Source organism: Syngnathoides biaculeatus, chromosome 15, assembly GCF_019802595.1.
Source record: "Syngnathoides biaculeatus isolate LvHL_M chromosome 15, ASM1980259v1, whole genome shotgun sequence".
NCBI lineage: Eukaryota > Metazoa > Chordata > Actinopteri > Syngnathiformes > Syngnathidae > Syngnathoides > Syngnathoides biaculeatus.
Window position 1 is genome coordinate 4864750 of NC_084654.1, and position 122435 is coordinate 4987184.

General features: G+C 42.4%; 2 protein-coding genes across 8 annotated transcripts; one reads left to right on the forward strand and one right to left on the reverse strand.

The window, feature by feature from the left end:
* Positions 1-41279: 41279 nt before the first annotated feature.
* On the reverse strand, positions 41280-121385 carry lingo2b (leucine rich repeat and Ig domain containing 2b). 6 transcript variants are annotated; one of them, XM_061844762.1, is made up of 3 exons: positions 69856-69914; positions 66949-67073; positions 41280-44653 (listed from the first exon to the last, which is right to left on the reverse strand). In XM_061844762.1, the coding sequence occupies exon 3, from the start codon at positions 44608-44610 to the stop codon at positions 42745-42747; it is 1866 nt and encodes a 621-aa protein (XP_061700746.1). In that variant the 5' UTR covers positions 44611-44653; positions 66949-67073; positions 69856-69914; the 3' UTR covers positions 41280-42744. The 6 variants fall into 6 exon arrangements, with proteins under 6 accessions (XP_061700746.1, XP_061700744.1, XP_061700745.1 ...); XM_061844760.1 differs by lacking the exon at positions 66949-67073 and adding an exon at positions 69188-69292 and having other exon boundaries at positions 69856-69890; XM_061844761.1 differs by lacking the exons at positions 66949-67073; positions 69856-69914 and adding exons at positions 69188-69292; positions 69592-69839.
* On the forward strand, positions 89459-95500 carry LOC133513324 (titin-like). Of its 2 annotated transcripts, none has more exons than XM_061843990.1 (2): positions 89459-89896; positions 92912-95500. In XM_061843990.1, exon 2 carries the CDS (start codon positions 92921-92923, stop codon positions 93863-93865), a length of 945 nt encoding a protein of 314 aa, XP_061699974.1. In that variant the 5' UTR covers positions 89459-89896; positions 92912-92920; the 3' UTR covers positions 93866-95500. The 2 variants fall into 2 exon arrangements, with proteins under 2 accessions (XP_061699974.1, XP_061699975.1); XM_061843991.1 differs by lacking the exon at positions 89459-89896 and having other exon boundaries at positions 92364-93043; positions 93164-95500.
* Positions 121386-122435: the final 1050 nt, after the last annotated feature.

Consider the following 122435-nt stretch of genomic DNA (forward strand, 5'->3'; position numbering starts at 1 on the left):
GAAGAGTGTGGCAAAATCCCTCCTGCAGTGTGTGCAAACCTGGTCAACAGCTATAGAAATCGTTTGACCTCTGTAATTTCAAACAAAGGCTACTGTACCAAATATTAACATTGGTTTTCCCAGGTGTTCAAGTACATATTAGCAGCTGTATCACACAAATAAATCATTAAAAAAATCATACATTGTGATTTTTTATTTTTATTTTTAGATTATCTCTCTCACAGTGGACTTGCACCTACAATGAAAATTTCAGACCCCTCCATGGGATGGTGGGAGAACTTGCAATATAGCAGGGTGTTCAAATATTCATTTTCTTCACTGTATATTTCACAAACTACAAAGAAATTTTCTGACAATTTTTGCACAAGGCAGCCATTATCCTTTTCTTCATAACTTATGACTTTCTTTCACTTTTATTTTATCGTAATAAAATACAAAAACCAAAATCTAGTATTTTTTTCAGTGGTATATGGTATCTGAAAGTGAACATAAAATGTTCACAATAAACAGTACAGTCACTTGTAACAAACAATTCAGAATACTATTATTTAACAATGTAAAATTTCCAGCATGAAGTACCTCGATGATTTCATACATATGATGGACATACAAAATATACAAAACATTACTATACATTTACAACCACAACCACATTTAATGTAAACATGCAATATTACATCATATAAATAACCAGTTGCAACAAAATTATGATTATAATCAGACAGCTTCTTCTGCTCTGCCAGCTTATGTAAGACCTTTTCAATGGAGACCTTGGCACGCTTCTCCTGACGCTTTGTATTGTGGAGATCAGTCTGCATCTCTAGCGTCTGCAGAGTATCGTGGTACTTCTGCTTGAGGGTATCAGGCTGGCAGGCGTAACTGTGCTCTGAAGTTACAACCTCCACACAAGTACCAACGTCTCCTGGGGCTGGTTGCTCTTTCATGGATTCCAAGGACGAAGTACATATTCAATGACTAGATGGACTGGTTCTTCAGAGTACAAAAACACACTATAAAATACCAATTGATACTCATATGAATCTCACTGATGGTGTGGTGGTACACACGCCTGCCTTTGGTGCGGGCAGCGTGAGATCAATTCCCGCTTAGGGTTAGGGTTTGCGACTGACTGCCGACCAGTTCAGGGTGTAGTCCGCCTTTCGCCCGAAGCTAGCTGGGATAGGCTCCCATTGCGTCTTCGTCACTGCATCAATGCACCCATAATTGCCTACGATGCTTATCTGATGGTATTCTGGAGTAAAATCGTAAGATATCATTTCTGGAGCTTTCTGGAGCAATGTTGCATACATCAATCTACAGTGAAGAAAATAAGTATTTGAACACCCTGCTATATTGCAAGTTCTCCCACTTAGAAATCATGGAGGGGTCTGAAATTTTTATCGTAGGTGCATGTCCACTGTGAGAGAGATAATCTAAAAAGAACAATTCAGAAATCACAATGTATGATTTTTTAACAATTTATTTTTGTGATATAGCTGCAAATAAGTATTTCAACCCCTGAGAAAACCAATGTTAATATTTGGTACAGTAGCCTTTGTTTGCCATTATAGAGGTTAAACGTTTCCTGTAGTTGTTCACCAGGTTTGCACACACTGCAGAAGGGATTTTGGCCCACTCCTCCACACAGATCTTCACTTGATCAGACAGGTTTCTGAGCTGTCACTGAGAAACATGGAGTTTCACCTCCCTCCAAAGATTTTCTATTAGGTTTAGGTCTGGAGACTGGCTAGGCCATGCCAGAACCTTGATATGCTTTTTACGGAGGCACTCCTTGGTTTCTCTGTGCTTCGAGTCATTGTCATGTTGAAAGACCAAGCCACGACCCATCTTCAATCCTCTGACTGAGGGAAAGAGGTTGTTCCCCAAAATCTCACAATACATGGCTAAGGTTATCCTCTCCTTAATACAGTGCTGTCGCCCTGTCCCATGTGTAGAAAAACAAACCCCAAAACATGATGCTACCACCCCGATGCTTCACAGTGGGCATGGTGTTCTCGGCATGGAACTCATCATTTGTCTTCTTCCAAACATTGTTAGTGGAAATATGACCTTGCAATTTGCTATTATGACCAGTTCAATTTTGGTCTCATCTGTCCACAAAACCTTTTCTCATGACTCCTCTTTATCATCCAAACGGTCATTAGCAAACTTAAGATGGGCCTTGAGATGTGCTGGTTCAAGCAGCGGAACCTTCCATGCCATGCATGATTTCAAACCATGACGTCTTAGTGTATTAACAACACTCACCTTGTAAATGGTGGTCCCGTCTCTTTTCAAGTCATTGACCAAGTTCTGTCGGGTAGTCCTGGGGTGATTCCTCACCTTTCTAAGGATCACTGATACCCCACGAGGTGATATCTTGCATGGGGTTCCACTCTGATTGAGATTGACTTGGAATGGAAGATTAGCTTCTTCCATTTTGTAATGATTGCTCCAACAGTGGACCTTTTTTCACCAACCTGCTTGGCAATTTCTCCGTACCCCTTTCCAGCCATGTGGAGTTGTACAATTTTGTCTCTGGTGTCTTTGGACAGCTCTTAGGTCTTGGCCATGTTACAAGTTACTTACTGATTATAATAGGGTGGACAGGTGTCTTTATGCAGCGAACAACCTCACACAGGTGTATCTGATTCAAGATAAAACATGGAGAGGTGGTGGACTTTTAAAGGCGAACGAACAGGTCTTTGATGGTCAGAATTCTAGCTGATAGGTGTTCAAATACTTATTTGCAGCTGTATCACACAAATATATCGTTACAAAAATCATACATTGTAATTTCAGGATTTTTTTTTTTAAATTATCTGTCTCAGAGTGGACATGCACCTACGATGAAAAATTCAGACCCCTCTATTATTTCTAAGTGGGAGAATTTGTATAATAGCAGGGTGTTCAAATACTCATTTTCTTACCCTTATTAGCCCTATCCACGAACTGTTACTCTTTACATTGTGGGTTATAATAAAGCTGGGGCTAATTATAAAAAGTTGTCACTCATAAATTTCAGGATAAGTAATATTACTTAAGCTTCAAGTTCAAGCCTCAAGAAGGTGAAACTGAAAAATACTTACCGGTGAAAAGTTCCTTCTTTGCGACTGCCTACACGGTTTTGACACCCAACAGCGCAACAAGAATTAACCAAATTGACACCAAAAAAGCTAAACCTAATGTATTGCAACTAAATTTGATGTTATTATGTTTCACAATGTACAATTGTAAGGATGTCACAGGATGTCAACTCTCAAGTGAAATAGTACCCAAAGCAATGCCCGGAAGTTGAAGCTGAATTCCCACGTGAAAGGGGCCTGTGCGCAGTCTAGTTTTTATTGTATATCATTGGTGTCATTCAATTGCATTTCTACAACAAGGTGAGCTTCAACAAAATTTAAACATACAGTGGTGTCAGTCAACAGTGCAGCATACTGGACTTTTTTAGGCCCTTCAGCTTCCTGTCTGGACTTCACATGAATGTTCTCTTGGACACGCCATTGCACTTGAGAAATCAAGTTTCGTACCAAGTTCCCAAGCATTCGGGTGAGACTTTTATCTTTTCTAGTTTTCTGCTCAGCTTCACTCAGAAGTTGGACGATGTTATCATTGAAGCATCAATGTTTCAAGGTCAACGTGTCTGCATAGCCCTAAGGTCCCTAGTTAAATTACTGACGAGCACTTCTAGTGTGACCAGGTTGTCATTTTGGCTGTGACTTTCTCACAGTTGTGCCATAACTGTGTGTGCAATAGCTTGTCCAATCTACTCATCTAAAATCGTTTGTAATGGAGGCTCATCAGAACAATGTGTCTAGGTTGGACTAAAGGCATGATATAATCGGTGTACTCTTGTATCAAAACACATAAGATTGCGTTCTTAAATTATGGCATGAGGGTTTATCATGTATCATCCATGGACACTGGTGGCGTAGCACGGGTGTCGACAGCGTCTAGCTGTTGGCACAAACTGTGTTTAAATTGTTGTGTGAGAGTTGACAATTTATTTGTGGATTTAAAATCGTTGTAAGGGGTACTTATCTCAAGTAGACTTCACTATTTTAATGGTCTTCTGACTGGACTCCTCAAAAAGAGCACTAGACAGCTACAGCTGATTCAGAATCCTGCAGGTCGGGTTCTGACCAGAACGAAGTAGGCAAAGCATATAACACCAAATCTAAAGTCTTTAGACTGGTTTTCAGTCATCTTTAAAATAGATTTTAAAGTTCTGCTATTGGTCTATGAATCATAAAATACGTATATGAAAGAAATGCTTATGGAATACAAACACAGGAGCCTTTGAGATTGACAGACTTACTGCAGGTCAAATAAAGGAGTGCAGAGTCCAAGGCAAACATGGTGAAGCAGCATTTAGTTGTAATGGTATAGACAAATGAAATAATTTGCCAAGAAAGGTAATGTCAGCCCCAAGTGTGAATGTTTGAAATCCAGGTTAAAATTTCCAATTTAGAGTTGTCAGGTTCACCAATCAGACATTCATTAAAGAGGACAAAAAAGGAAGCAAAGACACCAGTTCAAGTCTCGCGAGGAGAGAGGAGAGGAACTGTCTCGTACAATTCACCACTGCACTCTCTCTGATTATCCTCTCCTCGGCACCTCTATTTATTTAGTTTTGAGATGCCCCTTATTTACATGGATGTTACAAAAAGGAGACGACAAGCAAAACAGTTTGAAACAAGGTGTAAATGTTTGTTCATGTGCGTGTGCATGTGTGGAAGATTGCTGAATACATGTGTGGTCATCATTTCTTTAACAGGCAGCAGTTTTAACAGTTCTGATGATTAGATGTTTTTGTTCTTCCTATCTCCTGCTAGGAGGCTGCCACGTTACCTAGGGCAGAGCAAAGCATTTCTTTATTGGAAGCAAATGTATGATAATTATGATCACAATTATTCCTACATTTCCCCCCTGTTTATCCTACATTTGCGACCACGTTTTCTAGAGCAGAGCAAAGCATTCTTCATTGCAGGCAGAGACAGTAACTGAATTGGAGCAGAGCAAAGCATTTCTTCATTGCAGGCAGAAACAGTAACTGAATTAGAGCAGAGCAAAGCATTTCTTCATTGCAGGCAGAAACAGTAACTGAATTGGAGCAGAGCAAGGCATTTCTTCATTGCAGGCAGTGCAGTAACTGAATTGGAGCAGAGCAAAGTATTTCTTCATTGCAGTCAGAAGCAGTTACTTAATACTATTTAGAATTATTTCTACATTAACCTCCAGTTTATTCTACATTTGCTCAAATCCTTAAATCATCTAATTGATCACCCTTTCGGCTTACACTCGGAGGAAAATATAGCATTAATTACTTGTAATCTTCTGGATCAGAGAACAGGTCTGGAAGAGAAGTCATAACATCATCATCGTGGTCAACAATATCACTGTCATTACCCTGTTGTGCCAATAGTGGATATATTTCTGCCAATTTTGAATTTGTTGGGGCAATAGCAGTGGTTATAAGTTGGTTAAGTGATGCCTTTATGCAGGGACTACAACAACATCCACACAATGCAAGAATAGATAGAAACTAGGACAGAGAACACCAAATTTTTAGATTAACCAAACTTTTTTTTTTCCCACCACTCAGACCTGGCTGATCTGTTTAAACCAGAGTGCTCCTTCATCTTGTGGTTCAGGGTGCGGAGGCCTTGAATGGCCCTTGTGTGTGACCCATCAGGTGCTGTGATATTTGGAATAAACAACACTGGTCACCGAACATTGAGCAGTCGCCACCCTTCTCGGCCGGGAGCATGTCGACCGCTATGCAGTTCTGGAACGTCATGAGTGAGGTTGCAGCTAGTTGTTCCCTTATGGCAATAAAGCCTGCTTACATATAATTTCCCAGTTTCTGTACATTGTAATGTATGTAGTTGATTCTGTCAACGTTTTTATTCAGAGTTATCCATAACAAGATGGATTCCCATCCTGCAGCAATCTCGTTAACCAACTTATACTCATCTGGTACGCCGTTGGGATGCCATTTGCATCAATGTATGTCGGATCTCCATCTTTCCAAGAGGACCTTCGCCTTCGGGAGAACCAAAGGGGAGGTCCAAAGATGGATGCGGCCAATTGTATATCCTCTGCTTTGGATGGAAACACAGTCACAGATAAGAGCAGTGATACCAGTGTACACGTTCCTGCTGCATTTATCAGTATGTCATACAACTTTTGACCAACACACCACCACAACAAATCGCTGCATGGGAGCAGTGGGGCAGTTTGTAGATGGATATCATGACACCATGTTTTGTTGAGACTTCCCACCTTAAAATCTGTCCCTCTAAAGCTAACACAGGAGAAATTAGCCAATGCAACATTAGTAGAAAATATCAGTTTATCATTTACTGCCTTAGTTGTTGGATAAACACTTTTCCATTTCTGACAAGTGGTGTTAGGAGTTGTTTTAGTCATTACCTCCAGGGTACATTGTGTTGGGATTTCTGTTGGAATGACACGCATTAGTGGCCTAGGGCCCATGCATGTGATTTAACTATAGTTTACCTAGTTAGCTGCATTCTACATTAATAACAACCAGTTTTGTTTCCTATTTGTAAAAAAAAAAAGATCATCATAATCATGAAAAAATGTTCCTCAGGCTTTTTCGGTTAAAATACTCCCTCCATAGTACTCTTTTGTATGGCATTCGGGTTTAAGGTAGCATTAAATTGGCAAATGGTGAGAAGAAAGTGGGGGTTTCATTTAGCATAAGCCCAAAGATGGAATCCCCAGCAATTAGACTCTGCCAAGGAATTGAAAAAGTGCTGAACTGATTCACTGGGAGGCACACATGGAGTCCTCCTCTCATGCCTCATACCTCCCGCATAGTTGTTTACCAAAGTTATTTGAAATGAGGTTGCGCCTCTTTATCTTATGTGTGGTAGGCATAGTTGACTGAGTATAATTATTGGTTCTGTTGTTATGTATGTTTGTCAGCTTTACAGGTGTCCAAAAGTAGCATATGAATAAAAATATCATTACGGCTGTCAATTTTGCAGCCCAACATGCTATCATATTATTTAGCCATTTTAAAGTCATGTCGACCAAGTCACCCCTAAATGCGTCAAGTTTCTTTTAAATCTTCACCAGCCTTCAGGTATTTTCTGATACTATAAATCTGCACCCACCGTATGCTGGTCTTTGCTCACCTTTCCCCTTGAGTGACTCAGCTGAGATGCCCTTTTACAGTGTGTAAGGCATATCCACGTGTTTCTTTCTGCTATTTTGTCCATGTCATTCAGCTCTTGCTCAGTCTATGCCAGTATTCGGATAAAACTGCATGTACAGTAAATGTTAATTCATAAAAAGACATAGGATGAATAAACAAATGGCAGTAAGAAGGTTATTAAAGCACATTAACTTGTTACATTTTTTTTTTTTTTTTTGGATGGTGTAGATGTCAAACTCATTTCTCTTGCGGGCCACGTTGTAGTTTGGGTTTGCCTTAGAGGGACATTTCGAGTGAAGGCAGCGTGGGATCCATTCCCGCTCAGTGATGCTGTCGACATCTGCACTGCGACTGGCTGGTGACCAGTTCGGCGTGTAGTCTGCCGCTGCCCGTAGTTAGCTGGGATTGGCTTCAGCTCTCTCTCTGAATAAATGCAGAAGGGTGGCGTCAGGAAAGGCATTCGGGGTAAAAAAAAAAAATCAAAAAGACAGCTACTGCCGCACCACCATGACAGTGGCACAAAAATGGCTTCACACATCAATGCTGATAAAATTCCCAATTTGTTTCTAGTCCTATCAAATTTATGCATGTGAAATTTCCTAGTGACACGCCATTGGAAAACAATGTTTTTTTAGTTTTTCAAAAGAAGTCAATGGATACACAGAATCTCCCAACTTTTTTTTTTTTTGCATTCGGTATCAATTAATAGCATTGGTATTATCTCTGGATCTGTGCAAACACTACAATCTTTTGGACACATTTTTTTGTATGTAATTATCCAATTTGTTTTGTTTTTATTTTATTTCATTTATTTTTTGGGGGTGGGACCTTGAGTGGTTCCCACAGGTACCACTCGAACAGAAAAATGAAAATAACGGATAGCGTTTTCATCCAACACCCAAAAGAAAAATTTCACTGTTTAGTCACCATTATGGCAGCAGTCTCACTCCCATGTGTAACCGGACTACAGCGAACTTGGCAGTGGGAATAAGAACAGCTATCTTACAAGTGGCCAATAAAAACAAATTAGTTTTGTTTGTGTTAACAATGGTTTCAAAAACAATAACCTTCCTACAATCAACAAATGAATTCAAGTACACCTTTTTGCAATTTTTTAAGATGTTTGGGGTTCTTAATAACTCCTGAAAGGGACCCACTTGTGTGTGTGTTTTTTTTTCCCTTCATCATTCGTCCATCTCTCATTGTGTGGAAATTATTGGTAATTTGTATGGTCTCCCAAACAGTGTTTTGAATGGAATGAGACCCTTACGTGCTTGTAATGTATGTATAGTTAGACTAAATCTATCATTGTGTCCAAATTGCCCCAACGTGTGATTGTGAATGCGGCTGTTTGTCTCCATGTGACCTGCAATTGGCTGGCAACCAGGTCAGGGTGTACCTTGCCTCCTGCCAGTTGACAGCTGGGATAGGCTCCAGCCCTCCCCGTGAACCTTGTGAGGATAAACGGCTAAGAAAATGGATGGAGGAATGAATGGATGTGTAGCTTGAGGAAACTGACCACGTTGCACATTCCCTTGTGGATTATGTCGCACACAGATCAAACAAGCCCTACAAAAAAAGTTTTTTGCATACAAGTTAAATCCATGGATCATGTAATGCCTTTGTACCGGGGCTACCATTCCCCTTGTTGAGACCTGAGACTTCCCATGGCCCAAGATTGCCGCCCACTTAAAAAATGTTTTTGGTAGAATTTTTTTTTTTTTGTATCTGTGCTGACATAATTCCCATTTTGTAATGTAGTGCCTTATTTTTTCCACATTTTTAGTTCTGATGGTAAGCTTTGTTGTTGCATTTTGTTTAACACATCATCTCAAAGTATGTCTTCATTGGTTACATGGTCAGCTAATCCCATAAAGGTTTTGCTGCTTCTTTTGCTGTTTTATCTGTAAATCCATTTTCTAATGATTCTTTGTCTGTATTTGATGTGTGTACTGCACATTTAAATATGGTTATTTCTTTTGGAAATTGAACTGCTATGAGCAAATTTTGTAGTAGCTCTGCATGTCACTGTGTTCCCTGTAGTTGTCGCTATTCCTCTATTTTTCCAGTATTGTCTGTGTAGATTGTGATACCAACATGAATACAGGAGCATCTGGTCTCAGATTGTTTAAGACTGTCCAATAATATATTGTTTGTACAGTTCAGTCGTCCCAATCCAAATCTGGCTCTGTTTCTGTCCAATCAGGAACATTTCGTACTACCAAAACAAATTGTCCCAAACTCTCCCACTCCTGTTGTAATGACGTGTGTGGTGGTGTCCATTCCTTGTGTAGTGCATTTAGTTTGTCAGTCAGTCTTGTTCCTGTCACCACGACTGATATACCATCTGAGTACAGATAATCATGATTTTGTCTGGTGTGGGCTGTTATAAGTTTATCTTATACTACATTGCCACATGCAATGAGTCACTTCCTACGTCATTTTGTGGTTGTTCAATCACGTCTTGAGCTGTTTGCAGCAAGAAATCTCCTGTTCTTGTGGGAGGTTTGGTTGGACTATCTAAGGCAGGGGTGTCCAAACTTTTTGCAAAGAGGGCCAGATTTGGTAAGGTGAAAATGTGTGGGGGCCGACTATTTAGCCTGACATTCTTTGAACCATTAACATTAAATACAAATTAACTTTTTGGGATTTTTTTCAATTTAATTACAAATGGCATACTTTTACTTTTACATTTTTTTTTTACATTTAGGTTTTTACCGAAATCACAAACCACAAAAAATTAAGAAAACTATAAAGGATATCTAAGTTCATGTGAAACATTACATATTATTCACTATTATATGCTCACTGTAGGAAAAGTGCTGAAAACAAAACAATGATCACTGCATATTCAAACTGTGATTTTGACCATCACAAAAAATTAATTAACTGAGATTTAAGAATTTATTCAACTCAGAGGACTTAACAAAGGTCTTGCCTGCACTAATGTGAAGGGTGATACTGGGATCTTGACTGCAGTATGTAGCCCATGTCTGGCTCAAGAGCAGTGGTTTTGATGCACAAGACGTCACGCAGGTGAGAGTCACTCAGTCTCGTCCTCATGCGGCTCTTGTTAATGTTCATAACGGAGAATGTCTTCTCGCACATGTATGTGGAGCCAAACAAGCTCAGCATTTTCTTAGCAAATGTCCGAATTGCTTGGAACCTGCCTTCATCCAGCTGGCGGTAGAAGTTGACAAGAGGGAGCTGTTGGTGCCGACTGCGATGCTCGGCGTCACACTGCAGCTCAATGAGCTCCAGTTGCAGGTGGTCTGGAGCGTCATCAGGGTCCACGGAGAAAGGAGAGGAAAAAAGCGTGATCTCCTTTTCAATAGCTGCAAAGTCCCGAAAGCGCTGCTGAAACTCCTCAACCAGAGATGAGATGTCTGCTGCATACTTTGTCATTTGCGCACTAATATTGATCTGTGGGAAACTGGTCACAATTTCCTGCAGCGACGGGAAATGTGCGGTATTGGGCTGCGCCTGTGACAGGTGTCTTTGGAAAAGTAGCAGCTTGGTCCGAAAGGCTTTGATGTGTGAATACAGTTGGCTTACCACTCACTGCATTTTGCCCTTGAAGGCTTGTGTTCAGCGCATTCAGATGTCGCGTTATGTCAACTAAAAATCCCAAATCAGCCAGCCAAACAGGATCATTTAATTGTGGAATGGGTTGTCCCTTTTTAGTCAAGAATTGTCCAATTTCCTCCCTGAGAGAGAAGAAGCGCTGCAGCGCAGACCCCCGACTGAGCCACCTTACGTCGGTGTGATACAAAACATCTCCGTATTCAGCCTGGATGTCGAGAAGAAACTGTTGAAACTGGCGGTGGCACAGCGCTTTGGAGCGAATATAATTAATAGTCTTTATCACCGGTTTCATATATTTGGCACAGAGAACTTCTTGATGAATAATACAGTGGAGTTTAATAGCGCTGCCTCCTTCTTCGCTGACTTTGTTACAGACAAGGCTTGATAATCCACTCCGCTCGCCAGCCATGGCAGGTGCGCCGTCCGTAATAATCCCGGTGACTTTATTCCACTGTAGTTTCATGTCATCTACGGTGGAACAAACAGAAACAAATAAATCCGTTCCTCTTGTTTGGCCCTTCAGACTCTGGAGGTCCAGAAGCTCTTCACTCACGTTCATGTCATTGTCCACTCCTCTTAAAAAGATCAGTAACTGAGGGGTGTCGGACGCATCCGTGCTTTCATCGCACGCTAACGAGAAAAAGTCAAACTCAGTTCCTTTTGCCTCTAACTGTCTCTTAATATCTAATGAAACGTCTTCAATTCTCCGTACCACAGTATTACGAGCCAGGCAAATATTGGCAAACTCTTGCTTCTTCGCGGGACAAATTTTCTCAACCATTTTCATTACACAGTCTTTAATAAATTCACCCTCAGTGAAAGGTTTGCAGTGCTTTGCAATCAGCGTTGCCACTTCGTAGCTTGTCTTTGTGGCATTTTCATTTGACTCACGGACTCTTGTGAAAAAGCTTTGCTGTGCCGTTAAAACAGCTTCCAGTTGCTTCACTTTTTCACCGCGTTTGTTCCCAGTTAGCTTGTCGTAGCTAGCATGTTTCGTCTGGTAGTGCCCCTTGATGTTGAATTCCTTGAAAACAGCCACAGTCTCTTGGCAAATTAGGCAGACACAGTTGTTTCGTATTTCAGTGAAAAAATACTCAAATTTCCAATTGTCCTGGAAGCGGCGGCCCTCGCGGTCAACTTTCCTTTTTTTGTTTACAGACGCCATGTTAGAAATGGGCTGGGCTGAAACGATCACGCAAGGTCAAGGGTCACGGCGGCCAGAGTGCGGCCACAGGGCTACTGCCATCTTCTGGTGAAATGAAAAATAGCTTTTTGTACACATGTATTTTATACTGTGGTCAACAGTGCTGGCGGGCCGCATATTATTGATTTCATGATAGAGGCCACGGGCCGGAAAAAATTTGTCCACGGGCCGCAATTGGCCCGGGGGCCGGACTTTGGACATGTCTGATCTAAGGTGTAATAATAGAGCGCTTGATTCCTATTTTGTAAGATATTTAACTGTCCTCCCAGTAATTCCTTTTTTTCTTTTTACTTCTATTTTTCCTGTCACAGAGGGAATTAAGCCCAGTCCTAGTTTCAGCAAGCCATCTCTTTCCAACAAACGTACGGGGCAAATTAAAAAGTTGCATTTTGGGAGCATTAGTTGTGACATTTTTGATGGGGAGATGGCTGCTCTCTTCCTCATCTGCGGCCACAATTATTAAATGTTTCGCATAAAGCTCCATAAATTTCTCCTTTCTCTGTCAGAAAGGTGTCAATTTTCTTTTTCTTATTTTGTAGCACTCTTTCTGCGTGTAGTGCTTGGTTAACGTAATGTTACAGGCTGCCAGTCGGTTTGTCAACCCAATGTTTTTCAATCCATTGTTTTGTAGGATTATTTGAATTTGCATGAAGAGCATTTTTTTTTTAATTGCCCTTGATACACACTCCCTGGAGTGTGATCTTCAGGAATGCCTCTGTTTGCTTTAAAACATGCAGTCATTCCAATTATACATTCTTCAAAAGGTTCATTGTTATTTTATTTTGCTCTTCCAATGGCAGAACAATTTGGGTTTTTTTCTAAATCTAGCAGAGGTGCTGCTGCTGTGAGAAAGTACTTTGCTGTCATCCAGATTTATTGTACTTCTACACCATTTAAGTGGTAAGTCTTGCGTTCCCTGGACGAATTATGTTACATCAACTTTATGAGATGTGATACCTTTTATGGCCGTTTTCACATCATATTGAGTCCAGCCTTTTTTTTTTTTTTTTTTTTTTTTTGCGTGTGTCTGTGTGTTTCTCTTATTTTATCCTGCAGGTTAACTATATATATTTTTTGAGTGTATGTTGAGCTGGCCAACAAAGTCATATTGTGTTTTAGTAGGACATTTACTTACTACAAACTTCTAGTCCTTACACATCATTATTATTATTTTTTTTTCAGATGTTGTGTTTCAACTATTTTGCTATTTATCAACTATTTTGCTATTTGTTTTTCCCCTGTTGGAGTCAGTGGTTCACCTTGGGTGACTATACTGACTTCTCCCTGAACAGGGTGACAATTACGTTCCGTTTGAGGTAATTCTCAAGCTTCTACCACAAGTGGCGGAGAATTCTTACCTCTGCATCCTCAAACAGTTGTCACTCAATTTCCTGTTCAAATGAGGTCGCGAACCTCCACTCACACTTTTACACATGCACACGTTTCACGGAGCTCATGTACAGGACACACCTTGCCCTTTTCTCAGTTTTATAGACTAATTAGTCTACTCGATAGTGACTAGTATTCTCGAGGTTTGGTTCTGCCGCAGTCACCCAGGCGCCCATTCACTCATTCCTCATAAGTGTAGGAGTTTCCTACTCACCAGAGATGTCTTCACTTCCTTCGGCTTCTTGTCAACCCTCAGCCTCCAGATGCAAAGTCGAGGCCCAGTCCCAGGAAGGGTCTCAAGTGCCGTGGCCACGGTCTTTGCCTGGACGTCGACTCGGCCCCTGGAAACCTCAGGTATCTTGAGATCCGGCTCGAAGGACCAAGTAAATATCAGGTTCACCAATCAGACATTCATTAAACAGAACAAAAAAGGAAGCAGAGACACCAGTTCAAGTCTCGCAAGGAGAGAGGAGAGGAACTGTCTCGTACAATTCACCACTGCACTCTCTCTGATTATCCTCTCCTCGGCACCTCTATTTATTTAGTTTTGAGACGCCCCTTATTTACATGGATGTTACAAAAAGGAGACGACAAGCAAAACAGTTTGAAACAAGGTGTAAATGTTTGTTCATGTGCGTGTGCATGTGTGGAAGATTGCTGAATACATGTGTGGTCATCATTTCTTTAACAGGCAGCAGTTCTAACAGTTCTGATGATTAGATGTTTTTGTTCTTGCTATCTCCTGTTAGGAGGCTGCCACGTTATCTAGGGCAGAGCAAAGCATTTCTTTATTGGAAGGAAATGTATGATAATTATGATCACAATTATTCCTACAAGAGTATTTCAACTTTTCAATATTTCTTGGAGTGAATGCTTTTTCAATGATACTTTTTCCAGTGTTTTAAAAGTTTTATTTATTGGTACTCTCAATGCTTTTGAGCATATAAATCACATAACTGCCTATCCTCACGTGGGTCGTGGGAGTGCTGGAGCCTATCCCAGCTGTCAACAGGCAGGAGGCAGGGTACACCCTGAACTGGTTGACAGCCAATCGCAGGGCACGTTGAAACAAACAGCCACAACTCACAATCACGCCTAGGGGCAATTTAGAGTGTCCAATTAATGTTGCATGTTTTTGGGTTGTAGGAGGAAACCGAAGTGACCGGAGGAAATCCTTTAAAATTATTAAATTATATAACAATTAAAAATTATTTAAAATTTCAATTCAGGCAAATTTCCCCACTTTGGATAGTGACATCATTGTTATGTTCAGGTTTTCAAGGTACTGGAGGTAAAGAGGCAGCTGATTTATCTTGGCTAGCTAAGCAGAATGCAGCTTTGTTGGTCGCTGAAGCAAGAACTCTGCCATAGGAGGAGTTCGGTGACTCAATGGAGAATGACTTCCAGATGGCTTGAAGGAAATTCTGGTTCACTATCGAGTATCACAGCAGGGGGAAGCAGTGCACAATCAACACTGGGTATCGCGAGTATCGGGTGCTGCTTATCTCAACTCGGGACATTCTGAGTTGCTGGGTAGAATACTTTGAGGACCTCCTAAATTCCCCCGACATGCCTTCCCACGAGGAAGCAGAGTCTTGGTTCTCTGAGGCCGGCTATCCTATCTCTGGGGTTGAGGTCACCAAGGTGGTTAAAAAGCTCCTCAGTGTCAAGGCCCTGGGGGTGTACGAGATTATACCAGAATTCCTCAAGGCTCTGAATGTTGTGGGGCTGTCCTGGTTGACACATCTATGCAACATCGTGTGGACATCAGCGATAGTGCCTCTGGAATGGCAGACTGTTGTGGTGGTGACTGTGTTCCAACTACATGTGGATCACACTCGTCAGCAGCCCTGTTCAGGTCTATTCGGAGGAGCTGGAGAGGAAGGTCTGTCGAGAAGTTGAATCTTAAATTCAGGAGGAGCAATGTGGATTTTGTCTTGCCGGTGAAGCAGTGGACCAGATCTACACCATCGCCAGTGTCCTCAAGTGTGCATGGGAGTTTGCCCAACCAGTCTGGATGTTTTTATGGAGTTGGAAAAGGCATTGGACTGTGTACTTTGGGGAGTCCTGTTGGGGATTCTTGGGAGTTTAGGTGCAAACTCCCTAATATGGATGATTCAGTCCCTGTATGGTCCGCATTGCCGGCAATAATTCAGACTAATTTCCATTGAGAGTTGGACTCCGCCAAGGCCGCCATTTGTCACCAATTTTGTTCATAACGTTTATGGACAGAATTTTTAAATACAACCAGGGTTAAGAGGGTGTCTGGTTTGGTGGCCTCAGCATTGCATCTCTACTGTTTCCATATGATGTGGTTTAGTTAGCCACATCAAGCCGTGATCTTCAGTGCTCACTGGAGCAGTGTGCAGCTGAGGGTGAAGCGGCTGGGATGAGATTCAGCACCTCCAAATCTGAGACCATGGTCTTCAGTCAGAAATTGTGGCATGCTCTCTCTGGGTTGGGGATGAGATCCTGCCCCAAGTGGAGGAGTTCAAGCATCTTGGGGCCTTGTTCACGAGTGAGGGAAGAATGGAGCGGGAGATCGACAGCCACATCATCTGCAGTGATGCGTACTTTGTATCGGTCCGTTGTGGTGAAGAGGGAGCTAAGTCGAAAGGCGAAGCTGTCAATTTATCAGTCGATCTATGTTTCTACCCTCACCTGTAGTCACGAGCTGTGGGTCATGACTGAAAGAACAAGATCCTGGATACAAACAGCCGAAATGGGTTTCTTCTGCAAAGTGTCCTGACTCTCACTTATAGGTAGGGTGAGAAGCTTGGTCATCCAGGAGGGGCTCAGTGTCGAGTCACTGCTCTTCTGCATTGAGAGGAGCCAGATGGGGTGGCTGGGGTATCTGATCTGGAGACCTCCCGGATGCATCCCTGGTGAGGTGTTCTGCACGTCTCAGCGGAGAGAGACCCCGGGGACAACCCAGGACATGCTGGAGAGACCATGTCTCTCGGCTGGCCTGGGAAGGCCTCGGGATCTCTCTGGAAAAGCTGGATGAATTGACTGGGGAAAGTCTGGGTATCCCTGCTAAAGCTACTGCCGCCATGACTCGACCAGGAAAAGCGGTAGAAGATGGATGGAGGGATGGACTGAAAAATGTCATCTGTGTAAAAAGATCTACTAAAATGTAATTACCAGTCATTTTAGGGTTTTTTTTTTCTGATGACATACTTAAATTTTAGCCAGAATTTGGCCTGCCAATTTAGATCAAAACCCACATATACTTTTTGAGATCTGGAATAGAACATGCACAGATTTCCTTTTTAAACTATTTAATATTCTGTGAGGTAATTGTGTGTGTGTTTCGTGAAAGTTGGGATTTTTTTGCAGAAAACAATGAGTGAAAATAATGCGGTTAGGTACAGTATGTTAAAATAAATCACTGAAATGCTTTGTTGCAGTAGGAAGTCAGCGGGATAAGCTAAATACATACAGATTTATTTCTGCCTACAGCGAGCAAACGGGCTCAGCTAATATTTTAAAAGCATTGATCACTTTTGAAATGATGTATTAATTTAGGCATATATATTTGTCAAATTAAACATTTTTTGGTACATTGGTGGCTTCCAGCTTATTGCATATTAAATTTGCAATAAAACATAACTTTGGGGTGCTTGTCTTTTGTGAGTGTGAAATGTATATGGCGGCAATAATTGCTCTGAAGGAATCAGAGAAGATTGATGAACAAAAAAAAAAAAAAATGAATCGTGAGTCGTAGCATTTCCTTTTTTCTGAAAAACCTTGGATTGCTTTCCTTACTTCCATCATCATTTTGACTTTGTGAGCACAGTTGCATGCAGTTTTAGCCAGTTGTACAAGTGTTACAGTTCAACTTGCTCCCATATTAACTGACTCCCTATTCCAGCTGTGGCTGTTGGGGCAATGTTCTTTGTTCTTCCTGCCGGCAGATTTGTCATATTGCTGTGTGGGTTTGAATACTGGTATTTTAATTTTATCTTTTATTTTTCCATTCATCCATTTTCTGAGCTGCTTATCCTCGCAAGGGTCACGGGAGTGCTGGAGCCAATCCCAGCTGTCATCAGAAAGGAGGCGGGGTAAACCCTGAACCGGTTGCCCAACAATCGCAAGGTACATGGAGGCATACATCAGTCGCATTCACAATCACATCTACGAGCAATTTAGAGTCTCCAATTAATGCATCTTTTTGGGATGCGGGAGGAAACTGGAGAAAACCCACTCAGTCACGGGGAGAACATGTAAACTCTACACAGGCAGGGCCTGGATTTGAACCTCATTCCTCAGAACTGTGAGACCAACATTCTAGTCAGTGGCGCCATCGTGTCGCCTTTCATTTTTTTTTGTAATGTACTCAAATTCTCGTAGCTGATTGGAAGTAGAAAGCAATACATTGTGTTTTGTTTATTGAAAATGATAACACTTATACATATTACATCAATGTAGCAATGTGGCTAAAACTGTGCCTTTGCACATGTGCAATAAGATGGATGTAAACAAACCATTGCAATGCCTTTAAGACCAAAATATGTACTTTAATTAGATAATATAGGAGCCAGTTGATTTGTAGGACTGTATCACATGCACCACAGACCTGTAGACTCCATGCAACAGGGCGTCCGATGATTTGCCCTAAGGATCTGGACTGTTGTTCATGGCGAACTGTTCCCACAGCAAAGAACTGATTAACTCAACACGGAGAATTAATGAGACCGCTAACTAGCAGCCAAGCTAACTAGCACGTTTGGTAAAAGCAGAGATTTACACATTTTAGGGTGCTGGGGCAAAACAGACCATGGCCACAATGTGTTGAGGGATAGTTCTGTGCTTTCCTCTTCTGTTTCTGCCGAAAAAACAGCTTTCCCTCTCTTCTTTGTCTTTGACCCACAGGAGCTGAATTTGCACTGTAGCACTACAGGTTGATGGTGCAAGTCGCGGCAAATGTTAATCTGGCGCATGCCTAATCAGGGATGGAATTCTTTGAAGGAACACTCATATTTGTTTGGCAAAGTTTAGAGCCTGATGCCCTTCCTTGCCCACTTATCTGGGCTTGGGACCGACCTACAGTTTGCACTGGTTCGTGCTCCCAATAGGACTGCATTAATGTGAGTCAGAGCTTTAATTATAATATAAGGTATAAAACAAACTTGGACAAAGCAGTGTTTGGAAACCTCAGTGTAGCTGGGGCAGTCCGCACTCACTGACTACACTGCGTTGTGTTCTGGTGCATAGGGGGAGACTGGACACAGAGGGACGCTGAACGCAGAGAATGCTGTCTGACTGGTGTTTTATTTCTGCATCATCTGCATCATATGAAATGAAATCAAAGCAGAGTGTGAGCTTCATGCCATCCAAAAGGCCACCTCTCGTAGTCAGAGTCAAAAAAGACTGACATTATGCTCTGCAACCTCACAATTTCCTGAAAAATAAAACAATAAATGTATGAATAAATTATATATAAATTTAATAACAAATGATAAGCCAGTGCTTAATGCAGGGTATTAAAACAGGCATGTGATTTGACTGAATGAAAAAAAGACTGAAAAATAGCCAAGGGTCGGGGCTACAATTTCTTGTTTTTGTAATTGATTGAAATGCATACATTTGAAAACAATTATTAACGTCATGTCATATTTCCCGAAATAATACAAATTTACAAGTAATTGCTTCTGAACTCTCACCACTAAGCCCGTGAGCGCTCCCCTTTGACCACTGTGAGCAACATCGAACGTATGCGCTGTGATCAGATCAGTGTCATCCATTTAAGCTCCCTGACTCATAAAGATTCAGAGTACAGCATTTACATTCCCATCAGAACATTTTTAAGAACAATTTTGTGTTTTTGCAAACCTACAATGAAATTGTCAACAAACAAAAAATACATTGCTTACCAAACCAAGCCAAGTATAACTATAAATTTGAAAGGTGGCTTCCAACTTTGTTTCATTTTTTCTTTTAACCCACAATGATATGCCTGTATGTTTTTGTTGGTGTAAAACTGAAATGTTGCTTGCAGAATATCTTTAGCAATGCATGTTGAAAGGTGAATGATGCTCCCAAACAGTTTTAAGGTTATTGTTCTGTTGCCTCTTATATTTAAAATACAGAATTAGCTCTTTGTGTACTGTATTGTCTGTGCTTCCATCCTCGATCGTGCTGTGCCAAGGTGGAATTTTAACATTATACACCATCTTATCCTGTACTTTCTACTTTGGCTTCAGACCAGACCTTTTTTACTCAAAAAAGAGAAAATCTCGTCCAGTTTCACCACTTTTTCTTCTATTATTCACATACCGCATTAAACCAACAGCACTTTTTTTTTTACTTTTACCATTATTATAGAGAGTAAACATAAGCAGCATGTCTAGCTTGTCTTTGCTCTACGTTGCCCAGACTGTGTTGCTAACTCAAGTGGTGGTGAGTTGTATTTGTAATTATGAGTGTACCCCTTTAAGAGCCACAGGGGGGCGGAGTCAGGTAAACAAGGAAGTAGAAGTAGGCTGAGCAACAGACCTTGTGCTTCCATGCTTAAAAAAGAAAAAAAATACATAAACAATCACTCACATTTAAAAAAATGTACTGGTGTGGTCAGTCATGCTCACAGATAAAGCTGCGGGTGTGATTCGGGATGGAATCTCAACACCTTAAAATAACTTACTGGATTAATATAACATAACAGTAAATTTAAAAAAATAAACAAATAAATAACTAAAACGGAAAACAAAAAAATTAAAACAGAAATGATCATTTTCAATTTCATTTGAAATTAGTAGAACATGATATAAAACGGCATTTAACATTTTTCATCAATAAAAATTCTTGATCTGACAAACTTTATCTGAAGAAAAGTTAAATGCACTCGCCTGTCAAGGAATAAACATGAACGGTGTATACCCACAATGTTTTGAAGATGCTGAAAGCTTAGTTAACATAATCAACGTAGTGGCAACAAGCTAGCGATACATTATAACAAATATTCCTGTCGGTAATCGTGATGTATTGGGGGGGAGCACGCATCGCAATACTGCCGTAAAAAGGAGGCCGGTTTGCTAGAACACACCCTATGTGCGTGTGCTCGACGTATCGGCCACACCTGAATCAAGCGATGAGGTAGATGATAGTCTAACATCTTTTTCTGGTAGAGATGAAAGTGGATTTTCGTGAAAATTCCTGAAAATACAAATGCGAGCAGTAGGGGGGTTCGGGGGCATGCCCCACCGGGAAATTTTTAAATAAATAGATGACTGTGGTGCATACTGGCGATATCTGTGAACAAAATTCTGACAAAAATTTAAAGTAAAATTTCCAAGTGCTGACCAAAAAAAAAAAAAAAAAAATGGGCAGAAGTTCCCCAAGGGCCAAGCCCAGATTTTTTTGCCCCCCATCCCTCTATCACTGGACAGCACAAAATCACAATTGTCACTCAAATATGCTTAAAATATGCCAGTTCATCTCAAGACAAATGAATTAAGTGAACTATTCAGTAAAAAGACATCTAAAAATTGTTCCTTTCCCCACATTATACACATTATAGTATAGATATAGAATATACACGAAAATATATCCTAGAATTTCTACACCGTACAGCAAAACATGTTACTATCTTAAAAAAAGATCCAGTAATACTAATAGTATAATCAGTTGCCTTTAATATTTTGATATATATATACACACACACACAGTGACTCACATTTGAAAAATGTACGGATGTGGTCAGTCATGCTCGCAGATAAAGTTGTGGGTGTGATCAGGGATGGCCTTAGAATAATTTACTGGATTAATATAACATAACTGTAAATTAAAAACAAAATAAACAAATACATAACTAAAATAGAAAACTAAAATTTCTAACTCAGAAATGATCATTTCCAATTTCAACTGAGATTAGTAGAACATGAGATAAAACTGTATTTCAAATTTTTCATGAATAAAAATTCTTGATCTGACAACTATCTGAAGAAAACTTAAATGCACTGGCCTCAAGGAATAAACACGAACGGTCTATACTCGCAATGTTTTGAAAATGCTGAAAGTTTAGTTCAAATAATCGGCGTTCGTAGCAACAAGTTCGCGATACATCGGAAAAAACATTCCTGTCGGCAATTGTGACGTATTGTTGTGGCGGGTGGGGGCACCACGGGACTGCCATAAATAGAAGGCACGCGCTCGACATATTGGCCATACCTGAATCAATTGACCCCTCTGTGGATATTGCGCAATCCACGTCACTGACCAATCAGAGGCCAGAGATCTGCATAATCTCAGACTAAATCTCAGACAACGCTGGTCCAGTATAGCTTCTGTTGGCGTTTTATCGCGTATTTGGGTTCTTTAACAATAGATATGGTTAAGAGGTGTAGTCACAGATTTTATAATAGTGACGACAGGTATCCTGAAAGGCTAGTTGGTGGAGTTCAATTCATACCCTTTCCAAAACCGAAGACCCAGTACGAAAAATGTCTTCGATGGATCAAACTTTGTGTACCGCATCATCAACTGAATCCATCTAAAATCAACCGGAACAGATGACCGAGTACGAAAAATGTCTTTGATGGATAAAACTTTGAGGAAGACCGCATGATCAACTGAATCCATCAACCGGAACACGAAGGTAAGTCCTATATTTGATTTTCAATACATGTCTCATATAAATGAATTAGCAGTTCTTCGCTTGCTTAATATAGCTACGTGTGAATGATTGACAGACTTGATCTGTGTTGAGCGATATTTTTCGATGATCTGACTGCACAAACGTGTCCCTTTGTCCGCGGCTACACTAAACCAGACTGTGTTAGCACGAAGGTATGCCCTATATTTGATTTTCAATATATGTCTCATATAAATGAATTAGCATTTCTTCGCTTGCATAATATAGCTACGTGTGAATGAGTGATATTTTGCGATGATCTGACTGCACAAACATGTCCCATTGTTCGCGGCTAATTAGCTAAGCTAAACCGGACTCGGAGTCCTAAAAGCCTTCGACGTGCACCGAGACACCAAGACTGAAGGAAGGATGTTTGAAGACACTAAAGTACTGATTGTCGTACTCGGTCGGGACTTACGTAGATTCGGCACTAATTCAAGAATAATTATTGAGGGGAGCGCGTGACGTTACACAAAGAAAACGAGAGAAACAACTCGTAAATCAAGCCTCGCCTTCTTTTCCTTCATACGGTGGTTCACAAACGGCTATACAGATACATATACAGATTCTGCACACAAGTGTGATATGTAACACGAAAATAGGAAACTGTCAATGACGAATTCGTCTTTGGGTTATAATATATTATATTATGTGGCTTCTCGGTCTTCCTCTGACTCTGGAAAGATCTCGCGCTTATATCAATGGTTTCTCCGTCGATATGCATGTAAATACCATTGAAATACCGCTCGCTGAAATACTTGAAGCCCTGCTGTCTGCTTTTCAACGATATTTCCCTGTTAGCTAAGAATGCGAGTGAGAAATCAGCCGGTAAATCGGACAGTTTCGCTCTATTCCTTTCTTGCTGGGCCGATATTTTTGTCAATTGTTTGTCTGACGTCAGCGCACGTGACGTGACGTCATTTCAGGAGGCGTGGTTAAGTGCCCTGTACGGAGGGGTCAATTGACGCATGATAGTCTAATGTTTTTTTTTTTTTTTTTTTTTACACCGTCACACTGTCTCGTGGTCGACGCAATGTGCACCCCTGGTGTAACTGAATTTCCTTTGCTCATGATGGTGATGACTTTCGACGTAAATGAGCTCACATTACGTGAAGCAGTTCTGAACATGCGCTTTCGTACATGCTCCGTAGGTGCTCTGTACGGTTAACTTGCATTTCCTGTTTCCGGGTGAATACCGGGTGTTTTGGAGCAGGCTCGTTTAGTTAACAACGTTGATGAAATAAACACGTAAATTAATGTCAAGACCACACAAAATAAGTGACGTCCTGAGAGAACGCGAGGGGAGGGGCGTTACTGTTACTCGTGTTTGTGCCTCAACATGGCTACGCTCATGAAAGTAAAACAACGAACTCAAACTCATGTTCATTCAATGTTGTCAACTAATATCTGGATTAATTTCAAATAATTTTTCCTCAATTTTCCAGAGCAATTTTTATGAAAATTAAAAAATCTGGAATTCCGGGATAATCCGGAGAATTTTCATCACTGTTTTTTTTTTGGTGCACGCTGTCACACTGCCTCGCGATCGACGCATTAAGCACCCCTGGTGTAACTGAATTTCCTTTTAAAGTATTAATCCAAGGGGGCTGAACAATATTGCATGCCCCACTTTTCAGGTTTTTATTTGTTAAAAAAGTATAAAAAATCCAATAAATTTAATTCCACTTCATGATTCTGTCCCACTTATTGTTGATTCTTGACAAAAACATTTTTATTTTATATCTTTATGTTTGAAGCCTGAAATGTGGCAAAAGGTTGAAAAGTTTAAGAGGGCCGAATACTTTCACAAGGCAATTCCCACTCAGTGAATGTGTTGATATCTGCCATGCGACTAACTGGCGACCAGTTCAGGGTGTAGTCCCCCTGTTCTCAATCAGGAATAAATCCAACGTAGTGATAGACCCACCCAGATGTTTTCAATAAAAATATGCATATTTATAAAAATGACCCCTGGTTTTACAAAAACTCACATTCATTAACTATGATTGGAAAAAAATTTAGAATAAGGAGTCGTCTCCTCCGTACACAGAAGCGTTTTGCTGCCACACGTCTCGTCTCGTCTATTGTGACAACCAACAGCATAATAGGTCTAGGGCATTGTGAAAAATCTGCTCTGGTTTAACGACTCCCGTACAGCCGAACAGTTTTTTCGCCTTGCAATCCATCAATCTTTTTTTGTCTTTTCAGATGGTATTCTATAGAATGATATCTTTGAAGAACTCTCTCGTCTTTTGTGACAGCCAACAGCACAACGGGTTTCGGGAAATTTGAAAAATCTGCTCCAGTTCAACGACTCCGGCACTGCCGAGCAGCTAAATTTGACCGGCAATATGGAGTCGTGCAAACTATAATGGCACGTGGATGAGCTCTATGCTTTTTAAATCACTCAATCGACAAAGATGAGAATTTGGAATCCTACACTTCAAAACTGAGGAGAGTTTCTGTGTTTCTAGTGACCAGAAGTGTGATATAGGTGTGCAGTGCCAAAGAACATTAAAATATTCTCAAAATAGGGATTTTGATTGTGGAGGAATGATATGGTGCTCATTGATGACTGATTGCATGATTTCTAGACTTTTCCATCTATCTGATAAAGGGTTGGCAATAATCAAATTCTTAAAACAATTGTGGCATTTGAGAATTTTGCTGGTGGGTGATGTTTAGTATGATATGTTGTAGTTCCAGCTAAGATTTTTGTTCTACATTTGGATGTAACCATTTCATGATATACTGTATTTGGCTAGTTAAAAATGAGAGTTGGAAGTTGGGTGCATCAAGTCCCCCTTCTCTTTTATCTTTCTTAAGTGTAGCTAATTCTTTTTTTTTTAAGAGTAAAAATTTAAAATGGCAGAGTCTTGCATCTGCAAGCACTTTTATATGGTTTTGAATGAGACGATTGAAAGATATTAATTAATTTGAGGTAACATTTTCATTTTTATTACTTCTATTAATGCCTGGATATTTGATAATTCCTGGTGAGAATTGGAAAGTTTGGATTTTGGTCTTGAGGATTCCATCAGTTAGTTGTTATAGGGAGTATTGTTGATTTTGACCAATTGATAGCGTATTCTGATAATTGCAAAAATGTTTTCATGAGGGTAAAAACTGTTAGAAGTGATGACTCGAGTTTTTGTAAAGAAGTATGTCATCTGTGTCGAGTTTAGGATGCAAAGGAAAGTGTATACCTTTATTATTAGTGTTCTGTAGTATGGTTACTGGCAGTAGCCCAATAAATAGTGTGAATAGCAGAGGTGAGAGTGGACATCCTTGTCAAGTTCCTCTTTGTAAAGTGAAACTTTGTGATGTGACCCCCACTTGGAGTGACAGTCGCTTTGGTTGACTGGTATCATATTGCAATCCCGGGAACATTTGAATCACCCACAGGAAATTTGTGAAGTACTATAAAGATAAAAGACTAGTTGACTTTGTTAAAAGCTTCTTCTCCATCTTGGGAGAAGATAATTGCTTTTAGATTATTTTGCTGGGACATACTTATTAGGTTTATCAGTTGCCTGACGTTGATGGAGCTCCAACATTTAATAAAACCTCTTTGTTCATAATGAATTATCGACAGCAGAATTTTTTTCTCGGCTCTTGGCTGAAGCCTTCGAAATTCTTTTGATGTCCGTATTAATTTGTGACAACGGTCGGTAATTAGATGGCTGAATGGGGTCCTTTATTATTATTATTTTATTGTGGCTATGTTCATTCGGCCTTCTAATTAGGCCTTTATCATTTATCTCTGTCACTGGTCTGAAAAAATAGTAGTTCTAGTATTGGTAAGAACTGTTTGTAAAACTCTCTGCAAAATCCATAATTGCCTGAAACTCCAACTTTTGGGATATTGTTTGTCTTATCCAATACTTTGATGTCTCTGGTACAGGGTGGATGCAAGCACTCCCTCTGAGCTGCATTTACCTCCCCAGAATCCAAATCCTCACCCCTTCTATCCTCTAATCCTGCAACCAGGGAATTTCTGAAGCTATTAACACTTATCAGAGTGAAATTAAATAACCACGACGAGCTAAAGCTAGCGGTGAGCTAATGCTAGGGAGGAGGTAATGCTAGGGAGGAACAATTAGAAAGACGGAGGCATGCACTGGAAAGGAGAGGAATGAAGATTAGCCGAAGTAAAACAGAATATATGTACGTGAATGAGAGGGGTGGAGGGGGAAGAGTGAGGCTACACGGAGAAGAGATAGCAAGGGTGTGCAACTTCAAATAGTTGGGGTCAACAATCCAGAGCAATTGTGAGTGTGGTAAGGAAGTGAAGAAATGGGTCCAAGCAGGTTGGAGCAGCTGGCGGAAGGTGTCTGGTGTGTTATGTGACAGAAGAGTCTCTGCTAGGATGAAGGGAAAAGTTTATAAAACAGTGGTAAGGCCGGCCTTGATGTACGGATGAGAGACAATGGCACTGAATAGATAACAGGAAGCAGAACTGGTGGTGGCAGAAATGAAGATGTTGAGGTTCTCGCTCGGAGTGAGCAGGTTGGATAGGATGAGAAATGAGCTTGGTTGTGGATCTTGTGAGTGAAGACATCAAGACAATGGGTGTTAGAGAGGAAGATGCACGAGATAGGCTTAGATGGAAAAAGATGACACGCTGTGGCGACCCCTAACGGGTTAAGCCGAAAGGAAAAGAAGAAGAAGAAGTTATCTTATCAAATTCTGCAAGGGTTAATGGGGCATCTAATGACTCTTTACTTTTTGAAGTTAATTGAGTGATTTTAAGGTTATTCATAAAAGTTTCAATGTTAATTTGGCTTTTTGTGAAATGTAGCCATAGAATATATCATTAATAACATCTGGTGTAAGAAATGGTGCAGTAAATTTGGCATTTAAATATTGTAAAGTTGTAATTTGTGTTTTGTCTTTGTTAATGTCATGACCAGAACACGGGGTTAGACTCAAATGCACGACTTGGGAGACGTGGAGGCAATTCGGGAAAAGTGTTTATTCCATCCAGTATTGGGGATCAGGCAGGCAGTTAACGGGAGCAGCAGTAACAAGAACATCAGACATAGGAGGCAGGTCAGTGGCAGGCAGGAGTCAGTACACGGGAGATCAGGAACAGGATTATGAGAGTGCGCGAACGAGGCATGAAGCAACAATCTGGCAAAGGCCAGACCGTACGTGTGGTTCTGTATAACTGGGACGAAATTACTAGAGATGAGGAGCAGGTGTGCGCCTCCACTGATTGCGGCAGGTGCGTGCCGCCTTGGGGACCAGTATGGCCAGGACAGGGACTGGCAGGGCCATGACAGTATCTCCCCGCATCCCCCACCCACCCTAAATGGCTGGCCCCAGACAGCTCAGGCAACTCGGGGTGAGAGGAATGAAAGTCTATGATGAGGGAGGGATCAATCGTTCTTCGGGACCATAGCCCTCCCAGTCCATCAGGTACTGGACACCCCTTGCCCGGGATGACAGGAGCCGGCGCACAGTGTAGACCGGACCCCCATCAACCATGTGGGGGGAAGGAGGGGACTTGGAAGGTGGGACCAGCGGAGATGACCGAGCTGACTTGAGCAGAGTGACATGAAAGGTAGGGTGGACCTGCATCGATCTTGGGAGTTTCAATGATACTGCAACTGGGTTGATCACCGTAGTGACAGGGAAAGGCGACGAACCTGGGGGCCAGCTTTCGAGATTCCATCCATAGTGGGAGAACTCTCGCCGACAGCCAGACCCACTGTCCAACTTTATAGGTCGGAGCCCTCAACCTCTTGCGGTCCACTGCTGCCCTGTAGGTGCGCCCCATACATAGGAGCTTTCATCTGGCTCGCTCCCAGGTCTGCTTACAGCGGTTTACCATGGCCAATGCCGAAGGAACCGGCGAGTCATTGTCTAGAGACAGGAAGAGAGAGGGAGGGTAGCCATGCACCACTTGGAAGGACGACATACTTGCCGAAGGTGAGGGAAGGGAGTTGTGGGAGTATTCCACCCAGCCGAGCTGCCGACTCCATGAGGCGGGGTCGCAGGAGGCCAGGCAACGGAGACCGGTTTCCATGTCCTGATTGATCCATTCGATCTGGCCATTGGACTCTGGTTGCTACCCGAGGACAGACTCGCCGTGGCCCCAATCAGCGAACAAAACTCCCTCCAAAATCATGAAACGAACTGGGGTCCCCTGTCCGACACCACATCGGTAGGCAAGCCGTGGTACCGGAACACTTTGTCCAAAAGGAGATTGGCGGTCTGCTTGGCAGAGGAAATTTTCGTCAGCGGGATGATTTGAACCATTTTTGAGAACCGATCCCCAATTGAAAGCACGGCGGTGTGACCTTGTGAAGGTGGAAGACCGGTCACGAAATCTAAGGAAATGTGGGACCCTGGATGTCGAGGAACGGGCAGCGGATGAAGCTCTCCTGCAGGCCGTTGCCTGAAGGGTTTGTTGGCAGCGCATCCTGGGCACGCATTGACATATTCTCATATGTCTTTTTTTATGTTTGGCCACCAAAAACGCTGTTCAACCACCGACCGCGTCTTGGCCATGCTCGGTGACACACGGTGCAGTTTGTGTGGGCCCTGTCAATCACCTTCCCCCTCAGAGGAGGCATGACATACAGTCTGTTGGCAAGGCAACATGCAGGACTGGGGGAGTCTTTAAGCGCTTCTTTCACTTGGACCTTCATCTCCCAAGTGAAGGTCAACATGAAGCAGGTGTCCGGAAGAATCAGGGCATGATTGAGTTCACGTCTCTCCCCCTCGTATATGTGCGACAGTGCATTGGGTTTCCCATTTTTGGACATAGTAAAGCGGAACCTAATGAAAAAGAGGGTTCACCTAGCTTCCCGGGCGTTCAGCCTCTTGGCAGTTTTTAGATATTCACGGTTTTTATGATCTGTCAGCGCTAGGAAAGGGATCTGAGTCCCCTCCAACCAGTGTCTCCACTGCGCCATGGCCATCTTCATGGCGAGCAACTCCCAGTCTCCGATATCATAGTTCCGTTCCACCGGAGTCAGCCACTTGAAGAGGAAAGCGCAGGGGTGTAGTCTCCCATCCCTTGAACTCTTCTGAGAGAGGACTACCCCTATTGCGGAATCTGATGCCTCCACCTCGACAATAAACTACCTATCAGGGTCAGCCAGGATGAGGACCTGGGCTGATGTGAAGCCAACCTTGAGCTTGCTGAAAGCCGCCTGGCAGGCCGGATCCCAGTCGAAGGCACTGCGGGGAGAGGTGAGTGCATGCAAGGGGGCAGCTATGCCTGCGTCATTGCGCACAGAAAGGAGTTCTAGGAGCGGCAGGTTTCGGAACCATTCAGCTGTGGCAAAGGCCTCTGCTCTCATTGTCAGGTGGAATATCAGAAATGCTACCCGGGAACGGTCAGTCGGGAAGATGGAGGGCTGCAACTCAAAATGGAGGTCACATTGGGCGAGGAAGGGTTTAATGTTACCCATATCTCCGGAGAAACGCTCAGGTCGGCAGAGTGGTGTACCCACGGTCCGGTGGACTTCCGCGACCGGCAGGGGAGCGGGCGGGGACAGACTTGGGCTCGGGGTGGCGCCGGCTGTCAGCGGACTGGCGTCGGCTGCGCTGGACATAGACGCAAACCACGAGTCCAGCCGAGCACACATCTCCCGTAACTGGTGATTAGTTGCCTGGAGAGTGGCTTCCTGCTCGTCGATATGTCTGCCTTGGAGCTGCAGGGACTGGCGGAACGCAGCTGAGTCGGCTGGGTCCAAGTTTTGGCCAGATCCTTATGTCATGACCAGAATATGGGGTTGGACCCAAATGCACGACTCAGGAGACATAGATGCAGTTCGGGAGAAGTGTTTATTCGGGAACAGGCAGGCAGTCAACGGGAACAGCAGTAAAAAGATCGTCAGGCGTAGGAGGCAGGTCAGTGGGCAGGCAGGAGTCGGTACACGGGAGATCAGGAACAGGATTACGAGAGTGTGGGAACGAGGCATGAAGCAACGATCTTGCAAAAGCCAGACCGTACATGTAGTTCTCTATAACTGCGATGTAAAGGACCTTTCCGACATGTCAATCACTCATACAATAACAGCCAATCAGAGAGCCACATTGTCTTCACCCCTGGCTTGTCCCGCCCCTCCCGCTGCCATGTCCCACAAACAACACTGTTTGTTAGTAGCATGCATTTTGAAAAGTTAATGTTAGGAAGAAAATGGTCCTCAGATGCACTTGGGGAACATGCAATTCTGATGAAAGATATCTTGCTAGGTTACAAGGGGGCCGGTTGATTCATTTTCCAAAGCCTAAAACATAGTTGGCGAAGTGTCTCCAATGGATTAAAGGTTGCAGAAGATCTCACATACAACTCAGTGTGAAAAATATCAACAAACACAAGACTGTATGATCGAAAGTAAGTTAGGGAGAAGTATCTTCTCTGAGTTTGATTTCATTATTATCAGTGCTTTATACATTGGAGGAGAACAACTTTCACTTAGTGTATCACTGACCTGCTGAATGAAGTGTGTAATGTTTTATACCGAGTCGGGTTCGTGATCCATAAATCCACGATGTCATGCAAGAGAATTGTCTATTTGCCTATTTGTATTACATCTGACTTTTAAGACATAGCACTGGGTTCCATTATGAGCCAAGTCAAATGAATACACCTACTTAGTTATAAAGACTACAATGATATAACTCTTGATCTTTCCAAGTAAAAAGTATTCACCCTGCTTTACATGCGCAGTATGAATCCACAATTTTATCCTGTTGGATTTCAATGTGAAGTTTGTGAGGCATCGAACTTTTTTGCATCGATCGCCAACGTTTTGCTGAAACTCTGACATTGCGTCCTGCTCCATCCAAAATCTTAATTCTGTGTACATATCCTTGTGTGGAATAGTTGAGACCTCTCTGTAGAACTATCTTGAACAAGTCCGACGCATTTGGCAAAAAACATACCCCAATATTATATGGAATACGCGATAGAGGACCTGGTTCAAACTCATTATGTTCAGTTGACATTTTAGAAGATTGTGGGGCATGGCAACTGTAGCAAAGGGGGGTGGAGCTGACGATTGGCAGTCGGAAATGTCCATTACTAGAGACGAGGCGCAGGTGTGCCCCTCTGCTGATTGCGGCAGGTGCGTGTGAAAAAGAAATACTTTTGTTTGTCATTTTATTGTTGTAACAATTGCTTAAGAAGGACAGGAAGTGACGTGTTGAGGAGACGCGGGAGAGAGAGAGAGAAAAGGCTAGAAGGAGTGCAAGGTGAGTGGTTGGCGTGAGGACGTTGGACAGAAGAAAAACCACCTTCACCTTCTTCACTCCTGCCTTGGGACACATCGCAGTGACATTGGGGTTTGAATTTCGTTTGCTACCCGGTTATATTCATATTTGTTTGGGCCCTTAGCTTAGCATGTGTGCATTGTGTACCTGTTATACTGACTTTGTTTATTTGACTGTTGTGTATACATGTTTGATTTTCCATCTTTTATTTTGTTATTAAATGTTCACAGTTTTTGTTACATAATTAGGTTTATTATTTGACTATCTGCAAGACAGTTAAAATTGTGGTTAGTTTATTTGGTAGCTTGATTATTTAAATTAGGATAATATTAACTCATAAGGGGAAATATTTCAGAGACTTTTTGATAGAGGATTAAATGCACAAGTAAAGAGTAAAATTGTAATGGACGTTAAGAGTAATTAACATTGAGTTAATTTTATTAGTTTCGTACTTTGGAGTAAGGAAAGAACTCAGGTGGCGACCTCGTCGAAGTATTTTGTACTAGAGAGGCGCTACATACAGAAAAAACAGTGTCCTACAGAAAAGAAGGTTGTAACGAACATGAGGCAGTTAGATGACAGCCCACAGTTCAGCGAACTCAGGCCAAGGAGACAAGCCCGTAAATACAGTGCAGCTACTTGACTTTTATTGTGAAATCTGTGCTTTTATTTTGTAAACAAATGTTATGCTAGCGATGTGAAATTGTGCAACAACGTGCTCCAGTGCAAAGTTTTTAGTTTCATTTTCCTTTCAACACTCCTTGAACATTTGAAAGACGCGTACTATAGGAAGAAAAGTGCCAAAAGCAGGCCAAAGTGGTCAGTATTATTTCTGTTACCATGTAATCCGGTTGTTAAGCCACTACGTAACGAGTCACATGATAATTCTACTTCTGGACCCAATCAGAGAACATGAGTTTCTTGGTCAATGTCTTCTGTGTGAAAGTTCTCAAACAAAATGCCTCAATGCTGTGTTCCAATGTGCACAAATCGACAGGAAACCTGTCCAGATTGATCTTTCTTCAGATTCCCATTGAAAGAAAAGGAAAGAAACAGGTGGCTGTAGCTCATAAGGTAACCGTATCACATAGCATATCCCTGCTAAAGGTTGTACAACCGTATTTACTTTGATTATTGCCATATACAGTTGCTCATCTATGTACATGGCCTAGTACATGTATCAGGGCCGGCCCGAAACTCAATTGACCCCTCCGTGGATATTGCGCAATCCGCGTCACTGACCAATCAGAGGCCAGAGATCTGCATAGACCAAAGCCCGTTTTTGCTCCCGCCATTTTCTCTGACAACGTTGCATGGTCCAGTATAGGGTTAGTTAGCGTTTTATCGCGTATTTGGGTTATTTAACAAAAAATATGGTTAAGAGGTGTAGTCACGGACTTTGTAATCGTGACGACAGGTATCCTGAAAGGCTAGTTGGTGGAGTTCGATTCGTACCCTTTCCAAAACCGAAGACCCAGTACGAAAAATGCCTTTGATGGATCAAACTTTGTGGAAGACCACATCATCAACTAAATCCATCTAATATCAACCGGAACACATATGTTTGCACGAAGGTATGCCCTATATTTGATTTTCAATACATGTCTCGTATAAATGAATTCGAAGTTCTTCGCTAGCATAACACTGCTGCGCGTGAACGATTGACACACTTATTCTTTGTTGAGCGATATTTAGCGATGATCAGACTGCACAAACGTATTGATTTCTTGCTGGATCGTGGCCAGAAGCTTAACCAGACTGTGTTTGCACGAAGATATGCCCTGAATTTGATTTTTAATACACGTCTCGTATAAATGAATGAGACGTTCTCCGCTAGCATAACACTGCTACGTGTGAACGATTGACACACTTATTCTTTGTTGAGCGATATTTAGCGATGATCGGACTGCACAAACGTATTGATTTCTTGCTGGCTCGCGGCCAGAAGCTAACCAGACGGTGTTTGCACGAAGATATGCCCTAAATTTGATTTTTAATACACGTCTCGAATAAATGAATGAGACGTTCTCCGCTAGCATAACACTGCTACGTGTGAATGATTGAATGAAATCAGAAGCATGGCGTCTCTCTCAGTTAAGAATGTATTGTATTTAGAATCTATAATATATCGTTGATTTGAATGAAATCAGAAGCATAGAGTCTGTCTCAGTTCAGAATGTATTGTATTGTATTTGCCATTTTTACTGTTTGTCTTACGTGAGCGCACGTGGCGTGACGTCACTTCAAGAGGCGTGGTTAAGTGCCCTGTACGGAGGGGTCAATTGTATCTCCGGACGAAGTTGGGAGTTTAAAAAGTTGGCTGTGGTAAACGTCAGTATTAAATTGAATACGATGACAGTTTCTCTAATTTACAACCATATCAATGAATATCACTTTGTAATGTGTGTTGTCTGAATGACTGTATCTTAGAGAGTACTTGTCTTTTCAGACACGAAGATGTTATCACTTTTTGTTTTTGGTAGTTAGTAATATGGTTCTGTTATAATATTGTTCACAAACCTATACATAATATCAGTAAATTTATTACATCCTTGGCAGTAAAATGGTACACATGTGAGAGGACTTAATGTTGGTGCCTGGGTTTATTCATGTATGCCATGGTTAGTTGTAGTTTTTGTTGATGATTATCTACTGTGAACACAGAAATACTTCATATAAAAAATAGTAATTTACTGGATTGAAAGATTTATTTTTACCTCAAGTCAACAAATTCATCCATAGTGAAAGATCTGTAAAATATATTAGCGATTTTTGTATATTGTGTAAAACTAACAATAGAATGTTATCCAATATTTTTGGGTTTACAGTATCAGGTGTAATTGGACAAATAAAGAACTGGTTTATATGTACATATATTCAGCATGTGATTCTTAAATCCCAATTGTCATCCCTATAAACATTCTAAAATAGATATTGTAATGAAAAATACATATAATATTATTCACTTCAATGTCTATTAGAAAAAATAAATGTGGGCGGAGAGCGCGTCATCCATGCAAAGTTACAGAAATGTCATTCTACAACATCCAACTGGTCGACATATTGGCTGCATCCACTATCCGTGACGTCACCTGGACATTCGCCAATGAAAACACGCGGTGCACCCTAACCATGGGAGACAAACGCGCCCCTTCTTACACCGAAGCTCTTTTCAAAAAGAAGAACACCACACCGAGGAGTTTTGTAACTTGAATTTTTTTTTTACTACAGACCTTTGTAAGTAGAGATACCATTGTTTTATAATTCGATTTAATAAGGCACAAAACAAATCCAAGCCTTTGTTACTCTCTGTGAAAAAGTAACTACCCCACCACCCCTTGTTAAATCACAGTCACTATGACTAACCACAAATATGAGAAAGATGACTTCAATTTCACAAGGTACACCCAAACTTGATTACCACCAAACCTGTTGAAAACAGGAAGAAATCCCTTAAAAGAACGTGAAGTAGGCCACAAGATTTCAAGAACCAGTGCATCATGCCACGATCCAAAGAATGCACGTTTTGAGTCCTTCCTGGTCCAACCGGCTCATGGTGGTCTGTGTGGTGGCATCCTCTGTGACTGTAGGGTGTGAGTGGCTTCCACAAGTTGTATTTGCCCAACCTGGATCATCTATGCCTTGCCATCTCTCTATATCAGTGGTTTTCAATCTAGGGGGTGCAGTGTCATGACAGAAGGGGGTTGCTTCAGCCCTATCCCAGTTTAGAATTTTCAGTATGAGCACCCCACTTTCCTGTTGGAGAACATTTCAATCAGGGAGTGGAAAAATTCATCTCCAAAAAAGGGGGTGTGGCCCTTAAAATGTATACTTTACATACATACTATGAATCAATATGCGCTGTGAGCGGATCTAAGTGCATGTATGTCATGAGTGTGTCTGTCCCCGATGCTCCAATGAGCAGACGCGCGCACCTGCGTCTCGTCTTAGTGATTACGGCTCATGTATATATTACCATGCGTGTGGTCTGGTCTTTGCCAGATCGTTGGACTTCATGTCACGTTCTTGCAACCCTTCCTCTACGTCCTTGCTACTCCGTGTACTGGACCCTGCCTTGTTCTTGACCTTCCCCTTATGCCCACTGATTCTGTTACTGTCTGCCCATGTACTGACTGTGGACTGAATAAAGACTCCTCCCGAACTGTACCTGATCTCATGAGTCGTGCATTTTGTGTTCAGCCTCGTGTTTTGGCACATGACAGCACGATCTGGCCAAGACATGGACCCAGCTGACTCTGACTGGTGCGCAATGCCCTCCAGTCGCACGGTCGGCGTCTCGCCGAACAGGAAGAAATTCTCCAGATGACTGCTCACCAGCTGTGGGAGGTAATGGCCTGGCTTGATTCCTTGCCCGCATCCTTTCCCGATGAAGCCAACGCCAGTCCAGGCCCGGCAGCTGCCGCGGGAGCCTTCTGTATCCCCCCTGTATGGTGGACGGGGGTTCTGTCTACTCGGTATGCCGGCTCCTGTCATTTAGCCATCGGGGGAGGGGGTTGCAGTACCTCGTGGACTGGGAAGGCTGCGGTCGTGGATCCCTTCTCGGTTTGTGGTCGACCCCTCCCTCATTGGGGACTTCCATGCATCGTGTCCTGGGCCCTCCGGGGCTGTCCGTTAGGGGGGTGGGGTACTTTCATGGGTGTGTCTCTCCCCGATGCAGTGCGCACATGCTCCAATGAGCAGATGTGCACACCTGCGGCTGATCTTAGTGATTACGGCCACGCGTGCGGTCTGGTCTTTGCCAGATCGTTGGACTTCATGTCACGTTCCCGCAACCCTTCGTCTACGTCCTACCTACTCGTTTTACCGAACACTGCCTCATTCTCAACATTTCCCTTACACCCGCTGATTCTGTTACTGCTGCCTCGTTGGACTGTCTGCCGGTGTACCGACGGTGGACTGCATAAAGACTCCTGAACTGTACCTGGTCTCGTGAGTCATGCATTTTGGGTTCAGCCTCGTGTTCTGGCATATGACAATGTCTGGGTGTTCATGCGGGTGTCTTTTGCTTTTATGTGGGGATGGGACTGGTGTTTTATTATGCAGGTTGTCCATAAAGTGTCTTTACCATTTCAAAAATTTATTAAAAATGCAATTGAGTAGATATTTTATTCAGATTTGTTTTATTGTAGTTAGTGTTTATTAAAGTTTTTTTTTTTTTAATCACACCACATTTGTGTGTTTCAAGGATCCTGTTTGTGAAAGCGGTGATGTTGAATGAACCCCTACAAAATGGCTACCCTTTAAGAGGAGGTGCAATGTGTCTCATGGTTTATTGAAACAAAATCGGATAGGCAGACTTGGCGAAACTACAGAACTAAGTATGGAAGAGATCCACCATCATGTCCGTCAATTCGTGCATGGCACAAGAAATTTATGGAGACAGGGACAGTGTTAGATGAAGGAAGGAATGGGCGACCAAGAACATCTAAAGAAAACATCAATCGTGTAAGACAATCCTTTTCTCGTTTTCCCACAAAGTCCATCCGTACTGCTGCCACACAGTTGCAGCTACCGTGTTCAACAGTGCACAAGGTCCTACACAAGAACTTGCGATTGTACGCTTACAAAGTGGAACTCTTACAGGCACTCGAGCCAAATGATGAACCAAGACAAAAAGAGTTTGCACTTAACATGCTGGAACGAATTTCTGAGGATGACGAGTTTGTTTTAGTGATGAGGCAACCTTTCATGTTTCAGGGAAACTAAACAAACACAATGTGAGAATCTGGGGATCAGAAGAACCCTTGACTAGAGAAATTGAGCATCAAAGCCCAAAGGTGAATGTGTGGTGTGGGATCATGTGCAATTGAATAATTGGTCCTTTTTTCTTCAACAAGACAATAATTTCTGCAAATGTTTACCTTGACCTTTTAACTGAATATGTGGCACCACAACTGAATGACCTTCAACCAACCATCACTTTTCAGCAAGATGGTGCACCACCACATTGGGGACTACATGTTCGAGGGTTCCTCAATCAAACATTTCCAGACCGGTGGATTGGAAGGGATGGACCAATTCCTTGGCCGCCACGTTCACCAGATATTATTCCCCTGGACTTCTTCCTATGGGGCTATGTTAAAGATATCGCGTATCGAACAAAGGTAAGGGACATTACTCACCTAAAGCAAAGGATTAATGATGCGATTGCCACAATTGATGAGGCTATGCTCCAGCGAACATGGCAAGAAATCGAACACTGTCTTGATGTGCTTCGTGAAACTAGTGGTGCCCATGTAGAAGTATAGAAGAATAAAATCTGAATAAAATATCTAATCAATTGCATTTTTTATAAATTTTTGAAATGGTAAAGACACCCTGTATTATATTTTTGGATAGTTTAATTTTTTTAATTTTGATTTTAATTTTCTATTTTTCTCTGTAAAGCACATTGTGATGCATTTTAATGTATGAATAGTACTATATATATATATATATATATATATATATATATATATATATAAAATGGATTTGATAGTGACAGAAAATCCTTTTTGTATTGTACTTTATACGACCCAAGGTTCTTGCAAAAGATTGTATCAAAGGCTTGACCAGATACTCTACAGATAACTCAATATATTCATTGCATCTCACTACCTGTTTATAGTACCTTCCCAGTTGCAGGCAACCTACAATGAAAATAAAACAGCATTTCAGGGACTTTGATCTTGTCTTCATCATGCCAAGGCAATAGCCTCAATATTCCCTTGAGCTTTGGGACATAGAAGACCTGCATTTCCTTTGCCATGAGGATGATGACTACAAGCGCTGTCTAAAAATGAAACTGTTAGAGCAGTCTGCCAAATTTGCATTTCGTTTCATCTGACATGTTAGGTGATGATGAAGAAGGCAGCTGTTGAACACCTTTTTCCCACTCAACCCGTTAGTTCAGAAGTGCAAGATGATGCATATATGTTTAGCTCCATCTATAATCTTACACTTTAATATGTGGTCGCGTGGCACCTACCCCACAGTGTTTTGAACCGACAACCTTCTGGTAATGTAATTTTGATAGCTTTCCTGTCGCTTTATATTTTATTTCTCAGTATTTTTTTTCAGGTGCAAAACTTACGTGGAACAGTATGCCATTCAAGACTTAAGTCCATCCATCTATCCAGTTTCTTTACCACATATCCTCATAAGGGTCGCGGGAGTGCTGGAGCCTATTCCACCTGTCAACAGGCAGGAGGCAGGGTAAACCCTGAATTGTTTGCCAGCCAATCGTAGAGCACATAGAGACAAACATTCACTCTCACAATCAAACTTAGGAGCAATTTAGAGTGTCCAATTAATGTTGCATGTTATTGGGATTTGGGAGGAAATCAGAATGCCCGGAGAAAACCCACGCAGGGACGGGGAGAACACGCAAATGTGTTTAACGCAATGTCCTAGGTTCATTGGAATTGGGTTTGTATGTGTATATGCGGCACGAAGCTGTGGGGCGTTGGCCTTACAGTTCCAAGGACTGGGGTTCAAACCTCCGCTGCCCCTTTAACAAAAAAAAACAAAAAACAAAAGAAGTGCTGTTGCTTTAATGAATGTCAGGGTATGTGAATAATAGAAAAAAAAGAAGAAAAAGAGATGAAACTAGACGAAATTTTCTCCGTTTTGAATAAAAGGTCTGGTCTAAAGCCAAGAGAAACTACACGATGAGATGGTGTATAATGTTAAAATTCCACCTTGGCACAGCCTGATTGAGGATGAAACCACAGACAATACAGTGCATAAATAGATTATTCTGAATTTTAAATATAGGAGGCAACATAAGATTAACCTTAAAACTGTTTAGGAGCAAAATTCAGCTTTCAACATGCATTGCTACAGATATTAGCCAAGCATCCATCCATTCATTTTCTTTGCCGCTGATCCTCATCAGGGTCGCGGAACTGCTGGAGCCTATCCCAGTTGTCAACGGGCAGGAGGCAGGGTACAGCCTGAACTGGTTGCCAGCCAATCGCAGGTCACATGGAGACAAACAGCCGCACTCACAGTCACACCTAGGGGCAATTTAGAGTGTCGAATTCATGGTGCATGTTTTTGGAATGTGGGAGGAAACCGGAGTGTCTGGAGAAAACCCATGCAGGCACGGGGAGAACATGCAAACTCCACCCAGCCATGGCTGGGTGGAACCCAAGTCCTCAGAGCTGTGGGCCAATGCTTTACCAGCTGATCCACCGTGCTGCCATTCTCCAAGCAATAATTCTGTTTTAAACCAAGAAAAACAGACAGGAATGGGTTAAAAAAAATGTAAGTTCCAAGTGACCTTTCAAATTTATAGTTCATAACTGGCTTGGTTTAGTTAGCAATGTATTCTTTTGTTTGTTGACATTTTCATTGTAAGTTTGCAAAAACGCAAAATTGTTCTTAAAAATGTTCTGATGGGAATGTAATCGGAACCTTTGAATGAACGATATGTAACTTCAATGGATGACACTGATTCACCACAGTGCATAAGTTTGATGTTGCTCACAGTGGTCCAAGGGAGCGCTCACGAGCTGTTTGCTCAGAAACGAGGTGAGAGTTCAGAAGCAATTGTAAAAACGTCTGTATTATTTACTGATCACGAAACATGATGTTAATAATTGTTGTCAAATTCATGCATTTCAATCATTTACAAAAACAAGAATTAAAATGTTTTTGAATGGATATGATACACGCGATATGAAAGCACATTTGCATGCCATGACGCAAATCTGAATTCAATTTAGTTTCACTTCTGTTTACTTATTTGAATTTGTAACTTTTGGGGGTAAAGGTATGCACCTAAATAATGACCGATCATATTGTCTACATTTTGAAACCTCAAAACGGTGATGCCAACGGTATCCAGCTGCACAACGGTGCTCCCCTATATATAATAATGATAATTCACTATACTGGATATCAAGTGAAATGAGAGTTTCAAACCACAATGGGCTAATATGTAGAAATACAGAGGAAAGATTAAACCAAGCCAGGCTGGATGACGGAAGGGCAAATCTAATCTGAAGTTGCATAGCATAAAAATGGAAGCAACACAGCAGAGAATCCAGAGGCGACTGCTAATCACGAGAAAATCGCTGCTTCCACATGAGGTGACGCAATAATCACGAATTACTGTAGCACATGTTCTTACTCTTGCAATTTCATAACATACAGTACAGTCATTCAAGTCAGAGGTCAAACAGCATATTGCCACAGATTGTGTTTGACTTCGGAGTACCATGATCCTTAAAAAAAAGCATTTGAAACTTTTGCTGGTTTGATTGCATCGTTGCAGTACATTACTTTTTATCTGCTATCTTTCATGAGCATCATGTAAGAAGGTTCCACAAAACTGGAGTAAAAATAAAATGCAGTATCACAGTGGGAAGAGAAAAATTGCTACTTGGAAATTGTAGACAATGAAAAGGAACCTGTGATGAAAATATGGTTAAAAACTGATTTGAGGCCCTTCAAATATGTCTTCTGTCATGATCCTGCCGGTCCAGCTCTGGCTGCGCGGGTGCCCGCGCGGTCGCGCTGATTGGGAGGCACACACTTGCGCCTCATGCTGGCTGATTGGCCCCGGTATATATAGGACCATGGGGACGACTGGTCCGGTGCCAGATCGTTGCGGTTCATGCCCCATTCCAGCACTCCCGTATCGTTGATCGTATTCCCGTGTGTACCGACCTCCGCCTGTCCTCCGACCAACCCGGTAAGCCTGACTCCGTTGATGCTCCTGCCTGCTTTGATCGATCTCCCGTATACCGACTCCTACCTGCCCGCTGACCTGCTCTCTACGAACGACGTCCTGACTACCGCTGCTGCACCTGACTGACTGCCCGATCCCCAACCTTGGAACAATAGACGTTTTATCCAAATTACCTCTGCGCCTCCCGTGTACTCTTGCATTTGGGTCCTACCTCCGTCTCGATGGGTTGTGATATTGTCGTGTGTCACAGCAGCAGCCTTTATATTTCCTGCAGGCTTTTAGACTCCAATACAAACAACAAGTCTACCTTTGCCAATATCATTTATTGTTATTTGAAAAAAATGCTTTTTGAACAAGATGTTGTGGACCTGATACAGTGGTCACAAAAACCACAAAGGTGGATCTTTGTGAGGTGTGTGTAACTCTTTCTTGCTTCATAAAAACCAATACAAGCTAATAGTAAACATAGGGTTATGTTTTATATTTATTTTTGCTTGAAAATATAAACATAGATTTGTCATATGAAAACAATTATACAAGTTTTAATTCTTATAATATCACAACAAAATTCCACAAATAAACACCCACATCCCTGTAATACAAAGATCTGCCCTTAATTGTTTTGCCATCACTCCACACAACAGACACTTGAAAGTATTTTCCAACAAAGAAACGTAACATTACAAGTTTCTACTACAAACTCGAAATTGACACCTATTAAGTAACCAGAGCCCCCTGGAACCCCAGTAAGGAATTGAAGAGGTATGATCAAAGAAATATGAAGGGAAATTCAAGCCATAAATCTGTGAGGTTGAGCTTTGTCTTGTCCCAAAGAGGGCTCAAGCCAGTACATCTTTGCGTCCAGCCACAGAGTCCTTTATATTATGTCAAGGGATGTCTTCTTTTTTTTTTGGCAGCAAAAACTGCTTGTGACTTATTATCTTATGAAACAGCTTTAACAGGCCATTGCTGGAAGCTTTTCTCTTGTGATAACGTCTTTGACAAGTTTTATTTCTAAGGAGAAATGTCTTGTCCTGCTGGAAAGTGAATTCTATGGACAAGACAAAGCTCACACCTCACATTAAATTACAGCATAATGTTCCCCTGAGTTAATTCCCCTTATGTTGGACTCCATTGCATGAGGGCAACTATTTCTAAATGGATGCAGCATTTGTTTTTAAGAATAAGTGGGAGTTTTCCAGACAAAACATGTAAAATCCTGTTTTACCCAGCATTGACAATGACCCAACAATAACAAAGGCTTGGCCCCCATCTTATTAATATTCTTACATAAGAAAGGCAATGCGTGCACATGCACAAAGAAAGACATAAATGCAACATGCATGCACCAATGCACGCACACATGATTACAGCACACACCTTCCACGCTGCAGCTTAGATGGGTATTAGACAATTTAGTTCTGACATATTGCAGCAATGATAGCTATCACTGCATTCCAAATAGCCCCTCCACCCCCAGTGGCTCCGTCCTTCGCTTTGATGTCAGGGATAGTTGACAACGTAATTTCTCATCACATCACCACTGATACACATGCCAAGTGCAACACTAGATCACTGCCATATTGATATGTTGGTTATAGTATTATATTCATGTAATGTAAGGACATAATTTCATATTTCAGATAAACACGTTCACGGTTTGACTTTGATATTCACATGATCACAAGATCACCTTCATCGACAACCACTATATTAATACATCATTTGTCACAATTTCACTGTTATAGAAAACCTTTTCCGCACTGGATTGTTGTTGTTATTGTTGTTGGTATTGTGTGCATCAGTCCGCTTCATGTTCAAATCATTTTCATATTGACCCGTCGAGGCCCACTTGTTTCTGTCACTTCAGTTGAGTTCCCATTGGTTTTGCGTGGGACGTATTCAATATCAAAGTTGCTCTTATGACGTCCTTTCCCTCGGCTCCAGGCAAACAGAAGCAGGAAGCAGAAAATGACCACACCTAGAAAGGAAAGGCAGCCCATGGCTGTGGATATAATGATAGTCTTAATGTCTATGGGGACTGTCATGTTGTACAACACTGTTCCATTCCCCCTAGTGCTGTTAGAGTTTGTCAAATAATTTGAGCTCCTGTTGCTATTGTAAGAGGTGTCTCTAATGCCCAGACTCTTCACAGCTAAAGAGGCAGACAAGCTGGCATTGCCAGCAGGGTTACTTGCAATACACAAGTATACCCCGCTGTCATGCAGCTCTGCAGTCTTGATCTCTAGGGTGCCATCTGGTTTGACTTCCACCCTGCCACTGCTTTTGACTGTTATGTAGCGTCTGAGAGGTGTAATCCAGACCACTGAGGGTCTTGGTTCTCCCTCTGCCATGCAGCTCAAACGGGCAGGCTGACCCTCGTCAGTCATCAGCAGCTGTGTTATGTTTGGTCCAATTCGAGGCTTGGTGCAGGTCATGTATTGAGAGACCAAAGGTTCCTTGAGCTCACGCAGAGTTTTCCCCAGCAGGTACTCAGGGGCACTGCACTCCGGCTGCATATCAAGTATATGAAGGGAGGGGGGCTTGTAACTATTCAGCAACCAAAGCAATCTGCAGTCACACACCAATGGGTTTCCACCCAGACAAAGCCTCTGGAGGCTGTCTGGTGATGCAAAAACTCCTCTCTCCAGAGAGTCCAGGCGATTTTGTGACACATCCAGCAGTTGCAAAGATATGAGGCCAATAAATGCAAATAGTTCAATTGAGAGCAGCTGAGCCCCTTGGAGACGGAGCTCCTTCAGATGTGGGAGGTTCCCAAGCTCTCCTTGATGGATATGCTGAATTCGGGAGAATGACAAGTTGAGGTGAGTGAGGTAGGGCAGTTGGCGCAATGCTGCCCCAGGGAAGGCAGACAAGTTAGTGTTGGTTATGAACAATGTTGTGAGGTTGAGGCCATGCAGTGACAGTGGGGGTAGTGTGTCCAAACTGGGCCAAAAATCAATCTCGAGTCGTTGGAGACAAAATAGCCTTTTAAAGGAGAAAGGCTTGAGAAAACTAATGCTCAAATAGCGCAAACGTAGTTCGACCAGGTTGTGCAGATGTGCCAAAGCATCAGTAGGGACCACGGTGAGATTGGAACGTTCCAGTGTCAGACTTTTGAGCCCAGTTAATCCCATGAATGCCCTCTGAGAAATGAAAACAAGTTCATTGTCACCCACCTCAAGGGATGCCAACTTGCGCAGATCTTGAAAGGCATGGTCTAGTAGAACCACAAGTCTGTTGTGGTTGAGGTCAAGTTGAGTGAGGTTCGTCAGGCCAGACAGCACACCGGCAGGAACCAGCTGGATCACATTACTGCGAAGATTCAGGGATCGTAGAGCTAGTTGAGAACGGAATGATCCAGTTTCCACTACACTGATGAGGTTGTCACTGAGATCCAGGTCCTCCAGAAGCTGGAATGAAGAAAAGTTGTCGGGTGTGATTATGCGTAGCTTGTTTTTGCTGAGATCCAGGAGTCGAGTTTCAATGGGGATGCCTTCAGGAATGGTGCTTAGACGCTTGCGGTGGCAGCTCACTGACTTGCTCTGGGCAGAGCATTCACATCGAGCAGGGCAACTCAGGGTCAACCTAGCCAGAAAAAGCAAGACTATCCCACCCAGGAGGATGTAGTAGTGTGGGGCTGGGCGTTGCATGACTCTTTTACCCACGTTGCCTACTCTCATCGCACAGCTCGTTATGCGTCCAGGACAGCATCACGATCAGGCCCTGTAAGATGCAACATATGGAAAAAAAAACATCAAAATACTCCAGTCATATACAACAGTATAGTATTGTGCACATGCACATCTTTCATCAAGTTAGCGTTATTAACTAAATGATTTTAATGTGACAGCAATGACTTACATAAAATCAATTGGGGTCTAATTCTTGCTAGCTAATTCACACAGTCTTCACAATATTGCCAGGAACAAATGCGAGTTAGAATCTTCACTGCAAATAATTTTGGGTTCCCATAATGCTTCTTTTTGCTGACTACTTTGCAAGGACTGTCAGTTTGAGAAATGGTGCCAATGCAGGCAATCGCCTATAAACACTTGGGTCTACATGAGCCAGAATGAATAATTGGTTGCTATTCCAAAGATTTCCATTTTTTGCGGGGGGTTTCTGGAAAGTAAAACAAGGATTCACTGTACTAAATTTTCTACTCGGTCTTCATTTGAAGAGTTTGTTTTCAAAACGAGACATAGGCATTTTTTTCAGATTTACGAAACTCGCGCCAAAATTATCCAGCTCCGAATGGATAATTTTGGCGCGAGTTTCGTAAATCTGAAAAACATGCCTATGTCTCGTTTTGAAAACAAACTCATTTGTTTTCATTCTTCCTTTTTACACCTCAAATCTTCTTGAACTACCTTAAAGTCCTCCATCCCTTTAATATACTGTAACTTTTTCTTACTCGCTGGACAGAATTGAATTAAAGTTAGAAATACAGTAACATATGCAAGAAAATGTTCATCATTGAGTCACACAAAAAGTTTCAGATTAACTTTCTGAGTATATTTCAGCCTAGTAACAAGACATGACCATTATTATAGGGTGATGCAGGTAAAAGCCTGGGTGTGGTGATAGTTTGTACATATACGGATGTGCATGTATTGTATCTTGGTTTTGCAGGTTCATGCTCCTTCAGATGGACTATTTAACCTTGGCTCAGATTATCAAAAATTAAATGGCAGCAAATGTTTGCTCCTTTAATGCAATGATTTGTAATACTATACTTCTTTTAAAGCACACATGGCCTCATTGCAAGGAACACTATATGGTACATCCTGTATTTGCGTATCTGTCACGACCCATCAGAACGGAGGTAGGACCCAAATGCAGGAGTACACGGGAGACACATAGGTAATTCGGGAAAAACGTTTATTATTCCAAGGTCGGGGATTGGGCAGGCAGTCAGGTGCAGCAGCGGTAGTCAGGATGTCGGACGTAGAGAGCAGGTCAGCGGGCAGCCAGGAGTCGCTACACAGGAGATCGATCAAAGCAGGCAGAAGTGTCAAAGGAGTCAGGCTTATGGGGTCGGTACACACGGGAAAACGATCAGAGATACAGGAGTGCTGGAACGGGGCATGAACCGCAACGATCTGGCGCCGGACCAGTCGTCCCCATGGTCCTATATATACTGGGGCCAATCAGTCAGCATGAGGCGCAGGTGTGTGCCTCCCAATCAGCGCGACCGCGCGGCCACCCGCGTAGCCAGGGCTGGACCGGCAGGATCATGACACTATCTATCTATCTATCTATCTATCTATCTATCTATCTATCTATCTATCTATCTATCTATCTATCTATCTATCTATCTATCTATCTATCTATCTATATCTATCTATCTATCTATCTATCTATCTATCTATCTATCTATCTATCTATCTATCTATCTATCTATCTATCTATCTATCTATCTATCTATCGTTACTTCAAGAGTGCGATGAGGACTCATTCAGGAGGTCACAAAAGAACCTCGAACACTATCAAAACACCTGCAGGTCTCCTGGCCTCAGTTAAAGTCAGTGTTCATGACTCTACCATAAGAAAGGGGCTGGCCAAAAATGGCATCCATGGGAGAGTTTCCAGGCAAAACCCCCTGTTGTCAGCGAAGAATACAAAGGCGCGTTTCACATTTGAAAAAAAATATCTTGATAATTCTCAAGACTTTTGGAGAAACATCCTATGGAGTGACGCATCAAAAATGTAACATTTTGAAAGATGCGTGTTCCATTACATCTGGTGGAAAAATGAACCAGTGAACCATGGGGTTGGCAGAGTGGTCTGGGGCTGCTTTGCTACCTCAGGACTAGGACAACTTGCTGTGATTGATGGAACAATGAATTCTGCTGTACCAGAAAATCCCGAAGGAGAATGTCGGGCTATCTGGTCATGCCCTCTAACCTAAGCAGTCTTGGCTCATGCAGCAAGACAATGAACCGAAACACACCAGCAAGTCCTCCTCTGCATGTCTCCAAAAAAATTAAAAATTCAATTCAAATCAAATTAAGGTTTTGGAGTGGCCATGCCAAAGTCCAGCTTTAACTCCAATTGAGATACTGTGGTGTGATCTTTAACGTGCAGTTCATGCTAGAAAACGCTCCAAATGACTGAGTTGAAAGAATTCTGAAAAGAAGAGTGGGACAGAATTTGTACTGTGGTGAAGGGTTAGCAGATAACTTAATTACATTTACAGTTAATAGTTTCTAAATTTGATGGGATCTTAATTTGAGTGTAAAAGCCAAGGAATAAAATGAATGTATAATACAGTAGCTACGCGGGTGTTATGAGCATGCACAATTTTTCATTAGATGTCTGGGAATTCACTGATACTAAACAATACAGTATTAGGACATCATGACAGAAACGAAAGAAAGGGTGGAAATTCCCCCCCCCCCAAAAAAAAAAAAAAATATGGGATGCATTCCTATTTACAACTTGGATAGACATCGACCTTGGCAGAAGAAATACCTTCTAATAGCCACAGGTTCTTGTACTGACAGATGCCCAAGAGCACACAGAGCCTCACAATAATAGCATCATTACCAGTAGTATCTGCATTCTGCTCCTGGATATATTTGCCAATTGGAAGTGCAAAGTATGAGCTTCAGCCATGAGTGCAGCAAATGTTAATGCACTGAGTAAAAAAAAGAAAAAAAAAGCAGAGATGTGTGAAATGTGCCTTCAAAGGGTAACCACTGCAAAATAGAATCCTGGCAAGGTAAGCAGGTGAAGATCACCCTGGCAGACACAATCCATACTTTGATAGTGATGTGAGTGACATTAAAAATAAAGCATTGATGAGACAAAAGCCATCAACCTCCATTGACTCCGCCAGATCAGCAGCTGCACTGCTTGCATCTTTGTGTAGCTCCATCTTTTCTATTCCTTTTGTGGAGTTCTCATTTCCCCCTTCCTTTTCACAGTGCTGGCATGGCAAAAACATCCGTTCACACAGCAGTCTCTGTAGGGTGGGGTTTTTATCGATCGCAGCATAAGAAACATCAGATGCCCGGAATGGAGCACGGAACAAAGAGGAGGCTGTTGCCACAGCGACTACAAGCCATTATTCTCATCTACGCCGTGTACTCTGCCAATCAAATTAATGAAACTCAGGACAACTAGTGTAAGAGGAATGTTGTTTTATTCATATATCTGTAGTTCCGGAATTGACAGAACATACAAAAACACAAAACATAAAACATAAACATAAAATTGTCTTTTAGGGACATAAAAATACATTCATACAAATATTCCACGATTTTTGCCATTAGGGAGACAATCTACCGTAATTCCCGGCCTCCAGAGCGCACCTGGTTACAAGCCTCACTGAGTACATTTGTAAAGGTACACGGAAAGAGTTTAATGCTAGTGCAAACACAAGGAAGAAAAGAATAATAAATAAACATAAATATTTAATGTTAAGGTTGACTCTTCCCGCAAGCGACCAAAACTTACACAGTAATTCACTGGCCACTATCTATAATTATTCTGTTTAACTTAAATGATCAACAAATCTCTACTGTAACATAACTACAGTAGGTGTCTACTATGCTTTTGCTGTATTTTCGATTTACACTAGGTGGAAAGTAAAAAAGTACAAATACTTAATTACTGTATTGGACTTTAGGTTATTTTTTCCTCATGACGCTTTAATTTTTGTAATGACTTCTCTCATGTAAAACTGACACACCATAGAGAAGTTAAAAAGGCTGCCAAAATGGTATTCATTAAAAAAAAAAAAAAAAATCAACGTATGCAAAACAGGACTTTAAAATCATGAAAAATACAAAGACTTGTCTCAAGCTGCAGGACAATGTGGATTTGACCGCTGAAAATGCAGGAGACAAGACCTTCCCCTGTCTATCAAATACGTCGGCTTGCATGCTCAAGTGTCTGTAGTCAGCTAAAGGCCACTGTGTAATGTTAACTTTTCCGTGGATCTATGTTGGCACCCATACACAACGCTAAGATAGGAACTGACATTCTTGAGGCCCGCAACAGTTGATCAAGCTCCCGGGCTACTTAGTTTGGTCCTCACCTCAGTGATTTGCATAACTTGATGATATTCATGTGTCATCGTCACCTAATACTGCATGTCCATTCATACTGCACTCGCATCGGCAGATGTCCTTCATGTTTCAGACTTTAATCTTGCATTTGAAAGAGGCCTAATTTCAACCTGAGAGTCAGAAGAAGAAGAAGAGGAATGCACAAACCCTACAGCTGTGTGTTCGTACTTTGAATGTTGGGACTATGACAGGAAAACCTCAGGAGTTAGTTTACATGATGATGAGGAGAAAGGTTGTTATATGTTGCGCATCCGAGAGAGCAGGAGGAAAGGTAGTAAGGCTAGAAGTTTAGGAGCAGGGTTTAAATTATTTTACCATGGAGTAGATGGGAAGAGAAATACAGTAGGGGTTATTTTACAAGAAGATCTGGCTAAGAATATTTTGGAGGTGAAAAGAGTATCAGATCGAGTGATGAGGCTGAAGTTTGAAATTGAGGGTATTGTGTATAATGTGATTAGCGGCTATGCCCCACAGGTAGGATGTGACCTCGAGTTGAAAGAGAAATTCTGGAAGGAACTAGACGAAGTAGTCCAGAGCATCCCAGAGAGAGAGAGAGAGAGAGAGAGCGACTACAAGCCATTATTCTCATCTGCGGCATGTAGTCTGCCAATCAAATTAATGAAACTCAGGACAACTAGAGTAAGAGGAGTGTTGTTTTATTCATATATCTGTAGTCCCGGAATTGACAGAACATACAAATTGATCAAAATCTCATTCATTCATGTTCTCTGGTTTTAGCCAAGCTGTCATTCGGACTGCCTGACCATTTGTCCACCTGTCTCTATCCCCATCCATTTTTTGCTCAAGTAACTATCTCTGTCAGTCCACCTTATTATCTATCCACAAGCCTGCTCCTGTCTTTGTGTATTTATCAGTCTGCCTATAGCTGTCAGCGAGTGTTCTTCCCAGGCTCTCTGTTTAATAATTACAGGCCAGTTGTCTGGTTTTGCAACTGGTCAGGTGATTTGTCTGAGAACTACAGCTCTGTTCAATGATTTCCATCTATCTATCTATCTATCTATCTATCTATCTATCTATCTATCTATCTCTATCTATCTATCTATCTATCTATCTATCTATCTATCTATCTATCTATCTATCTATCTATCTATCTATCTATCTATCTATCTATCTATCTATCTCTATCTCTCTCTCTCTCTCTCTCTCTATCTATCTATCTATCTGTAAAAACAAAGTAACAGTAATCAAACAAAAGTAATCAAAGGAAAATAAAAACAGTATGGTGTAACTATGTATTCTATGTTTTATGGTGGTAGCGCAGTGTCTCAGCTGGTAAAGCGTTGGCCTCACAGGTCTGAGGACCTGGGTTTGATCCGGGCCCCTCCTGTGTGGAGTATGTATGTTCTCCCCATGTCTGTGTGGGTTTTCGCCGGGCACTCCGGTTTCCTCCAATATCCCAAAAACATGTAAACATTTATTGGACACTCTAAATTGCCCCTAAGTGTGATTGTGAGTGCGACTGTTGTCTGTCTCCATGTGCCCTGCGATTGGCTGGCAACCAGTTCAGGGTCTACCCCACCCCCTGCCCATTGACAGCTGGGATAGGCTCCAGCCCTCCCCGCGACCCTCGTGAGGATAACCGGTAAAGAAAATCAATGGATGGATGTTTTATAGTACTGTACCATCACTGTGCATTGCGGCATCAACAATCACCTCCTAATCACTTTTTTTCCACTACTTGAGAAATCTTTGGTCTGTGTGAATACTTAAATGCCTTTAAATTGCTGGACTGGGATTTGTTGAGTCACCAGGATCCACAAATCAGTACTTAGTGAAGAACACTGATGTCCCAAAAGCATTACATAATAACATAATTGAATAATAAAATATTATTTGAAAGTAATCTTTGTGCAAAACTGTTTCCAAAAGAGTTGTAATCTTACAGGTACTGCTAAAAAAAATGAAATATAGTAGAAAACTCAATTGATTTCAGTAGTCATAGATAGAGACGAAAAACACTTGGGAAAATACTTTTCAGTGGGCAAATTGGTGCCTAAATTCTGCAACAAAAATAAACACCCTTGCTTCATAATAGGTGGCACAGTGAGCTAAGTTGTTATGGCATTGGCCTCACAGTTCTGAGGCCGGGGTTCAAATCCCAACCTCGCCTGTGTGGAGTTTGGATGTTCTCTCCGTGCCTGCGTGGGGTTTCTCCAGGCACTCCGGTTTCTTCCCACATCTCAAAAACATGCATTCGTTGGTGACTCTAAATTGCCCCTAGGTGTGAATGGGAATGCGACTGTTGTCTGTCTTCATGTGCCCTGCGATTGCCAGGTAATCAGTTCAGTGTGTACCCTGCCTCCTGCCTGATGACAGCTGGGATAGACTCCAGCACTCCCGTGACCCTCGTGAGGATAAGTTGCTCAGAAAATGATGGATGGAGAATGTATTCGAGACATATGTCGATTCTAGGCCTTTTTCCATTTACTTTTTTTTCAACTTTTACATTTTCACGTGACTCATATAGAACAACCCAGATGTGAAGATACTCAAATTGCATACACCTACATAAGCAACATAAAGCATAAACACATACACAAAACACAAACACAAACACAAACACAAAACATAAAACATAAAACATAAAACATAAAACATGAAATTGTCTTTTAGGGACATAAAAATACATTCATACAAATATTCCATGATTTTTGGCGTAAGGGAGACAATCTACCGTAATTCCCGGCCTCCAGAGCGCACCTGGTTACAAGCCTCACTGAGTACATTTGTAAAGGTACACGGAAAGAGTTTAATGCTAGTGCAAACACAAGGAAGAAAAGAATAATAAATAAACATAAATATTTAATGTTAAGGTTGACTCTTCCCGCAAGCGACCAAAACTTACACAGTAATTCACTGGCCACTATCTATAATTATTCTGTTTAACTTAAATGATCAACAAATCTCTACTGTAACATAACTACAGTAGGTGTCTACTATGCTTTTGCTGTATTTTCGATTTACACTAGGTGGAAAGTAAAAAAGTACAAATACTTAATTACTGTATTAGACTTTAGGTTATTTTTTCCTCATGACGCTTTAATTTTTGTAATGACTTCTCTCATGTAAAACTGACACACCATAGAGAAGTTAAAAAGGCTGCCAAAATGGTATTCATTAAAAAAAAAAAAAAAAAAATCAACGTATGCAAAACAGGACTTTAAAATCATGAAAAATACAAATACTTGTCTCAAGCTGCAGGACAATGTGGATTTGACCGCTGAAAATGCAGGAGACAAGACCTTCCCCTGTCTATCAAATACGTCGGCTTGCATGCTCAAGTGTCTGTAGTCAGCTAAAGGCCACTGTGTAATGTTAACTTTTCCGTGGATCTATGTTGGCACCCATACACAATGCTAAGATAGGAACTGACATTCTTGAGGCCCGCAACAGTTGATCAAGCTCCCGGGCTACTTAGTTTGGTCCTCACCTCAGTGATTTGCATAACTTGATGATATTCATGTGTCATCGTCACCTAATACTGCATGTCCATTCATACTGCACTCGCATCGGCAGATGTCCTTCATGTTTCAGACTTTAATCTTGCATTTGAAAGAGGCCTAATTTCAACCTGAGAGTCAGAAGAAGAAGAAGAGGAATGCACAAACCCTACAGCTGTGTGTTCGTACTTTGAATGTTGGGACTATGACAGGAAAACCTCAGGAGTTAGTTTACATGATGATGAGGAGAAAGGTTGTTATATGTTGCGCATCCGAGAGAGCAGGAGGAAAGGTAGTAAGGCTAGAAGTTTAGGAACAGAGTTTAAATTATTTTACCATGGAGTAGATGGGAAGAGAAATGCAGTAGGGGTTATTTTACAAGAAGAGCTGGCTAAGAATATCTTGGAGGTGAAAAGAGTATCAGATCGAGTGATGAGGCTGAAATTTGAAATTGAGGGTATAGTGTAGAATGTGATTAGCGGCTATGCCCCACAGGTAGGATGTGACCTCGAGTTGAAAGAGAAATTCTGGAAGGAACTAGACGAAGTAGTCCAGAGCATCCCAGAGAGAGAGAGAGAGAGAGAGAGAGAGAGAGAGAGAGAGAGAGAGATAGAGAGAGAGAGAGAGAGAGAGAGAGAGAGAGAGATAGAGTTGTGATTTCAATGGACATGTTGGCGAAGGAAACAGGGGCGATGAAGAAGTGATGGGTAAATACGGCATTCAGCAAAGGAACTTTGGGGGGCAGATGGTTGTGGACTTCGCAAAAAGGATGGAATTGGCAGTGGTGAACACTTATTTCCTGAAGAGGAGGGAACATAGAGTGACCTACAAGAGCGGAGGTAGAAGCACGGAGGTGGATTACATTTTATGCAGACGATGTAATCTGAAGATTACTAACTGTAAAGTAGTGATAGGGGAGAGTGTAGCTCGACAGCACAGAATGGTGGTGTGTAGGATGACTCTAGTGGTGGGGAAGAAGATTAAAAAGACAAAGGTAGAGAACCATGTGGTGGAATCTGAAAAAAGGAAAAATGTTGTGCGGCCTTTCGGAAAGGGGTGAGACAGGCTCTCTATGGACAGGAGGAGCTCCCAGAAGACTGGACTACTCCAGCCAAGATGATCAGAGATAGAGGCAGGAGATTACTTGGTGTGTGTTCTGGTAGGAAAGGGGAGAAGCAGACTTGGTGGTGGAACTCCAAAATACAAGAAGTCATCCAAGATAAGAGATTAGCAAAGAAGAAGTGGGACACAGAGAAGACTGAGGAGAGGCGTAAGGAATACATTGAGATGCATCGTAGGGAACAGGTCGAGGTGGCAAAGGCTAAACCAGAGGCATATGACAACATGTCCTCCAGGTTGGATACGAAAGAAGGAGAAAAGGAGCTCTACAGGTTGGTAAGACAGAGGGATGGAGAAGGGAAGGATGTGCAGCAAGTAAAGGTGATTAAGGATAGCGATGGAAATATGTTGACTGGTGCCAGTAGTGTGCTAAGTAGATAGAAAGAGTACTTTGAGAAGTTAATAAATGAAGAAAATGGAAGACAAGGTAGAATAGAAGAGGCAAGCGTGAATGACCAGGAAGTGGCATTGATTAGTGAGGAAGAAGTTAGAAAGGCACTGAACAGAATGAAAAATGGAAAGACAGTTGGTCCCGATGACATACCAGTGGATGTATGGAAGCAATTTAGTGAGTTGGCTGTGGAGTTTTTGACCAATTTATTCAATAGAAAACTAGCGGGAGAGAAGATGCCTGAAGAATGGAGGAAAAGTGTGCTCGTCCCTATTTTTAAGAACAAAGGCGATGTTCAGAACTGTGGAAACTCAAGAGGAATAAAGATGATGAGGCACACATTGAAGTTATGGGAAAGAGTAGTGGAGGCTAGACTCAGGACAGAATTAAGTATCTGCGAGCAACAGTATGGTTTCATGCCTAGAAAGGGTACCAGAAATGATCTATTTGCCTTAAGGATGCTCGTCGATAAGTATAGAGAAGGTCAGAAGGAGCTAGGTCTCTGGTGTTCTCTGTGCCAGCAGAGAGAAATAGTCTCTCCAGCGTGTCCTGGGTCATCTTCGGGGTCTCTTTCTGGTGGGACATGCCCGGAACACCTCACCAGGGAGGCCTCCGGGAGGCATCCAAATCAGATGCCCCAGCCACCTCATCTGGCTCCTCTCAATGACTGATGAGTAGTGGCTTGACACTGATCCCCTCCCGGATGACCGAGCTTCTCACCCTATCTCTGAGGGAGGAAACTCATTTCGGCCGCTTGTATCCGGGATCCTGTTCTTTCGGTCACGACTCACAGCTCCTGCCGATAGGTGAGGGTAGGAACATAGATCGACTGGTAAATTGACAGCTTTGCCTTTTGTCTCAGCTCCCTCTTCACCACAACAGACCGATACAAAGTCCGCATCACTGCAGACCCAACACCGATCCATCTTTCGATCTCCTGCTGCATTCTTCCCTCACTCGTGATGCTGTTGGTGTGTCAGAAGAATTTAAGGTGGAGGTGGGACTGCATCAGGATTCTACGCTGAGCCCCTTCCTGTTTGGAGTAGTAATGGATAGGCTGACAGATGAGGTTAGACTGGATTCCCCTTGGACCATGATGTTTGCAGATGATATTATGATCTCCAGTGAAAGCAGGGAACAGGTGGAGGAACAGTTAGAAAGATGGAGGTACGCACTGGAAAGGAGAGGAATGAAGATTAGCGGAAGTAAAACAGAATATATGTTCGTGAATGAGAAGGCCGGAGGATGAAGAGTGAAGCTCCAGGGAGAACACATAGCGAAGGTGGACAACTTCAAATACTTGGGGTCAACAATACAGAGCAATGGAGAGTGTAGTAAGGAAGTGAAGAAACGGGTCCAAGCGGGGTGGAACAGTTGGCGGAAGGTGCCCAGTGTACTATGTGATAGAAGAGTATCCGCCAGGATGAAGGGCAAAGTTTCTAAAACAGTGTTGATGTACCATGATGTATGGATTAGACACGGTGGCTCTAAAGAAACAACAGGAAGCAGAACTTGAGGTAGGAGAAATGAAGATGCTGAGGTTCCCCCTTGGTGTGAAGAGGTTGGTTAGGAGTAGAAATCAGCTCATTAGAGGGACAGCCAAAGTTGGATGTTTTGGATACAAGGTTAGAGAGACCAAACTTTGATGGTTTGGACATGTTCAGAGGTGAGAGAGTGAGTATGCTGGTAGAGGGTGCTGAGGATGGAGCTGCCAGGCAAAAGAGCGAGAGGAAGACCAAAAAAAAAGGTTGATGGATATTGTGAGGGAAGACATGAGGACAGTGAGTGTTAGAAAAGAGGATGCAAGAGATAGGCTAAGATGGAAAAAGATGACATGCTGTGGCGACCCCTAACGGGACAAGCTGAAAGAAAAATAAGAAGATGATCTGATTCCATGCATTTTTTCCTGCAAACCAAATTCAAATTAAGTTGGGACAATGTGTCAAACATAAATAAAAACCGAACACATCCATTCATCCATCCATTTTCTGAGCTGCCTATCCTCACAGGGGCATGGGAGGGCTGGAGCCTATCCCAGCTGTCATCAGGCAGGAGGCAGGGTACATCCTGAACTGGTTGCCAGCCAATCGCAGGGCACATGGAGACAGACAACAGTCGCATTCACAATCACACATTGGGGCAATTTAGCGTCTCCAATTAATGTATGTTTTGGGGATGTGGGAGGAAGCCGGAGTGCCCAGAGAAGATCCCACGAAGGCATGGGGAGAATATGCAAACCTACTCCTATCAGCAGATGCGTGCACCGGTGTCTCATCGATGTAGTTATGTGCCATGTATTTATGGCCACGCATGCGGTCTGGTCACATTTTTGATTCATGTCACGTTCACGCAACTCATTGTTCCTGCCCTTGCTATCCCGTGTACTGAACCCCAACCAGTTATTGACCTTCCTCTTACGCCTGCCGAATCTACTACTGCTCCCTTCGTGGACTGCTTACAAGTATTTGGACTTTGGATCGAATAAATACTCTTCCCAAACTCTTACTAAGCCTCATGATTCTTGCATTTGGGTTCAGCCGCGAGTTCTCTCCATGAACGACTTTTGAACTTTGCATCCATAATAGTCCAGATGGTTCTTTTTCTCTTTGGCTCGGAGGACACAATGTCTATATTTTCAAAAAACAATTTGAAATGTGTTCTTGTTGGACCAAAGAATACTTTTTCACGTTGCTGTCACGACCCATCGAGGCGGAGGTAGGACCTAAATGCAGGAGTACACGGGAGACGCAGAGGTAATTCAGGAAAAACGTTTATTGTTCCATGGTGGGGGATCGGGCAGGCAGTCAGGTGCAGCAGCGGTAGTCAGGACATCTGGCGTAGAGAGCAGGTAAGCGGGCAGGCAGGAATCAGTACACTGGAGATCGATCAAAGCAGGCAGGAGTATCAAAGGAGTCAGGCTTACGGGGTTGGTCAGAGGACAGGCGGAGGTCGGTACACACGGGAATACGATCAGTGATACGGGAGTGCTGGAATGGGGCATGGACCGCAATGATCTGGTGCCGGACCAGTCGTCCTCATGGTCCTATATACACCTGGGCCAATATGCCAGGATGAGGCGCAGGTGTGTGCCTCCCAATCAGCGCGGCCGGGCAGGCACCCGCACAGCCAGGGCTGAACCGGCAGGACCATGGCATTTGCATCAGTCCATCTTCGATGAGCTCGATCCCAGACAATTTATTTATTGATGTATTTCTGGGTGTTCTTGATAAAATGCTTTTGCTTTGCATAATACTGTTTTAATTTGCACTTATGTATGTTGCGCCGAACTGTATTTACTGACATTGGTTATCTTAAGTGCTCCTAAACCCATGTGGTGATATCCTTGACACACTGATGTAAATTTTTTATGCAGTGCTGCCTGCCATGGGCATTCAATTATGGTTTTCAGCCTTGCTGCTGACTTCTCCAGATTCTCTAAATCTTTTGATGACTTTATGGAACGCTGATGAAAAAATCCCTAAATTTTTTGCAATTGTATGTTGCGGTACATCGTCCTGAAACTGTTCAACTATTTTCTCACGGACTTGTTCAAAGAGGTGAAACCTTGCCCTATCTTTGCTGGCAAATGACAGCAATTCAGGAAAGCTCCTTTTATACCCAATCAAGGCCCCCACCTGTTCCCAATTAACCTGTTTACCTGGGGGAGTTTCCAAACAGGGGTTTGATGAACTTTCCCCATCTTTCACAGTATTTTTTGCCATCTGTCCCAGCTTTTTTGGAATGTCTTGCAGCCATAAAATTCAAACTCAAATATTACTTGCTAAAAACAATAAGGTTTATCAGTTTGAACTTTAAATATCTTGTATTTGTAGTGTATTCAAAACAGAATACAGAAACAACACTTTTTTGTGGCTATTTATCCACTTTTTTCACTCTGTAAGTGGTGTGTACAGAATCAAATATAGCTTATATTATTTAATCTTTAACAATTCAGTGGTTCCAATTCGATTTGGCCTTGTGGCTGTTCATTTATCCACCGAGTGGTATTTTTCCTGACTCGGGCTGCTTCAAATGGCATATGTAGAGAACTATTTTCTTGGGCTCCATTCAGGCTTAGAACATATTTTTACAAACACTTGCAGCCAAGTGTGGCATTGGCAAAATGGAAAGCAAAAACGATCCCTTAAAATTCTTTGCAAATGGTAATGATGAGAGGGGTCATTGATAAGGGCACCCAAAGGGTTCAGTGTTTTGGGGATTTGATTCTGAATTGGATTAGAATCTCAGTAAAACGGCTTAGAATGCGACAGTTGAAAAGGAGTAGGGTGATGCGTGAGTCATTGTGAAAGGAAAAGGGACCTGAGGGAGGAAAATAAGGGACAAGAGAAGACGAAAGCAGAAATGCAAGCGATGAGAAGAGTTTCATTGATAAGATTATTAATTTTCTTGAAAATATCTAATTTCAAACAAATCAAAATAATAAAAAATGGAAATAATTCCCATATTTAGAAATATATAATGCCGTACCTGATAAAACAAACCATGCAAAACAGTCGAAAACAACAGAAAAAAGAGCTTTTGAAGAAATAAAATAACCCAGTAACTTGTATTTTTGAAAAAAGAGTTGAAAGAAATATAAAATATTTATTCAAACTTACTACTCTATTTCCATCCATCCATTTTCAGAGCCGCTTATTCTTACAAGGGTTGTGGGAGTGCCAGAGCCTATCCTAATGATCTTCAGGCAGGAGATGGAGTATACCCAGAACTAGTTGCTAAGCACAAACAAACAATTATCCACACTCACAATCACAGTTCCGAGCAATTTAGAGTCTCCAATTAATGCATGTTTATGGGACTTGGGAGGAAACTGGAGTGACTGGAGAAAACCCATGCAGGCACCGGGAGAACATGCAAACTCCACACAGGTGGTGTCGGGATTTGAACTCAGGTCCTCAGAACTGTGAAGCAGACGTTCCCCCCTACTGCATTTCATTATAAATATTTCAGCAATTAGATAAGACCTTTGTTTGCCTGACTGATTCTAATGTGCTATAAACCAAGGAAAACTGGAAAAACTGATGACAGCGCACCTCGGGTCTGTATGAAAAGCCCAGTGAGGATATTGATTCCAATCCATGGACCAATATGTCATGATGAGCAGCATTTAAATCCCTGTTCATTAGCAAGACTTCACAATCTATGGCTTTTGACATTCGCGGTGCAAATTTATCTTGTCTAAAGAGAACATTACTGGACTAAGCCAATCAATTTTTTATAACTACTTTCAAATCCAATATCAATCCCACAAGAGAAATGTCATAATAATGATGATGTTACTGATATATAGTGTGTGATCTACACCTATTATTATCAGAGTCACACCGACATCCACATAATGGTAGTCCATTATGTGAAAACTTTAGAACCCCTTAAATGGTATTTTAGCACCCAAAAATTATCTGATGATAGTAATAATTATACTGTACAACTGTGCTAATAAATAAATAAATAAATGAATAAATAATAATACAATAATATCTTTTAGTTCAATGGCGAAGTGTACATTTAAAAAAATCACTTTCACTAAAAAAATAAAGGTATCAAGGTCGTTATTCCTTTACAGAAAGAGAGGTATAAACTGACAAACAGAAGTAAAAAATAAACTAAAACTGAACTAATATTTAGCTCTATAAGCACTGATTCCGATAAGTGCTTCACATCTGTGCATAAAATCTACTAATATTTTGGACCTGTTATTTCAGCCCAAGAAGGTTGGGCTGCATTAAATAATTTCTTTGCATACTTTTGGAATGTGCAAGAAAGCCACAGTACCCAGATAATATAACGATTCCAAATCAGTCGGGCACTGATTACAATCACTCACTAATTACAAGCGATGATCCCCCCCAGTAGACAATAATAGTGGGCTAGCCTGAACAGCTTTTACTGCCGATTTGAAAAGGACAATTTCACTTCACACACCCACCATGTTGCACCACCATCCACTTCAACATCTCCAACTCCACCTTTCTCCCATCCATGAATAGGATGTGTGGTTAATCTTCAAACAACAAAAGATCAAGAAAGCGACAATAAGACCTTCTGTCCCCAACTTGCCTCAAGGTCTGCGCAGACCAAATTGCTCCTGTCTTCACAAAGATCTTCAACAGGTCTCTGGAACTGTGTGAAGTACTAACCTGCTTCAAATTCTCCATCATACTGGTCTCACAAAAAGCAGGAGTCTCAGGTCTTAATGACTACAGGCCTGTTACTTTGACAACAGTAGTTGTGGTCATGAAGTTCTTTGAACGCTTTGTACTGGACCACCTCAAGAGCATCACAGGTTCCGACCTGGACCCAGCCACTCACATTTGAAAAATGTACGAGTGTGGTCAGTCATGCTCACAGATGTAGTTAGGGGTGTGGTCCACCAGTCATGCCCGCAGATAAAATTGCGGGTGTGATTAGGGATGGAATCTCAAGACCTTAAAATAACTTACTGGATTAATATAACATAACTGTAAATTAAAAATAAAATAAACAAATACATAACTAAAATAGAAAACAAAAATTTCAAACTCACAAATGTTAATTTCCAATTTCAACTGACATTAGTAAAACATGATATAAAATGGTATTTAAAATTTTTAATCAATAAAAATTCTTGATCTGACAAACTTTATCTGAAGAAAAGATAAATGCACTGGCCTGTCAAGGAATAAACACGAACCGTCTATACCCACAATGTTTTTAAAATGCTGAAAGTTTAGTTCCACATAATCGGGGTTAGTGGCAACAAGCTAGCGATACATTATAACAAACATTCCTGTCGGCAATCGTGATGTATTGTTATAATCTAGCAAAATTTACGGCGGTATCTATTGTCAATCCATTAATGTAAACAAGCAGTAGACAATCTATATCTTCCTAAAGCATGTAGAGGGGAAAAGTTTTCAATTTCAAGATAACGCATACTAGGGGAGAAAATGACCATTTGCATTTAGATATATGGACAGAATAGTCTAACATTAGAATTTAGATCAGGTCAAAGTAAATCACAATCTCATACTTACTGAAACATTACCTGTGTTATAGCCTAGAAATATTTTCAGTGTAACTAAATATCCTTTGACATGCCTCATATCCTTTGACATGCCTCATGATGTTGATGACTTTCAACGTAAATGCGCTCGCCGCACATGAAGACGCTCTGAACATGCGCTTTTGCCATAACTCAGGGCCCTTGCTCGCCTTTTTTCATCATTAGCCATTTTTTTAGCCAAATTAAATTTTTATTAGCCAATTCTCCATAATCATAGCTAAAAAATAGCCAATCACATGCCGCTCAAACTGCGGTCTACTAACATGACTAATACTCTTTCTTGTTCTTCAGGTTACATGCATACAAATAACTTTCAGACGTAAATGTGATATAAGGAATTATATTTTTATTGGTAACTGAATCTAATAAACATTAAGAATGACAGAGATGTGTCATAATAATACAAAAGTTTCTCAATCCTCTTCTATACTGTAGAAAATAACATCACCGTTCAACACTAAGTTTTTGCATGATTCCTGGCATAAAGATTCACCTCTTTTTACTGCTCACCCATTTTGAGAAACTTTTATCAAAATCAAACAATTCTTCTTCAGGTCCTTCAATTTTAACGATTAAAAGTTTATTTACGCTTTCTGTTTTGAGACAGTTCCTTCAGGACGTATTTACAATGTTATGCCTGCTGAGTAGTTGCAGCAAACTTGTGATCAGCTGTCTGCTGATGCTTCATGAAATCATCCAACTTTGGCGCCACTGATGATTTTCAGCGTGTCAGAATATTTTTTCTTTCAGTGTCAATACACCATTGGCAGAAAAAAATTGGAGTCCCTCAATTGATAGGTTTCCAATTATGCCATCTTGTGTGTCAGAGAGGTCAGACAACAGGGGTAATAGGTGAAGTGTGAAGTTATTTTGTATCGTTAATTTATCCGATTGGTCTAAGAACTGTGGTGACGTCATTGGAAACCAAGCCGTTGGAGCCACTTCAATTTAGAAAACCATTCCTGGCCAATCTTTTGCCTCTGCCCTGCACAGGGAGTGGATTTTACGACAGCAGACAATGTTGTGTTGGGCGTCTTTCCTGCGTAATGGGCATCCGTCAAAGTTGGCACCTGACAAAATGCATTGATACCACTGCTATCCTTTATTTTTCAGAAGATAATCCCAAAGTTTTATAAATTTTCCATAGCATCCACAGGTAGCATGAACCGATGGCAAGAAAGCGTGGGTTTTACACGGAACCCGGATGCAGTTGTCTCTGATGTAAACAATTATTCGCTCAAATTCCGGTATAGCTTCTGATGAAACTTTCGTCACTCTAAAGCCAGGAATCTAATACGAATTCTTGTAATATACATAAAAGTCTATAACAGTACAGAATAGCCAATTTCCACATTCTCCAATTTTTTTCGTCATTTTAAAACTTTACTCGCCAGAAACAGTATGTGTTTGCATATGGCAAATTGGCAAGTGAGTAGCGAGGGCCCTGTAACTTCTGAACATGCTCAGTACGTTTAACTTCCATTTCCTGTTTCCTGGTGAATACTGATTGTTTAGGAACAGGCTTGTTTAGTTATAACGTTTGTGAAATAAACACGTAAATTAATGTCAAGACTCCACAAAATAAGCAACATCTTTCAATATATATTTTTTCTACTTGGAACAAATTTTACATCCACTACAATTTGCCTATTGAGCTAACAGGTCTACGGTTCATGCCGTCAACATGGGTCTGCACTTCATCCTTGAACATCTCAACAGCGAGGGGACCTATGTGAGGATCCTGTTCATGGACTTCAGCTCTCCATTTAACACCATTATCCCTGATCTCCTCTCCTCCAAACTTCTCCAGCTCATCGTCTTGCCTGCCATCAATTGAATGTCTATTGTTCTTTTTCTTGTTAGTTCGTTCTTCTTCTCAGAACTCAACATGAAAGTTGTACGAGGGCAGCACCAACTGCCGGAGACAAATTCCTTGGCCATTAAAAGTGATTCTGAGTCTGATAAAATACAACCAAACCTACAGCTACATATTTTTCTGACTACACCACAGATTTTCCAATCAACTAAATTCTATAATTTATGTACATTCTTGCTAGATACACAGTCTGGGTGGGGAACCCCTAAAATGTGTATTTTCATGTTTCAACTATCCTATTTTTTTCTCATTGATTTCAGTGACATTCACAAGTCTCAAGAAAACGCCATGCTCCTTGATTTACAGCCAGCCTCAGAAGTCATAAAATCACTCATGTTTGGCGTTTGCGCACGGATTCCCAGTTTACGAGCTGTAGGTGCGTGAGATACCTGTCCAGGAGAATATGTGCAAAGTGTGCAAGCCCAAGTGCATAACAAAACGATTTATGCATGAACAGAATAATTATAGGCCTTAGTTATAGCACTATCTCTTTTAAGCAGTCATTTTATGACACAATTATGTGGTTCACAATACTTTTAATGCCTTCAGGTATGAGTTCAATTCATTTTGTGAGCATCCTCAGAACTCAAGTCACTATCTCAAATCCCCTTTCCTCTGTAAGAATGAATGGATGTGGATATAATGCATTTCAGCACCCACCCCCCAAAGAAATAACACTCTCTAAAATAATACACCCCTCCCGCCCCCCACCCCCAGCCATGATATAATTAAATAAATTGTTTTGCCACATTTTTTTTCTGTAGTGAATAAGAGTTTCAGCTATTGATCCCATTTGGTTACTGCCTGTACTATCATTTAAAGGGCTGCATCGAAAAGAGGAGTCCATGTTCATTATCCAAGCTGCTTAGCTTCACAAGGGCTGGAGCCAATCCCAGCTATCTTTGGGTTAGGTGGAGTACACTCTGAGCTGGCTGCCAGCCAAGCATAGGACACGTAGACATAGACAATCGTTCACACTTATAATCAAACTTAAAGGCAATTTAGCATCCCTAATTAATGCATATTTTTGGGATGTGGGAGGAAACTGGGTAAAACGAACGCAGGAATGGGGAGAACATGCAATCTCCAAACAGGCGTGCCACCATGCCACATTCATAATCAATCTCTGGAACATCATAAAACAATAATTTGTGGTTTCAAATGTTATTTTCCCCTAGTAGCCAAGTGTTTCAATTTACATTATTATTTTATGCATATAATGGCACAGTGGTGCAGTTGTCCTTGTGTGTTTTTACACACTTGGCCAATAAAGCTAATTCTGATTCTGTAGACCGTTAGCCTTATAGTTTTGAGGACCAGGGTTCAAATCCCAGCCCCATCTGTGTGGAATTTGCATGTTCTCCCCGTGCCAGCGTGGGTTTTCTCCAGGCACTCGTTTCCTCCCACATCCCAAAAACATGCATTGATTGGAGACTCTAAACTGCCTCAAAGTGTGATAGTGAGTCCAACTGGTGTCTGTCTCCATGTGCCCTGTGGCTGGCTGGAAACCAGTTCAGGATTTACCCCGCCTCCTGCCCGATGACAGCTGGTATTGGCTCCAGCCCTCCCGTGACCCTTGTGAGGTTATGTAGCTCAGAAAATGGATGGATGGATTTTATGCACATACTAATGGTAAGTTTCTGTATGGTCTGTCATGGTCCTGCCGGTCCAGCCCTGGCTGTGCGGATGCCCGTCCGGCCACGCTGATTGGGAGAGGCACACCTACGTGTCATGCTGGCTGATTGGTCCCGGTGTATATGGGACCCTCGGGATTATTGGTCCTTCCCCAGATCGTTGCAACTCATGCCCCGTTCCTGCACTCCCGTATCTCTGATCGTGAACCCATGTGTACCGACCTCTGCCTGTTCTCCGACCGACCCCGTAAGCCTGACACCTTTGACACTCCTGCCTTCTTTGATAGATCTCCCGTGTACCGACTCCTGCCTGCCCGCGGACCTACTCTCTATGCCGGACGTCCTGACTACCGCTGCTGCACCTGACTGCCTGGCCGATCCCCGACCGTGGAACAATAAATGTTTTTCCCGAATTACCTCTGGGTCTCCCATGTATTCCTGCATTTGGGTCCTAGTTCCGTTCCGATGGGTCGTGACAGAACGATGCCTTCCGCTTCCGTGTCACACGCTCCGCCAGCGAGCTATGAATATGTCCGACCACGACCCGTCCAGCACCTCATATTCTTTTGGACTCTGATTTTCGGACTATGAGGAGGACCTTGATTTATTGATTTAGTTGCCTGACTATGACTCAGATTATTTCGACTATGAATCTCTTCGCCCGATCGTTAATCCCAGTCAGTTTGTTTCACCTCCCCGCGTTTCCAGCTCCCGAGTGTCTTCGCCCGGTAGGTCCGAGTCCTCCAATCCGTTTGTGGGAACCTGCTTGGCCAGCTACCCAGGCCCTCCACGTCGCGGCCAGAGGAGATGCCCAGGCCGGGCGCTCCTTTGTGCCTCCCGCTGCGTGGCAACCAAGACACCGTCCTCATACCCACTCCTCACTGGCAACGGTTAAACCAGCAGACCTGCAGCTAGTGGCAAAGCTTCCAGCCCAGAGGGAGGAGGGGTTCTGCCGTGAAATACGGGTGGAGATAGAGCGGTAGAGTGGCGAACTGGCGGTACTCACGGCCCAGGTCCGGCAAGGATTAGAGAACCAGCTGAGCTATGCTAACGTCACGATTGCTACAGACTCGCTGCTGACTCAAGTTCACACTGCAGTGGCTACGGATCCGCTACCAAGCAAGGTCCATGTCGCTGTGGCAACGGACTCCCGGACAGTCACGCGCACACTGTAGTAGCAATGGACCTGCTACCAAGCAAGGCTCATGTCGCTGTTGCAACGGATCCGCTCCCGAGACACGCCCACATCGCGGTTTCAATGGACTCGTTGCTGACTTATGCTCACGCAGCAGTGGCAACTGACCCGCTCCCAAGACATATCCACGTTACGGTTTCAGCTGACACTATGCTTGCTCCCGTTCACACTGCAGTAGTAATGAACCTGCTACCGAGCAAGTTTCACGTCGCTGTGGCAACGGATCCACCGCCACGCAATTCCCACGTCGCTGTATCAACTAATTCCCTGCAAGCTCACGTGGCAGTGGAAATAGACCCACCGCTTTGCCATGCTCACGTCGCGGTTTCGACAGATGCACTGCTGACAGATTCTCACGTTACGGCACCCATCGACTCCTTCCCCAGCCGAGCCCATGTCGCGGCTGGCAGCCGATTCACTGCCGCGTCACACCCATGTCGCGGAGGGGACAGGCGTCCGCGCGACCGTTGTAGGAGAAGGATGGAATTGGCGATTGAGGATGAGCCTGCCAGAGTGCCTTCATCTTGCATGTTCCCAACGAACAAGACCCAGAAGCGTCGCGCAGAATGCTTAAGTTCAGAGACTGGAGTGAATTCAGACCAAGACGAGACGAACTATTTTCCCCTGTTAAGAGGGGGAGGACTGTATCATCCCCGTTGCTCCAGGCTGTCACCAATATTGATCCGTTCATGCCCGTTCGTGGACAGGAGGTCCAGGAGGTGGCGAGGGCGCCGCAGCCGCCTCAGGTTTCTGTCCAGCAGACGGGGGCGAGGGCGCCTCAGCCGCCTCGCGTTCCTGTCCAGCAGTCAGCGGCGAGGGTTCCCCAGCCGCCTCATGTACCCATCCAGGAAGCGGCGGTCCGCGGTCACCCCACGCTCCTGCTTCATAGGCAACCGGCCCGCGGCCGTGTCTGGGAACGCCTTCGTCCGGAGCAGTTGCATGCCTTGTTCTGGTTCCTGCTTCGCCGTTGGGTTCCTCCCCAAGGCCGTCCACCTGAATCGCCCTGTGGGGATCCTGGTCCGACCGACCCTGTAAGCCTGACCCCTTTGACACTCCTGCCTTCTTTGATTGATCTCCCGTGTAATGACTCCTGCCTGCCCGCTGACCTGCTCTCTACGCCCGGCATCCTCACTACCGTCGCTGCACCTGACTATCTACCTGATCCCCGACCTTGGAACAATAAACGATTTTCCCGAATTACCTCTGGGTCTCCTTAGTCCTGCATTTGGGTCCTCCCTCCATATCGATGGGTCGTGACATGGTCGATTGTGAGCGTTGAACACCTCTCAGAATGACATCTTAGCTTCAGAGGCTTGATCCATTGTTCTGGTAACAGTGCACAATATTACAGTTTTTCTTCTTTTCGGCTTGTCCCATCTTAGATGAACGCATATTTGTTTGGCACAGTTACGCCGGATGCCCTTCCTGACGCAACCCCTCTGCATTTAGCCGGGGAGAAAATGTAAAAAGATATGACATTACTTTATTATTATCATTATAGTCCTATTATATTACATTTTTACAGCCATTCATTTTCAACATGATCTACAAACAAAACACGTAGTGACAACCTTGAAATTGGGGTCCTCTTCTCCTTCAAAAAGTTATTTTTTAAATAATTTTTCAAACATTATATTTTGATTTATAATTACCTTTCGTGTTATGGTTTCAAAATATTATAATAGATGATATAACAATGGTGAAATTAGTTCAGTTTGCCCAAATAAGGTTGAAATAAAAAATAGATACATCGAAAATATATATTTTTTTAAACCTGCAGTTTATTAGAAATCATCTCTCCTCTTACCACAGTCCTCCTAACATAAGGGTGTGAATTAACTTGCATGCTTGTCATTATTTTTCACCTCAGCACCTTGGAAAGAGGCAATTATTTTTTTTTAGGATACTTCAAAGTCGAATGACTTTGACTAACATCTCAACGATATTTAAATTTCTTGTTCCACTTTTTTACTTGTGCGAAATCAAGATGTATTTCTTTCCTTTTGTCGATATGTATCAGAGAGGACATAGATACATGACAGACTTATTTTATTTTCCCTTTCAAATGTTGAACTTATGTCTGACTTTTGTTCTTTTCTCATTTCCATACATAACAACAGGATGAATCATGGGATGATTGGACATGGGCGAGTTCTCACGCAGGCAATTATAATTTCAGTGTGAATGATGTACTGAAATGTGTATGATTATTGACCTGACAAGATATATTGTGAAAACACTCATTTATCTGTATCTCCTCATTCATGCACTGTCACGACCCATCGAGACGGAGGGAGGACCCAAATGCAGGACTCAGGATACGCAGAGCTAATTCGGGAAAAACGTTTATTGTTCCAAGGTCGGGGATCGGGCAGACAGTCAGGTGCAGCACCGGTAGTCAGGACGTCGGGCGAAGAGAGCAGGTCCGCGAGCAGGCAGGAGTCGGTACACGGGAGATCGATCAAAGAAGGCAGGAGTGTCAAAGGAGTCAGTCTTACAGGGTTGGTGGGAGAACAGGCGGAGGTTTATACACACGGGTTCACGATCAGAGATACAGGAGGGCAGGAACGGGGCATGAGTTGCAACGATCTGGCGAAGGACCAGTCGTCCCCAGGGTCCAATATATACTGGTTGTCATTAGAGTTCATGAGGCGTAGGTGTGTGTCTACTGATTGCCTGGCCACGCCCAGCCCGGACTGGAAGACAGGAGTATGACATGCACTTGCTAAGTGAGGGCAAATTACCTTTGTAGCACACAAACAGATTTTAAATTTGAGTTTTACTCAGTGTCATGGTAAATTTAGTGTGTAGAGTATAAACTACAAGAACTAAAAATCAATATTTAAATTGTGGCCTTCGTGACACTTAAAGTGATCACTATGCTGAGTCCAAAAGGTCAGTGGCATTTTCAGGATGCTAGTAGGATTCGGATGTTGGATTGAAGTTCTACAAATTAAACATCTCCTTTCTGCACCATTGGCCTCACTTCCTCAGAGGGCGCCTTGTTGAACCATAAACAGCGGATCCTTCTGCCACGTTGCTTGTTGTATGTCGAATGTGCCTCAGGCTCACACAGAATCGTGAATTATCCTGCAGTCTCTATATTTAGACAGACTGGACTCGAAATTCAAAATGTGGGACTTCACTCGCGACTTGACTTGCTATTTGTAAAAAAAAAGGGGGGGATTCAAACCATTGATTTTTAATTTGGAGTTAAACATGTATTTGCAAATACAAAAAAATAGTTTGTTTCATTATACATACGGTAGATGGATCATAACCGACTGCCCCCCTTTTTTTTGTTGGTAAGTGAACAGTCCATAAATTATCTTGTGAAACAAACAGAACAGTTCATTTACGATCGATTCAGTCCCTCAAAATAAAATGACCTTGATGAATGAGAATATGAACAGGCACCTATACATAGAAGTAAGACAAACCTGTTCGGCAAATGAGTATCTTGCACCACAAGACGATGCTCTGGGGTCATATTTGGATAAGCATTGTCATGATTGAGACTACAGCAGAATGGCACAAGACTAGAGCTAGAGAGAGAATCACAAGCATCAGCCTTAGAAGAAGGAAGTGATATGAAAAAATGTCAGTGGTTTTCTGGACTATTTTACAAATATAACTAAAATTCAAATCGTAGATATTTCCAAAACCAACTATGATTTAATTACACAGCTTCGCCCAGTGATGTATTGGATTAAGATTACAAACATTTTGTAATTATATTGTGTAATCCATATTTACATGAGATTACTGTTGTCACTCCCCAAATCTGTGCTTCACTCAGTGTTCATGTGCTGAGTTTACAATGGATTAAAAGCGACATTCTTACCAAAACTTTGCAACCAGGCTGTCCGTCAAAGTTCCTTTTCAAATGATGTAAAACGAATAAAAAGCTCTTTGTCTGACCAAATGATTCTGCTTGTTTGCTATTTTTCTAGACCTCAATGTGTAGCAAATGGAAATAGCTCTACTACAATTTTACTGTTTGTGATCCTTTGTGCCACTTTATTGCTCATAACAGGAACAAATTCAGCTAAGGGCATTGAAACAATCTACATAAAGTGTGAAGTAATTGTTTTAAAAGATGCTGTACCTCTCATGATCCTGCCGCTCCAGCACGAGCTGTGCGGGTGCCCGCACAGGTGCGCTGATTGGGAGGTGCACACCTGCGCCTCATGCAGCCTGATTAGGCTGTGGATTTATATGACCGCGATGACAACTGGCCGGTGCCAGTTCGATGATCTTCATGTCCCGTTCGTGTGCTCCGGTATCCCTGAATGAACCTGTGTGTACCGACCTTCGTCCGTTCTCCGACCAACCTTGTAAGCCTGACTCCTTCGTTACTTCTGCCTGCTTTGATTGTTCTCCTGTGTACCGACTCCTGCCTGCCCGCTCACCTGCTCTCTTTGCCCGACGTCCCAACTACCGCTGCTGCACCGGACTGCCTGCTCGATCCCCTACCTCTGCATATAATAAACGTGTCTCCTTGAACTACCTTGCATCTTCCGAGTCCTGCATTTGTGTCCTACTCTCGTTCTGATGGGACGTGACAGTACCTTCATTTCAATGCCATTCTACATTTCTGCAAATGAAAAAAAAAATCTGATTTTCCAACGGTGTGAATGGCCTTGTGTTTTTCTGCCCAACTTCAGAGACGGTTTGCAGAGAGTCAGATCTTTTCTCTGGTTTCTCTCATTGATACTTCTAAATCAGGGTGTTTCTTGAAGGACACTCACCCTATTAGGTTGCTGTCTAATTTTACTCAGACGCTCCATCTCATCCATTTTTCATGGCACATGTTCATCACAAGCAGCCATTTATAGGCTTATTCCTGTAACAAAATTAGATTACATTTGTTTTTCATGCAGTTTTTTCAATGTTCTTGGAGTCAATAAAGGAAGTTTTAGATGTACCTTTAGTTTCTTTCCCGGTCTTAATGATTTATTACACTCTGAGCTGAGCAATGGGACAAGCTTCTAAGATTGTGTGAAATTGTAAACCCTCCCTTCAGCTGTTTGAAAAACTTTAACACAAAGCCAAACCTCAATGCTGAATATAAAATCACATTTACTATTAAAGGGAAAAGAGAAGATGATCCCGGTAATGTTTGATGGTGTATATTATCCGTATTGTTGTGTTTTGAACAAAACCGAAGGAAATCATTTGTACTGATGAAGCAGAGTCCCTGTTGTGATTATAGGCCTGTATTTATCACGAGCACTGATTGAAGTCTACAGTATGCTTCAGTTTAACATTCAACAGCCACTTTTTCAGAGGAAATAAAAGAACATTGGAAATTATGCAATTATAGGATTAATTAAGCATTGATAATTGCTCTGTTTTGCTTTTAGGTTGCAGTCGTCAAAACAGAAGATGAGATTATTATTGCTGTACTGTATAGTCCTTTATAGGCCATCGTTGGTCCCTTTAACACAAAATGGCAGCCACTGCCCTGGGGGATGCCACCTCTGACACCTGTCACAGCTGTTTCGCATTCGGCATTCTCATTAACTAGGCATTTAGGTTTGGAATTTGTTACTGGCATTTGCCAGTTCGTTGCGCATGCTTCACTGCATTCTCGGACTCTCTGCTACTGTCCATAACTTAGAGCAATCCTTAGTCACAGCAATTCTGTGCCCTTTAGTTTGACCACGTCTTGTCACGTTACTTAGTTTGCCTCATAGTCATCGGACCTCATTTCATGTTTTTTTTGTATACCGCCTAGCTTAGCGGTTTTGCGCCTGTGCCTTGTTTTGGACTGCCTTTTAGTATCAAACTATTTCTGGAATAAAGCCACGTTGAATATTATGTCGTTGCCTGGAACTCCTGCATTTGGGTCCGTCCCTGTGTCGCTGGATCATGACAGTATCATTAGAATTATAAGTATCCCTAGATTTAATTAAATACCCAAAAGATTAAATGTCACTAAGATGGCCAAATCTAATAGTAAAGGTATTTTGCATTATTAACCTTTATCAGTGCAAACAACAAAAATATCCAGATGGAATATTTACCATAAGATACAGCCCCAGTCGAAATATTTAGAAAATACATTTACAACAGTGATTGAATAAACATTTGAAAATATGGAAAACAGGATGGCACGGTGGAACAGCTGGAGAGCATTGGCCTCACAGTTCTGAGGACCAGGATTCAATCCTAGCCCATCCTGTGTGGAGTTTGCATGTTCTGCCTGTGCTTGCGTGGGTTTTCTCCGGGCACTCCGGTTTCCTCCCACATCCCAAAATATGCATTTATTGGAGACTGTTATTGCCCATAGGTGTGATTGTGAGTGCGACTGTTGTCTGTCTCTTTGTGCCATGTGCTTGGCTGGCAACCAGTTTAAGGTGTACCCCGCCTCCTGCCCCATGACAGCTGGAATAGACTCCAGCGCTACCCACGACCCTTGTGAGGGTAAGTTTTCCTCTTTTTTTCCTTTCTGCTTGTCCTGTTAGGGGTCGCCCAGCATGTCATGTTTGTCTATCTAAGCCTTTCTCGTGCATCTTCCTCTCTAACACCCACTGTCCTCCTTTTCTTTGGTCTCCCTCTCACTCTCTTGCCTGGCAGTTCCATCCTCACCACCCTTCTAACAATATACTCACTCTCTTGCCTCTGAACATGTCCAAATGATCTAAGTCTGCTCTCTCTAATCTTATCCTTGTGAGGATAAGTTGCTCAGATAAATGGATAGATGGATAACATTCAAAAATAGTATTTCATCTTATGACACGTAGCTACAGTTTCACTGTTTAAAACCCTTTTGGATTTTTTTGGTCAAAGGTTAGCAATTTAGAAAGAAGTGAAACAACAAAATACATTGAAATACAAATTAAATAGGGCAATATATTTTTAAGTGGCTAATTTACATTAAGGGATTCAATTATTTTGTTCACAACTGTTTCCTGTATGGATTTTTGAGCTATTTTTAGACTATACAACTTTATTTTTTTTAATATTTCTGTTTACACTGTTTGACAGAAAAAGAAAAATACGTAATTACGTAAGTATATGATCAGTTATTTGTCCAAATGTCTAGTGAGTTTCTCATTATTTATATGCATTTTTGAAAAGAAAACGGTTTTGGTGGTTGATTTTATTCACGATCATAATTGATTTGATTGATTTGTTTTACTCTTAATTTTGATTAGCTCTCTGTAATGTCACTAGCCAGGCCCATGAGGATGACCTATTTTTTTCCACCTTGCACTGTGCAAGACTCAACAGAGTGACCAGAAAACATGGGATACTATTTTCATGGACAGGGTAAATCTGGCATGCAAGGTGATAGAACAGGGTGGGTTAGTTCCATCGATATATCCATCTTCTGTACTGCTTACAATCACTAGGCGTTGTGGAGCCTATCCCAGCTATCTTTGCTTATCCTGATGAGGGTTGTGGGAGTGCTGCAGTCTATCCCTGCTGTCAACGGGCAGGAGGCAGGGTACATCTTGAACTGGTTGCCAGCCAGTCGCAGGGCACATTGAGACAAAGAGCCGCACTCACAATAACACCTAGGGACAATTCAGATTGTCCAATAAATGTTGCATGTTTTGAGCCACCGTGTCACCTATATGTATTATTTATTTAGTTAGTTATTTTTAACACTTCCATGACAATCTATAACATGTGTCAAATGGAGGCCAGCGCAGGCCACATCACAGTCGACAAGTACATCTGCCACATGGAAATATTTCATAAATATTGTGGGACTGGCTGGTGCCACATGATGGAATAAATCTGGGCAGGGGCTGACAACAACAAACACAACCTCAACCAGTATTCCATGTCTGCAAAAAATAACACATTCAATAGGCATTAATGATAAAAGCCAAATGTTGTCAGTCCAGCAAAGCATGCTTAGAAATGGCTCCTCCTCTGATTCCTCATTCGTCACGGTAGCTACAATATTCCAGTCACTGATGGTCTATTGATACACACGCCTGCCTTTGGTGCAGGAAGCGTGGGATCGATTCCTGCTCAGTGATGTTGTCGATATCTGCCCTGCGACTGACTGGTGACCAGTTCAGGGTGTAGTCTGCCTTTCGCCTGAAGCTAGCCGGGATAGGCTCCAGCTTTCCCGTGACCCTTGTGAGGATAAGTGGCTTGGATAATGGATGGATGCAAGATTCCTTTGAACCCTCCATAGCTTTGGTAGCACATGTTCTGCTTGTTGCTAATTTAAAGAAGCCAAGAACAGCAATGTGCAACATCTTATCTCTTACTGTTGTCTTCTGTACTCACTCGTCAACAAACAACAGTTACCGCACTTTGCTTTCCAGTCTCTTCCCCTTCCTTTCCAGGGGGATTTCGAGGCATTCTGAGGCCAGCCGAGAGACATAGTCTCTCCAGCGTACTCACGGTGGGACGTGCCCTGGACAGCTTTCCAGATGGCCAAGCCACTTATCTGGCTCCTCTCGATGCAGAGGAGCAGCAGCTTGACTCTGATCCTCTGCCCTAATTCTCTTGCCATTATTTCCGGATTCAATGTACAAATACAAACACGTGTCATACAACAAGTGTCTTTGATTGTTTCAGACCCTAAATGTTCCAGGATCAGAGGTTTGGGGGTGCTGAACTCCCGGCCAGACTAGATACAGTAAATTGAATTGTCTTACCCAATATCTATTGAAAGAGAAATATGATACATGCATGATAGTCTGTGAGTAAACAAACAAATCTGAAAAGGGTATCAAGTCTTTAACTTGTCAGTAGCACTTTGGCTTCAATCTCAAAACATCTATCTTATTTAATTCCAATTCAAAAAGAGGACGGAATCAGTATCTCTGATCGCATGAAGTGTTACTGACAAGTAGCTTGAAAAAGAAATCAGCTAATTCCTACCTAAAAACATAAACCACAAGCTATGAATAAATGTGGAAAAAATGAGGAATGCTAATGATAATGTGTTGCTATAGAGCTGTAGAATTTAAGAAATGTCTCAAATAATGAATGAAACTTTATTGAAAGTTTTTACACAATGAATAAGTATCACTAGAAGGGAATGAAATTGCTCAGTGCAGACAAACTATCTTTGAGGTGGGGGGTGGTAATGCCATTTTGATATGAAATTATGTTTTTAGTACTGTGTGGATAAGCACTTTCCTTGCTTGTTTATAAAAGACATGGTGTAAAAATACATTTCTCAAATTTTAGGGAGCCGCATGCTGGAACAACTGGAGAGAGATGGCCTCACATTTCTGAGGACGTGGGTTCTAATTCTGGCCCTACCTGTGTATAGTTTGCATGTTCTTCGGTTTCCTCCCACATCCCGAAATCACGCATTCATTGGAGACTCTAAATTGCCCCTAAGTGTGATTGTGAGTGTGACTCTTGTCTGTTTCCCTGTGCCCTGCGATTGGCAGGCAACCAGTTCAGGGTCTGCTTGTCCTCCTGCCCGTTGATAGGCTGAGGGATAGGGGCCAGCACTCCCCCAAACCTTGTGAGGAAAAGTGGCTCAGAGAATGGATGGATGGATTAATTTTAGGGATGCTAAGGCTTTATTTAGGGGTGAGTGAGGGCCCCCCAAATGGGCTATAAATGCCTACGGTGTATCAGGATGGAACTGTCCAATTGCTGCGTATGCATGAGCATTCACTGATGAACATTACTGAGGGCAATCATTTCCACCCTTTTAATCATGATGCTTAATGACAACACTCTCCCAGTTTAAGAAAAGTAATAGATGATTATGCATCACTGTTGCCAACAATACAACAACATGTAGGAGGATGACTCATCAACTTGAAAAGAAGCTTCAAACCAGATTGCATACTTGATTATAGATTCAAAACAAAAGAGAGCAATGTGGTCTGCATCTACAGTCAATCTATCTTTATACGTTGATGTGCAACAGGTGGACCATTGTCACATTTCAATTCAAAGAGTTAAAAGGAAAAGTTAGAAAAATATAATGACTCAGCAAGCACAATATAATTCACTTTGACCACAATTAAACAACGTTAGACAGGTTCAACATGGCCGGTGCCTGACTGTTTTGTGTTAACATATGCTGCCTCCACAAGTCAAGTGAGTGAACCACTACACTACCAATAACCTTCTTTATTAAACACATATTGGAACCAAAACAATTTTTAATTCAATGTAACACATCGACAAAAATCTCACCAATATAGGTGACAGAAATAGCCGCTTGAAGCTTCACATCATTTTCAAAGGGAGACTTTTAGTTCACATCATCTCTTTAACATTAGACCCTCACCAAAGGATTACGCATTGAATCCCTGGCGTTGAATAACGCAGGAGGGATTAAGAGTTTTCACGCGTCACCAAATTATTTTGATGGATTAGCAGTCTCCACTGTCACGTCAGAGAATTTACCCCTGTTCCAAACAAATTCATGTCAGTATGGGAGTCAAGGTGACATTGGAGTGGGAGTGAGTAAGCCGTTTTCCTCGGCCTCCTCTGACAAACTCTAAACTCAAGTGGACTTTGGAGGGCATTATGACATTTTTGTCAATGACAGTTTGTTCAATGTAACATTTACATTTTTTATGAACTAAAGTACACGCAATTAATTGGATCAAATAGAAGGCCTAAAAGTCATGGCCCGCCACCTGTGGATTTGTCTTAAAAGAAGCTTTTTCCAAGCAGTCCTTTGATACCCGAAAGATGTCAACATATAGGTTAGTAGTACTACACATAAAAATATAAAAAAAAAATCCATTAAAGGAATAATGGAATTGTATTTTTTTTTTAACTAGGATTTGGATCTAGGTAAACTTATTTTTGCTCTCCGAGGCACTATGATATTAAGCAGTTAGTATATAGCCTGCTACTAACCCAGTGATTTTCAAATCGCCCCCTCCCATCCCATTTTAGATTGTCAGCGCTAGCACCAACGTTCTCTTGAAATATTCGTGTCTTAGCAAACACCGAGCCCCTTTGACCACTGTGAGAAACTTTAGATGCGTCATCCATTGAAGTTACATGGCTTATTAAAAGAATCAGATTACGTCATTTACAGTCCCATCAGAACACTTGCACGTGTATTATGAACAATTTTAGTTCTTAATACAGTTTTTAGTGTTTTTGGAAACTTAGAACGGAAATGTCAACGAACTTTTGTTCATTTTGTTCATTTAACTACGTAGAACGTCCTCGTACTGGTGACAACAAATGGAGGAGGCTCCAACCTGCACGACCGTACAATAAATAAATCCTGCTGAATTTGGACCGAATGTGGTGAACACTTGACGTGGGACACCCCTGGTGGCGACTTTAGTGTACTAAAATCATTATCTGTGTAATCTTAGTACCCAAATTGGAGCCGTATTCGTTTGCATTGAAGCTGCGTGATCTAGTCTTGCCTAGCCTAGCTCGTTAGTGATCAAGTCGCCAAGACTACCTTATCTTAGCAGGCTAACAACGAGACGCGTCTGTGATCAATCAGTGCTGTTGAAGAAACATCGAATGTGAGTAACTTCATAACTTGTACAACGAGGGCCGTGAGGACTTAAAGGAAATTTAACAAGTCTTAGTACATTTTAGTACCCAAATTCGAGCCGTATTGTTCACATTGAAGCTGCTCGGCCTAAGTTAGCCTAGCTTAGTGCGTTAACAACATTACCTTCGTTGCGTATACAACGAGGACCAAACATCGAACGTGGACCCAACCCCACCTTCAAATACTAGAGTGAGGGATATTGTTGTTTGAATCCTTCCATCCACATATCCTTTAAATCTCCATATCCTTTATATTTTCACACAGGTAGTATGTGATTTGTGTACCATATGTGCTGACTGTGTTTATGTGATTGCTTTAATTTGACCTGAACTTCAACATAGATTAGGCAGTATGTGATTTGTGTATTTTATGTGCTGACTTTATTTGATCGCTTCTTCTTCTTTTTTTTTTTTTTTATTCTTTTTTGGCTATCTACAGCCCTTTGGGGAACACAATATTGTGCAAGCTGTAGGCCGGTCCCAAGCCAGGATAAATGCAGAGGATTGCGTCAGGAACGGCATCCGGCGTAAAACTGTGCCAAACATACATGAACGTTCATCATACGAATTCCATAACGGATGGTTAGGTCATGGCCTGGGCTTCCTCCGCCTACTCCCGGAACTGTTAATCTACCAGGCGTAGGTAGAAATTCAGATAATGTAGGTCGAAACAAAAAAGAGTAGGAAAGCGGCTTAGTCAGCAGAAGAAGAAAAGGAATGCGCAAACCCTAAAGCTGTGTGAAGGGACTGAATGTTGTCGAATGTTGGGACAATGACAGGAAAAGCTCAGGAGTTACTTGACACAATGATTAGGAGAAAGGTTGATGTATTGTGCATCAAAGAGAGCAAGTGGAAAGGAAGTAAGGCTAGAAGTTTAGGTGCAGGGTTTAAATTATTTTATCATGGAGTAAACGGGATCAGGCGGATCAGCTGGTTAAGGGTTGGCCTCACAGTTTTGGGGACTGGGGTTCGATCCTGGCCCAGCCTGTGTGTAGTTTGGATGTTCTCCTCGTACCTGCGTGGGTTTCCTCCCACATCCCAAAAACATGCAACATTAATTGGACACTCTAAATTGCCCCTACGTGTGATTGTGAGTGTGGCTGTTTGTCTCGATGTGCCCTGCGATTGGCTGGCAACCAGTTCTGGGTATACCCCGCCTCCTGCCCGGTAACAGCTGGGAGAGACTCCAGCACTCCCATTGACCCTCGTGAGGATAAGCGGTGAAGAAAATGGATGGATGGATGGATGGATGGATGGATGGATGGATGGATGGATGGACGGGAAGAGAAATGGAGTTAGGGTTATTTGAAAGTAAGATCTGGCTAAGAATGCCTCGGGTGTGAAAAGAGTATCAGATTAAGTGATGAAGATGAAATTTGAAATTGAGGGAATTATGTCTAATGTGATTAACGGCTATGCGCCAGAAGTAGGATGTGACCTCGAGTTGTGAGAAAAATTCTGGAAGGAACTAGACGAAGTAGTCCTGACCGTCCCAGAAAGAGAGAAAGAGTTGTGATTGGTGCAGATTTCAATGGACATGTTGGCGAAGGAAACAGTGATGATGAAGAAGTGATGGGTAAGTACAGCATTCAGCAAAGGAGCTTTGAGGGGCAGATGGTGGTGGACTTCACAACAAGGATGGAATTGGCAGTGGTGAACACTTATTTCTTGAAGAGACAGGAACATAGAGTGACCTACAAGAGCGGAAGTAGAAGCATGCAGGTGGATTATATTTTGTGCAGACGATGTAATCTAAAGGAGGTTACCGACTGTAGGGTATTGGTGGGGGAAAGTGTAGCTCAACAGCATAGGATGGTGGTGCGTATGATTACTCTGGTAAAGCAAAGCAAAGCAAATTTATTTGTTCAGCGCATTTCATACACAAGGTAACTCAATGTTCTTTACACAATTAAAGGCATTTGAAAACAGAGAACAGAACATTTAAAACGGGATAAAAACAATAAAAATGACAATCGAAATATTTAAAAAAGACAATTAAAACTGCATACAGTGCAAGTAATATGATTAAAAAGTGGATATATTCTAAAAAGCATGAGAAAAAAGAAGAGTTTTCAACCTGTATTTAAAACATTCACACTTGGGGCTGACCTCACCTCTGTTGGCAACTTATTCCATTTGTGTGCAGCATAATAGCTAAATGGTGCTTCACCATGTTTGCTTTGAACTCTGCGCTCCACTATTTGACCTGAATCAGTCGATCTCAGAGGTCTACTGGGTTTGTATTCCGTAAGCATTTCTTTCATGTATTCAGGACCTAAATAATTTAGTGATTAATAGACCAGTAGCAGAACTTTAAAATCTATTCTAATGATGACTGGAAGTGCAAAGACTTTAGGATTGGTGTTACATGCAATGACCTCTTTGTTTTGGTCTGAACACGAGCTGCAACATTCTGAATGAGCTGGCCTCCATCCAGAAGACCATGACAGTAGTCAAGTCTACTTGAGATCAAAGCATGGATGAGCTTTTCCTGGTCTGCTTGACACATACAAGACTTGACTCTAGATATATTTTTCAGATGGTAGAAGGCAGTTTTTGTGATTGATTTGATATGATTGTTGAAAGTCAGGTCGGAATCAATCAGAATACCAAGGTTTCGGACTTGGTCTTTGGTTTTTAAAGATAGAGACTCCAGGTGTTCAATAACAGCAATTCTCTTTTCTTTATTGCCAAATCAATTGTCTCAGTATTGTGATTTTTTTGAAAATTTTGGGTCATCCAGTTATCTGATTTAGACACAGGCACAATGCCTCAATTGAACTGTAGTCATTTGGAGGCACTGCTAAATATAACGGGATGTCATCTGCATAGCTATCATAGTCAAAATAAAAGTTTTTAAGAATTTGACCCAAGGGTAGCATATGCAGGCTGAACAGGAGAGGTCCAAGAACTGACCCTTGAGGGACCCCGCAGGTCATTGCCATTTGCCGAGACCGAGCACTTCCAATGGTCACAAAGTAGCTCTTTTCCCTCTTGGTAGGACCTAAACCATTTAAGGACCGTTCCATTTAGTCCTACCCACGTTTCCAACCTGTCTAGCAGCATATTGTGATCTACCATATCAAAAGCCACGCTGAGATCCAACAAGACCAAAATTGACACCTTTCCTGAGTCAGTATTCAACCTTATATCATTTAGCACTTTGATAAGAACATTGATAAGAACTGCATTATCAATGATAAGCATTGATAAGAACTGTGATGAGTTCGGAAACCTGATTGAAATTTGTCAAATAGTCCATTTAAATTCAAGAAATTGCTGAGTTGATTAAAACTAACTTTCTCAAGAATCTTGGTTTTAAACGGGAGATTTGAGATGGGTCTATAGCTTGCTAACATGCAATCGTCCACTGCTCTGTATTTTTAGAAGAGGCGTAACAGCAGCTACTTTGAGAGTTTTGGGAAACTCACCAGACTGAAGTGAGCAATTGATTATTTGCAGCAAATCAGATAGCACTGACTTCACAATAGTTTTGAAAAAGTCAGATGATATTGAGTCGAGACAGCTCGTTAATGATTTCAACTGCTGAACAGTTTTCTCTTCAGTGTTTTGGTCAACTGTATCAAATTCTGACAAGTCCATAGAGTTTTCTCTGGGTGGCTTCAAATGTCTTTTGATAGCAGGTAGGAAGACTAAGAAAACCAAGGTAGAGCAGAGAATAAGGTGGTGGAAGTGTAGAAAGGAAGAATGCTGTGTGGCCTTTTGGAAAGACGTAAGATAGGCTCTAGATGGACAGGAAGAGCTCACAGACGACTGGAATACTACTGCCAAGGTTTTCAGAGAGGCAGGCAGGAGAGTACTTGGGGTGTCTTCTGGTAGGAAAGAGGAGAAGGAGACTTGGTTTTGGAACCCCAAAATACAGGAAGTCACGGAGAGGACTGAGGAGAGGCGAAAGGAATACATTGAGATGCGTCGTAGGGCAAAGGTAGAGGAGGCAAAGGCTAAAGAGGCATATGACGACATGCACCAGGTTAGATACGAAAGAAGGAGAAAAGGATCTCTACAGGTTGGCCAGACAGAGGGATACAGATGGGAATGATGTGCAGCAAGTAAAGGGGATTCAGGATAGCGATGAATATATATTGACTGGTACCCGTAGTGTACTAAGTAGATGGAAAGAGTACTTTGAGAAGTTAATGACTGAAAAAAATGGGAGAGAAGGTAGAGTAGAAGAGGCAAGCATGAATGACCGTGGCAATGATTAGAAAGGCAATGAACAGAATGAAGAATGGAAAGACAGTTGGTTCCAATGACATACCAGTGGAGGTATGGAAGCAATTTGGAGAGGTGGCTGTGGAGTTTTTGACCAACTTATTCAACAGAATACTAGCGGGATAGAAGATGCCAGAAGACTGCAGGAAAAGTGTGCTAGTCCCCATTTTTAAGAACAAAGGTGATGGTCAGAACTGTGGGAACTACAGAGGAATAAAGTTGAAGAGCCAAACAATGAAGTTATGGGAAAGAGTAGTGGAGGCTAGACTCAGGACAGAAGTATCTGAGAGCAACAGTATGGTTTCATCCATTGAAAGAGTACCACAGATGCATTATTTGCCTTGAGGATGCTCATGGAAAAGTACAGAGAAGGTCAGAAGGAGCGAGGTGTCTGGTTTTCTCTGTGACAGAAGAGTCTCCGCTAGGATGAAGGGCAAAGTCTATAAAACAGTGGTGAGGCCGGCCATGATGTACGGATTAGAGACAGTGACACTGAAGATAATAAATTTTTAAAAATACAGTATAACAAAGGTAGACTCTGCTTTCGGTCCCTGACCTGGTCGCCGCAAAAACGAGGAGGCTCGTACAATAAATAAATCCTGCTGAATTTGGACCGAATGTTGTGAATACTCGAATTGAGAGGCCCCAGGTGACGACTTCAGAAGACTAAGAATCATTATGTGAAATCTTAGTACCCAAATTGGAGCCATATTCGTTCACGTTTGAAGCAGTGCAGCCTAGCGTAGCCTAGCCTAGCGTGCAACCAACAGGCACGCATGATTAATCAAATATTTACTGAGGAGGAAAACATCAATTGCTAGTACTTACACAACCTGCAAAACTTTCAAATCATATACAATGAGGTAAGTGAGTACCAGCAGTGAGGAAGTTGAACAAGTTGAAATGCCGACTTAAACTTGCCCCTCAGCCCAGATTACCTTTGCTGAGCTGGCTAACAAAGAGACACGTTTGTGATCAAACCATTGCTGTTGAAGAAGCATCGAATGTTTGTAACTGCATAATCTTGTTTAATCTACACAATTTGTACAGCGAGGATCTTGAGGACAACTCAAACTGCAACTTCTTCTTCCCAATCGCCGCCTTCTAGGTCTCACTGTCATTGCCGACGTGGGCGTTGAAGTTTCCCAGCAGAATGATGGAATCGCCAGAGGTGGCGCTCTCCAGCACTCCCTCTAAGGACTCCAAAAATGGTGGGTACTCTGCACTGCTGTTTGGTGCATAAGCACACACAACAGTCGGGACCCGTCCCCCGACCTGCAGGCGGACAGAGGCTACACTCTGATCCACTGGGATAAACCCCAACGTACATGCCCCGAGCCAGGGAGCAATAAGTATACCCACACCGTCTCTCCCCGTGGATAACGCCAGAGTGGAAAAAGTCCAACCCCTCTCAAGACGAGTGGTGCCAGAGCCCAAGCGGTGCGTAGAGGCGAGTCCCACTATATCTAGTCGGAACTTCTCGACCTCACCCACCAACTCGGGCTCCTTCCCTGCCAAAGAAGTGACATTCCATGTCCCTAGAGCTAGTTTCTATCGCCGGGGATCGGATCGCCTTTGGCCACCGCCCAGCTCATATTGCATCTGACTCCTATAGCCCATGGGAAGGGGGACCCACGTTCCCCTTTCGGGCTGTGCCCGGCCGAGAACCATGGGTGCAGGCCGTGCTACCAGGTGCTCGCCTTCAAGCCCTGCCTCCAGGCCTGGCTCGAGAGGAGGGCCCCGGTGACCCACCACCGGGCAAGGGAAACCAATATCCAATTTTTGTAGTCATCATTGGGGTTTTGGAGTCGTACTTTGTCTGGTCCCTCACCTAGGACCTGTTTGCAATGGATGACCCTACCAGGGGCATGAAGCCCCAGAGAACTTAGCTCTTAATATCATCGGGACACACAAACCCCTCCACCACGATAAGGTGACGGCTCGAGGAGGGAGGTTTAACACCATTAAAATATATATAAGAAATGGAAAAAAAACATACTGTAAACACACAAAAAACCCCACTGTAAATGAAAAAACAAATAACCAGTGAACAAAAAAACATCCATTCCATCCATTTTCTTCGCCGCTTATCTTCACGAGGGTCGTGTGTAATGTTGGAGCCTCACAATCACAGCATGGGGAAATTTAGAGTATCCAATTAATGTTGCACGTTTTTGGAATGTGGGAGGAAACCGTAGTGCCCGGAGGAAACCCATGTAGGCAAGGGGAGAACATGTAAACTCCACACAGGCGGGTCCGGGATTGAACTGTGAGGCCAATGCTGTACCAGGTAATCCACCGTGCCGCCCCAAAAAAACATGCACTATAAATGAAAAAAAAAAAAACCCTGTACATAAATGGAAAAAATGTAGCTTGTAAATGAAAAAAAAAAAACTACAATGAATGAAACATCCATCCATCCATTTTCTTATTCGGTTATCCTCACAAGGGTCGCAGGAGTGCTGGAGTTGAGCCCAGCTGTCATGGATAGGAGGCAGGGTACACCCTGAACTGGTTGCCAGCCAATCGCAGGAGACAAACACCCACATTCACAATCACACCTCAGGGTAATTTAGGGGCAATTTGTGATGTAGGAGGAAACTCACGCAAGCACAGGGGGAACATGCAAACTCCACACAGGGAGGGCTGGGATTGAACCTGGGTCTTCAGAACTGTGAGGTCAACACTTTCCAGATGAGCCACTGTGCCGCCCACAAAAACACACAAACAATAAAAAATATCACCTTCTACTACTGCCGAACCGGTTGGAAACGTTGGTAAGACTAAATGTAAAGGTTCTTAAATGGAAAGGAAAGGAGCTACTTTGTAACCCTTGGAAGGGTTCAATCTTAACAAATAATATTGACCTATTGGATCCCTCAAGGGTTAGTTCTTGGACCCCTCCTGTTCAGCTTGTATTTGCTACCCTTCAGTCAAATTTTTCTAAACTTTAATTTTGACTATCATAGCTATGCAAATGAAACAGTTATATTTAGCAGTGTCTCCAGATGACTACAGTTCAATTGAGTTGTTGTGCCACTGTCTAAACAGATTAATAAATGGATGAGCCAAAATTTTCTTCAGTCAAACCGCCAGACTGAGATAATTGTTTTTGGCAATAAAGAAGAATTGCTGTTAGTAGATCTCTTGACTCACTATCATTAATCACCAAAGACCAAGTCCAAAACCTTGGTGTTCTGATTGATTCTGACCTGATCTTCAAAAGTCATATCAAATCAATCACAAAAATGTCCTTTTACCATCTGAATTACATATCAAGAGAAAAGGCTTGCATGTGTCATGCACATATATTCTGTTTTACTTTGGCTAATCTTCATTCCTCTCCTTTGCAGTGCATGCCTCCATCTTTCTAATTGTTCCCCCACCTGCTCCCTGCTTTCCCTGCATATAACATCTGCGAACATCATGGTCCAAAGGGATTCCAGTCTAACTTGATCTGTCAACCTATCCATTAGCACAGCAAACAGGAAGGGGCTCAGAGCTCATCCCTGATGCAATCCCACCTCCACCTTAAATTCTTCTGTCACACCTACGGCGCACCTCACCATTGTTCTGCTGCCATCATACATGTCCCGTACTATCCCATAATATTTCTCCACCACACCAGACTTACGCATGCAGTACCATAGTTCCTGTCATGGTACTCGGTCATAGTCTTTCTCTCGATCCTCAAAGACACAATGTAGCTCCTTCTGACCTTCTCTGTACTTTTCGACTCGCATCCTCAAGGCAAATAATGCATCTGTGGTACTCTTTATAGGCATGAAACCATACTGTTGCTCGCAGATACTCACTTCTGTCCTGAGTCTTGCCTCCACTACTCTTTCCCATAACTTCCTTATGAGGCTTATCAACTTTATTCCTCTATAGTGTACACAGCTCTGAACATTGCCTTTTTTCTTAAAAATGGGAACCAGCACATTTTTCCGCCATTCTTCAGGTTTCTTCTTACCCGCTAGTATTCTGTTGAATAAATTGGTCAAAAACTCCACAGCCACCTCTCCAGATTCCTTCCATACCTCCACAGGTATGTCATCAGGACCAACTTCTGTTCCACTTTTTATCCTCTTTAGTGCCTTTCCTACTTCCCCCTTACTAATCATTGCCACTTCCTGGCAATGGCACTCCTCCTGTCCATCAAGAGCCTGTCCCACCTCTTTCCAAAAGGTTGCACAAACATTCTTTCTTTCTCAGCTCCCACCACATGGTTCTCTACTCTACTTTGTCTTCTTAATCTTCCTCCTCACCACCTGAGTAGTCCTAAACTCCACCTCCCTATCATGTCAAGCTACACTCTCCCCTACCACTACCTTACACTCAGTAATCCTCCTTCAGATTACATTGTCTGCACAAAATATAATCCACCTCCGTGCTTCCACCTTCACTCTTGTATGTCACTCTATGTTCCTGCCTCTTCTGGAAAAAAAGTGTTCACTAAAGTCATTTCCATCCTTTTTGCAAAGTCCACCACCATCTGTTCCTTTCCTGGATGCCGTTTTTACCCATCACTTCTTCATCACCCCTGTTTCCTTCACCAACATGTCCATTGAAATCTGCACTAATCACAACACTCTCTCTGTCTGGGATGCTCAGAAATACTTAATCTAGTTCCTTCCAGAATTTCTCTTTCATCTCTAGGTAACCTTCTACCTGTGGGGCATAGCCGCTCATCACATTATATATAACACCCTCAATTTCAAATTTCAGCCTCATCACTCGATCTGATTCTTTTTTCGCCTCCAAGACATTCTTAGCCAGCTCTTCCTTTAAAATAACCCCTACTCCATTTCTCTTCCCATCTACTCCATGGTAAAATAATTTAAACCCTGCTCCTAAACCTCTAGCCTTGCTACCTTTCCACCTGCTCTCTTGGATACACTTGGATATCTTGGACATCAACCGTTCTTCTAATCAACATGTCAACCAACTCCTGAAATTTTCCTGTCAAAGTCCCAACATTCAAAGTCCCTACACTTAGTTGTAAACTCTCTGCATTCCCCTTCTTCTGCCGATGAATCCGATTTCCTCCTCTTCTTTGTCTTCAACCCACTGTAGCTGAATTTCAACCGACACCCTGCAGGTTAGCCGTTCCGGGGGCAGGCGTTGTTAACTCGGGCCACGACCGATCCGGTATGGGATTCTTTGGATCAACGCTCATATTTGTTTGGCACAGTTTTACGCCGCATGCCCTTTTTGATGAAACCCTCTGCATTTGTCCAGACTTGGGACTGACCTACAGATTGCACTGGCTTGTGCCCCCCATGGGACTGCATTGAATTCATGAATTTCATCACTGTTTTCTTTTTTCTTTTTTTTACTTAGATGATGCCATGACATACCCACCTGCATTCATTTTTCACTCAAGAATATCGGACTGAAGGCATATTTGCTGGCATCAAAATTTGCACCAAAAGATAGTCCAATTGTAATGTAATGAATGATGGTTTTCCTGATATGAAATGCCACTGTGCTTATTAAACAAGGGATAATTGTAATGTATTTTAATGGCCACCCATGCACTAGTTACACAGTTCTTGCAGCATCACCTCACCCTCACAGCATAATACTGCCACCACCATTCCTCACAGTAGGGACGGTGTTAGGTTTGATTTTTATTTTTCGCAAAACTGGCTTTCGCATTCAATGAAAGTACCTTGCAGTTACCCAGTCAGATGTTGATCTTTGGAGAAAATAATTTGTCATTTTTGCTCTCAAAATGCCAGAGAAAAATGCACAGTTAAACAAAAATATGTGGATGAACACAGGGCGTTTTTACCAGAGTGGGAGAGCTCATATTTTTTGTTGTTGATTGCAATGGCAAACCACTTTTTTTCAGATGTCTATCACACATTTCACAGCTTCAAATCTTGACTTCAACTCACTCCACGCTAAAATCGACCTGGAAATTCCAAAAGGGACTAAACTTTCCAGTCACAAGTTATCCACTGTGAAAAATCACACAGAAAAAAATATTCAGTTTTTAAAAAACATAATGAAGTATCATGAGACAAATGCTTGCGTCATATCCAGTTGCTTGGAAAATTGCAGGGGCAAAAAAGCTATACATTAAACTGTAATTTATTAAGAAATGCCTCGTTGATGTCGCTGACATCTTCTGTCCTGAAACAAAAATCTTAAACAAATGATATGAGGCCTTCAACTGTCCCACCACACTGTTGAAGAGACTACTACTGCTAGAATAGCAAACATTACCATGGCTACTGATTCACAGTTGTGCTCAGACCTCCAATCATGTGAGTATTTCAGTGTTGCATGAGATGAGAGTTGTGACATACAAGACAAGACTTGGTTGACCCAGTAGTTTGTCTCTGTGATAATTTTAGTTTTTTTAATTAGTGGGCTGTCATCTTGGCACTCTGTAGGAGTCAATTTTCCACGTTACCATGTTGTTTATAATAAATCTGGCTGACCAAAGGTATGTGTGTGAGGAGGGAATGATAACCATTTGTATGATATGGCTCTTTGATGTGTATGATGTGGCTCTTTGCCGTAACACTAAAAAGTGTTGCCCTTTATCTCTGATTGGTTGCACACGCCTGTCCTATACATTTCTTGGAGAGGTTCTAATACATTAATGTACTTTGTAGATCATGGGTGCCCAGGCTTTTTTACCGCAAGATCTACTTTTCAAGCAGCCAGCCTCTTGCAATCGACAGGGGTGGGTGTGGGGGCTGTTCTTTTTTTTTTTTTTTTTTTTTTTTTTCAAGATTGACCAATAATGAAATAGAATGACCAAGCCACAAAGCTCTACCTACTACAAAAATATAAAATATATTTATTTTAAACTATATTGAGGATTCCTTATGTGTAAATGTATGTTTGTGTGCCTTTCATAACCGCATGAGCCAATATTGCACAACACAACATAGTGAACCATAAACATTTTTTGTAACTATGATCACGAAACACCATACGAATGAAAATGCACACATGGACTGTGTCAATCACATCAGTGGATTAGTCAAACTGAAGTGAGAAACACTCACAATCTCTGATGTCCTTCCACACATCGGCTATGGCTACACAGCACCGTGTAACTGTACTCCTTTACAGCTGCAGAGATTTATAGAAGATAATATTCCCGCCTGATTTTTAAAAGATTGGAACGAGTCAGCTATGCCTCTTTTACCATCTCTGTCTTGGAAGGACTTCTTGTTATTGATGATGATGTGACGAACCCGGAGCAATGCTTCTGTAGTGGTTTTTGCTGTTGAACTATATTGTGTGAAAAGTGATTTCTGTGCGGGCAATTGTGATTTTAGTTTGTTCACTTTTCTAATTTTCAGTTTGCTTTTCGCCGAACTCTCGGTGTCATATTTTCCATAAACAGTTAAAAAATGCCACTCCACATTTCACTACACTGTCAGATGAGGCAAACGCACTTCGAAAATGACATGAAAAAAGTTGCCTCACATTCGGTATGAAAGTGATACGTTTTTGTCTTCTTTACTCCAGCATCCATACTCATGTTTGATAAGATTTCTTAAGCGAGGGCTTAAAATAGGGGGAACTCACTGACTAGCGTGTTTTCCTGTACTGTCGTTGTTTACACATGCACGGTGAGCTGAAGGTCAGAAAAATACGGCTGATGTCTTTTTTTTTTTCCTCGTGGCACGCCGTCGCCAATGACCAAAACTCCCTCAGTCAATCGCAATCAACACATTGAGCACCCCTGTTGTAGATGTTTCCGACAACTCTATATTTATTTGTCTGTTATCCACTGGTTTGTTCATTTTAATAACAACAATATAGAGACACAGTATACGATGAAAACTGCAACTGTTTATACCCTGGCCACATTTCAGGTTGTACTACAATTGTATTCACTGTGTATGTTATGTTTTGTATCTTGACAATCTGGGTTCTGTTGTTCAAAATTCAGTTTTTTTAACCAATGGTTCTGGTTAAGCCCTAAATTCTTAACCCGCCATTAGTTTACCGACAGTTAAATATGCATTGTTCCAAATATGGTTAATCACATCATGAGTTAACGCTGTCAGGAAATGCATGATTTTTAGTATGCTATTAATGACAAAACAGCAGCCGACATGGACCCATGCATTTTTTCACCACAAAACACGATTTTGACATATACAGCTTCTTGTAACTCCCGCTATGAAAATCCTCTTGAGGGATTTGTTTTTGAGAAGAAGCAGGAAGCAACGTACATGGCAGGACCGCCCTCAAGTGGACTCGTTTGTTTGTTTGTCTGTTTGGAAGGTAGCTCGCTGTTCCTTTGTGTTAGCTAAAATGCCGACTCATTGCATTGCTGGACATTGCTTGAACACTCGGGAGGATGGATTTACCCTTCATAAATTTGCAAGAGGCATGGTTCGTCATGAAAAATGGATTGCACGGGTGTAATGGACGAGAGCTTCGTGGGTTCCAGATGACAGGTAGGTGTGTATACAGCTACTAAAAAAAATACTAGTTTTGGGCGGACCACGTAATCCGTCTCTCATAACGTAACAAAAAACCCGTGTACGTATGACAGGAATGCCAAATGTGTCAATGTGAGCGCCGGACGGCGTCGGGCTCGCCAGCGATGGCTGCTGCGTTGCCTCGCGCAGCCTTCAGGCTCGCGGACGGCAGCGGCTCTAAAGAGCACTGCCGGCAATGGCGCACTCAGCCGCGTGTGACGACAATGCCGTAAAGCGCCTCGGCTCGACAGTGTTGTTCATCGCGGACGGCGGTGGCTATGAACAACCCCGTAAAGCAGCCAGGCTCGACTGGATGATAAGACACCCCGGCCGAGGCGCCACATATGCTGTTTACGGCCTGGGCGAAGGCTGCGCGTCCGGCTCGCGGACTGCGGCGGCTCTGAACAATGCTGCCAACAATGCCACACTCACCCGCGCGCGACTACTACACCGCAAATTGCCACGGCTCGATGGTGTTGTTCATCGCGGACGGCAGCGGCTATGAACAACGCTGTAAAGTGGCCCAGTTCAGCGCCCCGGCTGCGACGAGCCGCGATGGCTCATCTCCGCCCCGGAAGTGGATCGGACAGGGAGGCGGTTTGGCCGCGATCACATATCCTCTGAATATGGCTCGGAACAATAGGGTAATATTGCCCCGGTAACTTCACTCGGTTGTTTAATGTTCTCTTCTTCGAAAAGAGCTTCCGTGTCAGAAGGGGCGTGTTCGTCTCCCATAGTAGAGGCCACAGCGTGTTTGCAATGGCGAATGTCCAGGTGACGTTGCGGACAGGGGATGCAGCCAATATGGCGACCATTTGGATGTCATTGAATGACATTTCCGCAACGTTGCGCATGGATGACGCCCTTTCTGCTCATATTTATTTTTTCGTATGGACATTGAAGTGAATCATGTTATATGTATTTTTCAATCCAATATCTATTTTAGAATGTTTATAGGGATGACACTTGACCTTTAACCGCGTTACTGAGGTCACTGGTCAATGATAATACAGCCCACAATTCCTCATTTTGTTCACTTAGTGAAAACATTTTACATTTTGGTGAACTTTCCAGTAAGATTAAACAATCATAAACATATTATTTTGTACAGGGATCACTAGCGCTTATCCCAGCTATCATCGGGCAGGAGGCAGGGTTCACCATGAACTGGTTGCCAGCCAACTGCAGGGTACATAAAAACAAACAACCATTCGCACACACAATTACACTTAAGGGCAATTCAGTCTCCAATGAATGGATGTTTTTGGGATGTGCGAGGAAATCGGGAATGCCTGGAGAAAACCCATGCAGGCACAGGGAGAACATACAAACTCCACACATGCGGGGCCGAGATTTGAACCCTGTCTCTCAGAACTGTGAGGCTAATGCTCTAACAATACACGCCATCATGCCATCTTTATGCTTCATATCAAGCAATAATTATCATACCCCATGTTTAATTTTGATAAGGATGGATTGAAAAAGTAAACTGACGAAATGAACACATCTCTTTGTCATTATTATACTGAATGCCAGTTTAGGTTTCATTGTAGTTTCCATAAAAAATATATATACATTATTAATTTATAATATTTTGGAAAATAATGATCAATTTAAACACCAATGTCTTGTGCAAAAATGTATATCAAATGCATCATCATTGCCATTTTTGTTTGAATTAACATGAAATGATATTCAATTGGGTGGCGCAGTGACGCAGCTGTGAAGCGTTGGCCTCACAGTTCTGAGGAGCTGGCTTCAATCCCAGCCCTCCCTGTGTGGAGTTTGTATGTTCTCCCTGTGCCTACGTGGGTTTTCTCCGAGCACACCACTGTCCTTCCACATTCCAAAAACGTGCAACATTAATTGGACACTCTAAATGGCCCCTAGGTGTGATTGTGAGTGTGATTGTTGTCTGTCTCTATTTGCCCTGTGATTGGCTGGCAACCAGTTCAGGGTGCACCCGCCTCCTGCCTGTTGATAGCTGGGCTGGGCTCTAGCACTCCCACGAACCTTTTGGGGATAAGTGGCAAAGAAAATGGATGGATGGATGATATTCAATGATGCAGTGAACAGAGAAAATCAGTAAAAACTTTATAGCAGAATTTTGTGGGTACTTGACGTGGATCTAATTTGATTCTGTCAATGTCACCAAAAATTTATTTCATTGTGGGACACAATCAACTATTTGTAATGCATCCATGTTCAAATTATTTTGCCTTGTTTTATCTATTTTAACCTATATTATTATATCTAATTCAATTATATCTTAGACTGTTATTCAATTTAAGGTGAACAAGGAAAATATTAACATTTTTACGCTACATACAGAGGCAATGTTTATGTATTCCAAATATTTTTTTTTACCTCATTATATAAGATTGTTGAAAGGTCAAAATACATCATAGTCAGTCATGTCTTATTCACTGAATAAATCTGACAACAAGATAATCGTGCTGTTAAAGTTAATAGTTAAGTGTACTTAACCAGCGGTTAAACAAATGAGTGACTTTTGAACAACCTGGCCCCGATCTTTTCCTTAAAAAAAATGCGAAAGGATCCTGTTCCCTTCTCAGATAATCAAGAAAGGTTATGAATATTTGAATAAACCTATTTTGAATTGTACAGATGCAACTATTTGAAGCATTCAAGAATCCATACAATTTTTAGTCTCTCAACCTATTGTCAACCTGACTTTTGTCTCTTTGTAGAATAATTTCCAGCAAAAGGGGGAAAAAATTACATTGGTCAACAGATGTGTCATGATCCTGCCGCTCCAGCCTGGGCTGTGCGGGTGCCCGCGCGGTGGCGCTGATTAGGAAGCGCACACCTGCGCCTCATGCGGGCTGATTATCCTATGTATTTATATTACCCCGATGACGACTGGTCCGGGCCAGTTCGCTGAGCTTCATGTCCCGTTCGAGTACTCCCGTATCCCTGATCGACAACCCATGTGTACGGCGACGGCCATGTCCATATGTTCCCGTCCAGGAGGTGGCGATGGTGCCGCCGCCTTCTCACATTGCTGTCCAGGAGGAGGTGGCACTGGCTCTGCCTTCTCACGTTGCTGTCCAGGAGGAGGTGGCACTGACTCCACCTTCTCACGTTGCTGTCCAGGAGGAGGTGACACTGACGCCGCCTTCTCACGTTGCTGTCCAGGAGGAGGTGACACTGACGCCGCCTTCTCACGTTGCTGTCCAGGAGGAGGTGGCACTGACGCCGCCTTCTCACGTTGCTGTCCAGGAGGAGGTGGCACTGACGCCGCCTTCTCACGTTGCTGTCCAGGAGGAGGTGGCGATGTCGCCGCCGCCTTCTCACGTTGCTGCCCAGGAGGAGGTGGCGATATCGCCGCCGCCTTCTCATGTTCCTGTCCAGGAGTACCAGCAGCGACCGGTCCGCGGCCGTCCCACGCCCTTGTCTCGACAGGAGCTGGGGAGTTCTGTGGAGCCACCCCGGAGCTGGAGAGACTTCGGGATGGCTGTGATGGTGGCGGTCATGGCTCTGGTCCTTCTCTCCGTCATCCTCTTCGCTCCTGAGGGCTCCCAGCCACTTCATGACCTGGCCTCGTTGGTGACCAATCCACGGCGGCCTCCTGACCAAGCCTCGGTGGCGACCAGTCCCTGGTCGTCTCGCAACCACGGCGTAGGAGGTTCTCGTCCGGAGAAGTGGCCTGCCTCGGTCTGGTTCCTGCTTCGCCGTTTGGTTCCTCACAGAGGTCGTCCGCCCGAATCGCCCCGTGGGGACCCTGGTGCTTTGCGTCCGGGTCGTCCTCCTGACCTGTCCACCCGGAAACCTTGTGTTTGGTGGCCTGGATGGCCACCAGACTGGGGTTCGGGGGGGGGGGGGGGGCGTGCCCTCCTCCGAATCCCCCTTCTGCCCACCCCTGCCTGTGTTAATTATTGTCTGTTTCTTTTGTTTAGGCACGTCTGGGAGCCGTGCCTTTGAGGGGGGGGTACTGTCATGATCCTGCCGCTCCAGCCCAGGCTGTGCGGGTGTCCGCGCGGTGGCGCTGATTGGGAGGCGCACACCTGCGCCTCATGCGGGCTGATTATCCTGTGTATTTATATTACCCCGATGACGACTGGTCCGGGCCAGTTCGCTGAGCTTCATGTCCCGTTCAAGTACTCCCGTATCCCTGATCGACAACCCGTGTGTACTGACCTTCGCCTGTTCTCCGACCAACCCTGTAAGCCTGACTCCTTTGACACGTCTCCCTGCTTTGGTCGTTCTCTCGTGTACCGACTCCTGCCTTCCTGCTCTCTCCGCCCGACGTCCCAACTACCGATGCTGCACCTGACTGCCGGCCCGATGCCCGACCACGAAATAATGCATCGTCCGAGTCCTGCATTTGGGTCCTACTCCCGTTCCGATGGGTCGTGACAAGATGTGGAGATGACACATTACAATTCCATACTTGACGTCTTCTTATCCCTAAATTATAGAGTAGATGGATTCATTAAGTGTCCTACTAATGAATTATTTACTTAATGTTATTTTGATTAACATAAATTTCAAGTCTTACATCACTCTCATTGTTATTAGTCATAGTGTCCATCATTTGCAGTTCGCATGCAGAGTAGAAGACGACATCAAAGGCAAAAGGTAAGCAGAGTTGCATTGGTTTTGTGTTGGTTACAGTGATAAGCATTAAAATACTTGGTTGGTCAGTGAAGTTGTCGGTATGGTGGGGTGGGGTCCTATTTGTGTTTGCCGATGTATCTGCTGCTCCTTACATACAAAATGTAATTGAGGGGGCTTGCGCTGACTGCAAGATGGAAACAGAATCCATGGTGTCTTTGTGGTGGCTCGTAAGGGATTTATAGTTTGCAGTCGCTTTTTTAGATTCAGGGCTCTAAGTGCAGCCACCCCTACTCCTCTCCGAGTCGTCATGGTAACAAAATCCATACTCGACATTGGCCCAGCAGTATGTAAAACGGGATGAGGGTTGGTTTACTTGCAAGAGACAAGACCCGTCATCAAACATTGGTTAATTTCAGAATTCAGAACTTGATGAATGTTCAACGTGGTTGTAAGTCATCTATTTCAAAGAACACCTTTTATTATATGAATTGTAATTGTATAAAGTTTCCTTATTGTTGCTGGGATGAAAAGAAGACTGCTCTACAGTTGCCATAGTAACCAAAGGCACTGTGCAAACCTTCCTAAACAAAAATAGTCTCTGGTGATGGAGTAAGCAGTTCAAACAGCGTTATTGTGGTCCTTCACCGAGACGGAGGAGCATTCATATTTCTGATAAGTCATTTATTTCGTATCGTTAGACCTAGGATGATGGATGTATAATTTAAAAAAACAGGATAAAAATGAAGGTGATGTATCAGTTTGTGAATCTGTGTAAGTCATTGTCTTTCATCTCACTGTACAATGTCCAGAAATACATCACAAATTCATTGTTTTGCACGATTTGCAAAACTGTACTGCGCTTGAATGGAGTTTGAGTGAAAACAAGAATTACACACACTTCTTTGTTTTCCGACCCTCTGATTGTCTTTCAAAGTGAATTTATTCTCCAGTCTGCACACTCACCTAATGAGTTAAAATAATTTATGAAAAGCCATTTCAGTAGATTTTTGATTTATTGAGTACATCTGTAGAGTTGTTTTTGCTGAGAAGTCACCATGGGAAGGCAAGATAGGAAACAACAAAGGCAGCACTTTCAGATGACTGGATTTCAGTGGACTGGGCAACTGCTTATGTAATCTCACAAAACTGTGCCTTATAAATCTTAACACTTCACAGAATGTCAGATGTCTTGGTCATTTTGTTGTTGATTATCACAATGAGCCCTGTGCCGTCCTGCTGTATGCAGCTGTAGGCTTTCATTCATTTTCTGAGCCGCTTATCCTCACAAGGGTCGGGGAGTGCTGGAGCCTAGCCCAGTTATCTATGGGCAGGTGATGGGTTACACCCTGACCTGCTTTCCTGCCAATTGCAGGGACAGAAAAAAACACCCATTTGCACTCACAATCACACCTAGGGGCAATTTAGAGTCACCAATTAATACATGTTTTTGGGATGTGGGAGGAAACTGAAGTGTCTAGAGAAAACCCACACGGTCAAAGGGAGAACATGCAAACTGCACACAGGTAGGGCCGGGATTTGAACCCAGATCCTCAGAACTGTGGTAACCAGTTGTTTCACTGTGCCGCCTTCCATCATTCAGTAGACACAAAATGGCATTTAGGCTTTGTGGGGTAGTTGCACACACACACATGCACGCCGATGGTGTATTGGTACACTTGCCACTCACTTCCCACTCAGGGACGGTGTGAATGGTCTGTGTGTCTGTGTTCCAGTATTGAGAATGGATTCGATTGGAAGCGATTCGGGGTTCTTTCATGCTTTAAATGTTATGTTTTATTATGCTTCACTTGCCTGACTTATGTTCAAGCGTCTCGGCTTCAGTGTCTCCTTGATGGCAGTGTGAATGTGTGCGCGTATGATTAGTTGTTTATACAGTATGTGCCCAGAGATTGTGTGGTGACCATTCAAGGGTGTATTCTGCCTCTTGACAAAGTCAGCCTGGATAGGAAACTGATGGATGCTAAAATCTTTTAACTTATGAAAGAGATAAAGCCTCTATGAGCTTTAGTTTGTAATCATGTTTGAGTGACATTAAGTTGAATGCAGTGGTAAATTACTTTTGATATAGCTATGACTAACAATGTGTGCCAATGCATATATCAATGCTTACCAGATGGCAGCATTCACACTCATTCATGATTTGAACCAAACAATACTGAGAAATGTGAACACAGCCTAATATTTATTTCAAGATATAATTTTAAACCCTCTTAAGGCCACATTCCCAAAACATGTTATGTCTACATACATGAAGATAATGTGTACATATTACATACAGACTCTAAATTGCTTATTCCTTGGTGAATTGTTGTACGTCTGTAAGTGCGTTACGATTGACTGACAACCAATCCCTGGTATACCCTGATTATGGTCCACCTAATTCTTAAAAAGATTGATTAAATACATTGAAAAAAAGGAAAATGTCTCCACCAGCCGCCAACTCCTGTCTTTCCAATGACAAATGGACTTTTCATCCTTAACAAGCACCAAGGCTGTGGCCGCCAAGCAGATGTGTTGCCCCTCGGCAAGAGGTGTGCTATCACACAGGGAGAACGTGCCAACACAATTGGACAGCTGAGAGGCCATTGATTCCACAACAGAATCACAATGACCAGAGTGCTGCTTTTTGTGGAATTTGTGTTCTTTAAAGAGGTTTATAATGTAGAAGGGTGAGCACATAAAGAATGTAGCTCAGGGGCCAATGGAATCATTACAGCTGTGACTTTAATGGAGCAGGGGTTTCGGAAGGGTGGCATTCCCTACCTTAACAAAGACAATTTGTTTATTCATATACGGATGGCTTCATTTGTACTCAACAAATGTGAAACAATCAGCACTCCCCTTCTTGCAATCACAAATGCAACAAAAAATCAGGAGTTGGTTTTATCACGATGCAACACATCAGGATGATTTGATGATGTGATACTAAATCAGTTCCTGTAATTGTTTTTCCTCTGGAGCTGGCTCAGGAAGTCTAATGTATTTAACATCTGTGCACAAAACTGTTGGGAAGATTACTTTGGAAATTTACCCAGTTACAATATATCCCACTATAATTGAACAATCTTGCTTTGCTTAAGGCTCCGTCACACCATGACGTTCTGGTCAACGTCCTCTGAACATTTCAATCGTTCTATTTTTCAGCGTTCTCAAACGCGGATGACACATGTGGCGTGTGATTAACGTGTGTCTAACGCATGACTTAAAGTATGTGTAACGTGCGAAAAGCGTGTCTAACGCACGAAAAGCGTGTAACAGCGACCAAATACGATACCCCTAAAAACCATTAGCGTGTGTAAACGCGTCATTGGGTCGCGACGATCGATTTGTCAACGTAAGACGAGTGTGTTGAGCGTGTGACCATTGGTTGAATCACGACAGAAAAGCATTTTGCTGGCGTGTAATTTTTATAGTGGAACCGGCACTAAAATGTTGGAAAGTTCATAGTCACTTCAGTTGTTGTTGTGAGTTAGAACAGTGAGCATCATGCCGCCGAGAAGAAAAAAAGTTAGGGCGCGGACTTCAGCAACTAGCGCTGCTACTAAGAAAGCTAAGCCTCTTTCATCACGAGCAATGTGTTTAGAGGAAAAACAACAGCAGGAGGAAGAGCACGTCCGTGAAGTCACGCACCATGTCACACCCCCTGGGCACCCTAAACACCTTGCAAACCCCAGCGAGGACGGTCCGACAAAGAGACAAAAGAAGCAGAGAGGATTTCAGGATCCTGGACCGGGCTGCTGAGGATAGTCTGGTGGAGTTTTTCCGCGAAAACGAACTGCTGCTTTCTGGATCTTCCATAGTAGGTGCTCTCTACTGTAGCTTAATATTAAATGGACCTTGATTTTACAAGGCATCGGTTTATATACCCATATGCATGGAAGTTCGGGAAACGCTCGAATGACGCTCAATGGACACCAAACGGCGTTCGTTTCACTTTGGTTACACGCTGTGTGCGCTATGGGATTGTTCAGTGGGTGTTGACAGGTTGCCAGTGAGTCGTTCTCCGCCGATTCCCAGCGATCATTGACGTTCACTGGCGTGGAAACAACACTACTCTGGAGCTATCCTGGCGACCATGGGTGACTACCAACGTTTCCTCAAACGCTATAGGACGCTGGCCAGAACGTCATGGTGTGACGGGGCTATTAGTGTTAGTTAGTTAGTTTTAATTACTTTAATTACTTTCTTTAAGTACCATCATCCAGAAAAAGTTGTCTCCCTCGTGCCTTAACTCCCCTCCTATTAAAGTGCTTTGAGTAGTTAGTCATGCATCACATTAAGTCCTCTCTGTTGCCCCTACTTGGACCCTTTCCAGGTTGCATATTGGTCTAACTGGTCAACCGATGAAGCTATCTTCACCACTCTCCACTTTGGTCTTATACACTTGGACTCTAATGACTTATATGTGAGACTGCTGTTCAGTTTTTTAAAAACAGAGGTCACATGTCGGGTCCAACGAAAATTATCCGTTTAGTGAGATAAGGCTGTACAAGGGCAAAGCTACTATGCAAAAATCTCAAATAAACTTGTGATAGAAGTTCGTGATCCCAAGAAACCTTTGCCCTTCCTTTCATGATCTAGGAGTGGGCCACCGGGCTACGGCTTCTACCTTATTGGGGTCTATTCTAATCCCCCCCTCAGCTAATGAACACCAGGAATGACTTGGATGAATGGTGGAAAGGAAATCAATGCAGGGCTGCAGGGTCTTGTTCTTCTCCACAAACAAAAACGCTCCTGCCGGTGATGAGAAAGGTTGATGAGCCCGGCGGCCAGCCACTCATCCACGTACTACTTCATGGCTACGTATTACAGGCGTGAAAAAGAGTACAGCATTCCCTGAGGGGGTGAGGTTCCGAAGACCAAATCAATGGTGCAATCGTACTGTCTGTGAGGAGAAAGAGACTTGGCCGTGCCTTTGGAAAACAACCACCTTGAGGTCAGCATAACAAGAAGGCACCTGAGACAGGTCTGACTCCTCTATCAAAGATTTCAGCCTTCCCTCCACCATTGCTACAGGTCCCATATCAAGTGACTCAAAATGGGCTTTGGTGCAGTGAGCACCCCAAAAATTCATTCGCCCCAAGGACCAGTCTATATGAGGGTTGTGCAGCCTTAACCCTGGGCCACCCAACATCAGGTCATGATTAATGGCATCAAATACATGGAAACTAATTCGAATGAGAGTCTGGGAATCTCATGGTGGGAGTTTGGATTTGATGTGTTGTCTTTCCTAGGATGTTCCGTCTGCCGCATAGGTGTTGTGAGGGTGTTGATCCTCAATAGTTCAGAGGCCCATGTGCTTGACTAAGAATGTGTCCAATTGGTTGGTGTCTGAGCCAGTCTATGAAACTTTTTGTCCGGAATTGCTGACTCAGAGAAGCCAGAGTGCCTTCGATACCGCCTGGGCAGGGTCTCTTTCTATGATGTTCAGGTGGTTCACTTGTCAGGGTGGTCTTTGGTGGAGAGTGCTTGAATCACTAAGTTCCTGGGAGTACAACGAGGACCTCTTAAAGCAGCAACACCACATCACTGGCCGAGAAAGCTCACCAAGGTTTCGACTTCCTGTGCAAGCTGAGAAGAGCCAGAGCCCCAACCCCCATCATGTGCTCAATGTACAGACAGAAATAGAGAGCATCCTGACCAGATGCATTACAGTGTGGAATGGACCCTGTACACCCTCTAAATTACACTCTAAATTGCCCCTAGGTGTGATTTTGTGTGTGACTTTTGTCTGTCTCCATGTGCCCTTGGATTGGCTGGCAACCAGTTCAGGGTGTACCCCGCCTCCTGCCCGAAGAAAGCTGAAATTGGTTGCGGCACTCCCGCGAGCCTTGTGAGGATCAGCGGCTCAGAAAATGGAAGGATATCACATGTATCAATTTTATTGATCAGTTTTATACAATTATTTAAACCCGCCCAATTCACTTGCAGCCCTTGCCCCCCAACCCAGCCCGTCTGAAAAAAATTTGGGGTTGGGAGTTAATCCCCTAAAAAGAGGGGCGTGCCCCAAAAAGTTTGAAAACAGCTGCATTACACAACCGCTTCAGTCTTCTGGCATCGGGGAGGAGACTGCGGAGTCTGCGTGGCAGGACGAGTCAATGCAGAGGCAGTTTTATTCAGCACGCTGTCAGGAATCTGAACCCTTTGCCCGCTGTACCCCTTCTACCTCCTCTGTCTTCTCCCCAAATTAACTCTAAACTCTGATGCCCCATGACGCCCCACAATTATGCACATGCACAAATACACACACACACACACACACACACACACACGCACACACACACACACACACATTTCAACACACACACACTCACACACACATAGGTAGAGGTTATTACACTGCAATAAACTGTTATTTTAAAGGACCACTGTCATGAAATGCATGATTCTTAGTATGTTATTCATGAAAAAATGGCAGACGATATGGACCCATGTGTTTTTTCACCACAAAACATGATTTTGACGTATATAGCTTTTTGTAACTCCCACCATAAAAATCCTCTCAAGGATTTGTTATCGAGAAGAAGCAGGAAGTGACATACAGAGCAGGAACGCCCTCAAGTGGATTCGTTTGTTTCTAGTAGTTCTACCTCCGGGAAGGGAGCTCGTTGTTCCTTCGTGTTAGCCAAAATGCAGGCTCGTTGCATTGCTGGATATTGTTGGAACACTCAGGAGGATGGATTTACCCTTTATAAGTTTTCAAGAGACCCGGTTCGTCGTGAAAAATGGATTCCAAATGTCAGATTGGTGTGTATAGAGCTACTAATAAATAAATAGTTGGGGAGGGGGTACCAGTAATCCATCTCTCATAACGTAACAAAAGATCCGCGTACGTATGATAGGGGTGCTAAATGTCTTGATGTGCACATTGGCGGTGTGTCCGCCAATCATGGTTTCGTCCAAGCTTCCGTGTCCACGAGCTGCCGCCAAAGCCGTGTCTTGCGGACGAGCCAGCAGCCAAGCCGTGTGCCTCGTGGAGGAACCGGCGGGCAAGCCATGTGCCCCACGGTGTCATGCTCCTGGCATCCTGCCCAGGCTGCGCGTGGCCAGCCAATTAGTCGGCACACTCCCGCTCCTTGTTTCAGCTGATTACGCCGGTACTTATAGGACCCGGTGACGACTGGTTCTTCATGCCCCGTTTGAGCACCCCCGTATCGCTGATCGTATTCCTGTGTGTACCGACCTCCGCCTGTTCACCGACTGACCCCGTAAGCCTGACTCCCTTGATACTCCTCCCTGCCTTGATCGATCTCCCGCGTACCAACTCCTGCCTGCCCGCGGACCTGCTCTCTGCGCCCGACGTCCCAACTACCGCTGCTGCACCTGACAGACTGCCCGATCCCCGACCATTGAATAATAAACGTTTTTCCCGAATTACCTCTGCTTCTCCTGTGTACTCCTGCATTTAGGTCATACCTCCGTTCCGATGGGTCGTGACACGCGGATGAGCCGACGGTCAAGCTGTGTGCTTTGCGGAGGAGCCAACGGCCAAGCTGTGTGCCCCACAGAAGTGCCGAGTTAGTTAGAAGTAATAAGCATATCATCTAAATATGGCTCGAAACGAGCTCCGACCTACAGATTGCACTGGCTTGTGCCCCCCTTCCACAGTGTAACATATTTGTACATTATTGTGTTCATTTTCATACCATCCATTTTCCGAGCCGCTTATCCTCATAAGGGTCGTGGGAGTGATGGAGCCTATCCCAGCTATCATGAGGCAGGGTACACCCTGAACTGGTTGCCAGCAAAGCACAGGGCACATAGACAGACAACAGTCACACTCACAATCAGACCTAGGGGTGATTTAGAGTCTCCAATTATTGCATGTTTTTGAGATTTGGGAGGAAATCGGAGTGCCTGGAGAAAACCCACGCAAGAGAACGTGCAAATGCCACACAGGCGGGGCTGCGATTTGAACTTTGACGCCAACAGTCTGACCAGTTGCGGCACCGTGCTGCCTCATTTTCATACATTTCTTCATATATTATAATATAATATTAATAATAATAATAATATCAAATATTCTTCCCTTTTGGTGTTCTTTATGAGGAGCAAATTATGGTGCATGGCAGCAATAAAGGCTGGGGCTGAGTTTAGAACCAAGGACCTGAGAACTGTGAGGAAGACATCCTAACCTCTCGACTTCCATGCTGCTTTTAAAAGGAAATCCTTAAACATAATTTTAATTTAGATATGAATGTTTTACACAAAGCATTCAACCATTCTGGCAGCAATGGATTTGCAATGGACTGCATTTAAACAGCATTTTAGTGTATTGAACTTCATCAAAGAAAATCACTTCTGGACTTTTTGTGGATTTCTAGATGGAAATGCCTGAAGGGATCTTTTTTGCCAATTTTGTGCAAGCAGCACAGTCTCCCAAAGGTTACCTGTGCACAGGCGAGTCACACATTTGCATTTGTGTGTGTGTGCATTTTTGGGATCTGTAGCATTTCCTATTTAATGAAATCGTATTAATGTACTTCTCACACATATTTGCTAATGCCAGTTTTTTGTTCCCCAATTGTTTACCGTAACCAGAAGGACTGAACCGAGAATTTTTTTTAATCTCCACCTTTGCCTCATTAGTTTTGTTTTTGGGGCTGTAAGAAAAATGATTACCCCCCTCTCCCCATTTTTATGCACTCTACCAAAGTAAAACAAAAATTTGCTGGCCTGTTGTAAATTTTTGTATTCCTCTCTAGTGTATTCTAGTATTTTTTTAATCAAGTTGAGAACAAAGGAAATTGATATGACCCTTACTAATCCTTTAATTGCACCGGACTCAACGATCCCCTACTGAGCCAGCATTCTCTGAAAAAATGTAGAAATAATGCATTATCTTGTTCTTTTTGCTGGAGTAACAGCAAGTATAAAATGTGTCTTTGGGTTAAAAATTATGAGGGAATCTAAGCACACTGGGATAAATCACATCATATTTGCCTTTTTTGAAGAGGGTTTTAAACCTCAGTCACTTCCATTGAATAAGATGACCACATCAGCCTGTATGAACTATCACAGTAAAACATTCAACATTGTACAATTAGTGGCAAATATCCCACCCCCCCCTAAAAAAAACCACAAAAAATTTGAATGTGGCACCAAAACCCAGGGCTCAATAAGTCTCGAATGTGCGCTCACACGAGACAACTGCATGCTGAATCTCAGGCGTCACGAGCCTTTTTGAACTAGAGCGAGTGTGATATACAGGTCAGAAATAACAAATGTGCTAAAATTGTGTTTTCCATAGTAATTGATGGGACAATATTCATGGATGTGAAGACAGCGATCATCTCAGTGATATCTCATAAAAATTATTCATAAATATTTAAGCAGAACGGTGGAACAACAGTAGAGTGTTGACCTCACAGTTCTGAGCACCGGGGTTCAAATCCCAGCCCCGCCTGTGTGGAGTTTGCATGTTGTCCAAGTGCCTGTGTGGGTTTTCTCTGGGCACTCCGGTTTCCTCCTACATCCCAAAAAACATGCATTAATTGATGGTTCTAAATTGCCTCTAGGTGTGACTTTGAGTGTGACTGTTGTTCGTCTATACGTGCCCTGCGATTGGCTGGAAACCAGTTCAGGGTTTACCCTTCCTCCTCCCCGTTGACTGCTGGGATAGGCTACAGCACCCCTGCGACCCTTGTGAGGATATGTGGCTCAGAAAATGGATGGCTATTATTCACGATCAATACATTAAATTAACAATGTAACTATATACACGCACAAGAAATAACACACAAATAAGCAGAAACTGTTGTAGCCTTCTGTCACTCACTACTGAATATTTAGCAAATGAAAAATTATCAAGCGTGCAAGCAGGAGCGGCACTAATTTATAACTCACCAGTGATGTCACACACTCCTGCGATTGACCAATAAGCACCCAGCATCAAGCAGCACCATGCAGGAAGAGGGGGGACTTAAATGAATAGAATAATTTGTTCACTCAACCGGTGTACTGAGGAAATTAGTGATTCATTCACTGAACTGGGATAGTGAAGAAGAGTTTGTTCGTTTGTGACATATTAGTACAATGAATGTTTCGTTTAGGCTCCGTCACACCATGACGTTCTGGTCAACGTTCTCTGAACATTTCAATCGTTCTATTTTTCAGCGTTCTCAAATGAGGATGACACATCTGGCGTGTGATTAACGTGTGTCTAACGCATGACTAACGTGTGTCTAACGCACGAGAAGCGTGTAACAGCGACCAAATAAGATACCCCAAAAAACCATTAGCGTGTACTAACGTGTCACAGGCGCGCGACGAGCGATTTGTCAACGTTAGACGAGCGTGTTGACTAACGGGTGAATAACGACAGAATAGCATTTTGCTGGAGTGTAATTTTTACAGTGGAACGGGACCGAAAACATTGGAAATTTCATAGTCACTTCAGTTGTTCTCGTGAGTTTGAACAGTCAGCATCATGCCTCCTAGACGAAAAAAAGGTGGGGTGGGGACTTCAGCAACTAGCGCTGCAAGTAAGAATGCAAAGCCTCTTTCACGAGCAATGTCTTTGGAGGAAAATAGAACACCAGGAGGAAGAGCAGGTCCGACAAGTAACGCACCATGTGACACCCCCTGGAGACCCTAAACACCATGAAAACCCCAGTGATGACGGTCCGACGGTGACAAACGATAAGTAACAACCAAGTAACGCTAGAGTAACGACTGACTAACGATAGCCAAACGCGTGCAACGCTCGGTGAACGTTAGTAAAACGTTCCACGAACGTTCTTGAACGTTCTGCAGTGTGTAAAATTACCATGGGCGACTACCAACGTTTCCTCAAACGCTATAGAACACTGACAAGAACGTCATGGTGTGACGGGGCCATTTGCAAGGGGAATGACATACTACGAAGTGAACATACTCATGGCTGATTTTAACAGCATCTCGAGTGTAGCTTTCACTAATAGTTGTTTCTTCAAGCTAACAGCTAAGTTTTAGTCAGTCAAGCACATGAAAACAAGCACACATATTTAAAATAAATGAAGATTAATAATAAATGTACATATGTACACATACATATAATTCCCTCTCTGTATGTAGTGTGATTATTTAAAGTCTATGGAATGTCTAATCTTTAACGCAAATTATTTTAGAGACAAAAATATATGTTCAGCTGTACCATAAAATGCATAACCTTTTCAATGTTTTTTTTCCGAAAAACGTAAGTGTAGATGAATCAAATCCCTTGAACTTTGACCTAGTTTCCTGTGTCTGAAAAACGACTCCTTTCATGTGGCTGACGTCTGACGTCACTTAAGGTAAACATTCTGTTGTAGGACTAGCATTAGCATGGAGCCTTGCTGGTATACGCTGAAGAAAAATCCATTCATTTCGAGAATTCCTACGTGATTGTAAGCTAAAACCAATCTGTAAAAATGGTGAACATGTGTGTAGTTTAGTTTTGTAGCAATTGAAATTGTCGGTGTTGCTAAAGGCAACAAACGCGAACTTGGATCAGCCACTGAACCTGGACACGGTTTGACAAAAAAAAAAAAAAATCCTAGATGACCCGGGAGACTCAGGTACTCCTGAGATGCAATAACGCCATCTTCAGGTTAGGGGACGAGGCACAGTAGAGCGCTGCCAGAGCTGACTCAAAGAGAGGCATCAAAGAGGCCTTACCAGCCTACAAAATGAACATTGAGGAGTGCTTCACAGAACATAACTCCAAAAAGATGTGGGAGGTATTTCATCACATCACAAACAACAAGAACAGCCAGATGTGTGCCAACATGTATACCTTACTGGCAGAGGAACTAAACAGTTTCTTTGCTAGCTGTGAGACTGATAGGTCAGATTCAGTCTCAAGACATCCACCTCCGATAAACAGCACTGATGGTTCAGGAACACAAAGTGAGACATTTGCTTAGGATTGTAAAAAGCAGGAAGGCTGCTGTCCCAGATGGAGTGCCTAGTAAGGTATTGAAAGCCTGTGCTAGTCAGCTTCCTGGTGTTTTCACAAATATCTTCAACTGTTCCTTGAAATGATCAATCAACAATCATCTTCTCTTGCTTGAAATTGACAACAATCATCCCCATCCCCAAAAAGCTAGCCTTCGCAGTCCTAAAGATTACAAGCCCGTTGCACTTGTGCCTGTAATCATGAAGTACTTTGAGAGGCTGGTTTCACGTCACATTAGGGACTCACTACCTCACAAACTTGACCCTCACCAATTTGGAAGGAAGGTCCACCGAGGACACCAGCGCAATAGCTCTTGACACTGTACTGAGCCACCTGGAATATCAAGGGGACTATGCGAGGATGCTCTTCACAGACTTTAACTTAGCTTTTAATACAATCATCTGCTGATGGAATAAGGACTTTACCACAAACTGTCCACAATCAGTCTGACTTGGCCCATACCTCTTTTCTTCCATTCCCCTCAGCAAAGGCTCCCATCAAGGTTGAGTACTGATTCCTCTCCTGAACTCTATACACACATGCCTGCACACCAAATCCATCCCAGTAACTCCGTCGGAGAGGTTTGCTGGCAATACCATGGTACCGTGGTCAGGCTCATCTCAGAAGGAAATGTGTCAGCCTACAGTGATGAGGTTGAAAAACTGTCAAAGTGGTGTTTGGTAATCAACCTCACACTAAAAAACAAAAAAAATGATCGAAATCATCCAGGACTTCTTGAAATGAGGCACAGACATGGCCTCATGGTTCATCAATGGGGAGTCTATGGAGGGGGTCCACTCCTTCAGATTTCTGGGAGTCTGCATCCCCGACAACCTTACCTGCACTGTAAATACCACAACAGTGTTGAAAAGGTTCGAGCAGCGACTCCACTTCCTGAGAGTGCTCAGAAAGAACCATCTGGTGTTACAGCCCCCATAAAACCCATACAAACAGACTCGAGGACAGCTATTTTCCCTGGAGCCATCAACAACTTAAACTCGCGACCACTGAACATAAACACTATCTCACCTCTGTAATGAAACTTTATGCAACTGCATTTTCTATTGTCTTTGCTTTTGTTAATTCTTTGTGCAATAACTGTTTACAAATGTGCAATAATCTTTTCAGTGCCACCATATGGAAGAAAAGACTGTAAACACCTTAATGATGTTTTGCCACCACAGACTGGAGCATGTTCAGACACACATATTACCATCGCAGACTGCCAGGAGTACACAGAAATCATCACTGCCTACATGTGGAAGTGGATGGATGACATTATGGTCTCCAGAACTTTCTCCATCAGGGCCCATCAGAAGCCATGGCTAACAGGGGAAGTCCACAGGCTCCTGGAGGCCTGGAATGCTTCCTTCAGAGGTAGGGATGAGGTGAGCTTAAGGACAGCCAGGGCCAACCTGTCACTCGACATCAGAGAAGCTAAGACGCAGTACTCCAGGAGGACTGCCGACTGCATCAGTGACAGCAAACACACCAGGAGCCTGTGGTGTGGTATCCAGACCATCATGGACTACTCTCCGAAGACTTGTCCTGAACCACTAACACCACAGCACTGCCTAAAAACAACAGCTCTACTTCCTGCAGAAACTGAAAAGAGCGAGAGCTATGTCCCCCATCATGATCTCCTTATACAGAAGAATGATTGAGAGTGTCCTGTCTAGCCACACCACAGTGTGGTACGGCGCTTGCACCACCTCCTTCCGCATAATCCTGCAATACACTGTGAGAGTGGCTGAGAGGATCATCAGTGGCACTCTCCCCTCCTTGTGGACATTTATAACACCCACCTCAACCGCAAGACCACTAGGATCACCGGTGACCCACTCACTCATCCCACTGCCTCTGCCATCAGGGAGGAGGCTGAAGAATATTTGGGCCAAAACCAACAGGTTAAAAGACAGTTTCTTCCACCAAGCAGTTAAGAAGCTCAACCCCCTCTCTGTTTTGCCTGCATTATCATTACCCTCCCTGGCAACCACCACATTTCACTGTAGACTTAATGAAATGAAGCACTTTAAGCACAGTATTCGCTGCCCTTACAGCACGGTGGACATACCCACTGACTATGATTCTTGTTAAATTAGCCGGGTTGACCATATCGGTTATATTCTCTATAGTAAAAGGCACAATGTACATATTTTAGACTGACTCGTTTGTTTATTCAATTTTTTTTTAAACGCTTTAGTCTATTTTAAGACCATAGGTTTGAAAGGAATACTGTTTCAGTTATGTTGTATTTCATGTACATATAACACACCTGAAAATAATGTTACTTTGACTTGAATTTTTCATTTTTTTTTTTTAGAAATAACTGTGCCTAGTTATTTTATCTTAACTCTAATATGTTTTATTCTCTTGTATTATACTGGTTTAAACACCTTGTGGAGTTTAACTCGTATTATATGCACAGTCATAATGACAATAAAGGCTTTTGATTTGATTTGATATGAAGGGAGGATAAGATGTGGGGAATGAACGACGCAGTGGTACTGATGAGTGGTACGCTGGGATACGTTTACGAACATCTATAAGAACCTGTGAGTTGATATCTTAATATAATCTCTGTTATTATTAATGGTCCCAGCACAAACAAAGTCTATACCGTGTCTATGGAATTTATTTGTGAATGAACACCATATCGGGTGGCACCGTGGAAGACTGGTTAGCATAGGGGTGGGAATTAAATTTTAGAAGGGGCCACATGAGAAACCATAATTCTGTCACAGGACCGGACCATTGAAAACTTGAATTCAACTTTCAACTTTCTCCCATTGTAAAATGCATTTAATATATATCTATATCTATATTTTGAATAGCTGGTACTGGTAATTGGAATACAAATATTCTGTAAATATTTACCAGTATATAAATAGGCGATGTAAAATATAAGCCAAATTACCAAAAAAAGCAGAGAACTAAAAAAAAAAAACAATCATCATATCAGTTAAATTTATTTTTATATTGTTGATATCAATACAGTGAAGCAAGACCATTTTGCGGGGGACCTAGCTAGGAGGACACCACAAACTCCGCAGGACCGGGGTGGTCCCCTAGTCTAATGCAATTGTCCTGACCAGTCACAAAAGGAGGGGCAAGGACCCCCACCACTCACCCAGCGCCAGCGAACTCTGCCCCACCCCTATCACTTCTGGAGTGCCCCCAACCACCATTAGCCCCCAAGGCAGGAGCCAACTCCCACCTGAAAAAGGTCTCACCCCACCAAAAGTGATCTTATGTCAAGTATTACAATGGTCACCTCCACCCTGGCCGACCATATGTGGTGCATTAAAAATCCACAGGGGAAAGGTACGGCGGGCCAGAACACCTGGACAAATGTCCTCCCCGTCTTGAGACTGATACGTGTATGACGCATTAAAATTTACTGGATTATAAATTTCCCCATTATAAGCCTGTGTATGTACAATAGTTGTCTACGCTACTTTATATATCTGACGCTAAATAATGGATTCAAAAAACAAAAGTTGATTGTGTCATAATCTGCATTTTTTTCCAAAATTTTGAGGTATGAACAAGAAAAATAATTGCAATGAAATAGTCACATAAATCTGCAAGTGGGATTTTTGTCAAATCTATAACACAATAAATTGCACCAAAGTGCTTACAAAAAGTGGGTTGGACTTCCAGAATCCAGAAGGCATTCACAGAGGATTTTTTTTTTTAACTGGTTGATTTTAGCATGCATTTTTGTTTTGGTGCTCTAAAGATACTTGATTCCTCTTTGGACAGAATTACATTTTTCGAGTTGATATTCAAATATAAATGAGTTCTGAAGTCCCTCCTCATATATTTGTTGTGGATATATGACCAGTGTTGTGTTATGTTTCATCCAGCTATTCATTTCAATTCTAGTTTATATTTTTGTTGTTTTGATTTGAAAGTTGTCACATTGTAATTGCTGTAAATGTTCCATGGAAAGGAAATGGAAATTTATTGAAATATTTTCAAATCAAAACATACTGTAAGGTGTGATTAAAAGTTAACACTACTTCAGAAATTTTTGAAAAAAATAATAATGATATTACAGTACAAAAAAATATTAGTAATTATTATAATTCAGGGGCGCATGTTGGCACAGCTGTAAAGCGTTGGACTCAGTTTCGGAGGACCAGGGTTCAATCTCGACCCGGCCTGGATAGAGTTGGCATGTTCTCCCCGTGCTGGCGTGGGTTTTCCCCAGGCACGCCGGTTTTCCTCTCACATCCCCAAAACATGCACTAATTGGATACGCTAAATTGCTCTCAGGTGTGATTGTGAGTGCGATTGTTGTTTATCTCCATGTGGCCTGTGATTGGGTGGCAAACAGTTCAGAGTGTACGCTGTCTCCTACCCGATGACAGTGACAAAAAAAAAAGGTTTGGGTAAGGTGCTGGTCAGGGTATGTGGTAGGGAACAACCCCAAGGCAAAAGGAGTGGCGCTTTTTGTTAGCTATTTATTAAGGCAACCAACAACCTCGTCATACAGTATGTTAATAAAACATGACAGCCTGTTACACGAGAGGTGTGGACAAATAAGTGACGTGTGTGTGTGTGTGTGTGTGTGTGTGTTGTGTGTGTGTGTGTGTGTGCGTGAGACTATCTGCGTTGCTATGTGTGCGTGTGTGTTTGTAGGTTGTAGCCACGATATATTGATTTTTTTAGATGAATAGGGTTGACACTTTCATTAATAATTAGATAATGACTGTCTTCATTTTGATTTTTCACCAAATTATAGTCAAACCAGTCAATGTTTTTAGTTTTGGGATGATTAAGGATAAAAGGACATCGATTAGAATGAGTCACATTTATTACTAGATTTTAACAAAATTTTTTCAATTATTTTTTAAAATTTCCATTACCAGAAATAACCTTAAGATAATGATACTTATATAATTATAATGATAGTAACAGAGAATACAAGTGTCTGTGGTGTTTTTACAGCAGCCTCCTACTTCAAATTTCCACACAAAATACTGACTCCCAAAATCTGTACAAAAGAGATGTGTTTTTTATTGTTATTTTTGTATCCAACATTAAACTTCGCCTTTGGTTCTTGAGCACTGGAAACATAAGAGCGTTATTGTGCTGTGAAATTCCCACGCATCACTGCTGAATTTTAATCACACAGTAGAGATGGGGGAACCTTGAATTTGGTGTAACTGATTCCTACAGTAACCCACATCTGCAATGCTAATCACATGCCAGCAAAAGGGCCCCACAGACTAGCTGTTTCTTCTCTGTCAAACTAAAAATTCATCTACAATAACAACTGAACAGTGTTACTTGCTGCATTTTTAATGTGCAAGTGCTCAGTGGAACGACATCTGAACAAACATAAACATCGCAACCTTCATTTGATGATTGTACAGATTTCTCATATTTACTTATCTTTTATTATGGACTGTCGACGACGGACCTCTTTCATGTGCATCTAAAGTTGTGGCCAACACACTCCTGAAGCGGAATACACTTAAGATTGTAGAAATCATCATAGACATTAGGAAACAATTTGCAGCAACTGCCTCTCCCACTGTACAACCACTCTGTGTCAACCGTCAAAGCTTTAAGTTCCTGGAAATTGCAGTTTCTAATGATCTGAAGTGGGAGACCAACATTAACTTCAACCTGAAAAAGACCCAGCAGAGGATACACTTCTTGCAGCTGCAACAAGAGTTTTTCAGGCAGTTTTACACAGCAGTCATTGAATCAGTTCTGTGTTAATCCATCACAGTCTGGTTTGATGCTGCTACAATGAATGACAACATCCAAATACTACGGACAGTTAAGACTTGGTACCTCCCTGCCCACTCTTGAGGACTTGGATGGTACTAGAACCGAACTGAAATCCTAGTCACAACCCATTCCAGCTCCTTTTTTCAGGTAGGCCCCATTGACAATTCACACTTTCCCCATGCCATTTAACTACAGTTGATTTATAATAACACTGCATTTATTACTGTAGCCTTGTTACTCTTTATTACTTAGATAACTGGTGTTGATCAGTGTTACTGCACTGTTGGTTGCTTAAAAATGCTTGGTGACTCTTCATCATTTACACAATTGTCAATCGTGTGAATTGCACAATGTTGTTGCATCAGTATTACTGCACAAATGGTTACTTTACATTGCATAACAACTTTCTGCATTTACTGTATGTGTTTTTGTCCTAAATATATTGCATATTTTGTGATACTATCTTGTTTGCTGGAGCTCTTGAGTGGGTCCAAACACCAAAGACACATTCCTTTTGACTTTGAACTTGGCCAATAAATCTCCCTTTCATTTATGTCTTTGGTGTGTACGTTCTCTGGAGTATTAGAATTGGGTTGCTGTTTTTTTTTTTTTTCTGAGGCATGGAGGGTGAACTGTTCTGGATGCCAGTTCCTTAGACCCATGTTTTTCAACATTTTTTGAGCCACAAGGCACACTTTTTTCATTCAAAAAAATCCCATGGCACACCACCAGTTGAAAATGTAAAAATCAATCTCATCTATATGAACAGCATACAGTCATTCTCACATAGCATAGTGAATAAAAATCAAACAAACACAAAATCCATTTACTAATCATAATTTACTCGCTCAATGTGACACCTAGGCCTGACAGATTTCCCCTGTTAATAACGCATGTGCATTCATCACAAGGAGACTTTTCAGCACAGGGGAGCGCTCAGACCGTCACACCGGAACATTTCCTCTCTTGTTGTTTTTTGTTGCAATGTCTTGGAAAAAAGTTCTCTCTTTTTGCATATCTATCCACAAACTGCACATTAGGCAGGTGTTGGGCATGTCCACTATGATCAGTGGAGTTGTCAAGTTGCCTGCAAACCTACCACTGATGCGGACTCTTTCCAAAACCAAACTTTCGATGTCTGCAGACATGTCACCGATGCGTCTGGAAATAGTGTTGAATGAAAGAGGGATTTTGGCTATTTCTTGAGCAGCTTTAGGTCCAAGCATCTCATTTACAATGGCTTTACAGGCAGGAAGTATTCGTGTCTCTGCCACAGTGTGTGACTTTTTAAATTTGGCTACAAGTTCAGCAAAGTGAGAGCTTGTTTTAAGGGATTCTCATTTATCTTTGTTTTTTTTTCTCATTGTTGCTTGTTCCCCCGCGTGTACACAAAGGCAAAACAAAATACTTTGCTTTCTTGTTTTGAAGTGAAGGGTTTTCATTTGGAGATGCCATTTAAGCTTACTTGGAACTATTGGACTGTTGGATCACCACACACCAAGCACAAGGGACTCATAATTGTTGGATTTCTGGTGAGAGTAAATCTAAGTGAAAGATAGCTTTCACTATATTGCCTCATGCCAGAGACTTTATGGAAGCCAACCGTCTGTGGTTTCTTTTGAACTCCACTTATACTTGGGCGCTAATCAGAATTTAGCATCTTTCCTTTTCAAAAACCTTTCCATCATTGTCACCGTACAGCTTTGCGAGCAACAATGCTACTGTCATCACCACGTGACACATCACTAATCAAAGTAATTAGCTAAATGTTGCCACCTACTGACATAGAGCTCGTGCACGTGATTTCACCATTTTCACGGCGCCATATTGCCGGTCAAAAAGAGCTGTTTGACATTGAACCAGAGGAGAATATTCACAATGCCCAAGACTTGTTGTGCTGTTGGTTGTTACAACAGACGAGACAGATATTCAAAGAGATCATTCTATAGAATACCATCAGAAAAGACGAGAAAAGATCGATGGATTTCGGCAATTAAACATGATGGATGGAGCCCAACCAAATACACACGACATTTGAGAAATAAGTTTAAAAAAAAAAAAAAAAAAAAAAAACGGCAGGGAGTCGTCTCCAACGTACACGAAGTGTGTTGCGACCACATGTTAATCTTCAGTAAACTTCACCCCGACAGACTTTTTTTTTTTAAATATGCATTGTTCTCAAATGAGTCCAATGCGTATTTAAAAAAAGAAAATAAACTGTCGGTCACACAGAGGTATAGCGAAGTTCAATATGTGGCTGCAACATGCGTCCATGTACAGTGGCTGAAGCCTATCCCAGTGGTTTATTTTGCATCAAAATCAATCAGATGCACCATCTATGGCATAAAAAAGCCCATACAGTAAGTAGGAAGACTTCCTATTTAAAACCCTTAAAACAAGAAAGCCTTTTGGATCAAAAGTCAAACAATCAACAACAAAACAAAACGAGTACAGTTGTCTGGGTTCGATTGTTGCGGCTTCAGTGTAGCAAAGCATCCTGACCCCAGATCTTCCTCTAGGCTAGCTGCCAACTCATACAAGTCACGGTAGAGAAAATCAATGCACAATGTCATGCTAACTAACCAGACTGTCACAATTTGAAACTATTCTGAATGAATCTTGCAGGCACATTTTCAGAATTAGATGGCTAACAAAAGATTTATTTCTTACCTCATAGACACATTTGCTCAACCAACAAGCAGCCAGGTGAGCCAGCTCAAGCAGAACAATAATGTACTTGTCCTTGAAAATTCACTACACTGTATTGATGACAGTGATTTTGAAACAAAAAGTCGGCGCTGTGTATTTGTGTTGTATGTATTAACTGTGGTGGCACGGTGGGTGGGACAGCTGTGTTGGCCTCACAGTTCTGAGGTCCAGGGTTCGATTCCAGCACCGCCTGTGTGGAGTTTGCATGTTCTCCCTGTGCCTGCATGGGTTTTCTACGGGCACTGCGGTTTCCTCCCATATCCCAAAAACATTGAACATTAACTGGACACTCTAAATTTCCCCTAGGTGTGATTGTGAGTGTGGCTGTTTGTCTCTATCTACCCTGCGATTGGCTGGCAACCAGTTCAGGGTGTACCCTGCCTCCTGCCGTTGACTGCTCGGATAGTCTCCAGCACTTTTGCGACCCTTGTGAGAATAAGCGGCTAAGAAAATGGATGGATGGATGGATGGATGGATGGATGGATGTATTAACTATTTCCTTTGATTAGGTTGCAATTTGTTAATGCACTTTGTAATAGCACATTTATTGAGTTAGTGCTAGAATTTTTGGGGAATACATTTCTTTTTTACGACTATCTATTAGTTATTCTTATTTAAAGATTCATTTAGCACTAAAAACTGTTCCATATTGTTTGTTTAAAAAGTAGTCCAATAAAAATAAACCTTTTCCCTTACACGAGGACTAATCATGATTAATAATCATTAATAATGATTTTGATGTCCATCAAAATAATCCTGATTATTATTTTGACCAAAATCATGCATCCATAGTTTATACTATTAATGTCTGTAATTAAAATCACTTTCAGGTAGAGCGCTGTATATTTGTGGAAATTGCCATGTCACTATCCCCTGTGAAGAGCGGGGCTCCATTGTAATACATTGTATTATTTTTTTTCCAGGAAAACATTCCACCGTATTTGACTGAATGCCATCATATTTTGAGTTTTAATTTTGGCTCCATATCCCAACCATCAGGCCAACACTATTTTGAGGTCTATTTTGAGAATATTTCCAGAAAGCAATGACAATTTCCCAATAAGCCATACCAATTCAGAAATCCATTTTCTTTCATTTCTTACATTTTCTCACACAGGAAATGTGTGTTCTCATTTGAAGTTGTCCCAGTGATGTAGGCATTTTTTGAGTGGATTTCATCTTTTCAGAAACTATGTTGGTATTCTAATTGAACTCTTCTGATTGAACCATAGTTCTTGACAGACTTGTCAATGTGATTCTCAGAGTATAAATATTTATTTTTTTCTGCAAAAATTTATGATCGATTAAAATGAACGTTTACATTGTCCTTGCTCAAAGACCTGCAGGGATTTCTCACACTCAAGATACACACAGACAAGAAATGCTGTTAAAGCACACCTGTCTTGACTTCTGATATTGTGTTTAGGTTTTGTTTATCAGTTACGTTTTGGTTGGATCAATCATGTTTTTCCTGTCTTTGCATTGTGCTCCTTGCTGTCTGATGTGCATTGATTTCAGATAGTCTCATCAACCAGGCCCTAACCTGTCTAGACAATTACTGGCAGTCTGCGTTTATGTTCATTCTATTCTTATTGTTAGATTGCCTAGTCCTTCTCTTGCATTTGAGTTAGGCTTGTGATATGTCTCTTTTCTGCAATTAAGTACACTTTCAAACTTTTTGGAATTGTATGAAGAGTAGGATTGGATAGGACTGGATTATAATATCAAAATGGATAAGACGAACTCTGTTCTGTTGATTTTTTTTTTTTTTTGTCATCTTGTCATAATTAGCTAACATTGAAACAAAAAGGAAAAATGGTGAGTCTTCATAACTGTATATTGTATCATGGTGTTGAATTATTATTATTTGTCACTGGTCGTAGGTGTGTTACACTGCGTACAACTGATCAGATGTGAAACAATTTACATACCTTCCTATAAATCCAACAAAGGAAAATTTATCTAAATCATTGTACTACAAGTATGGTCAACTATTTTCTAAATATACATTTGTGCAAAATTATAGTGCCTCATATAGATGACTTTCATGGAGCTGATGTGTGATCAATTCCCACATAATATTGCATATTCATAAATGCTGGGATTCACCGGTGGTTAGTCCAGTGTGCTTTCAGATAGCTACTACATTCCCTGTGACCCTGAACAGGATTAACAAAGAAAAATCTATCAATTGAATTTGTGAATTTATTGTCTGGGAAAATGTTTTTGATAAGTAGAGGTATTTACAGCGAATCACAATCATTGTTTTATTCAAGAAAGTGTGGGTGTGGTCATCACACTTACTATCAAAAATTAAAGTCAAATATGTTCACCTCAACTTATGAACATCTCTAGTAACAAAAAAAGTAAGGTTATGAAACACCTCCTCTGATAAATATTATCTCTAGTAACAAAAGAATATTCAGGATAAGAAATGAAAAAATAGGTGCCGGATTCGCAGCCCCCAAATTCCACCGAACGTAAACATCCTGTATCTTGGTTTGTGTGGCGCAATTGAGCTGCTCTCCCATTAGCTATCGCCACAGCATCTTCCTGGCACCCCAATGGCTAGGAGGGATGTAAATCTATACCCATGATGCTTTTCATTTCCCTTTGGCACTCGACTGTCACTGAATCACGCTAGCACACATTGGAAAAGTACAACATTTTTGAGAGTTTTTAATTTTGTTTTTTTTTTTGCAAGTTTATTCATCAATATTCACCATGGGCCCAAAGAAACTTCAGTGGAATTAAGTATTGTGCGTGCATAAATTCATATGTATGTTTTATCTCAGCTGTGAAACGTTTGCTTCCTCTTCTGTCCCTCACACCTTTCTCTTCTCATAATCGGTCAACGCCAAAGGTGAATGAACACAATTTTTCTTATTCGTTACATTATGTACTTTGAATGATTATTCTTGGCAGGAGGGAACCTGGAACAAATTAGGCTATTTACAAGCAAAAAGTGCTTCTGCTTACAAAAAATTCACGCGATGAAACGACTTCTGGAACAAATTAATTTTGTAAGTAGAGGTACCACTGTATTGTGTAATCCCACTTGTTGATACCTGGTGGCTTCTGGCATTTTACAAAAGTCAGTGGTGGTTTTCTGATTAATTAGATGAAATTACTTTGATTATTTGAGATTGTTGATCAATAAATAAATTATATTATTACATAGTCACAGGAATAGTGTATGTCAGCTGCATTGTTGAAATAATATTTACAAGTTCATTGAATTTCTGGTATAATTCTTGGAAAATAATTCTTCCCTCCATCATCTCTTTCTCATTTTTCCTCTAGCCACGCTAGTAATGTGAAGGCATGCTGATTTCAACATCTATCCATCTATTCACCCATTTTCTCAGCTACTTATCCTCATCAGGGTCGCAGGAGTGCTGGAGCCTATCCCAGCTGTCAACAGGCAAGAGGCAGGGTACACCCTGAACTGGTTGCCAGCCAATCGCAGGGTGCATTGAGACAAACAGCCGCACCCATAATCACACCTCGGGGCAATTCAGAGTCTCCAATAAATGCATGTTTTTGAAATGTGGGAGTAAACCGGAGCGCCAGGAGAAAATCCACACAGGCATGTGGAGAACATGCAAACTCTCCACAGGCAGGGCCAGGATTTTAAACCCAGTCCTCTGAACTGTCAGGCCAATGCTTTACAGTTGGACCACCGTGCCGCCTCTGTTTTACACATCCATCCATCCATTCCATTTTCTTAGCCACTTACTATATCCTCACAAGGGTTGTGGGAGTGCTTGAGCCTATCCCAGCTGTCAATGGGCAGGAGGCTGGGTACACCCTGAACTGGTTGCCAGTCAATCACAGGGCACATGGAGACGGACGACAGTCGCACTCACAATTGTCCAATTAATGCACGTTTTTGGGATGTGGAAGAAAACTGGAGTGACCAGAGAAAACCCACGCTTGTACTGGGAGAGCATGCAAACTCCAGACAGGCGGGTCTGAGATTTAAGCCAGGTCACCAGTACTGTAAGGCCAACGCTTTACAGCTGCACCACCGTGCTGCCTCTGTTTTACATATCTATTTTATTCATTTGTTTATTCATTTTCCTCTTGCTTTTTTCTATGCACTGAAGTTCTATTTCGGTGAACAGTAGTATACTGACAATAAATGGCATTCATTCTTTGAATACTGTATACAATGAATAATAGGAGAAATCGCTCATAGTAAAGAGTTGCACTGATTTCCTTTTTATTTTCTAACACTGGCACCATCTGAGAAAAGAAAAAGTACCAAGATGACAACAGCAGTCATGAGTGGTGCTTTTTGGCAGGGATAGGAACTCATTACTTCAGTCAAAAACAGTTTTTATTAGGATACAGGTTGCATCGAATATAAGCAAATGATGCAAAGAATCTATTCAGGAACAACAAAAGGATGAAATCGTGCAATGCATCCTAATGCACGTCTGATGATAGTGGAAACAACCTCGTGACAGAAATATAACCACGGCAAGAAGTTGCTGGGAATGGCAAATTAAAAAAAACAGGTTGCATGTGAAGGTTTAAGAAACCAGCGAGCGAGCCAAGCACAGCGAGGAGAAGAGAAAACAAACAATAGGATGAGGGAAACGCTCCTACCTGCCCTTCTTCCCTCCATCATCTCTTTCCCATCCCCCTTACCCCCTGACAAGGGAGACTTTCCTCTTCTCTGCTCATCTCTCTCTCTCTCTCTCTCTCTCTCTCTCTCTCCCTCTCTCTCTCTCTCTCTCTCTCCTCTCTCTCTCTCAGCCTCTAATTTCGCACCATCTCCGGGGACCAAACACACCCCTGTCAGGTTGCCATGGAAACGCCTCACACACGCTCTCACGGACGCACTCCCTTGCTTTATCTTGCAGCGGTAATGCCTGGATCCTCATTTCTCCTCCATTAGCATCCCTGTCGTTGAAAGACAGCAAGGTTGTCAAAGCCCTGATGGACCACAAAGTCCCTGCATGTGAATACATTTGGCCAAAGGAACAAAAGGAAATAAAAAGCCGCATGTTAGCACACTGTTATCGCAGGTAATTCATCGACTTTATGTCTAAGGTAAGCTTTGCTTTGCCTTCTAAAGAAGAGAACAATTAGGCTTAAGTTGCTTGCAATTACCGTATAACTCAGTTTCCAATTGAAGCTCTGGAAGTGAGACGGGAGACAGTAGCTGAGTCCCTCAGCTGGGACATAACTCATTTATAATTCATCCCTATATCTCCTGCTTAAAGTCAGAATTGAGTTGTTTTTTTTTTTTTTCAAGCATTGCTCTTAGATCTTGGTGCACTCAGAGGCGAAGTGGGAGGGGGGGGGGTGGCTACTAAAAAGGACAGTGCTCCTCTTCTCCAAGGCCACTTTGATTCACACCACAGCACCAAGTTCATATGTGTTATCTGGCAGTGCATTTTAGGGACCACCTTGTTGCGTATTCTTGCTGACATCATCCCATTAGCTGCAATAATCATTGAGGAGTCCCCTCACACCCATTGCTCTTCATCCAGTCACCAACATGTACACCTTCTCCCCTTTTCACAACCCCTGATTCATCAACCTAGAAACACCTGAAAAAGAAAAGTGTCATTGCACAATAAAAATCCCACAGTGAATGGATTGCTTACCATAACACCTTCCAAACTTGTAAGGCCAACGATAATATTCATTTATTTATGATGGAGTCAATTACTTCTAACGCTTTTTGGCCAGAGAGAAACTACGTGTATTAGTACTGCTGATGAAATTAAGTGTCAATACCTTTTTCCCGAGTTAACAGTCCATTGACAAAGAGTCATACTGGACACGATTGTCATTTACCTGGGGTTGAAGATTGAAATAAATTCTGAAAAGACATTAAGAGAATTCAACTCAGTCCAAACAGTGTAATGAGTCTTACCTGGTTACCTGCTCCTTCATATGTCAAAATCCACCTTTACATCGCGGAAGAAGAGTCTTGACGGGTGCGTGCCCGGGGGTGCGTGCACACACACATAAACAAACACACTTACAGAGTTTCCCTCTCTGTCACACACACTCCAACCCTCTAACTAACACAATTGCACTGACTGCGAAGACAATCCTCTGTCTGAGTTGGTCGCCATGCACTTCCTTGGAAAAACTACCTGCACAAAAAAAGTTTTTTTGGGGGGGATTTATTTTCTCGTATGTTTTCTTCTCCTCAGCTGCCCTGCAGCTCCTCCCTCCCGATGCTACTCCACATTTTGCGAGGTATCTACACAGTGCTGGATGAAAAAGATAGAGGGAGAGAGGAAGAGAGAGCATGATCAAGCAAGCAGCAGCACAAAAACTGATGTGTATATATACCTTCAGAGTAAAAGCGTGAATTCAAATGAAACTCCATTCATAAATGGACAATAGCTTACATTGACGTTATATTTGTATTATTAATGTTGGGGGGTAATTTATTACAGAAATCAGAATCAGCTTGATTGGCCAAGTGTGTAAAACCACACAAGGAATTTTTCTCCAGCAGTTGGCCCTGGTACGACATTAAGAACAAAGAACAACAAAATAACAAGAAAAAAGAACAAGAGACATTGCTGCTGATAGGAACTATTCCTTATAAGAATCACAGATGTGCAAGATGCAGCGTCTTCTTCAATTAGAACAGATAAGAGATAAGAATGTGTCAACGTCCCACATTGTGTTAAGCTTGTACAGTGTCTTTACCCATTTGCGGTTCCCATTACAGATCAGTGTAATGACAATTGTGCAAAGGGAACAGCTTAAAGTGACAGATCGTGGGTGTATATTCTGTAACTAATACTGATTGAACCAGCATGATGTAAGGCTGTGGCCCAACAATGGCACAAGGCAGAAAAAACTAGCTTCGCTGATCAAGAATTTCATGACTTAATTGCCAGAGGGAAACATTTTTTTTTCAAATACCTGCTAGCTTTGAAGGAAGGAGCTGGAAGAGCTGGTGGCCAGGATGTGGAGAGTCCAAAAGGATCCTGCCCGCCCTGGACCTAGTTTGTGTTGCGTGCTAGTCTTCAATAGTGGGTAGAGTGGTGCTGAAAATCAGTTCACCGGTTTTGATTTTCTGTTGCAGTTGGAGTTTGTCCTTTTTTGTGGCGGCCCCAAACCAGACTGTGATGGAGGTACACAGTACTGACTGGATGACCGGTGTGTAGAACTGTCTTAGCGGCTCTGGTGACAGGCCATGCTTCCTCAGAAGCAGCAAGTACATCCTTTGCTGGGCTTTTTTGAGGATTGAGTTGATGTTCGTCTCCCACTTCAGGTCCTCTGAGACTGTAATTCCCAAGAACTTGAAGGTCTCGACGATTGACACAAGACAGAGTCAGGGGCAGCTGTGGTGAAGGATAACTCTTGAAGTCCACAATCATCTATGTAGTCTTTAGAGTGTTCAAGTCCAGGTTGTGTTGACCACACCAAAACTCCAGTCTTGCCACTTCCTGTCGATATGCAAACTCGTCTTTGATGAGGCAGATGACTGTGGTGTCATCTGGAAACCTCAGGAGTTTGACAGTTGGATGCCTCGAGGTGTAGTCGTTTGTGTAG

Bases quoted from the DNA above. Each gene is read 5' to 3' on its own strand.
- lingo2b (XM_061844763.1), bottom strand. From the start codon at position 44,610: ATGAGAGTAGGCAACGTGGGTAAAAGAGTCATGCAACGCCCAGCCCCA.
- LOC133513324 (XM_061843990.1), top strand. From the start codon at position 92,921: ATGGTGCCGCCGCCTTCTCACATTGCTGTCCAGGAGGAGGTGGCACTG.